This window comes from Dicentrarchus labrax, unplaced genomic scaffold (genome assembly GCF_905237075.1).
Source record: "Dicentrarchus labrax unplaced genomic scaffold, dlabrax2021, whole genome shotgun sequence".
NCBI classification, from domain to species: Eukaryota; Metazoa; Chordata; class Actinopteri; family Moronidae; genus Dicentrarchus; species Dicentrarchus labrax.
The window spans coordinates 11,931,647-12,075,825 of record NW_026136714.1 but is presented as its reverse complement, the minus strand read 5'-3'; the positions used below and the strand labels follow the sequence as shown (position 1 = coordinate 12,075,825).

Here is a 144,179-nt window from a genome sequence, read left to right as displayed (position 1 = left end):
AGGCCTTTCTTTTACCAATTTACCTGTCACATTTTGTGTTGGCTGCTGCAAACATTTGCTGATATTTTTAGTTTTTTCAAGAATGTGCTTAAAGTTGGAAAGCTATAGGGTCAGCTTGAGCAGTTTTGCAATTTTAAATCCTTTTTGTTTTTCCTATTTTATTTTCTGGTTGCAGTATGTAAATTATGTCCACTATCTTTCTGTAGCAATTAACAGAGGAAAAAGCAGATGGACTCATCAATGAGGCTGCCAGGTATGTTTGCTGTAGTTTTATTTGACAATTTGGGAAATACACTGATCATTTTACACTATTTTACAGATTAAACAAACAAGACACTGTTAATTTGTGAGCTCTAGAGATGCTTGTAGCTGGGTTTTGTTACCTTTGGACAGAGCCAGTCTAGCTGTTTCCCCCTGTTTCCACTGTTTGTGCTAAGCTTTATATTCACCATACAGACATGAGTGTGTTTCCCAAAGTGCCAAACTTTTTCTTTAAGACAAAACAAACCACTCAGTATCCACCACACTAGACCTCGTAACATGCTGTTGACCATATTCTTGCCACCCGCCTGTCTGTCTCCCTCGGCGTCTCTCTGTTTGTCTCTTCCAGCAGCTGTGTGGTTGTTGTTGTTGAACAAATACACTGATGAAGAAAGACCAGTTGCATGACCCTTTGCATTCTTGGTCTTTGTTTGTGTTTTCACCTCCAAGCTAAACGGCGCTCAGCTCCCATTTGAGTTTGGCACGTATTGCCCGCCGCCACCCACAAAAACTCACACGCATGTACACAGTTTGTAAATGAGAGTTTTACAATAAAGATCGCAAACACGCAACTTTACTTGATACAAGATGCAACAAGCCAGTGACTACCTGATGTAGCTGATTTAGTGTGTTTACGCATGATCTTCATTTTGTGCGATTCTTGGTGCAAATACTTGTCTCTGTTGTTGGTTTTGGCAAAATTGTGTCCTTGTGTATGTAATGTCTTTTTAGGCAGATTGCTGTCGCTGACCTGACCATAATCAACAAGACAGACCTTGTGAATGAGACTGAACTCACTCAAATCCGAGACGCGGTCAGGTTAGCCTTACATACTTTTACTTCCTATCATCTTCCTTTTTCTAGTAGTATTCTGGTATTTTCATCATTGTTCTTATTATTGAGCTCCTCGTTTAACTTTGGGGGGAAAAAAGTACACTTGGCTTCCTTTTGTTAGGTCAAAAGAAACAGTTGTAGGAATGAGTATTGACATTTTTTTATTTCGCCACTTCAGGTCTGTAAATGGTCTTGTCAAGATTCTAGAAACCCAGAAGTCAAGGTAAGTTTATTTTTTTTGTATATCTAGCTTTGTATCAGGTTCCCTGCTTTGCTTAGTGTAACAGATGAACTCCACGTGCTGCTCCTGCTCAGATCTTTATATCAAAGATGAAGCCGTTCAGGAGAAACCCCCAACACACACACACACACACACATACACAAACTGCTGCACCCTGAGTAAACACCACCACCCTCAATGGTGTCCAGTTACCCAGAAGTCTTTGCTCTTCGACCCTGGGTCTTCAAGCCGACATGGTTGCATATGTGTGAATGTGCGTGCGTGCAAATATGTGTGTATATGCACCCTCTGTGTTAGCATGTTATTGGACCCAGGTAGCATCTGGCTAACACAAGCAATGTGTATCAAAGGTTTGGGTGTGTTTTAGATCTGCCCCCCCCGCCCCCCACCAACAGAGTTCAGGTCAGGGTGAACAGATGAAAGACACCGTGCAGCGAGGGGTTAATCGGAAAAACAGCCCCACAACTTTCATTTCAGTCGGTTACCCTTAATGTTAGTTTTAGCCAACTTGTGGCAAAAGCTGAAATTGTAATTGATTTATCCTTGATTTATTACCCACTAAGGTGAAGTTGGATTTTAAATTAAAGGTCTATTGTGTAACATTTAGGAGAATATATTGGCAGAAAAGGAATATAATATGCATCACAATTAAAAAAATAAGAGTTGTTGTGTTTTTGTTACCTTAGAAGGAGCCGTTTTTGTCTAGACAGGCCGTGGGTTGCCTTCCATGGAGGCCGCCATGTTGAACCGCCATGTAGCTCAGAGTGGACAAACCAAACACTGGCTCTAGATAAGGCCGTCCGTGTTTTTTTCGCGGGTTTCGCAGTTGAAGTGAAGGGATGAATCTGCAACTACAACGCTAGATGCCTCTAAATCCTACACATTGGTACATCCTACACATCTGTAAACTGTAATAATAATCAATAATCATCTTCCACAGGGTGGATCTCTCTGAAGTGCTGGATCTGCATTCCTTTGACAGTAAGGATGGAGCAAAGTGAGTTGATTTTGTCCCATTTAATTTTCATGTACACAAAATGTATTCATTTAGGAAAAAAATCAAGAAACTTAATTTTGAAAGCCTAATACCAATACTGATATTTGACTGTTTTAATGTAGTAACTATATATCAGCTGATATTTGTCACATAAACATTGTGACCAAAAAGTGGAACATTTAACAGATGAAGAATAAACCTGTCAATGCTCTCTGGCAGATAAATGAGTTACTGTAATGGCGACACTGTTTCTAAATTAAATACTACAAATTACAACATATTTCTTTAAAAAAGCAAGAAGCGTTTTTACTGACGCAGGCTGTAAATGCAGCCACACAAATGGAAAAATGACCCTGACAGAATTGCAAGATGCAGCACCGCTCAGCCCATCACAACATAGTTTAAGTAAATACACATGTAATACAAGTGACGGATACTTTTGTGCAACAATCGAGAGTTTATAACCCTTTACAAGGTTATATTACTTGATATTCTTATTTTTTCTATTATTGAGTGATATACTGTATTCAACATTTCTGATATGGGAACTCTTGATGTGTGACAGGACGTACAGGATGTTTCACAGCTCAAAGTTCTCTAGTGGACAAACTATGTCATGGCGATACTCCTTGAACATATTTTTGGCATTTCTTCACTTCAATTTCTACTGTATCTGCTGATACTAATACGTCTACTGATAATATTGGCCATCTCCAATGTATAGTACCTACATTTACAGTAAAAGATCAAGAACTTATTTTGTTGCTAGTCCGTCTGAACTGCGCATCCATCGGTCTTTGATACTGTTGTTCACCGTGTTTCTCTCTAATTAACAGACTCTTTTATTGAGCGTCCCCCTGTTACACCGCAGGGTGGTCATCATATTGTATCCCCAGTAGAATGTCATTCTCATGAATAGAGTCAGTGTTCATCCTTTCATGTGAATGAAACGGGCCGCGGTGTTAAAGCTCTCTTACATGCCCTCAGTCAGTGTTTCTGAGACCAGCTGCAGAGGATTAGAGCTGTGTGTGTCCACTGGCTCCCGAGGAGTTCCCCTTGTCCCAACAGATAGCTCCTTTCCCCCTGCCTTTGAGAGTCCAAGCCCCTCCTCCCGTCCATCCCACGCTAGCTGTTTGAAGCGGCCCCCCGCCGCTCCGCCTGTGTGGTACTAACAGCACGCGGGGCTCAAGCTGCTGGACACAACATTTAGCCTCCTTGTGAGGTCAGGGAGAAGGGGGAGGATGAGGAGGTCTGATGGGGAGAACAAGGGCTGAAGTTTGTTTGGAGGTGCTGGTGGGTGTTTTGTAGGATTTAATTGCCTTTCCTAAAGTTTTCACAAGTCCATTCAGAGTTGTGTCATTAAGCACTGATACAGCATGTTATACCGTGAGACAGAACACAAAGGGGAAAACTGTATCCTCCTGTCTCTATAAGCAGAGAAGAGAACGAAATAAAAAAATCTCAAGTACATTTGTTGCTTCAGATGGTCATTTTATTGAACCTCTATTTAACCAGGAAAGCCTCATTGAAGTTTCTTTGAGATTAAAACACAATTTTTCACAATAGACAGAAATAGCAATCAGTTATGGTTAAAACTGCATAAGATTAAAAAAACAAAATATGCTATAAATCAGAATTAAACAGAAATCCAATTATGAATCATGAGTAAAACAGTCCATACATACAATCATGTAAAATATTTGATCAGAGAAACAACTTAAATGGCAGCTTAAAACAATGGTTTGCTACTTTTTGGCTTTTGAGCCTAAAACATAAAACAAGATCTGCTTGCAAAACCTCATACGTAGACGTATGTCTTCTGTCTGTGACCAGTTCAATCAAAAACATGTCCCCCCTCCTTGTTTCATGGTTTAGTGTCCTAAAGAAATAAAATTATGCAGCAATTTACAAAAAAAAGGGGCTTAATGTTCAGAAACGGTGTTAAACAACCCAAGTGTTCTCTAAAACCGAATAACTAATCCTAAACAATCACTTAATGATTCTAAAATACCACAAAATGTCAGCAGCCAGAAGAGAAAGCACACGCACATATTTAAATTCACAAAATAATGTTTACAAAAACATTTTTTTCTTTTTATTGACACAAGATGTAAATGCATCTCCAGAAATTCTAAAAATTACATAAAATCTCATCCCCATGTAGCTCTGATCAATACATCCTGACACAAGGTGCAAAAAATAGCCATGTAGGACAGCTGACAGATTCCTTTGTTGAATCATTTTTAAATAAAATATAATTTGAATTAATTTAGTTAAGGTAGTAAATGTAACATGGTTATCTTTTCAGCCTTTTTAAGCAGACATGAGTCTTTTATGTTGGATGAAACTGGAAAAAAAAGTTGTTTAATCATATCTCTCCTTTGAAAGTCTTGCAGAGAAGCTCCAACTTGTGAAATCTACAAGACCACATCTTGACAAGGTATTGTTTGTATGCTGAGACACTGTCTCATATATATTCTTTTATTCCTTAACTGCAGATACTCACGCAGTATGCCTCTCAAAGTTTTCCCTGTTTTTTTTGCTAATTTATTTCAGCACATAATTTCCTACAGGATAAAGGGTTGCATTCTCCTCAGGCTAACATTGTGCCTCGCATTCCCCTAGGCTGTGACACTGTAGTGAAAACTCCCTCCCTGCTTTGGTTTTTGTGTGGAGATCAACTTGAGGCTTTTGATGTTTTCTTGTTACACTACAAATAGACCCAGTCTCGGTCATACACAGCAGCATAAACATTCAGTAGACTGGGCACACTGTGATGGCTAGACTGACTAGAGTCTTGGCTACTTGTTATGGCTTTACAGCTGTTTTAACTTAATCCAGATGTCATAAAATATAGTATACAGACTCTGTATTTCACTATTTGATTAGCAACTGAATATCAAATATGAATGGGAATTATTTAGTGTACCCTTTTAAAAGAAAACATACAGCATATCCCCAATATCCAAACATCATCTAAGTCCAGTTCTTTTCAGTGAAGCTGTAAATTATTAAAAATATTTATTCCAGCATTAGTCTCATCGCATTTCTTTTTATGTTTTCAGGCTTTAGACCAAATGACTCCCCACAGCAATTAGGCCTCATCTTGTTTTCAGTTACGCTTTATACCCATGAACTTTTATCACAGGATGAGGAGAGATGAGGGTTGTTTGTGTGGGTAAATAACGGCATTGTTGTCTGTTTTCTCCAGGTTCCCTTTCCCGCATGAAGCTCAACTGTCCCTCAGACCCTCCCCCTTTTCCCCCCCCTCCTCTTCCCCATGTTGCTCTTTTCATGTAAATGAGAATGCTGTTTTTCTGTTGTTATACCAAATGACAAGGAAGTGTGTACCCTTAACACTTCACCACAAAAACCCCAAATATCTACAAAGTGGCCTTTTAATGCTGTAAGGAAGTATGAAGAGGAGGGAGTGTATGTGTGTGTGAGAGAGAAGAAGAGCGAGAGAGAGACAGAGAGAGAGAGAGAGGGGCCGGGGGGGTGCCATTACTGGGTTTCAGGTGCCGAGTGGAGTTGTGTTTTTTGACACGGTCATTGACAAAGTCATCAGCTGGGGCGTAAAAACTCTTCTTTTGTTTAACGTTAATGACTTTTCTGGTTTCAGTGACCTTAAAACATGCGTTAGATTGTATTTTACATGAAAAAACCTTTAAATGAGTGAAAGATCAGTCAACACTAAGTCTTATTGTCAATAATGGCCTGAAAATATACATCTCAAAACATAAATGCAGCAATGGAATGTACCTACGTACACTCACTTAACCATCTACTGAATTGAAGTACTTGTACTTTACTTAGTTTTTCCATTTTATACCACTATACATATTAGTTTTTTAAACATATATGTAGTAGCATAAAATGGAAACACTCAAGTGAAGTACAAGTCCCTTAAATTGTACTTAAATAGTGTGTGTCTGTGTGAATATAAGGCTCAACTGGCTTGATTATCTGTATTTTAGTGAGTAGAAAATGTTGAAACATACTGAAATTAAAAGCCACAAAAATAAAAATAAATATTATTAAATATTATTACTATCACATATTGCTAACACTTCCATACTGTATTTCATGTCTTCCTCAGAGTATTTTAACTGTGACATTTGAAGTGGCTGGAGATCTCCCTGAGGATGCCTTGAATGTCTTCATCCAGGTACATTCACTGCATCATTCAGACCCTCCAGTTTGTATCCCTGTTTCCATTACTAATTAGCACTAAAATAATACAGTCCTTTGTAAGGTAAACACCCATTTGCCACCGTTTCAGGATCTGCTATGGGAAAAGATGTTCAAAAACAAAGAAGGGCAACCTATGACTGTCATTCGTTTAAAGGTACAGTAAAGCACAATAGTCACCCCAGTGGCACCAGTGATCAATAAATGCTGCTTTATTATCTGTATTAATCAGTTTCAAATGCTTCATTCAGCGTCTGTTAATGTGTCACTCGTGACTTGTGACTTGTGTGTTTTTGTGTGTTTTCAGGGCATAGTATCATTTGCAGGTAAAGCCCACCAAGTGATGCTGCAGGGGGTCCATGAGTTGTATGACCTGAATGAGACTCCACAGCTTTGGGAGGAGAACCCGCGGATCAACCGACTGGTCTTTATAGGTGAAGACACACACACCTCTTGCATTTCAATTGCAGGAAACTGATCAAAATGACTCTTCTATTAATTATTAAAGTATGTGCTTATTTAAGTATGTGCTTAGGTTTGTTTGATGGAGGTAGTACAAAAACTTGTTACACAGTTTAGCAGTTTTCTGATTCCATAAGTTCTTAGCTGTAAACCTGCATTATAGTTTTGGGTAACGCTTTATTTTAACAGTTCACAATTTTCTAACAATTTTCTTAAGATTCCTAGGAAAAAAGTATGTAGTTTGGTACAAATTATTTTGGAAAACATAAATGAGTAATGAGTAACAAATTAATATTTCTTTGGGTCTCAATTTAGCTTTTCTTTCCAGGGAGATTCTCTGAAAATCAAAAACTGCTAGGAAATTACAGACCTGGCTAGACCTGACCTTGAGAACCACTGTCCTCTATAATACATAACACATACCATGTCTATGAGTGTGTGTAGCCGTGCTGTGTTGATGCTCATGTTTGTCTCTACTCTGTTCTGCAGGTAGGAATCTGGACAAGGACATTCTGCGGGAACAGTTCATCTCTTCAGTGGTGCAAGGAACAGAGGAAAAATAGTCACAAGTCTCCTCTTTGCATTGAAAACTGTTTATTCTGGAGCAAAAGCTGTGACTTTGGCCATCCATAAATCTGAGACTGTTTCAGACGTTCACTCCTTACCTACAAAAACATGAGGTACGTCAGAGGATGGTTAAGGTTACTGTAGTGATCAATACAGTAGTTTTAAATTGTGATAACCCATCACTACCTGCTTTAAAAAGCTACAGTAAATCAAAGAGTGTTTATGTTGCTGTAGTGCCTCAGCTGAATGCCGTGTGTCACCCTGGAAATGTATCCTGAATACGACCTCTGAAATTTGTGCACACGTAAACAAAAGCCAGAATTTTAATCAGTACATTGTATTTTTAATAAAGATGGCTTTGTAAAAATCTGCAATTCTTGAAGGTTAGGAAACCAAGTAGTATTGGAAAGTGACACACATACTGTATCAAGTGTGGTACTTTGTAAATTAAGTAACATTGCTTATGTTTCTGGCTTTTAACACCCTTTTTGTTTGTTTTTTAAATTATTCAAAATAAAGTGTTTTTCCTGAACATCTATGACTGTTCTGATATACCAAAAACAAAATAATCTTTTTAACCATGAGTAAAAATGGCTGGTTCAAGAAGACAACGGCAGACTATTAACATAACAACAGAGACAAAGTGCCTTTGTGTGGAGTGGTAAGTTCACTATGATACTCAACAAAGTGTGAAAAATGCCTCCAATAGCATTAACATTTTAACTTTTATTGTTATGAAACACATACAAAAAGTTGTTAACTTTTCCATCAGTCAGCCGGCCATGATTATAATAAAGGGTTTCACAAGTGTGATAACTCAAATATTATAGGTATGAAGTAATATTTTACAATGAGTTTCCCTTGAAAATGCTCTAATCATTATTATAAACATTATGTTAGTGCCATGCAAACCTGTATTATTTTGATCTACAGATCCAACATCTAAACTAGGTGAAACAGTTGTTACTGGGTTTGTGAATACTTAAGAATGTTTTTCTTTGAATTAGGCACTGACTCTCTGTCATATTTTTCCTCAAAATACTGACTTTTGGGGAGATTATTCTCCAGATATATGGCAACAATACAGTTATTTCACATCACTGGCTTTAAATGGCATTTAAGTCTACATGTTTTTTCTGCTGTATACACTCTGCACCTGCAACGACATATTACAGCTCCTCTATTTTCTGGTATTTGTTACTTAAACCTTGATTGGTACAGTCATGTGAGAACCATCTCTCTTTCTCACATGCACACACACAGTAGACCCAGTCAGGTGACGAAATAGGTGGAGTTTTCACAACTTGGTCATTTGCAATGGAGATAGTTTAGCAGCACGGTTTTAACACATATCCGCTGTTGGACCGGTTTGCTTTGAGGATGGCTCTGCTTATTCATCCCGGTCGTAAAGCCGAGCTGAGCCCTGCAGCCCAGGGCGCACCGTGCAGCTGAGCCGTTTCCTACTCGATTCTGATGCTGATGGCCTCGTTAAGGCGACTATTACCTCTTTTCTCTGCTGGCTGCGGGAAGTCCAACCACGGCCATTTTCATGGTCACACCACCCGCGGGCATCCAAAGGTGGCAAACTAAACGAACCCGCGGGGGTTTGAAGGGGGAAACACTTTGTTTCTTATCACGGGCTAGGCGTGGTGTTAAAAGTCCCAAGAACATCCCACCTCCTACTGCGCTGCTGTACGTATTTGTAATATCAGATGATTCAAATATCAAGATTCAACTTTTGCTAACATGTGCACATGTCTGACAACAGAACGCAGGCTGTCATACATGTGTGTGTACATAGGTTGCACATCAACCATTATGAATGTGTTCACGGTGTATGCTGCAGGAGTGCAAAAAGTGATGAGCCAAAATAACATTACATATCATTTCGGTCATGTGTAGAACCTAAACTCATCACAGAATGTCTTAATACAAAGATATGTAAGCTTTGAAGCAGTAAGCTTTCAGATCTTCTGTCTTATTTTGTTTTATATGATAAAAATGTTGTGCTGGCACTCACTCTGTTTGGCAATTGAAATTAAATGCCAAAAACGTTTCCATTTTTGCCAAAATAACGACAAAGTGCCATCTATAAATTGGGCTTTATTTGTAGGAATAGGCCGTTCGCACTTCAGGACTCCCCAAACCCCCCCACCTGTGTGCTTGCCTTTTCTGGCTCCCCGCGGTGAGGGGCCACTCTGATAGGTCCAGAGGGTTAATGGGACTGGCCTTTAGGGCAGCAGCCTCTCAGCATATAAAGCCTCAGCTTTCATTACAACAGCAAACAGCCGGTACACACGGTTTAAGAAGGACCACGCGGTAGATGAGCTTTTACGCATGAATAGGGGCCTTTTGGTTTTTACGCACTGCGAACCATTGATGTCTCGTTGGCACAGTTGAGTTTTTACGCGTTTTTGAACATTCTGCGTGTGACCATGACTCTTTCCAGTGAATTTGAAGCTTCTCAACACTCTGCTTTGCCTCTTGACATAGTGAGCGAGGATGAGCCTACCCATGGGCGTTTATATGAGAATGGGTGCTCTACGGACCCCGGCTCTTCGGCAGAATCTGGTGCTGAGTTTGACTCCTCAGAGCCAGACTCCTCGGGGGAAAGCGAGAACAGTTTCTGCGCAGACGCACCGTCGTCCAGGAAAGCGCAGAACAGTTCTGTTAAGCCTCCCTACTCCTACATTGCCCTGATCACCATGGCCATCCTGCAGAGTCCGCTGAAGAAGCTGACACTGAGTGGCATCTGTGACTTCATCAGCAACAAGTTTCCCTACTACAGAGACAAGTTCCCCGCTTGGCAGAACTCCATCAGGCACAACCTCTCCCTCAACGACTGTTTCATTAAGATCGCGAGGGAGCCTGGGAACCCGGGAAAAGGTAACTACTGGTCTCTGGACCCTGCCTCAGAGGACATGTTCGACAACGGCAGCTTCCTTCGCCGAAGGAAGCGGTTCAAGAGAAACCACCCAGAGCTTGGCAAAGACGGACTTATGTTTTATTCCAACTTGAACTGCTACCGGCCGTATGGGCAGCCATACTGCGTGCAGGGCCAGGTGAGCCCCCCGCCCGCCGCTCCTATCCCGTACATGCCCCTGCAGGAGGGTATCATGATGCCCCCTTCTTCCTATCACCTTCTACCACAAACTCTGAACAGTCACGGGAAGTGCAGTGGGCCAAAAGACTTCAGAGCGCAGCTGTGCTCAACAGAAACCGCTCAGTCAAAGCCTGGCCCGCAGAGAAAGTGCTCCTTCAGCATTGACAGCATCATGAGCAAACCCTCGCCCACCAGTCTCCCGAACCCAAACCCACAGCACAGGCGCCACAGCGCTCTTGGGTACGCTCATCTCATGTCGGGCCCTGCTGCCTGTTTGGTTCCGACGCTCCTGCCGGCTCCCAGGACTCCATTCTGCCCCCCTACCATGCTGAGCACTGCTTCTTTAATAAATGAGCACCTCAGACTGTCCTACCCTCACTGCTGAAGCCTTTGGCCACAAGAAAACTTTACAGTGTCCGTATGTTCGATGCTATGTGAAGACACGTTGTGTAGCTCATTTCTTAAAGAAATGTTTTAATTGCATGATATTTATGTGCGTTGACATTCAAAGTTATGTCTTAAAAGAAATCAATGTAAATAAGATGAGTGGTAATATATGTGTGAAACTTGTTGCAGTGGCGACTCTCGTTGATGAATCTGTTTTTGTTATTAATTAACGTGTCGAAATAAATGTTTGAAAACTATCTGTGATGTTTGAAGCTCTTTATTTGGTTACTTGAATTAATTAATGCTGGTTTTTGTCCATTTTTCATCTTGACAATGATGCATCAGTTGTCTCAGGGTGCGGAACGTTTTTGAAATAGAAAGTTTAAACAGAAAGCAGACAGTTTAGAAAGTCATAGACTCCAAATTCACAGTATTTCACCATTATTATAGTTAATGTTTTTATTAATACAGACCTACATTCCCCCAGTCAGATATACCCTGCGCTGTTGTTTGTTAATAATAATAATTAAAGACTTTTTTAAAAAGTCGACCACTTCCTAATTCCCGGTTAAACACCGGTTTACAAACTTCTGGCTGTTATGATTATGTAATAATTGAGACAGAACAATGAAAAAACAAACTTAAAACAAATGTGCATAAATAAGAATGATGCCAGCTCAAAACTTAAGGTTGCAGAAGTCCCGGTTGCTATAATAATGAAACTGATGAAATAAATAATACCTTAATGATGTACTTATGTAAAAATGAACTATATTTATACACACTCTTTACAGATGTATGTCTCAGGGAAACATAAATGTGGGCCTGTCGCAACCACCACACTCCATTTCTAAAAATTAAGAACAAAACAAAAGTCCATGTTCCACACAAAATTAAATCAATTTTTAAATATCTGTTCCGTTTTAATGTAGTCCTACTTTATATTAGTTTTGTGGGATTTACATTATAAACGCTCTTTTTAATTTCTAATAAAACGTCAGTTCTTTCTTCCTGCCTCAAGGTCGCGCTGTTTACCAAATATTGGCTCAGACTGACGCAGACTTCTTGTGAGGGCCTCCCTCACTCCTGTAATGGGATGGCAAGCTAATAATTGCGGTGTCACAGATTCAATACATGTTTGCCTAAAAAAAAGTATATGTAGAGAGACCGCAGAAGAAAGTGAGATGTGGTACCGAAGATCCTGAAACAAATGTGGTTCAAATAAGAAAAAAACGTTACTATTAGGGAGTGAAGTTCTGCTTCATATCCCCACTTATAAACTCCTCTAGTTACTACAGCCCCCGGCTTATGCCTTCATACCGGGCAGTGGCGACAGCACAGACACAGGCAGTGTCCGGTTGCTGAGCGGTCCCGACACAATTCCCCTCTGCCATCAGTCAAAGGTCTATTTTTGGCCCGAGGCTCAGCTGATTGTGGGCCTTGAAGATTCTGGCCCTCCCTGATGTCTTTTTTTTTTTTTTTTTTTTTTTGAAGTCAGTTGTTCAGGCTTATTAGGAAAAGAGGGAGTTGTCTAACAGCAGCGGAGAGTTTTGCTGAATGTTAAGTTCAGCACTGAGGGATGCAGCTCTAACACAAGTGGCCGAGGTGAGGACATTTTGGGCTGGGTGTTTCCTTTCATTACAGTCACTTCATCCCAGTGTGGGGCGGCCACTCTTAACTTCACTTTACAGGCGGACAAGCTCCATCTCTGGGCTGTAAATTCGCCACATTACTGCTACTTTCACCTCTGTGGGACGGATACCACCAGAAGCAAACTTCCCAAACTATCTCAAGGTTATTTGATCCGCGTCCTCCCGTTGGGTCCCGACGAGGAGGATGGAGACGAGCCCCATCCCGGTGCTGACGGTCCAAACGGCCCCCTTTGAGGACCAGCGGCCTGGTACCAACGGGCTGCGGAGGAAGACAGCGGTGTTCGAGGGGAAGAAGAACTACCTGCAGAACTACATCCAGAGCGTGTTGTCCTCCATCGACCTGCGGGACCGACAGGGCTGCACCATGGTGGTGGGCAGCGACGGCCGCTACTTCAGCCGAGCTGCCACCGAGGTGATAGTGCAGATGGCAGCTGCCAATGGGGTAAGAAGGAGGGGGGGCGACAACCGGTCTTGGCAAACAGAGGCTGTCATGCATTTGTTCTATTATATCAATATATTGGAAACCCTTCTACCCATGCATAAGAGAAACAAACATTCATATACAGTGGTATTGTTACAAATAAACATTTATTACATTAATACCCAAAAGGTGAATCCAAGTGAGATTTTTGCTGCTTATCATTGGAAAACAAAGACTGTACTACATAAACTTACCAAGAATGAGTCTGTCTGTTTTACATACAAAAGTAATCACATGTCAGAAATAAGAGTGTGTCGCAAAAAAGAAAAACAAAAAACAATGTACTGTCGAACAAAATTAAGTTTTTTTGTTTGTTTTTTCTAATATTTGCCTTTTTCTTTCAAAATAGAGTATATTTTTTACACCAGGGCTTTATAACTATTAAAATAAAAGTCTGAGAAGTGAAAAAATTCCAATTAACTACTCACAGCTCACAAGAGCACCCAAGCTTTGTATTAAGGGGTCACAAGCAATAAAAGGCAGGCTGTATTGCTATGAACTAAGCAAGAACAGTGATTAGTATCCAACATATAATTTATTAGGCTGACACATTTACTCCCAGCAGAAATTGCTCCACTGCTTCCTAAAAAAAACATAGTAGGACTTTTCTGGCAGAATGTTAAATCAGTTTTATACTTGCGTTATGTATTCACATGTTGCAGAGTTGGTCCACATTTGTTTTGCATCAAATATGACATATCACGCTAAGAGCACGCAGTTACTCCTGAAACATAAAAGTTTCAGGAGTCAAGGTGAAAGTATTAATCTGCAGTATTAATACATACAAACCTGTCACCCATCCAAACTGTGTCTGAACTCTTTAAATGTCAGCAGCAGATAACTGAAAATAGGAAGACAGAGTGAGCGAGAGGAGGAAAATCCCCACAGTTCATTTAAAACGCTTGCTCTGAGATCCTTGTGATTGGTTTGGACAGGTTCCAAAGGAAAATCTGAAGGGAATATAATTTGTTTTTGAGATCGGTCCATTTTTTCTGCTCGCCAAGCCAAATGTCTCTTGATGTCGGCCTTATCAGCACTTCCATCCATCCTGCTCTATTTTCCTGCCTACGTATGTTCCCCCCTCTCTTGCTGTTCCACCTCTCCCGGGCCAAACACAATGGGGATCCCCTGTCATATTGCAGTGAACCAAGAGTCAGGATACTGGCAACACTTGCAGATAACCAATCCAATGCACAGACTATCCTTCTTACGCTAGTTACTGAATAAGATAGTGGTGGAATAACAGATTGCTTTATATATGATATTAGGTTATTATACATTTAGGCAAGAACATTTCTTAGGGTTTTCCCTCACTTTCCTTGTCTATTCTTCATATGCATGCAACAAACATGTCGGATGTTAGGAGGGTTCTCTGACATCAGGAGAATGAATTCCTCTCCAGTGAGGACACTTTTATTTAGAATAGCTGATATGCAAGGGAATTATGGGAAGCTGGTGGTATTACTGCTTTAAATGTAGCATACAAGTTATAAATAGAGATTTCAGCTCTGTTATTTAGGCACCCTCTTGGGTCAGATCATTTTCGCTGTTTAAAGCAGGCTGTCAATTAGACACCTGTGGAAGGATGAGATGCCTTGGACCAGTGTTGCTTTCAGTTCCAGTTAGAACGATTGGCTCATGAACTTTTTTGAGACCAGTGTTTTGTTTTGTTTTTTGATTTTGTGTCACAGCCAGCCCAAGAAATACTACCTGACATTATTTTCATCAAAGGCAGCTAGAACGCAGTCCCCCTAAACCTTCATCTTATGAGACAAGTTTACCAGAAAGCATTATTTTGGATTGATGTGCAGCTGACATTGCTCCTCATTAATATCTCTGCTGTGCAGATTGGTCGTCTGGTAATCGGCCACAATGGCCTCCTGTCCACCCCTGCTGTTTCCTGCATCATCAGGAAGATCAAGGCCATCGGTGGGATCATCCTCACAGCTAGTCACAACCCCGGAGGCCCCAGTGGAGACTTTGGAATCAAGTTTAATGTGGCAAATGGAGGTGAGGACTGACAAAAAAGAGTGCTTGTTTTCTGATTCTCCCACTTCCTTTTAACATCATTTGTAAAGTAAAGGAATGTTTTTTTTTTTTTACCAGACATAAATGACTGTAAGTTTACACATGCGTATGTCTTTGTTTGTGTGGTAGGCCCATCTCCGGACACGGTGATGGAGAGAATCCACCAGGTGAGCCGGACGCTCGAGGAGTATGCCATCTGCCCTGATCTGCGCATTGACCTGTCCAGGCTGGGAAGGCAAGAATTTGACCTGGAGAACAAGTTCAAACCTTTCAGAGGTACAATACTCACTCACTTGTCTGTCACCAATAAATGTATATTAAAACAAAATAGCCAACTCAAATAAGGCATCCTTCAGAAAGGGTATAATTTGTAAGTAGTGCCTTTATAAATGATTAATAATGTGTTTACTATTTTTTATAATTTATAAGCCAATAATTAGAAAGAATTGTCAGGTTGTTTAAAAGCTATTTGATTGGTCAAACAGTTTACTTGATGAACTAAAGAGTTAAAGGGATTTTTCACATCCTGGCAACCAAATGTTTTTCTTGTTAATGGATTAAAGCACATCTATAAAGAATTAGTAATTAATTTATTAACTTTTATAAAACCATTAGTTTCAGAGAAGTACATGCATGCTTTGTCAAAACATTTCTGCATAATCTGTTATGTCAAATTAGAAATCCCAATATTATAAATGAGGAAGAACAGTGGCTTGTTCTTAAGAGCATCCCTAGAAATAAATGAAGCATAGTCCATCAATACCTTTGGTTGTACATCTTTCCTATAAATAATCATTATTTATGCACACAATTGAATGCGCTGGAAGCATTTGCACAACCTTTCTATCTTTAATGCACAAATGCATACAAACAAACTCATTGCCATCTGGCACTAACCGTCTCTTCTCTGTGCTTCCAGTGGAGATCGTAGACTCTGTTGAGGTGTATCTACAACTGCTGCGAAACATCTTCGACTTCAATGCCATTAAAAGTCTTCTCACAGGCCAGGATCAAGTCAAGATTCACATAGATGCCATGAACGGAGGTAAGACAATTCATCACCTGCCTAATATAGCCCCTGAGTTGTTTTGAGTGTTATTGGAGATTAAAATGTTCTTCCTTTCTTCTCCTCGTCTGTACTCGTGTTGTGTTACAGTGATGGGCCCCTATGTACGTAGGATCCTGTGTGATGAGTTGGGAGCTCCTGCTAACTCTGCTGTCAACTGTGTCCCTCTGGAGGACTTTGGTGGCCGACCTCCAGAGCCTAACCTGACTTACGCCACCTCTCTGGTAGATGCCATGAAAGGAGGTGACTTTGGCTTTGGAGCTGCATTTGATGCAGATGGGGTAAGATACCTGATGCCCAAGTGAGGCTTAAAGTCCTCCTGCACTCAAAAAAGTGTTTTGCCATTTGTTGCTTCTCTTGGATGTTTAACTTTCACTGCGCAGAATGATGTATGTGAGTTTGACATTAGAAGACTGTTTTCACATTTATTTGCTGAAGAGGGAAAGTTTCTCACCTTAAATCTGAGTTTAACACGTGGATGTACATGATGATTTTGTGATGTCAAATCTAGTTTTATGGTCCAATATTCAACTTAAAGTTCAGCTTATTATTAGCCTTGTACTGTATTTACATACCATGGGATTTCCTGGGTTGTGATTGGTCACTCAGCAATACTTTCATTAAGGATTTTTTATTAATTTAAACTGAAGCCATATGATTTAGACTTCACCCATAGATATCAGAGAGAACCTTATTTATTTTTTATTTATTTTAGTTTGCTCATTGATAGCAGGAAGAAAGGTGATGGGGGCTGAATAATACTGTATCCAGGATGATCCAACAAGCAGCTCACTTTTTCCACAATGTCATCCAATAGTCATTTCTACTACACACACACACACACACACACACACACACACACACACACACATACCCTTTGCTAAGTAAATTAGCTTAGCATCAGGAGAATTATGTCATATCTGCTCTGTGTCTCCCACCAGGATCAGTATCTTCACAGTCATTAGCACCAGCGGCTGTAATCTTCTTTTTTTTATGGTTGCTGTTACATAATAACATAACCAATATCTACCAAACTGCAAACAGTAATCATAATGGTTGGAAAAAAGTACTTTCACTTAATTGTGTCTTATTGTTCTGTACAGCAGAATTGCAAATTCAATTTGACTGAATTTGATGGCAACACAATGGCTATGCTGAGCGAGTGTTAGTTCAAAGTGTAAATCTGGTGTTATTCTGATATTCTTGACAGTTGAGAGATATATGGGAGATCACCAGCCTTATCCTTTGGTATCGCCTACAATGCTAAATCATTCAAGTCTGATTGCAGTCCTCTTTACATTATTAAAATAGTTACATGAGCTGACTCATAATGCACTTTATCTTGTGTTGTTGTCAGGACCGGTACATGATCCTCGGAGAAAACGGCTTCTTTGTAAACCCGTCAGACTCAGTGGCCATCATGGCTGCCAACCTCTCCACCATCCCCTACTTCAGACAGCTAGGAGTCAAGGGCTTTGCAAGGAGTATGGCGACCAGCACCGCCCTTGACAGGTACAACACGCTCTTCTAAACACCCTTCTACACACAAACACACACACACTTAGTAGATCTAAGGGGTTTTGCCGGCTCTTGTCACACCACCCCAGCCTCTCTCCACAAACTGCTGCAGCAGCCCAATCTCTGGAGAGGGATGACACTCTCAGATGAAGACGCACCCACTATGAATAAGACTGTGAGGTCACATACACACAACCCCCCCACACACATTTACTCACCATCTATAAATATTGTCTGTTATGTAAGAATAGAGCCGCGCCGAGGGTGCTGAGTGAGAGGATGTGATCACAGCTAAAGTCATCCCCATTAACATTGTTCCAGTAGGAGGGATCCCAGCACCCCACTAAGTCTTCAACAGAATGCAGCTCAATGGAAATGTGTCATTTAATACAATGAGGGAATCAGAAAAGATCAGCTATTGTTAGTTCAGATTATATTTCAGAGTATTGTCTTTAACAAGTTAAGATAAATTCAGTGTCCACACACTTAGTCACTTAGTTTTCTTAAAAACAGAGTCCATAAAATCTATTCAAAACATATATGTCATTGAGTTTAACATTTCTTTTCGTTATTTGTAAAAAACAGACCAAACAAACTTCAGTAACTGTGTAAACAAACCCCTTTTTGACAACCTATCAGTAGACTTTTATCATAGCCTTATCCTGATCCTTAACAATTTTGTCCTATCTGAAGAATGCAGAAAGTTCTGCATATCTGTGTGTGCTTGTCCGTGTCTATGGATGTGTTTTTGTGTGTGCCATCATATGTGTCACAGTGTGTATAGCTATGTATGCAACTTTAGCTATTAAGAATTGTATTCATAGACAAATATTTTGCATTATCTATATTAGCATAGGTATATTTTGGAAGAAAATATTTATCGTTTTCACTTTCAAAAAATACTTGGCAAGTGATTGGATGAACTATCTGCCTATTGTTGTGTATCTCAGGTAAACTTCAACTGCTCAGAGCAACAGACCATATAACGTCGCCAATTGGTGCGGTACCACCGTACCGACCACAAATGCATGGATTTAAGCTTAGATGGATTCTTGTGTGATCTTGTGAGTCCGGCTGCTTCACAAGGTTAATTGAACACAGAAATTAACAGGAAATATACCAATATATCTCTAACCAGAATATAGAGTGCATGATCAGGAATCATAGGTCGACATATACAGAAAGTGTCTGTATGACAATGTCTGTCTTTGTGTGCATATGCTTGAATGTGTGTGTGTGTGTGTGTGTGTGTGTGTGTGTGTGTGTGTGTGTGTGTGTGTGTGTGTGTGTGTGTGTGTGTGTGCATTATTATGTGTTAGCACTGGCAGACAAGGAAGTGACCTCACTGCTAATCCTGATCTCTCTGGGTTTCACAGTTACAAAATGGGAAAAGTGGTGCTTACTGTAGATATATGAAGTGGGATCTTACATCACAGAATTATTGGTCATCTTTGTTAGTGTAGAGACTCCTACAGGATTGGTCATGCAAACTCACACGCACGCACACACACACACACACACACACACACACACACACACACACACACACATACACGCACATCATTTGGATTGTGTGGTGTTTTTTGCCTAAGGCTGCATCTCATGATGTTGAACCGTAATGATCACACTGAAAGAGCTGCTTGGAAGTTTTGCTCACGCTGGTTCCCATGTCTTGCCTCATCACACACACACACACACACACACACACACACACACACACACACACACACACACACACACACACACACACACACACACACACTGACTGAGCCCTGAGACCCAAATGTCACATGTCCCTCTACAACTCTGAGCCATGGACCTCTAATACCGCAAACACGCTTACACAATGTAGATTAAATGGCCTTTTCATTAGTTACCACTAAAAATATCTCCTTCATCTCCCTTTTTTCTCGGCATTAGCCTTTTTGTCTTGATGATAACATAAATTTAATTTCCTGGAAACGCTAACTTGGTTGTGCAATCTGCTGAGAAGTGGAATTACCTTACAATATGATGTCTATTACAGATAATACTTTAACTACAGATAATATCATGCTTTGGGCTTTTCTGAAGAGCTTTGTCAGAAATAAATTGCGTAATATAAGATTTTCATTTGTTCCCTGTTAAACTGAATTTCACCAGCATACTCTAGGGTATATGGTCTTATGCAAAGCACACTTACCTCTTCTATGAACACTTAACTGATAATTACTGGCATTGTTGCAGGACAGGGTCGCTTTGTTCAACTCTTAGCTGCATAATCGCCACTTAAGTTCCTAAAATAACTTTGCTCCTCTTTGGACACATAATGTACATATCTGCATGTCTTTGACAAACTCCAGGAAGTGTTGAAGTACTTAGTAGCATAGTGTCGGACTCTGGAGTGGGCCCAAGCGTAGGCCTTTTTAGGAGAGCAAGTGGCCTGTGTGTGAGTCTGTTTAGACTGAGCAACCCTCCCTGCTGTGTGTTTATGCGTAGTCAAGCAAACTGTGTTATAAAAGCCTTGATAAATGTGACGGTGTATATACTGTATGTAGCTGCGTGTGTCCAGAGAGAATTTGGGAAAACAACGGACAGAAAGAGAATGTATTTGTGTTTAAATGAGTAGAGGATGTTTTGTTGTGCAGGATTTAGATTCAGGTGGACAGGAGGCCAAAGTTGTTCAATTTTTCATTCTTGGGTAGACTGAGGGTGTTTGTCTTACTGCGTTGTGTGCATGGGTGCCTGTGTTTGTGCGCATACTGTAAGCAAGGGCTGGTGCAGGGAGGGAGGGGGAGGTCGGAGGAAGGGAAAGAGGGAGGGAAATTTTGGTAAAGGAAACATCTGCCTCTCCTTTAACCGTTCCAGGGATAGGAGGATGTAGGGAGAGGAGAGGGCTTAGCCGCTGGTGTGCCTGTTACCAGGATAAAGTCCAAGTTCTTGTACTGAATCGCTTATTAGCACTGCAAACTAGAGCGCTGTTTAATGTGGTGCTGTAGCTGAACAGTTTTTTTTTATTGTTGGCTTCAAAGATGACCAAGGCAATCAGAGGACTGTATTGTCATATACATGTGTATGTATATATATAAATACACCTCCTGGTAACTGCAGAACCCCCTGAGGTGCCCCTGGTTGGGATTAACCTTTAAGAATCACTGTGCCTGATGCCAACAAGACCTTACCAGACCAGTTTAGTTGGGCTGGACTTGTGTTCCCACAAAAAAGCTGCCAAGGTTTAGTTCATTTATAGTGCTGAAAAAAACTGAAAAAATGCTTTTTAAAAAAACCTACCAAGAAAAAATGTGAAATGCTGTCAGCAGGCTGAGAGTGTTGTGTTATACACCAATATTTTGATAGGAAGCAAGATGCAGAAGATGGCCAAGTTCAACATAGACAAAACAAGTGCACTTTCCCCCCATATTTAATATTATACGATGGTAAATATATTTTTGACACAGCTTTGGAAAAGCCTTGAAAACTTTTGAACTGATGTCAGAAAGGTATTTTCATATTGATTGCACACAAAAAATGTAGGTAAAAGCTTCGGCTATTTACAGAAATCATCTCAACTTTGATTTAAGTTCTTTATTCTCAAGCATTTTCCGTGTTGGCCACTATGGCAACATCATATGTGTTGTCCAGTGAGGATTCCTGGTTCAGGTCAAGAAGAACTCACATTTCAAGCCCAAGTAAAGCTCCAGCATGCTGCACTTTTGTCTGAATGCCAGTGCAAAGCTTTTAAGTCCAGGCTGAGCTCTCTTCAGAGGGGGAGGTGAGGAAAGAGGGCACTGGATGCTATGTTTGGGTAAAATATCAAGCCAAGGCCAAAAGCTGGCAATATTTCACTTCGCAGATGTAGAGAGACATCATCCCTCACATTACTCCCCAGTATTTACTAATGCATGAGACAGATATATACAAAGATAGAGACGGTGAGAAAACAAAGGAGATGTTGGTTGATTAGTGTATGTATGTATGTGTTTATTGTGTGTGAAGTCATATTGTAAGTGTGTGCATCAGTTTGTCGGTACATCTCGTCTGCCCCTTCACCTTATGGGGGCAAAGCATCCAAATCATTCACATGACAGACCTTTTCAACCTCTGTTCAATTTCATTTCAGTTCATTTCTTACAGTCAGGACAGGTCTTGCAGAAGTCTGTTTTTTTCATGGTAGCCTCTACTGTTCCATCCACCAAGACAAATGTACCATCATCTCATCGTTATTGAAGCAACCACATTTTAGAAATATAGTGTAATTAAAAGTCTAAAATCTGGTACACTCCAGCCTCCATGTATTCTTAAATCAAAAACATACATTGTTTAAGGACAAAAATATGCCTTGGTTTTAAAATTCAATACTGTCGTTGAATTTTGTGCCTTGAACCTGAATTGTTCTTGATAATAGCACTTGACCAGACACTCTTTACATAAAATCTGCCTGTTACTTGTGTGAGAAACTGGACATCTATGCACTGTCAAGCTGTACAGTTGAGAGGTCACACCTCCACACAGGGGGATTACAGCCCTAAATAGAAAGCTGCCAAGTTTATTCCTTGTGTCTCCAGTCATATTCATCTGCCAGCATTTCTCTGTTTTGGCAAAGCCTGTTGAGAGAGAGACAGCATTCACAGAGCCTGGCTGGCCCGAGAGTGTGCTATATCTGTTTAAATATGTGTGTGTTTGATTATGATTGTATATATTTGCTTCCATTGCTCGACTTCAAGAAGCGTGTAATAGTGGATCTAAAACTAAAAAATACATGTCATATCATAAGAGCAGAAAAGACCATGAAGAACTAGTTTGTTGTTTGTGCTTGTCTGTATCTGTGCATGAAGGCTATGTTTGGGAATGTTTGTTTTTTCCATCCCAGGGCTGTTGTTCAGTTAAGGCTCAGCTGGTGCAATCATCAAACTTGAGAAAACATGATTCTTACTATTCTCACACAGTTTTGTCCCTACAGTTTTGCAACAGTGTTTGAAAAGTGAGCACTGGTAGGGTCAACTTCAGTGCTTATGTTGGCTGTGGACGTGCCGTTTGAAACGTCAAAGGCTCATCAGAAGGCCAGAGTTTCTGTTTTCTTTTAGGAATGCCAGGCTTTCCGTTCCAGCTCTCGCTTCCCCAGAGGGGAATAAAGTTGGTTACTCTTATTTGGTAATTCATCCCATCCTCATGTAAACAACTGTACTGGGCACAGTGAAGTTTATTTATGTGCATGATGATTGTGTGGTTGTGTACCATCACTTAAAAACGGCCAAAAAAAGCCCACCCACATCCACATCCACATATATCGCACTGTGCATTCCCACAGCGCCCCACAGTACAAGCACTTGAGATAGTCATTTCTACATGTTTGTTTCTTTGTGACCAACAACTGCTTTGTTGTACTGAATATTTTATCCAGCAGTTCATAGCCGAGTCCTGGGAATTGTGTTTACATTTTGCGGTGGTTACTGAGGAGGTGTGGATGATGTGGTTGAGCAGTGATTTGTGGGGAACAGGAAGGACACTGGCTAGTCATCTTTGTTGCTATCATCTCTGCAAGCAGGCTTGGAATGTTAACAATAAAATACTGTATTATAGAGGGTGTTTTATCACTGAACCATGTTTATTTGGTTCTTTGTTCATAGTCTTTTACTCTGCTGGTAAGGTAAAATATAAGCACCTTGTGATTTTAATGACAGAACAATTATTTTTTCTTTAGCATTTAACAACTACAGCTACAATGAGTAGTGCCGTTGTCGGGATTTTAAGAATACTGAGGTCAGGAATCTGGGGAAAACCCAACCCCTTTTTTGATTTTGATGGAATTCTATGTCAAAGTACTCAGTGCCAAGATCTGATTATTTTAATTACTGCTGACTTTGTTTGTTATTTAATATTTTTATTTTTAATATTTTTATTATAGAATTTGTGTCCAAATGTATCAAATCTTTTCTAAAAATGTACTGATTGTAGTGCTTTTATAATCATATTACTGTAATGCCATTATATTCAACCAGTTAATTGTCTGTAAATTTACACTGAAAAATTTCATTAGACTCTTTTCCCCTCTAGTCTGTTTCTTTGCACTCCCTCTCCTCCCACATATTGAACTTTTAGCACGTTTATCCCTCCCCAGGACCCGTACACAGTATATTCACATACATACGCACACAAACATACTCCTTCTCCTCCTCTCTGTATGTGAGCACATGGCTCAGGTTCAAAGCAAACATCAGCTAAAAGGTTAACTCACTTTGTTCTTGCTGCATTTGCCTTATTAAGTTATTGGATGAGCTGCTGGCACATTAAACTTGTCATACAGTATTTGGTTCGCTTCATTTCAAAGGTCAGAGGATTGTTTGTAAGCTTATCTTTGTATCAGAACTAGGAGTGGATGGCATTCAATATTATGGAGAGGTCGTGTGTTTGTGAGCATAAACTATTAGCTTTGTTTTTCTTTCTCTCTTTCTCTCTGTATGTTTATAGGGTAGCCAAAGCCATGAAACTGGCGCTGTATGAGACTCCCACAGGCTGGAGGTACTTTGGGAACCTGATGGATTCTGGGCGTTGTTCCCTCTGCGGGGAGGAGAGCTTTGGGACAGGTACAATCTATTATGCTACAGCACACTCACTCACTATCCAAACAACACAGATTTGTGGATGCTGAATGTCATCAATACAGAAAACCGATCAATACAGATACAAGGAGCAGCTTGTTAGAGTGTGAGGAGAAGGTCACTGATTCGAATCCCTGGACCAACTTGGAAAATGTGAGTGGGTGTGTGACTGAGAAATCCCCTCCCCTCAGCAGCAACTGTTGTCGAGGTGCCTGCAAACAAGGCCACCGCTAGAAGACCGCACAGGCCAGCTGCTGCTAACTGTGAATGTGCATTAGAGACTTGCTGAAACACTCTGACAGACAGTGTGTCCAATCAACCGTCCCTCAGAATTAAAGGGAAATTGCAGTATAGTACAGCATGAGTCTTATGTTTGTAGTTCTGGCCATCATAAATAACATGGTACTCAACCAAGTGATTTGTGAACATGGTGAAGTCCAGTGTGGAAACACAAGTGGTAAGATGATCAAACAGATTGTAAGCAGGCGTTTAGATGGGTGGATTGGTCGGTTTAAATAAGATCCAGAAAGCCCAGTATGAGGAGAAGATGCACTGGTTTGAAAGCTTATCAAATGCCAGAGAACTCCAGAGCGGTTTGAATAAAGACAGTATTTTATTTTATTTTTCCAGTATTGGAAAGTTATTATGGTGTAAATAATTTTATTTTTAAGGAGCAGTGTGGCATTGCCAAATGACATTGCATTGCACTGCAGCCAATGTTGAGCCAGATTCAAGTTTTTACCTTTGTGTCAACATGCTTGCTGTGGTAACACAGTTTCATTGAAATGAATGAGGGGTTGCGTTTCTTACACAGTGCTAAGGTCTGTTTGGACACAGCTTAAAGAAGTCGGCAATTTAGCCGAATCAGTATTTGTAGGTAGTAATAATAAATAATCAAAAATAATCCCTCATTGCACAGAAAACCAAGTCCATTTCATTTATAGCCTAAAAGCTTTACAAATTGTACAGCATATGACATCTTCTATCCTGAGGCCCTTGGTACAGTAGCGTGTAATTATTTAACTGATTATCTTCAAAATAGGTTTGTTGTTTAAGTTCCAGTGTATAACATTTAGGAGGATCTAGTTCTAGTAGCATAAATGTAATGTAATACTCATAGGAATGTTTTCATGAGTGTATAAAAACCGTAATATAGGAGTCATTGTATTTTCGTTACCTTAGAATGACCTGGTTTTTTTCTCCATGTAGTCCGCCATGTTGAGCTGCCATTTCTCTACAGTAGCCCAGAACAAATAAACCAAACACTGGCTGTACATAGGACATTTATCGTTTTTCCCCCGAGTTTTGCAGCTTTCGTAGCTCCTCCTTCACACTTCACAAGGCCTCATTCCCAGGTTGTCAAATACAAATGCCAGTGGTGTTCAGTTAGTTGTACTCTGCAACTTCCCCACTAGATGCCACTAAATCCTACACACTGGACCTTTAAGCCTGTACCATCATCTCGCTGCTTGTGTTTCTTGCCATTTGACTTCTTTTTAGTGTTTTTGCCACTTTCCCAGATCTCATTAATTAGCCTGTGGTGTACAATGTTATTATTACTAATAGAAATGACGACCAGAACTACAAAAATAATATCCAAGTGCTTATGAAATCACCATTTCCATTTAAAGGTAAAATAAAATCTCAATTCCCTTCTTTTCCACACCAGCCTGTTTCAGTCTAGAGCTGTAAGCAGTGCATCCTGAGTGCCTGTAGCTCCAGTCAGAGACGTGTAATAGATGTGAGGGCTGTGACCCTGACTGCATGTGTAAATAATCCCCATTCTTCTGCTATAAAAGGAGACAGGGGCTCCCTGAATCGCTTCAACATGCAGACAGGCCTCCAGTGGCAATGTTTTCTATGAATGCAAATGCAGACACACATACACAGTCAGAAAATATAAACAATGTGCATGCTTTTGCCCTTCCTCTACATCTGCCTTTCCTCGCTCCTTTTTCTACTGCCCATCTCTTCTTTTTGTCTTCATATTTTTAGCTGTCACCCATTTTAATTTCAGTTTTATCTGTCCCTTTTAAATTTTTCTTTGGTTTTTCCTCCTCTCCTGTACTAAATATTTTAATTGAAGATGACATCTAACTTTTAAAACAGAGGAAACAACACAGAAAAAGCTCTAAGTGAGAATAAAAATGTTAGCGGGTGTGAACAAGAGGAGAGAAGCTTGTAGCAGAGGGGGTTTGGAGAGTCCAAATATGAGAAGTATTGACGAGGAGGAGAGAAATGGAAGCAGCAGAGTGTACAGAGGACTATTGGAGGTTTCTCATTGTCTACCCATGTAAGGCCAAAAGCTCAGAGAGAGCTCTGAGTAGTAAATCATCAGAGCTGCACACCACTCCCGCTCAGACACATTCAGCATTAACTATTGCAATTGTTAATTTAGCCAGTTTTGTCAAACTTTAATAAAGTTTTTTTTTTTTTTTTTTTTTACTTTGATTATTTCCCTCCTGGTTTGAAAACAAATAATACCAGCTTCGAATTTAAAAGGCATTGCGCACAACATAAAGTTTAATGAAGAAAAAAAATGGGCTAGCAACACAAAAAACAAAATATTTTCTGCTTATCATTGTGTGTATAATATCCCTTCCTCACAGTCAGTCAAAAATCAGCCTCTCCAAAAACATTAGAATATCTATACCATTGATTTTGGGACTTCCTTGTTCCAACATTAGGTAATAAGTCTTTTTTAAACAGCGATAAGTTGTTGAGCTGAAAAGATAAGTTTTAGTTATGACATGTTTTTCAGCGTAGATGGAAAAGTTCTGGTGCGCTTTGGTGATCTAATTATTAGGTTTGTACATTCTACTAGGTGACCCCTCTGTCTGTTTTTGTGTCAGAGAACAAGACAAAGGAAGACAGACAGTGAGGCAGGGATTAATAATGACAACTGTTAGTTTCCTAACAGCTGTATACTGCTACTAGAGCTGGACACAGAGTGAGGAAGAACACCTCTTGTTTTCAGTGTTTGGTGGAGAAAAGAAAAGCATTGTGTATGCTATAAAACAGACATAATGACGCCATCATGTTTTTCTCATAAAATAAATGTACTTGTAACTCACAATGATACCAAACAGTTGAGTCCATTTTCTGCTCCACTCTCTGCTGTGGAAACATTACTAACATATTCAATCTTACTAAAATGTCAAAGTGTCCCCTTAACAGATACCTTTACTGTGCAGCTGTTTTTGAGAACAGACTGATTGCTCCCCAGTGAAGGAGACTGATCAAGGGTGTGAACCATTCCTCCGTTTGTGTATGTGTGTGTGTTTCAGGGCGGGGAGCAGGAGATATAATTTGTGTGGGGATGTTTGGTGCATCTCCAGGCCCAAGCACTCTCCCTGACCTTCTGTTGTATACAGTAGAGTTGAATACTAGGCTAAATTGAACTATATTCTATTTGCTTAACGCAACCTGTGGATCAATAAATGATTGTGTGAATAAAAATGTTAAGAATTCCCCACCAGGGTCCTGCAGAAACTTATGTGTTATTTCTTTGACATTTTGAGAAGTGCACTTGTTCGTTATCTTACTGTGAGTTAGATGATAAGATAGATACCACCGTCATATCTGTCTGTTAAGTGTGGAGCTGGAGCCAGGTAGCTTAGCTTAGCATAAAGACTGGAAACAGGGGAAAACAGCTAGCCTGTCTCCGTCACATCTAAAGCTCAACTATCACATTTTGTCTGATTTTTTTTTGTGATATGCTGAATTATTGCTTGACTAGTAGCAGTTAAGATAGTTGCTTCACCTTTGTCTCCAACTTTTGTGCTAAGCTAAACTAACAGGCTGGCAACCATTTTCTCATAATTCCTTAAAACTTTATTTTTGGGATGTCTTGCATGACTTCTTTCTGCTCCAGGTTCAGACCACATTCGAGAGAAAGATGGCTTGTGGTCGGTGTTGATATGGTTGTCCATTATGGCCGCGAGGAAACAGGGTGTGGAGCAGATTGTCCGAGAACACTGGGCCAAGTTTGGACGTAACTACTTCTGCAGGTAAAAGGACTAAATAATCTCTCAGAATATGGAGCAGTCAACAATCTGTTTATTCAATCATTTATCTCTTAATTTGTCTATTCTTTCAGTCATGGATCCATTTTCCATATTTTAATCTTTACATCTTGGCTTTATTTAAAGCCCTGAGAGCGACTTCACGATTCCCTTTTCTCAAAAGTCTTAATCCCTTGTATCCCTACCAAAGCCAAATATGTCTCCCAGGCCTTCACCTCCAGTCCTCCTTGCCACTTGTTCTTATTTTAACCTCTCCCCTGCGAGAGGCAGATAGTTACTGCAGTCAATGTTCCCACTGACAGTTGCTGCAGCTTTTCATGTTCCCACAGAGAGCTTTCCTAATCTGATGCAGATTTCCCACAACACGTAGATGGAGAGGACATACAGGACAGGTCAAGGCCCGGAGCCCAAAAAAAGTTCATATAACGTAAACATGTGTCACCACTTTGAGGAAAATCAACCAATCATCCTGACAAACCTTGTCTCTTGCAGTTTAGGGCCAGTTTAAGTTATATTGTAATACCATAAACTGGCTCTATTAGATTTTTGTTGTTGATATGGCATAAGAGATTAAACCAATTTGGTAATTTGTGTGTTTATGTTTGGCAGGTTTGACTATGAGGGTCTGGACCCACGTGCAGCCTTTTACCTGATGAGGGATCTGGAGACTGTAATCTCAGGCAAGGCATTCACCAACCAGAAGTTTGCCGTAGGAGACCACATATACAGCGTGGAGAGGGCCGACAACTTTGAGTACATCGACCCTGTGGATGGAACAGTGGCTCGAAACCAGGTCAGATGGGGCTAAGAAAGGGAAGAAAATGGGAAAGAAAGAGAAATTAGAGGAGAGTACTGCTGCCATAATACTTTATCACGTGAGAAGAAATGAAACCTGCAAGATTGACATATAGATAGACCATATAGTTAAATTAAAGCTTGTTGTTCTACTGTAGATATCTTTCTCATATCTAAGTTAGAATTTAAATCTATATCTAAATTTGTTGAGATCTACTCATTTCAAATTCATGTTTCATGAGTAAAAGAAAAAATACAATGTATTTGATTCCCAAATGTTTGATGTGCATGTTGATACACAACAGTGGCATATTGGCTGTACCTGCTCATCCTGTGAGAAATTTCTCACCCTGTGTGTGATGGTTACCATTCAATACCATGCTATTAAATAAGCATTGATGCCTCAAGTCAAATGAAGTACAGACAACTGCGACAGCAATTCTGGTAGTGTATGTCACTGATCCAATGTTTCTGGCTCTGGTCCATATTTGGTCCGAAGAAGGGGTACAAAAGGCCCTGATAAGATTCAAAGAAGAGAAGAGAAGTGGGCTACTGTATATTGTATTATACAATATAAGATATATTGTATGCATATACTGTTCGGTTAATTCCTTCTTAATGTAATTAGCATGATAGTAGGTAAATTAATGAAGCGGCCCCTGTTCCCTAATACAGACCAGAGTCTTACTCAGTAGTCCAATCATGTCTATCCTAATGTCTGTCCCTCACAAGAATATCACATTGTGTTGTGTTATATAATATTGTATCCTGGAGTATCTGAACCCATGATGGACCTCAGCAAGATTGGCCCCACAGAAACAGGGCCTGAAACATTTCTTTCAAAGCCTTCAGTTTGCTTTACTCTCTGTTAACTTATCTAGCTCCAAACGTAGACCTTGTCTCCCTTGTAGTGGATGAGACAGTCCCAGAAGATCCCATGCTGCTCTTTAACGGAGATGTACATTTGCTTGTACACATTTGTTTTGGATTGTGGAATGGGCTCATTGTTGCCCCTTGTGGCCGATTGGCAGTGGAAAACATCTTCTACTGCTGCAGTTCTCACCAGCCGTCAACTACCAGTGGGTGCTTTGTTGTTATCAGACTGTGTGTTAGGTCAGGTCCCTGGGTTTTCATGGGGTCAGTTCTGCCCGAAGACATCTTAAGCATGCACACACACTCACACTAACACCTTCTCTGGGATCTCTTTCATACACATGCACTCACTCATCAGCCTCTTGAGAGCTTGACCACCCACTAAGCTTCAATGTTGTCTCATTAGAGAGGTTCCATGTTTGGACATGATAGTCTATCTTCCATTTTAAACCATAAACATATGCATACACATGTTACATACAGCACAAATCCCCACACACACAGATAACTCCCTCTGTCAGTATATCCTCTCTGTCCTCTCCCTCCCTCCCTTCCTCCTCCTCAATCTCTGTGAAGTTTACCCAGCTGACTCTCTCTGTTCTGCCCAGAAATGTGTGGAAACTCATTCCTGGCGTCAACACTTCTTTGCCTCTGCCCCACCTAATACCCCATACGCACGCACTGTGCATTTTGGTGTGTACTGTCCGTCATTCCAGTTGTCCCTGTATATAAGTGTGAACAGATGCAAACACTTGCATGGCCTACACGTGTTCACACTTGTGTTTGCTGGCAAAGTTGTGCCTACAGTTTGGTTGTCAAATTCACCTTATGCACCTTAATAGCAATAAAAGGTCTCGCTGTCCCACTGTGAATTTCTCCGGCGTGTTACCATGGTTGCAGCAGCTCCACAGCTAGTTAGTCAGTCACCCCAAAATGTGATTTAACCTCACTGGCAAATCCTCAGCATCCCAGTTGCCCCAGTGTGTGTTATAACAGCACACATTCCTCCCAGGACAGAATTATATCAGCTGTCGTCTCACTTGCAGTGTGTTTGAAGGGGGAAAAGTTATCACATGGACACAAACACACACACACACACACACACACACACAGGACGGAGCACAGTGGATTTACACAGCAGTTGCATGGCAGCCTTTTGTAGTCGACTACTGAATTCATTCTGCATTGTCTGCATATCTCTGACAAATAAACTGTGGATAGATGGATGGACTGATAGAAATCATTGCCATAGAGCCTATATATACATAAATGCAGACAGTGCACTCTTGCTTTTGGATAATATCTGGAAAGTGCAGTATGTACCGACAAAATGTCTTCCCTGAACATTTTAACTTTGTTTTGATTATTTACAGTCCATAACTTGTAGAAATTAAATCTCTCTGTATTGCTTGGTGTCTGTCTGTCTACTGTAATTTACAGATAACAGCTAGGGAACAAATTATAATTTAGTTTTACTTTTAGATAATGCTATCCCTGGCTAGCTCCTCAGCTAGCTTATAAACTTGCTAGCTGGCGTTATGTAACTAATGTTTGTTAATGTTGGCTGCCTCAGTGAGAGGGCCGTAGCCAGGATACAGTAAGTTAGCTTGATACACAGTCAGGGTGCAGAAGGTTTGACTTTCAGCTCGATTTTGTATTTATCCTACTGCGAATTAAAGAAAAGTATACATTTATATGACATTTTTCAAATCTATATCAGCAAAACAGCTCAAAAGGTCAAATTCAGGTCTTTACTGAATGTTTCATAAAGATAACATAGGCAACAGCTTCTGTGTTTTGTCTTTGTAGATAGACAGAGACAGACAGACAGACACAGTGAGGCTGGTATGTGTTCCACTCAAGGCCCCTGAGCTTTACAGCACACATTGTTTTTAACACGCATTAGTCAGCCTCCTGATAACTGCTATTCTATTGTTAGAGATGAGCTGCCACACTCACAAAAAGAAAGACAGACAGACAGGCGGACGGACATCTCTTATTATCGCTGTCTCTCCTCACCCGGACTTTGACGTGTTATTCTCCAGAGCCAAAGTCAGATTAGGAGGAAGGCGAGTGATCCAGCGTTACTTTTATTACCACAGTCTATAAACGATGAAGCTGAGTCACAGTTTGAAGAGCTATTGGTCTGAGATGGGGTTACTGTCGTGCAGGGCCAGCGCACTGGGACATTTTTCTTGTTCATGTTTTTTTTTCTCAAAACATATTTCAGTTTTTTCCCCTGAGCTTGACTTTTCTTCTAATGGGATGAGGGACGAGGCACTGTGGAATTTAGGACAGATAAGAGTCATCACACATCCATTAGTCAAAGAGTCTTATCTTCCTTACGTCAGCCAGCCAGAGTTGTAGATGGTTACCCCAATGAAACAATATCCTGTTTTTCCTGAAAATGCTGAGGTCAAGTTCCAAGAGTTAACAGTAGAGGCCACTGAGTCCTTTTAAATGTGATGGTTTTTTTTTTTTTGCTCTGGCTTTGGTGTGAAATTGTTCTCAACTGTCAGAATCTTGAGGGACTTTGTGGAAATCTATGAGCTTTTGTGTCATCCTTTAAATTAATTCAGGGCTGGAATTCATAGAGCTACTTGGAATAACACTTAAGTACTGGAGTTGTTATGACCTTACATAACTTGATAGAGTGTATATGGAGGATGTAAGTATGTAAAGGAATCCTAATTACGGTACAGACTCAACAAAACACACCATGATAGTGACATCTAGTGGATATTTTTAGTTACTGCACATTAAAGAACTGATACTCTGAGAATTTTTTTCTCTTTACTGACCTATAACCTTTTTTCCCTCTTTTTTATTGCCAATTTGCATGATTGGAGAATCATGAATATTCAAGTACCCTATTCTCATCATATGAGTACTAAAATATCTATTGTATGATTAAGCTCTTCTTGGGACTTGTATGTAGAATTAAGTTATACATTTAGTTTAGTATATGCAATGAAATGTAGAAAATGCCCAGTTAGAGCAGATGTTCCAAACTTTTGCTGGTTACCTACAAAGGCATTAAAGGAGCTGCTTTTCTCCATTTTATATTATTATAAACTGAATACTGACAGTAATAATGGATTTGAAATTTTAGGGTTTTTTGATTTGGTGGATCAAAGATGAAATTAATTCAGTAAATAAAAAAAAACATTAGTAGTTAAATGTATAATGAAAACATTGCTTTGTATGTTTCTAGGGTTTAAGGATCATCTTCACTGATGCGGCCCGCCTGGTGTTTCGGATGAGCGGGAGTGGAGGAGGGATGGGTGCCACCATCCGCATTTATGCCGAGAACTTCGAGAGAGACCCTGAGAGACAAAACAGGGAGACGCAGGTAAAGAGGGATGAAAGGGTGATGGCAAGATTATATCTGTCTTTTTGTGGGCGTCTGAATGAGAGCCAGAGATTATTTTTGTGTGCGACTTGTCTCCACTTTTGTTTTTGTTTTCGGTGTAAGTGTGTAGTAGTAGTCTTTACGCTGTTATGACCTGTTGTAGTTCACTCATTCATAAGGAAATCTGATACACAGTATTCTGCCAGTTTAGTCGCCATAAAACTGATCATGTCGGAGAAAATACGGTGCTCTTTGCAGCTACAAGAGTGGCAATACAGCCTATGCTGGCACGGTGAAATGCCATGTCATGATCATGTAATAATGGTGTGTAATGCAGCTTCATGTGACACTACTGAAGTTAATTGACCTGTAGACTTTGCATTGATTAGGAACACTAGCTTCTTGTGTTATTGTGGATGTTGGAATAGGTAGTGTATACCATATCCAGGAGTTGTAAAGCTGCAGTCATGATGGCTAGACACCCTCATTTAGGTTTGGCCACCTAACTATACACCTTCATTGAACAGTGTGTGATTAATGACCCCATTTTCTTTCATACATCTACAAGTTAGAAGATAACCAATGGAGTCCTCAGCTTGCAGAGCTGAGACCTGCACTGGAGCCTTGGAATCTATCATTTATATTACATCATAAATTCCAGATTAGACAACATGCTTGTTCGGCTAGGTTAAAAGTACTGCATATACTTTTTATATACACAGGCTGTGTGGGTTTGTATTCAGTCAACACTGTCTGACATTTTTAAAATCCTCACTGTCAGACATTTTTAAAATCCTCACTGTCAGTAGTTTAACATTGTAGCTGTGTTTGTCTGCTTACCGCACAAACCCTTTGAAGTAAAGGGTTAACAATGACACCATAACAAAGTAAGATGATAAGATAACATAAGCAGCACAAATCATTCATATACTGTATAAAGTAGTTTATACACCTGTTTGGAAGCAACTCAGAATTTCCTCATAGCTAATTTCTTTATTACACCACAGTGTTCTAGTTGTACCTTTTTATGAATGTATCATCTCTAACAAGTAACAAGAACTGGTTGACAAACTAGGGTAATACCTCTGTAAAATGCTGACATCGATGTTGACACATGTTTTTATAGGGTTGGGTTGACATAAATGAAACTAGGTTATCTGCCGCACTGAGAGAGACTTACTGTATGCTAGCACGTGGTCATAGCTTAAACACTGAGTCTGATGGGGCAAACATCAAATATGAGAAAACACTTTTGTTATTGTACTCAAAAGCACTTTCCAAACATTCCTTTTCACATGATGCAAAACATCTGCAGTCCTTGTTGAATTACCATTGCTGAAAATGTTTTGTGATGTGTTCCTCACTGCAGGTGGTGCTGGGCCCTCTCATTGCCATTGCCCTGAAGCTCTCCAACATCCATGAGAGGACAGGACGCCGCGGCCCTAATGTCATCACATGAGCAACTAGGAAAACACATGCATGCACACACATGCATCTACCTGCTCACACAGAGAAACATACCCTCAAAATAGTCTTTCCTGTGCTTATCTGCCTGTCTTTTTTTTTTAAATCCCTTCTTTCTAACTTCGTTCTCATTTTTCTTTAACCGATGACTAAACTGAGGGCGCTTTATCTTTCAAAGAGAAAGTTAATGTTTTACCCTGTTCTCACAATTGTTTATTGATAACTATCATCCATCAGCTATGGAAAACTTGCAATATTCAGTGTCTAAACCAGGGAGGCTATTTAATTATTGCCATGGATAAATAATGAAAAATATGTAAACAGCAAACATATTATGAATGTGCAGACTGACCGTTAATTTTTGTGGCTTGCTTTTATGGAGACTTATCGATTAAGGGAGCTAAAGAGAGTAATTTTTTAATTCACCATGCTGTTTTTCTATAACAGTTCAGTGTTCACATTTCATATTGCTCGTACCTGTCTTCTCATATATGTCACAGTGTTGGTTTTTTTCAGCCATTTCATGCAGAAGTAATCCGACTGTTTACCAAATGTAAAATAAAACAGGCATTGCATCAAGACTAATATATCAGTGAATTTAATTGAAATTTGAAATAGAAATAATGTTAATGCATATCTCAACTTATGTTTACTACCTAAGGACAGTACAATTGAGCTTTTTCTTTAATTTGTCCGTTTAGGCCTTTGGGAATGCATATAACCATATTTGAATATATTATTTCTTTTTTTTAATCCAAATAAACTTTTTTTTGTGTGTAGTACTTGCCTTTTTTAATTGAATTGGACAGGTCTAATGGGGAACAAATATAAACACATCAGCATGGGATATGTTGCCCTTAGGCATTTTTGGATTTTAATTAAACAAATTCTTCATAATTAAGAGCACCATGTTGTGCTGATACTATATATCATGTGGTGATTGAACATCCTGGAGGAAAAGGAAGCTTTTGTTTGCCGAGCACAGCACCTGCTTTTGAACCAAGTGTGAAATGTGTTGAAGCTGTTGTGCCGAGATAAGAAATGAAGACAGTTGATTTTTATACAACCTGAATGAGACACGCAGAGCAGGAACTCATAAACACATTGATTACCGCCATTATGAGTTGAGGATATGCCAGTGGATATCCGCAAGGATGTGTTCACTCAGTCAGCCAGACATTACCTGTCAGCCATTACAGGTTATTGCCACATCCAACTGTTTTATAATGTCAGGGGTTATTTTGGAGGTTGGATGGGGATCAGTCCTAGTTTGTCACCTTTGAATTTGTCACTAAGAAGCTGAAATTGTTCCTGTGTCAGAGACAAGTGTCTAATAGGTAAAGGGGCATGATTAGATGAATGCATTTCTTTAAAGTACCTGGTAATTAAGATTCACCCTTTTTCATTTATGATGTGCATGAAAGTGAACATGCTGCAAAGTTGCAGCACATTGTTGCTCTACCCCCTCCCCCCCAGTATCTTTATTGTGGTGAACTTTTCAACTGAACGGAGTGTGCTTGAGAGAGCACTCTTAATCTAATAATACAGTTTGTTAGGACGTGTCATGTTGTTACACACAGTACACATGAGTAAACAGGCTGAAAAGACTTCTTTGGCTCACAAGTCAAGTGTGGACCATAATATACAAATATACTATAATAAGATACTCAATGAACCACAAACACAGCTGCAAATAATTTAGATTTGTGAGACCGTATTTTTATTTATAAAGCCATTTTTTGCAGACTTTCATTATATATGTAAAAACTTATTTCACAAGGTTTTGCAATCTTGCAATCATTAGCTCAGGTCACAAGACATTTAGTTGTCTGTCTTTAATGTATAGACAGAGATGGGAAAGAAAGCCCTCATGTTTTTAGCTCCACTTGGAATAGTCTGCAAAAAGAATTTAAATCGATGAATCTTGATTCTATCTTATTTTAGTATTATTCTCTGTTTTAGTTTTGTTTGATTTTGTGTTGCCATCTTGTCCAAGTTTCCTTGTCTTCAACTTGTGTTGTATAAAAACAAATAAACCGAAAACAAAAATCTAACATAGGACATTTTGGTGGCTGCTATGGGTCTAAGATGCTGTCTATGTGAAAGATCATTATACTATCCCTGGTTCAAACCCAACAGGGACAATTTGTTGCTTGTTGTTCTCTCCTCACTTCACTTATTTAACTTCAACTTATTTGAATTTGTGTAATTCAGTTACATTATTGTTGCGTCGTGATCAAGAGGGCTTATTGTCGTAAATATAAACAACTGAGTAGTTTAAAAAATACAATTATGAGTGTTGGTTTGATTTGCTTTGAAATTATATCAGGCTGCCTGCTAGAGTTAGACTAATTTATGAACAAGAATTATTCTGAAAAGTCTCTAGGAGCGTAAAAAGACATTGTCATGATTTATAATGCAAAACAACTCTCAAAGAAAGAAACATTTTGAACACAAGTACTACAGTATAGCGGCCTGATATTTTTTATTCCATAACACAAATCACCCTACAAAAGGGGTAGCATCACTCACTAAAACAGTTATATTATACATATAAACATACAGAAGTGTTTGATTTGAATAGCATACAAATTACAGCTACAGTACATGTAAAAGTAAGTGCTGTTTTTTAATAGTAACAGTTATTTTTCACACTACCAAGCAGTTTTGCAGTTCAAACGTGAAGCTCATCCTTTGCTTTAGAAAACCAAAAACAAAACAATTTGAGCAACATCAATACAGAACCACAGTTTAACCCAACAGGCTGTACCTCAGACAGTTCTGTTAACTGTATTAGAGTTTAGAGGTTGACCACTGTGTGTACTGATGGCACAACGTGTCCCAGAGGTCCATCATTAGGTAGCAGAGCAATCTTTCTCTCTTAGCTCAGTCAGGAAGGGATGTCGGTCTAAGATCTCCATTCATCCCTTTTCTCTCAGCCAGTTAGAGAAAAAAAAAATTCGTCCTTCAGTGTCCAGACAAGGCCTCCCTCCGCTCCTCTGTATCCACGTCCCCCTGCTGAATACGCTCTACTTGACTGTACCGAGGAGGCTGCTCCCAACTCCACGTGCAGTCTGGAGCCTCCGAGCTGTCCTGGCTGTACAGAGGAGGAGCGAGGCTCATCACCACATCCACCCCGTCAACCACAACAACTAATTCTGTATCAGGACACACTCGGCTGCCCTGTGACTCTTCGTACGATGGAGGGAAGGAGCTTGGTCTGCAGAAGAAAAGACATACAATACATTAGTTTAGTTTAATTTAGTTCTCACTGGCCAAATGTTAAAAATGCAGCCAAAAAGTAAAGTACAATTTATTACACATTATAGGATACATAATGAACAAACTCTATGTGAGAAATTTGTATTGACTTATGAGGCCAAAACAAACATTTTCCTGTCATGCACAAATTATCCATTGCTCTGGAGGGGAAGAGTAACTAGTTTTTTCAGTTGTAAAAGTCAATAGTAATTAAATTACACAGAAATAAACTTTTTTAAAACAAAAACATATTATTTTTCCTGTTGAAAAGGTACTTTGTAATTTAGATACTAATCAATAAGCATTTTTTCTTTTTAACGTGTATTTGTGGTTACAGATGGTCTTACCTTTCAATAGTGTAGACATGCATGTTTCGTTCGTGTCCTCCTCTTTGGTACATCTTGCTCTTCATGCTGTGGCAGATGGTCCAGAAGACTCCGATGAGCATAGATAAGAAGCCCAACACAATCATGATGTAGGCAGGGATGACTTTCCAAGAGAACCCGTACTCTGTCTGCAGAGACACCAGGTAGGCCCCGCTGCAGGTCAACGGAAATCCCACACCAGGCAGCGCAATACGGGCCAAGGACCACAGCTGCTTCTTCACATTCATGATCATTTAACTCACTTGCTGCTTCTTTCCAGTTGCCCTTTTCTTCCTTTTTCTGTCCTCTTATGGGGACACTGGTATCAGGGAGGAGGTATTTAAGAAGTTTTGTGGTTTGATCTCTTTAGTATCTGTTCAGTTTCAGACTTGCCTAAACATAAATAAATCCTCTTACCAAGTTTGAGTACCAACAAATGTAGCTGCAGTTGAAGGTGTGTCAGTCTATGAAAACATATTTGGCTCTTCAGACATAGAGGGAGGTGGCTGGGATGTTCCTGCCTTCTTGGTTGTATATTAACACAGTATTAATCTGAGAGAGATAGGGGCCAGAGAGACAAAAATACAGCAAAGAAGAAGAAACAACAAAATAATTTTGCTTGATAGTTGATAAGACAACAAGGTGAGAATAAAGTACATTTTATATAAGAGAGGTGTGGGCTTCAGATCTCAACTTATTGTTAGAATGTCTAAAAATGGTCTTGATTGTGATTCTAGATTTGTGAATGAATTTCATGTGTTTCTACTCTCAGTGTATCAGGAGCAGAATAAATAATAAATATTTCCTATTTAGAGGTAGTTAAAGCATAACTACTATGTGAATAATGCACTCACTTACTTGAAGTTAAAGATACTGTGACTCTGAATGTACTGCTACTTGATATTTTTTGCAAAATACATATTGCTATATACATATAAGACTACTACTACTACTACTACTACTACTACTACTACTACCAGCTATTATATAATTATAATCTTAAGAGTAAAGGCAATGAAATTCAACAACAGTGCTAGAACCTTTTTAGTTAAATGAAATTCATTGTATTTATTTTATTTTTAACAACATAAACACAATAAATGTATTTAAATTAATTTTATTTAATAAACTAGTGGCAAGTTTAAAAGGTCTGACAATATGTATATATATATATATCACACAATCATTGGATATTTGAATAAACAACAATTATCATGTTGAAAGGAGGAAGGAAATTATTTATATTTTATGCTGGAGGCATTCAATTTTTCAATTCAAGTTTTTTTTTATATATTCCCAATCCTACAGATCAAATTTACCAGACAGCAACCAACAACTTCTCAACATTTTAAAGCAGAACACTATTTTTTGTTATCTCTGATTTCTGTATTGATGAGTAATCCACTGGAAGTGATTTATCCGTCATGTAAGGAAATTAAATTTTAATTTGATGGATTCTCCTTAGTCATCATGTCAGACAGTCCATGCTGATAAAATGTTACAGTATTGCTCAACATTTTTCTTTGACACAACACAGTGCAGAAGTCACAAGGTAATGTTTCCATAACTTGTTTTCATGAAGCTGGAAATTGGTTCACATGTGCACAACATGACAGTGCACAAACAAGCACACTTAACACAATTTTAATCAGCTTTATCATTATCCTTTATTTATATTTATTTATAAAATGTATTTTAGAAGATGAATTTACAACATTAAATTAATTAAATGCCCTTAAATGGCTATATAAAAATACTTTTTTTATATTCTAGAGATACATTTTTCTTTCATCTTCCATTTACATTTTTTATTTTTTCTTATCTTCTCAAATCTGAGATTATGTAAATCCTATCCAAGGAATAATAATCCATAAATGCTGTGGATGAACTTTGGCCTTGATGCTTATAACAAGCTGTAATGTTCAAACTTCATTTACAGTAAAAATATGACATGCATACTTTATTAAAAGCGGGCCACACCTGGAACAAGGTCAGGTGCTCAAAACACAAATTCTTACATTTTCCATTGAAGTCAACTGGCAATCTTTTATATATCATCTTGCTCACTGAAGGTTTTTGCATACTTTTCTGTGCACATGGATCAGACACATTCAATGTGACAAAACAGTTTTCTCTGCTGCTCTGATTTTATCTATACATCAGACAAATCAAAACTCTCGTGCAGTTTTCCAGAGATGGGTGCTATATAAACAATCTTGGAACAATCGCGGTAAACAAGTAAAAACAAAATGATAAGGAAATGTAAATGTAAAGAAATAAAGATTATATTCCGTTGCATGGCGTGCATGACTTTATTTTCCCTCTTTATTTGCCCTTGACCTACAGCCTCCACTGTGCACCTCGCTCTTTGTTTATTGGTCAGCCTCATTATAAATTATTGTTTAATGACACTTCATTATGAATGGTACAGTAGGCTATTCTTGGAAGGTAGTGTGAATGAAATCTATCCACACCCCCTAAACACTTGTTTTGAATGCAGCACAGTCATCAGAGTTGTTATTGGCACACTGAGAGTGTAATGGTTTTATGAACCTTATCAGTCTTATCAGTGTGGAGTTAATCCCCTGAGTTCAGCTTGGGTAGTATCTAGATATTGCACCACGGCGATGTTTTTCGACACGTTAACACACCCCTGTGTCTGATGCCCACGTCAGATAGAGCATTGGCTTCTTATTAGGCAGGAATTACCGAGTAATGAGTGTTAATAGTGGCACTTATAATTAAGAAGATTATAAATCTTTGTGGCTGATCTACACATTCAGCAATCTGGTGCAATATGTGATGCCCTATGAGATGGCAAACTGTGGCACTTTCCACAGTACAGGCACTTTACTCTCTTTTGAAGAGGATAATGATGACGTTAGCAACACGTCCCTAAAGATAATGTATTTCCAAATCTATCTTCAGTGCTGTTATCACAAATCGTCTGGACTGATAGCACAAAAGAGCTGACCTGAGAGAGAAAATAAACCTCTGAAAACGGGACAATGACACTGCAATATGCTGCACGTATACAGCAGATAGTTGACAAATTAATAATCAAAGACAAGTGTTCACCTGTGCCGTTGTGTCATTTTCATGTGGGAATGCATTATTGCTCAAGGGGATTTCAGTGCCTGTGTCATAACAGATCCACTGTAGGTACAAAATCCTATTTCAAAGTGTTTTTCCTCTGTTCCTCTGGAGGTTTGCTTTATTTGTATAAAATCACTGTATGTAGTTGTCTGTTTTGGGGCCTTTGGTGGCCACATTGGAGGGAGCTGTTGGTAGTCTGATATGCACCTGTTTGGCACATGGCTGAAAAATGGGGAAAAAAAGAAGAAAAACAAACTCCAGCCCTCTCATTATGAGGGGCTATCATTAACAGATTAGTTGACATTATCTCTGATATTATTAGAGCTTTACAGCTGCTCCACACAGTAGCTAGAAGATAACAGTGACTGTTTTCCATATGTTCAGTTAACTTGCAGTAAAAAACTTAAAGGGTTAGTTCACCCAAATTACAAGAAAACATACAATATGTTCTCACTTATCACTTATAGTATCCAGCAGTGCAGCTTGATCAATGATAAAGGAATAAATATGACTACACATGACATAAGCTGTGGAGCTTTTACCGGAATGATGATCACCACTCTTCTTCCTCTTTTGGTGTGTTGAAGACACATATCAGTTGGTTTGAGACCCGGTGACTTCAAAGGTCAAATCATATGATTTACACAATTTTTTTTTTTTTTGTCCAGTCATGCATGGTATGGAAGCATCTGCATTAGTTATGTTTTTCCACTAATTTATTCAGGTTTTCCCTTTGTCTGGAGTTTTCATTAATAATTTGTCAAGCTATTTGGACGCCCTGTGGCCGAGGGGGGTTAAGGTGGTGACCATAAACCACAATGTCCCCAGCAATGGCTGACTCAGGTTGTCTGAGGGGCAGGGGCAAAAAATACCAGCAAAAGTAAACGTACCTTATTATCCAGAATAAAGTCAAATTAATAATAATAACTAATAATTATTGCTGATGCATTGATATGTATACCATTCTACTGTTTCATTTGGTATGCAACAATGTTAATTATTTGATATATTCCTGGTTTCATCTATACCAATGACTTTTATGAACATTTTATAAATTCATCATATGTTTTGTGTCTATAAAGTAGCATGGAATGGAAATACTCAAGAACAAATACCTAAAAATTGTACTAAAATAAAAGTTTAGTACATGTATTTAGTTTCCTTCCACCACTGCAGGGGTTTTTGCATAAATTAAATGTGCAGTCTACTACACGTGTAGTCTGTAAACCTCCAAATTAAGCTCTCTTGCCCTCACACTTACACACAAACACACACACCTTCTTTTAGACCTCATTATTGAGCGATAATTATAGACAGAGTGAGACAGAGAGCCATTAGTTGTGAGGGAAGGGCCGGTTATTAATCAGCTGGACTCTGATGGGGACCTGCCATCCCCTCTGTCATTAATACACATCAAGGTCGGACTGCACACTCAGCAATACACAAGTTCACTCATTATATGGTCACCCCATCTGACAACACACACCGACTATCAATTATTAGATTGTGTATATGGTCATGTAATAAATACACATCAGTTTATGAATGTACAATAGTCATTTGCAGTAGTAGTACCATGAGAGATCCAGTGGGGGCGATGTTGCATTATTTTCTTTCACCAATGCCAGCGGCTAGTGATCAAGAGCCCTGCAGCACTGCCTGGTATAAACAATGTAATAAGGGAAGATTTAAGATGTCTAACTGTCTCACTTTCTACTACCACAGCGGGTCCAGTGGGTGCATCATGTGGAGTAAAAGTATCTCCCAGACGCATATGTAACTTTAATGGGATCCATTTGGAGGCAAGCTGAAGGTTCCAGCCTGCCTGGTTTCGATAACCATGATGCTCTATTTCACTCGGGATTGTGGTTGAGATTTTTCCCCATTTTGTCACAGATTATAAATCACCTCAGCTCCAACGTCTAAAACCATTCACTTACACTCCGGCCATGGCGTTATTTTTATCATTCTGGAGACGCTTTTGAAGATAAAAGAGATGTATTAAATGTGAACCATGTATGTTGAAAGAAAGAGTGATCTTAAAACTTGGTCATAAAGAAAAGAAAGAGAGGAGCAAAGTGAGGGAAAGGGGGGAATAAAGGGTAAGTAGAGGCAAGAAGGAGGGAGGGAAGGCAGGAAGGTTTTGAACTTCTCAAACTTTCTCTTCCACTCTGTTTCTCTGTCTCTTCTTCTAAGTGGCCCTCTTACCGCTCTTTCCATGTCCATTCTCTGGTGTTACATGTGCTCTTGCCTGTAGTGTTCCACCGCTCTTCCCTGTAGTAGCTGTATAAACCCTTGCAGTTGTCTGGACTAGCTGAGGCAGGAGGGGATCAATGAGGAGATCGATAGGGTCCCTGGGAGTCCTAATAGCCCTGTTACTGCTCCCTGACTCCCTGCCTGGCTGCCTGATATAGCAGCACACTGGGGGGGCAATCTGTGTCTATATGCGTGTGTGTCATCCAAATCCTGTCTACAACCCCCTGCTGAGTCTGTACCTACACTTAGGCCATGATACAGCACAACACGTTCTGTAATTGTGCCCATTGATGGAGCTGATGGCTGAGGATGGGTTCTACTGTGTTCACTTTCAGTACTGCAAAATAAGAAAAAAATTGTGCCACTGACAGAAAGAACAGTGAATGCAACAATGATGGAACATACATTTGTAGTGTTCTTTAATACAATTCAAATGTCTTACCTTAACTGTCCTGTAATGTAGTTGCCATATGTGGATATTGTAGACAGTGTTCATTTTGAAGAAATTGGCATTGGATGTAAAAAATGTAAAAAGTATTTTTGTTGCCTTTATAATGGTTGCTTTTTTACAAACTTACAAAAATGTGGGTGTCTACAAGTCAGGGAGGGTGTTGTTGAAGTATTGTAGTAAGTACTGAGTTGCATTATTGTTTGTGTAGGATCCAGTGTTTATAGAGGGTTGTTCAGAGGATTAAAAAACAGAATATCTCGGCCTCTGATGCATCAATTTGGACTTTGTTACATTTTAATGGTTGCATGTTTGTGTCTGTGGGTTGCATGTAGGTTGTTCACTGTCTTCAGGTGGTTTTGTATTTATAGAATTTAAGAACACCTTTAAGCATTTAAATGTTTATGCTACTTTACACTATACTACAAAACAGAGGAAAATATGCATTTGATTATAATATTTACTTGTTATAATACTAAATACATTTTTATCCAAACTATGTAATCATCTTATGAAATGTGATGTATTGTTATAAACCACCCAACAGTATATAAAGTAGTAAGACATGTCACCACCGTGGAAAGCTACAACATTAAAGGACTACTGTGAAGGATTTAGTTGCATCTAGCAGTGTAGTTGCAGATTGCAACCAACTCGCCCCACCCTCCCCTCCTAAGTGTGTAGGAGAAACTATGCTGGCTATGAAAAACATGTTTGGTTTGTCCTTTCTGGGCTACTGTAAGAACATGGTGGTTCAAGATGGCAGACTAGGTAGAAGAGGAGCCACTGCCTCTGTAAATAAAAACAGCTCATTCTAAGGTAAAAAAAAAAAAAATTAATAAGTAATAAAAACCCACAACAATTCTTATTTTCAGGTGATTACTAATGAAAATCTATGAACATTGTATTCCATTTATAGATCCTCCTAAATGTTACACACTTAATTAATCAGTAATAATGATCCAATAATTGATACATTCACACTTATACACACACCTTCAGAAGTGTTATAACGTTTAGTTTTTGTTGAAACTGTTTCAGGTATTGATTAAAATGTATGCTCATTTTGGAGGCTGGAGTTTGTGGCTTTTACTTGGAATGGAGCATGTTTACATTATGCTGCTATCTTTACTGAAGCACAGGGCCTGAATACTACTTACACCACTAGCTGATACATTTTCAGGTTGAAAAAGCAATATAACTGCACCCTTAGCTCCACCTGGTGGCATTTGCTACTACTGAGGTTTGAATAGAACAAAGAAATTTGATTCTGTGTCGGATATTACAGGAAGAAAACTGTAAGGCAAAACTTTTGAGAACTCCCTGAGAAATTTCTGATTTGTAGCTGAGATGATAAAGCCTGCTGCATTGTATGTGTCATCCAGTGCTTGTCTGCTACCCCCCTCTGTGCCTGCATTGATATTTACACCATGATACAGCGCAGGTTCTCTCAGTGTGCCCACTCGAAAATGAGTTGTGAAAAAGTACAATATATCAAGACTGCCAAAGCTTGCTGCTATCTGAACACCCGCTGATTTCCCAGATTATCAGGCTTCACACTGGCACCTCAGTTGTGGTAATAAACATGTGTAATGGAGGTTTGTTGGTGAGAAAAGGAGCAACAACAAAGTGAGTCCAACTTGCCTGATTTTTGAGATATAATTTGTACCAATCAGACCAAAAATCGGGGAACAATGAGGGTGAGTCTTTAGTTTGGTAACCAGATGTCTTTGTAGTTGGGTCATCGCTGGGTTTCCCTCAAACATCAAAAACAGATGGGAAGAAAAAAAGACTACAATAAGCATGTAGAAGCCGCTGCATCTGAGGAGCCAATAGGAAAGTATTTTACAAAATGTGGGCTCAACACTCAAATACTTTAATCACACTGAGACACTTTTATAGTTGAGGTGTGGTGAAACTTCTGGAAAGCAGACAGACTGAGTTACAGGGCATGGAGCAAACCTGGCGGGTTTCCGTTTTAGTGCCAGAGAGAAGAAGTTATCATTTCCAATCATGTAGGGATCAGTAAGTGTAATTAAATGTAGAGAATATATACAGCCCACACCGCCATCAGACAATATGCCTCGGCAGCCCATTTTAGCTCTCCGCAAATAAGCCTGTGATCCCAGCCATACACCACATACATCACATACTGTAGATGTGAGAATGTAAGTTCAAAGATCCGCAGTGGAGTCATGTTGAAGGCAGATGTTGCGCTATATATCAAGAGTTCCCGCATTACGTTCCTCCTGGGTAAGATGATAAGATGATAAGGCCAGGGCCGTCCTGCATGGGCCGGGGGGGGAGGGTAATAATCGCAGCTTATAATTCAGGGTAATGAAGGCTCCGCCACTAGATCAGCCATAAAGAATGATAGGAGAGGCAGACGGGGAGCCGCTCGCGCATTTGACCTCCACTGGCATCCCTCCACCTCCTATAAATTTGTGCTGTGGTCTGACTCCAGGCAAAAGGACGGGAAAGAGGGAGACGACAAGGAGGAGATGGACAGATGTAGAGGGAAAGGAGGAGGGGGAGAGAAGAGATGAGTAATAGAGAGAGTATCAGGACATAATTTAGCCTCAGCTAAGACAGAGGGGTCAAATCTTCTTCTCTGATCTTTGGAGAAATATACTGTACTTTTTCTGTGTTCTTTGAAACTTCTGGACACAGAGCAGCGCTCCACAATGTATCGAGCCATGTTGGAACTCCAATGAGAGAAGAGATCAGATGAAAAGAAGAGCCTCTTTGTTTAATTTCTTGTGATTGCAACAGTGTAAAGATTCTGTCAGCTCTGAGTGACATATGAAAACATCCCTAAAATAAACTGCGGCATCTGTTACCATCAAACAAGGAAACGTTGTGCCATCTCTCACATAACTCTCTCCCACTCAGTGTGTCCCCACCTTTCTGTTTTCCCTCAAGTTCATCGGTATGCAGGCGGTGTGGCGATGTACTGTGGGCAGACTGGGCTGCGCTGCTCTCCTCTACATGTCTGCTAAATGACAGTAATTATTTTCCTGGGCTGCAGGCAACTCATGCATGTTTTATTTCCACCTCCACCTCCCCCATCTGCCTGCATGGCGATGCATGGCACAAACCGTGGAGAGATGAAAAAAAAAATACAGCAAAGCATTTTATTTCTCTCCATACCTTCCTATGGGTCCCCACTGGGTTCTCCAGCCTCGGTTCCTTTACTGAGGGGCCCCGGTCTTTTATGGTACCAGAGGGGTTTTTGCAGGGACTGACAGATGCTGTTAGGCTGGTCTCATGATGGCCTAGACACAGATAAAGATACCTAATGGTGGTTCGGGTACACTGGCTGCAGTTGTAAGCATTTTGCCACAAAATGGCCACCGTGTTTCAATCCAGGTCCTGGTGTCACTTGGTGTTGGGGGTGACATCCATCAGTGCAGTTTCTCTTGATTTCACCCAAGCTACAATGGCTCACAGATAAGGACTGTGAAATGGCACAACTTACCAAACAGCCTAACCAAACATATTCTGCTCTGACAAAACAGTCAATCATAGTTGAAACTATAGAAAAGCAACCCCTTCAGAACTCAGTCAAGGTTGCCTGATGAATGCATCCTATTAAATCTGGAGGAGGTTGTGTCTTTTTTTCCCCTTCATGGCACCGTGTTGTGTGTCACGCCGTCCTGTGACATGCAGCTCGTTTGGTACGACTCAGGGGATCTCTAATACCCCTGCAGCTTTCATAATGAACATGTGGCTTCTCTCTCTTGGGCACAATTTAGCGTAATTCATAAGCAGAGGACGGGGCATTAGCCAGATGGTGCTGTGGGTGGCATCCTTTCTCTGGCCATCCATAAGAACTGCGTTGGTGACAAAATTCCAATGTGAGGAGACAGACAAGGTATCGGCTTTCAGTATCTATTCAGTTGTTTGCATGTGTGTGTGTGTGTGTGTGTGTGTGTGTGTGTGTGTGTGTGTGTGTGTGTGTGTGTGTGTGTGTGTGTGAGCAGTGAGGGTGTTATAAGTGGGTAACTGGGATATCTGTAGCTCAGGTTTTCTTAGGGGACACAAGTAAAATTAGATAAATAAATAAATAGATTAACAAATTTAGATATGATGAAATATTGTAGAAATACCGTATATGTGCAGTGTCCTGTATAGTCTACAAAATGTTTCTAAAGGAAAATTGAAAAATGTGTCTACATGCCACAGGGATTTGGAGAGGGTTGGGAAAACCAATTTATGCCAGATTAATTTAGGGACTTAAATTACTCTCCTTGTGTCCCTCCTTTTGGATCCCAAACCAAACAACTAAACAAAATAAATAACACTTATTTTGGCATCGTTTAATGGTATATTCATTTAGGTCACAAAAGAGCTGTACGTCCTCATAGAGGCTTGGTTATTTTTGGTTGTTTAAAGGACACTTCTCTGTAGAAACAGGCATATATGGCATGGTATTAGCCAGAAATTGGATTCTTAAGGCTGCATACATTTTCGTATTAGCAATGGGACAAATTATTAGGGAAAGCTGGGATAAATATATCGGAGGGCAGTTGCAACGCAGATTTTCTCTTGTAACACGGAAGTCATAAACATACTGTGAAGTCCACAGGAGGTACACCCCATCATTGAGTCTGCACCCAAAAATCTATCCAATCTGTTCAGTTTTGCCAGAGTTCCAGTAGAAAAACAGATTTTGTACTTGGTAAGAAAAATACAAAACTTGTATCAGTGTAGTATACTGTAGTATCAGTGATGGTATAATTTATCATGCTAGCCTTTCTTTGGTGCTAGCCAGGGTAAAATCCTTGCACTCCCCTACCTTTAATGTGAAAGGATTGTTCATAGCGATGAACCCACAGATAATGATCACCCAACTCTGCAGTTCACCTCAGCCAGATAGGGAGGATTTTTAGCATCTTTCAGCACATTGTTTTGGTTTTACAGGATGTGACTTTACTGTTTTGATTCACTCTCACAGTTACCCTGTTTCCAGCTGGAGGAGGCAGCTGGTTTTTTTTTAGTAAAAATGCTCTGTGAAAAACCCACTCTATACAGCACCAAACAGAAGACAGACAGAGCTAGTGACAAGTTGGTGAACATAGTACAGCTGAAGAACCAGAAATTTTTCTCAGGAGTTAGTGGAGACCAGGCCAAAGCTAAAAGAAGTAGGGAGAGTGAGTATACTTGGATTTGAAACACGACTCCATGTCCTGGTGGATGTATTAACAGGCAAGACTTGTCTTACACGTTGGTCATACACAGCTTTGGGTGTAACATGTTACAAAGTAAGGCATTACCGTAATCACATTACATTTGTCTGTCACGCAGTAATGTAACACAATACTGTCCTAGATTCAGTAATCACATTACAGTTACTAATCAAACAATTATGTCGTTACTTGTGTTACATACGTTCTTCAATTTCCTTGCTACTTCCTTCGTTTGTGGATTTGACCATACACTAAAACTTTCAAAGGGCTGATGAATAAAAAGAGTGAATACACATATCACACACACACACACACACACACACACACACACACACACACACACACATTCTGATCAGCAACTCAGCCTTGCGTGGCTCTCACTTCGTCAGTGGAGGTGTCAGGGTCCCCATGGCAACTGTATAATGGGGCAGGCCTAATTCAATCCCAGGGGCGAATGGTGGGTCTGGCGGAGACGCAGAGGGAGAATTGGTCTGGGTCTGAAACCTATTCAAGTCAGAGCTGATGTGTTTTAGCTGCCGCATGCTCAGTCACCGAAGAGAAAACATTCTGTCTCCACTCATACCCAACTTTCGCATCCACACTTAATCTCTTCTTTTGGCATAAGTCCTCTCCGCTCTCTTCTTCCTTTCATTCTCCCTCTCTGATTATGTTCCTCCTCAAACCTCGCTCTCACTCTGTTTATTCACTCGCTTTTCAGTAACTATTTTCTCTCTTCATGACTACACTTCCTTGCCTTTCTTTCTTCCTCCTCACTCACTCCTCTATCTCTCCCTCTCTCTCTCACTTTGGTCTGTATTCAATCAATACCTCATGCACTCTCAGTCTCCTCTCTCTCCCTCTCTCTCTGACATTCAGACTCAGGAACCTGATAGGATTTCATTAGTACCTCTGGATCTTGTTGTATTATTGTTATCCCTCCCTGAAGAAGACAGGGATTAGCGCTGGGGCTGGAGACAACTTAAAGTAATAAGCCTGGAGCCAACAGTCCACAATCACACATACACAGATACGGCGTACACACACTCATACACCCACAGAAGGTGAGCAGGGAAGGGAAGGAGAGAGGAGGCGGTAGAGATCCACATGCAAAAGGGAGGAGGCAGCCAGCACACTATTCCCGTATTGTTATTACCGTACCAAACCAATCACACAGCTTCACACATGCAGCCTAGTGAGAGCGAGGCTTGCAGCTTGTTAGGGAGGGAACAGGGGGAGAATGATGCGTAACTCCTGTCACTGGTTCTGCATATAGAAAGGCCTGGGACTGGCCTGGGGCTATCTGTGTTTGCAGATGGGGGAGGGGAGGAAGGAAGTGGGTAGATTTGCATCCCTTTGACTCTATATCTCTAAGCACCAGAGGAAGAGGAAGAGGAAGAGGAGAGGAGAGGCTGTGTGAAAACACCAAAAATTATACTGAGAAAACTGTTGGTTGGTGGCTGTTGCTGATTGGTGCCGTCGAGCTCTACTCATGCAAGCATTTAATCCAATCTGATTTACATATTGTAGTGTTCGCCACAGTTGCACTTGACATAAAGTGTTTTTCACTGATACAAGCCCAGCCACACTCATGAGAGGGAGAGAGAAGATGTAGAGCCGAGGCTGCACTGTTCACACAACCATGCACAGGCTCAGAGATTGGCCATTACATTGACTTGAATAGATTTCTTGTGTGCATGAATAGCCCAGTGAGAAGAAAAAAAGACTATGTTTCCTCTCCATGGGTTCATATTGATATTCATAGTGGCTCTCCACACCGAGAGCACAAATGTCACTGAAAACGGCCTTGATATATGCTCTCATTCTCTCCTCTTCCTGTCGCTCCATCCCTCTTTCTCTCTGTCTCTCTTCCCCCTTCTTTGTTCCCGTTTGCCGGACGCACGGTGCCTGCTGCTGCCGGAAAGAAAAAAAAAAGCAGACTGGATGATGGAGTGAGTGGGGGACATCACGCTGTTACTCATTTAGGCTTTTAATCAACCAGTGATGGAATGTTAAAGCTATCTCTTCCTGTGAAGCCTGCTAACCTTGACTATGGTGTTGTTTATTCCTGCAGTGCAGCCCCAGAACCTGTGCATGCTGCACACACTATTAAATGTCACATTACCTGGAATCTGGAGCTCTGTTTGGCTCTGAAGGCTATTCTGCAAGCCTGTGGAGAATGTGGAGGCTGGCATGAACTCATTTTCAGCTCAAATTCCATCTCTATGGTGTCATTTTCGCCATTGCCATACTAAAGAATATTGAATTCAAATGCGATGTAGGCATGCCGTCGCATTAGATGTGTGTTTTATGTCTGTGAAACATATAAGGAGAGGAAAAGAGGAGTCAAGTGGGTTTTTCCTCCATTTCTCAGCATTCATTGTGACATTATAAACACTGGCAGACAGATTTAGAGTCTTTGGACAGGCATCCGGTAGAGTGTTGGCAATAACAATGAGAGATGAAGTGAAAGTATTTTTGGGTGGGAGCAGTCGGGTCGCAGGTGCGTAAATCTCTTAATATTTGTTAATTGTCCTTGGAAACCATTGAATGACAGCACTGTTGCTCAGGTTTGTTGCTCCGGCTGGGAAGTTGGCACATTATAGGGATAAAAGTCAAGAAAGTTTGTTTTTTTTCAGTATTTGTTTCTAACGACCTCACATACCTATCCTGTAAGAGGCTGACATTTACACCAGAAGACCTTAAAAAGCTACACACAAACTACTAATACTAATACAACCTGTTTGCTGTGAGGTGGATTTTAAAAAGAGGAAAACCCTTATCATACAAGAGGCATGAGTGCAATTCTGTTAAAATGATATGCATAAAACAAACACCAGATGAGGCCCTGCAGAATAGCTGCATATTTCAGGGCAGAGCTCCTCCGATCTGGTGGTAGTTCAAATGACATTTGGCTGACTTGTTATACATAGCTCAATATATTCCAATAGCTTATAATGATTACCAATATTGGAACCAATAAAACATTTGTGGGCCAGAAATTGTGAAAGAATAAAATTAAATGATGTGTGTAACTTTGTTCTAACATTTTATGTCCCTCCAAGGCTCGTTCCGCTCTGCCTGAAAACGGCGAGAATGTCAAAAGAGGTAAAAAAGATGGCACCACAGTGTGTGCTCAGGGTGTAAGTTATGGCCGTAACTTTCTCACTCTGTCAGGCGCTTTAACCGTCTGTCCTGGAGGACACATTAACTTGGTATCCTTAAATAAAGTCCTTTAAATAAAGCTGGGGGAGTTAAATAATGAGAAAGCTGCTCCCACTGTCCTTTCTGCTTTTAAATGAACCTCTGCCTTTCTTATTAATGTCCCCTTATCGCTCATCACGGCCACTGACCCGCTGCTGTAACCCCTTTCCACTCAACCACATGAGAAGCTCCAGCAAGTGGTCGCCGCAGAAGTAATTGAGGGCAATTTTCAAATTAAAATTTAAACCCCTCGTCCATCTTCATGCGGTGGGAGGGGGTGGAAGAGAGGGGTTTTGGGGCTGATGACTTGATCAGGTTTTGCGAGCTGGGCAGGTACTCAGGCTGGGCGAGGTGGGATGATGAACGAGGGGCATTAATCTCTGTGACAGAGAGAGAGGAGTTAGCAGCCGTGATAGCAGCGCTAACGGCTTTAATTAGCATTTAATCAGACGCCTCGGGGCCGATGGAGGGGGAGAGAGGAGATCAAACTCCAACGGCCTCCTGTAAGAAGAGGAGGAAAAAGAAGACAGTCCCTGTGGTAGCCAGGCTGATGCTGCAGGCTGTGTTGAAGAACACATGCCTATGATCCTTTTTTTGTACTCCTGTAATGATAGCAAGCTCGATGCACCACAAAGGCCCTGGACCTTTTGCAGAAAGCAGTATTGTTAGAAGAAAATAGACTGCATTCTCAGATACTCTAAATGTTCAGGCTGTGGGCTTTTCCTGGATAGTTTGGCTTCACAAGTACTTGAAAGATTATTATGAATTATTATTTGCAGACAGGGGTGATTAGGGAATTAGTATAAAACTCTGGGGTATATTCTGGGGTGCAAAGCATATCATAGATTTCTGACCATGAATATTCTTTGGACTCCAGATATTACCAATTATAGAGTTGTAGAGTGGGATGAGTTACTTTGAGGATCCGTTCATTTTCTCCATAGTCTCTATAGTTTCTATCCAAATGTAGTTCAAAGTTAAACCAACCATTTTGAGGAATATTATCGGAAGAAAATGCAAATTAATTTGTGTTTTAATCTATTACCATTATGCAATTATTAGGAGTTGGTTCATCCAGATAAACAGCTGGTTGCACTCATTCTCAAATTAGGTGCCAGTAAACTCAAGGAAAAGGAGAGGGTGCAACAAGGAGCATTACGGTAAGTCACTTAGGCTTAAATTCTGTTGCATGCAACTAAGAGAGCAAATGCTAATAGAAAGGGACACTAAATAAAACATTTAGCAGTTTCATTTTGTGAGTCTATGTCAATTTTAGATGAATTCTGCAACTGATGGTCCATTTTGTTTTGTTCCCAATAGCAACAGTGAAGTGTTTTGAAGTTGCTACAGCCCTGATTCACAGCTTTGACTGGTTTCTTCTCCATAGTAGTAGCAGTTCAGGCTCACTGGTACTGCAGTATTTAGAGCCATCAGCAATACCAAACAACACAGGGTTTTCGTGACCCACAGATGCCTGCCCGGAAAGATAAAATGTGTGCCCAACCCACTTTTAAATTCAATATTACCACAAACTACTGGCCACATCTGCAGCCTGTGCAAGTTGACTTAATGTATCTCCCAGCAAAAAAGAAGAGAAGAATACAGCGCCAGATTCTGTGGAAATGTAAAAAGTATTGCGATCTGTGAGATTACAAAATATAACGTTAAAGATCCCAGATAACAGGTAAAAAAAATGTTTTGCATGGGGAACACTGTGTGAACAAATCACATATGGAGTCCTGAGGTCACAAATGGGGCTAGGAAACACATGATTTCTCAGAAACAAAGCCGAAACAATTACATTAAGTAATTGAAAACAGTATTATCCAGGAGATGCCCATGTTTTTGAGGAACATTGAGGATATTATTAAAAGAAAATCTTGAAATGAGAATTTACAGGGGGAGATAAATACCTCCACATGTGAAGGGAGCCATAGCAGTTGAACTGTATGGTAGCATCCCTGTCTACAGATTATGGCTTCTAATTGAAAATTAACAAACAAACCATTTTGCTTTGCAGCATTTGCCTGCTTTTATAATGTATAGCCGATTTGATACTTTTCAAGGAACTCAAAATTTCCTTCAGCCCCACTGTTTCCACCGTGGTCTAAAGACCTGCGAAGACAATACAAAGTCTGCTGACGTATGAAAGCGACAGGGGTTTTTATGTGCCATTTTTGCATGTAACACACTGACAAAAAAAACTGCGATGACATTAACACAATATCATTTATGGAACCACAATGAACAAAAAACAAACAGGTTTGCAGCAGCAGATTTTTAAAAATGGTGGCTTAAGTAAAATGCTGCCAGTACTCGACCAATCACAAATGTTCTGCACTGCAAGCTTCACACCCAACGTTCCTGTGGAAAATACTACCCCCCGGGGCAGGGACTGTTTGGGGGGTCCCCGGAACTTCGTTTAGACGCTGGTCCTCCAAAGGTTCCTAGTCCCTGGGGAAAGTTCCTGCGGTGGAGAAGCAGCTTATGTCTTACACATCATTGAACCTCAGAAACACTTTGCTTTTGGTTTCAAAATATGCTTTCTGTATGTGAAACTATAAAGAATAATAGATCTACAGTTCTACAAGAAAATGTCAAGCCCTTGATGTGTTGTGAAGCCATGGCGTGGTGCGTGTGTGATGGTGAAAGAGAGGGAGTGAATGCTCTAGATAGGAGTTTTGATGGTAACGGTGAGGAAGAGGGCTTTTGGCATGAAAGGGGCCAGTGTGTGATCATTATGTCATTAGGAGTATACAGTGAGACAGACCGGAGGAGGCTGCTGTACCGCGCTACACCCAAGGGACGTCATTACCAACTCGAACTGAGCAGGGACCTGAGCACAGGTCAGACACACAGGAAGTTGTCTAGTACACACACACACACACACACACACACACACACACACACACACACACACACACACACACACACACACACACACACAAACAAGTGTAGGCTGCATGGATACACACATACATGTGTGTTTTTATGCTCTGACTGACACACACACATGCTTTTTCTCACAGGCGTGGATCCATCACATAACAAATGGACAGTTCTGTCTGGCCTCTGACAGCAGACGGGTTCTTTTGTTACTAAACCTGACAAATTCCTCAATATCTAAGTGGACACCTCTATGGACAAATGTGCCTCATTAATGAGCACACACAGATGGACAACACACACACACACACACACACAGACACACACAGGCGCGAACTGAGAGCTCGTGCTGTGCTAAGTTGCAGTGTGTATACCGGTGTAGCCGTCTGCGCTTCATTACTGTTCACACACAGACAGTTGCAGTGTTTTTGTGTCAATGTTTAATGAGGGGCTGGGAGTCTGGGGACCTTACTGCTGTCAGGAGCTCCTGTAGTCTGGAGCTACCACCTGTTCCCATTCGCTCCCTAAAGGCCTTAACACACACATACACACACACACACACACACACACACACACACACACACACACACACACACACACACACACACACTCATAAGAAGACAGACACACAGAGGCATGCAAACAAGAAGGAGCATGCAGAAAAACATGTCTATACAAACACACACACACCTGACAAACTACATACACTGATTTAGTCATCCTGTGGCACCACTGTCAGTGTTGGATGCATGTAAACAGGTTATTGTGGTTGGCTGAGCCTGGCTGCCTGACAGAAGCTACAAAGACCATGGGAATATCAATTGATACATTTCATATTCCTCGTCAGCTTGCCTGAAATGACAGCGTGAAAGCTGCTGCCAGCGAGAGTGATCCCTCTCTGCCTTCTTCTGACACTGTTGTTTGATGGAGATCTGAACTGTCCTGATTGATCGGCGCTCGCTGATACGCCGACCGACGCACGTCTTCAAGCTCACAGACCGCGTCCCATAACAATCCATGACAGACCTTTTGAGACAAAAGTGCAGCTGTACAAAAAAAAGCATTTCCTGTGTCAGGGTGCAAAAAAGCAGAGGACATAAAATATACATTTCAAAAAACTAACTTTTATTAAAACAAAAAACAAAAACAAAAAAATCAATTATTGACTCATTAACAAGATTATAAAACAGTGATTTAGTTACATAAATAAATTGATATCGGTGTATCAAATCTTAATTTCATAAGCATGTATACATGGGTCATTGTAATAAATAAAATGGGAGAGCAGAAGATTCCTACACAAAAAAAAGAAAAAAAAAAAACAGCTAGAAAGACTCAGAGGAAATTGTTTCTGAAGAGAACAAGAGACACTGGACAACGTATTTTTTCACCAAACACACGTGAGGAATTGCTTTGTTAAAGCATGAGTTACACAGCCATTCACTTACTAATTAAGGACACTAAAGCTGGGACCAAGGTGGGTTGTCTCTCACCTCTTAGAACGCGTTTGGTTGTTAGATAGATCTCCTGTTTGGTTACTTTAAAGCGTTAAGACAAGGCAAGAGAAAAGGCTGCTTTTATCTTTAATGAACACAAGATAGAAAAAGATGCAAAGAAAAAAAAAGAAATCAGACATGTAAAGAAGGTAAAAAAAGGCAAGTAATGATAGGACAGCTGAACAATGCAGAGGACACTGGAAATTCTGCAGTGAATGAAAGAAGAACTGATGAGACTCGATTTTTATTCTTAGCTAGTTTGAACCTGTGCATAAATATCATTGTGAGTCTGGTTGAGTTGCACAACTATGAAGTTACTTTGACAAGGGTTATATTACTGCAAAATGAGGCAGACTTCAGCCACGAGATGTCCTTAAATGCATGTAAGGCTGGACACATAATACATGATTTTTAACCAGATTCATCTCCAATTAGCTCCTGTATAAAGCACATTATAGTTATTTTTCCCCATAGGATCCTATGGAAAACTAGGCTAGTGCAACAGCTTACATGCATAATTAAGTACTTTTAAGAAATCCTGTATTGTGTTTTCAAACATTTATTGACCAATGGCCTGAAGTAGTCTACCTCCATCCCCTTTCTATGCTTTAGTCAGCAGGAATGAACAACAATGTTTTTCTCCGCCATCACAATCTGACTCATCCTGCATTTCTGATGGGATCCAGCGTCTCAAATGTGAACACATGAGGCCTTGAGAGTCCAAAAAGCCATCAACAAGGTCAGTCTAGTCCTTCTGATATGTTCTGTTTTCAACAAAAGAGAAAAAAAGAGAAGACAAAAGAGAGAAGGAGAGCGAGAGAGAGAGCAAACTACAGCGGCTTCAAGTATTTCACATTACATAGAATACTCTGTATAAATTAGTTAACATATACTTTCAGATCCTCCATATTCAGACATATACTATGGCATATATACAGAGTACAATAAATGCTCACTCATGTTGTGTCATGTTTTTGTCTTTTTCCTGTAGTCAGTCGTTCATTTGTTCCGCCTTTTTTCCTGTGTAGAGAAATCCCTGAGAACGTTCTGGTTGACAATTACTGAAGGTTCCACACAATGAACTATAACAGTAGAAAGTCTAATTTCTATGATTCACATGCACAGAGGGAAATGACACTGGCCTAGTCTGAAAATACCATACAACGGTGGCTGTAGAGATGAGAGGGGACTGACATACTGACACATCTTCCAAGTGTGTTAGAGCCAATTTTTGGGGGGGTGTAAGTACCGATGCCAGGGCAGTGACGTACAGCAGAGCTGAGCGCAGAAACACCTCAGCAGGAATCTGACTCCACATCTCCTCATAATAACCTTGGTCTCACTGTTTAATTAACACTGTCAGCTATCATAGATGATAAATATCATGATAGCAAAAAAAAAAAGAAAAAGGAAAAAAAGGGAGCAGGTTCAATACCGTATCATGAGGTAGTTTTCTCCCTCTGGGTATCTACTTTAAACTAGAAAACTCAACTATAACGGTTATTTAGTCAAACTTGGGCTGTTAAAAATCACAGCTGTAGTACATCACATTAATGTAACAATAATACTCATTATCTTTGTCTAATGTGCCATCATTGTAGTGCCTGCATACTGTCCTCTGTCTGAAGCAGGTACTCATTATGGAGGTGGGGAAGATTACAACCATAACAACAACACGAGTTAGCTAAGAGCATTGTTGTGTGTAATGAAGCTAATGCCTGGGACCCAGAGAAAACTAATGGCTGCTCAAGTGCTGCTGCTGCTGCTACTGCTGTGTCTTAAGAAATGCTGATGGCGGCTTTCTGTCAGTGCTAACCCAAGCTGTGCCGAGCTAAGCTGTGCAGTGCTGCCCAGCGCCCACTGCTGAGGGCCTGGACAGAGGGAGGTGCTCTGTGTGGTTTAAAGCCTTAGTTTCTCTTTGAGGATGCCGAGACATTGGTCTTCTTCTTCTTCTTCTTCTTCTTCTTCTTCTTCTTCTTCTTCTTCTTCTCCTCTTCTCTTCTTCTTCTTCTTCTTCTCTTCTTCTTCTTCTTCTTCTTCTTCTTCTTCTTCTTCTTTTTTGTTTTTACATGAGCGCTATTGTAGAAGGGCTTCAGCCACTTGACAACATATAACTCAATATACACTGAAAAAGGGAAAAAAAGATGCTTTAAATCATAAAAATAAAAAAAGGAACAAAAATTTAAAAAAAGCCATTTCACTTTTCATTTTCCTCTCGCACACATGTAGAGAAATACACACAACATTCACAACATGACAAATTTCCTCTCTTCTGAAAAATAAAAACACTTCTGTACACATAGTAGTAATAATATTATTAATAATAATAATAATAGTAATAATGTTTATAACAATAACAACAGCAATAACAATAATACCGCGTGTGGCTCTGTTGATTTTTTTCATCATCTTTTCCTTTCTCTTTTTGCTTCATTCTACAAGTCACATCCCTCTTTTTACTTGTCTATTTTATAAGTCCAAAAGAAGTTCAAAAGGCAGACTCAAGTTAATATAAAAGTACTAGAGTGGGAGGGGAGCTTTTGGCGATCCCCAGCCTCACCCTCAGCCGAACCTCTCCCTCACAAGCATCATTAGTTTCTTTTTGCCCTTGTAGATCTGTTTCAGGTTGTCTATGAACTGGGTGAACTGAATGTGTCCGTCGTGAGCCATCATGAAAGTCTCCCGGGCCTTCCCCAGGAACTCGATGAACTCGCTGTAGTGGCGCGGGCTGATGTGTGTGAGCCGTGAGTGCGTGGTGTTGATGTAGGCCCCGATGGTTGCGTCCAGCAGCTGCCTTAGCGGCGCCTTGTCCAGGGACATCAGCTTCCCAGAGTTCCTGCGGCTGTGCAGTGCAGAGACCATGCCCGGCGTGGTCAGCGTGCACCTCCGCAAAATGTCCGAGAGCACGGTGGCGCACTTCACGCTCTTCACCACCAGGGGGATGACGGCGGCAAGCTCGTTTTTCCCCAGCGAGTGGCTGAGCGCACAGGCCCACAGCACGTCATTGATGGCCGGGTGTGTGTCCTGGTTGTAACTGAGGTTCAGATGAGCCATGGCTAACGTCGCCAGCTTATATGCCCTCATCGGGTAACCGCGGTGTTCCATGTAGCGTGCTATAGTGAACAGCTGTGTGTAGCTCATCCCTGTCGCCGCCGCGTCCAGTACAATCTGGTAGGCTGTCTCGAAGGCAATGTGGTCCTTTTCACAGAGTGTAAGAGCAGAGAGGGCGCAGTTCTGGGGGTCCTTCATGGCACACTGCAGGGCGAGGGTGCGGGCAGATGAAGCCAGGTTCTCCTGCTGGTGGCAGTCCAGGTGCAGGCGGACGATAGTGCTGTTGGACATGACAGTGGTGGCCACGATACTGGTGGCTTCTGTGGGGGTGAAGAGGGTGAACCAGCTCTGCATGATGCTGTCCAGTGCGTACACACCTGGCAGACACAAATGGGACAGAATGACGAGAAAGTTGGAAAATTAAGCCATCAGATCGAGTACGTCATGGAACAATAAAACAGAAACAAGTAACCAGGCTCACTTACCCACTTCAGTGGCACATGTGACTAACCAGCGCACCATCTCTCTCCTCCTCCAGTTTAATGTAGACAGAGTTATTCTCATCACCTGAGGAAGATTGGAAAGAAAAGGAGGAAGAATGGCAGGTGAGTTGTAGAGGAAACTGAACAAGGAAACTATCTCCATCATTCCCATTGAAGACTATGTTAAATATTTTTTGTTACCTACTCCAACTGTCACTTCAACAGTGTTATAGTTGAAGAACTGTAAAGGCAAATACTGTATTACATCAATCATTAAACAGACACATTTTTAATTTTTGTTAATTTGTCATCAAACATACTTAAACCCTTTTTCTGTTTCACTTCACATTTGCATTTTGTAACTGGCTGAGGGACACAGCTGCTGTGAGGATGTCAAACCCTCAAACAAGCCTTCAAAGTAAATACTTAAATAATGGAATGTATGGGGACATTGCAAGGAATATAGTCTCTCCTAGATCAGCCTGGTTTACTACAAAAGAATAGACTTGAAAATGGCAAAGATGAAAAAACAACAATATTTCCTACCACATTTTCCTTGAAGGAATCAATTACACAATCTACCTATATAATAGACTGTATTTATTAAAATGTTTTTCATATGGCAAAAGAAAAAGGAAGCTTTAAACCAGTCTAAAAATCACTTCATTTTGTGAGTTTTTGAAGCAGAATAAAATTTTATTTCAGAAAGGATACACCAAGTTGGATCTGTAATGGTATTGTGACATCTCGTGGGAGTCATGAGGTCTAACGATTGCTCTGCATGGTCATATAACGGCCATGGAATATAAAGTCATTTAACAGGAACGACTGCACCCTATAGTGCAAATACTGTTCCCTCATGATCTTCCTCTATTCCAAGATGCCACCAAAACTTTTTTTCATGAACACCAGAATAAAGTCTTTCCATGGACTAGACAGATTTTACCATAACTGAATCATTATGACATTTACAGTTCAAGAGCTGTAAGCTTTTCCTGTACCTGCAGTCCCAGCTCCAGAGAGACTTTGAGAAGTGTGATGTCAGGCAGGCTGTCCATCAGAGTGGCAATCTTGAATGCATCCTGTGCCAGTTTGAAGATATGAGACGAGGAGTGAATGTTTTTCTGGATGGACTCCAGGACTGTCTCCAGCCTCCGACTGTCACCTAGAAGGGAATCGAACACAGGGATGCTTTAGAGTAGATAGAAATTACTGCTGCACTTATTTGTATTAATGTGTTTTTTGTTAATGCTATCTGAGAATCATCAATATCATTGAGTAAGTTACCAGCATAGGCCTTGTGCTGTGTACAATATGTGTGTTTTGTGAATATATCTGCACCTTTGGCAGCAGTGAGCATGGTGGAGGCCAGCTCACACTGCTGAGACTCTATGTGGCTCAGGGTGAACCAGCGCGGGTAGCGGTTGGGCACCACTGACACAATGTGGTGGGGTCTCGACAGGTCACCGGACGAGGCCGTCGACTCCAACACCGGCAACCTGACGGAGAAACAGACACAGAAAATTAGGTCAGAAAAGCGCTATTCTGCAGAAACCAATCCACTTCAATTAAATACATGACATAAAATAATATGGTACATTGTACCAGAGCATGAAAAAAAGGGGTGTTAGGGTAAAAAAGACAGAGTGGTAGAGAAATGGAGAGAATGATAATTGGACACTAAAGGTCCATGAATCATCAAACAGTGAAATCACTTCTTTCTTCATACAGTAACAAGCAGACAGACAGAAATACTGTACAGACAGAAAAAGTCTTCATTATGATGGTCTGAAAGTGACTTCAAAATGAAAATGACTTTAGACATCACAGGGGGATTACAGTTAGTCTATCCCTGCAATTTACTTCCAACCTAGTATTTAATCACCTAGAAACCAAGGTATAATTAGTATTTTCTTCACTCTAATTGGTCATAATGAAGTCAGAGCCACGCAACACCTGCTAGTGGATGAAGGAGCTTCACTAGTTTCTCTCACTCATTATAATAACACTGACAGGGCCAAGTTTTCTCCAGCACCACAAGCACCACCACCATTACCACTGTGGCCGGCTCATCTCCTATTCTGCTTCACTTCTCTTCCCTCTGCTCCCACCTCAGTTTCAAAGGTCTTCTTTCCTTCAGAAGACAGCACAACCTGGCCTTCTCTCAGCCAATCACAAAGCTAATTGAGTCCACGGGGAAATTAAGGAATTCACCTTCCAGCCCTGTAAGGCTGGACACACATCAAACAAATACCGACACACATGAATGAAAAGAGCCGGCACACACGCATGCATGCACACACACACACACACACACACACACACACACACACACACACACACACTCAGTGAAAGAGAGAGAGACACACACACCTGCCCTTTTGAAAACACATCAAAGCAGCCCAGTAAATGCAATGTGATGCTAAATGCCAGTTTCAATTTCAGAGCAAAGTGCATGTGATACTGTTGCCACCTGAGTGAAGGCATGTACAAAAACAGCCTCTTCGTCACTCGGTTTTGCCCAAGAGGGCACAAGCGGGCCTCGTCTCTCGGAGAGACGAGGTGACAAAAACTCAGTCGAAATGCGTGCGAGTGTGAACACTGACACTTGGTGTAAAATGGAGAAGTTTGGAAGCCCTAGCAACAGCCGGGTTCACTCCACACACATCTAAAGAGCTGCTAAAAGCTTCCACCACACTGGGGCCTTCTGGAAGATTCCTGGGGTGTAGCAAAGCAAAAAAAAAAGAGCCCTGGGTAAAGATGGAGGCCTCATCAACATTCCTGTCTTTGTTTGGTTTTCACCAGAGACCCAGAGGCCTCCATTGGATAGGAGCTTGAGAGGCCTGGCCTGCTGAAAAATAACCTCCTCAAAATGTTGGGAGGAAAATCCATACTGGGCTATTGTTCTATGGGAACCAAAAAGAAAATAAATGATGAAAAAATCCTAATGGGGTGCTGAAGCATTCAATCCAAGCACAAGTACAGTACAATCTCTGCTACGGTAGCGTTCTCATCGAGCGCCTTGTTAAACTACTGCAAATCGGTGCATACTGGCTATAAACATGATCATCTTCTCTATGCGATAGCACTATACAAACTCTCAACTCAATGTCAAGTACACTCAAAACATCAAATTAAACACATATTTCTTTACAGCACTGTCGTGACTGGATATAAGCATGCATTATCAATGATATATAAAACACTAACAGCGAGCTGGAAGAGGCAATCAATTCCGTGTGAGGTAGCGAGGGGGAGGGGGGTAGCTCTGGTGTCAAACGGGTCCTGTGGCACTGTAGCACCCTGTCACATCTGAAAGGGACACAGCAATACTTATCGCTACAGAAATAATCAAGGGCAGTGGTGTGGAGGAAGTCTGCGAGGGACTACGGAAGACAGATATTTAGCAGCGACACGGTAGTTTTTTTGGTACTGGGAAGATTATTTATGAGGCAGTCACTAGCACATATATACTGAATTGCATATTAACATATTCAAATCCACATATAAGTGACAGAGAGGAAGAAACTTTGATAAAAAGCAGTCTTCTCAGGTTTTACCTAAATCCTGAGGCCTTTTGGGTTTCTGGTCAGTATCACCATGACTACTGACCTCTCTACCTCATGCTCCTTTCCCCCTCAGACTGTAAACACCCTTCACTTTAATAATCTATCAAGCATACATCGATCAACCAAGTGTCACATCCGCTGGAAGACCTCCACTCTATACACAAACTCAAAGTTGGAAACCTTCATAATGTCTGACGGGAGGGATCAATTCTTACATGACCCGAAACGTAACCCCAAATTTCATTTCACTCCTCTAAAGTGCCTCGGATGCTTGAAATGACATCTGCTTTCAGTGAAGCCTCATCTTCCACACAACAAATACGTCATCCAAATGTATTCATCGTCAGGTAAAAGACTAAAAAATATCAACCTCTCACTGATCCAGAACCGCCTTATTTTTAGGTGACGTCTGTCCTTTTCTTTTTGTTTTTCAAGTTTTATGAGCACCAAGAGTAGAAGGATTTTCTCCAACTCAGAGGTTCATGTAATCGTTCAACTGAATTAAAACAAAGATATTAAGCCATACACACATGCACAGTAATACTTTCTACTCCAGGGTACAGTATCTGTGGTGATAGAGCAGTAGTTTTGGTCCACATGCTAAGATATATAAAAGAAAAACAAGATGCTGATGATATTGCACCATTGCACCAACAAGTGGTTTACTTCATGTGTTACTTTTTAGATTAGGGCTCTACATACAAAGCATATGATCAGTTTCTAAAATATAATGCACTGCTACCGACACTACCCAAGATTATATGTTGAAAATAGCTTCACCTCGCTAAACACTGAATTGCAGCATACATGTTATGTATCAGTAATAATAATCCATTAATATAATTATACATCACTTATAGGGGCCATTATGAGTACTTGTGATTGACAGAACATATGTGCTTTTACTTGTAGTCATATTTTTATAGTGTAGTATGGGCAATTTTTTAGTAATCTGATTATTTCCTCTGCTACTGTAACTACAGATTCCCTGCATCTTAATTTGAAGTGAAATTTTTCATATAAACACATTTTCAGGTGGTATCAGACTGTGCAGGGCTACACAATTTGGCCTAACTTGGAGTGTAAGTGTGAGTGTCATTGGTACATCATTGTGCTATCATTGTATCCTCAGACTACAGTTGTGATACACAGGGCTGTATATTCAAAGATTATGGATTATGCAGAGGATCAAAGGTTGCGGATTACAGCGAGGATCTAGATCCATTAGCATTGGAAGACTTGTATCTCAAATGGAAATCTCATATGATAACAGGCGGCTGGGATTTGTCTCTTTGGCTTCCAAAGAGTTGCGATAAGGACAGTCTCTGGAGAGAGCTTCTTCTGTGGCTGCAGTCAAAATCTGGGCAGACCGTGAACCAGTAGGCAGCTCCACTGTTTTTGTGTTGGCCGCTCACACCAAGCCATCGCGCAGCATATGCTGCTCTCACACGCTTTAATTAACCTCATGCACAGCGCATAAACACACACACACACACACACACACACACACACACACACACACACAAACAAACACAAACACACAAACACACAAACACACACACAAACACACAAACACACAAACACACACACACACACACACACACACACACACACACACACTTTAAAATACTCTGCTAAATCTACTGCATATGCATTTGTGTATGGAGGCAGTCTCACTCCCTTGTATTAAAAAAAAAAGCTGGAGAGCAACTGTGAAGACGAAGACAAACAGAGTAAGCAAGTGGAAAGTGAAAAAGTGTGTGTGTGTGTAAATGAGAGAGAGCTAGACTTTCTCTCTCTCCTTGTATCAATGATAGTGTGATAATGGGTCCATTAAAATAGCCCTGGTTCCTTTACCTCCTCCTCTATATTTAACTGTCCGCCGTCCCGTGGGAGCAGGGAGGTATATGCTATCATATTACACTACGCTACATTACACACATTCATTATGTGCTGAGTAGACACCCCTGGCTCCCAGGAGCACCCATAAGTGGCCATATTATTCTAAATCGCCGGTTTAACACCACAGGAGTGAGGATGGAGGAGGTGAGGGGAGGAAACGGGGAAGGTGAAGGGAAGTGGCAAGGGAGGCAGGGAGGGGAGTGGCTGACTCAGGGAAAACAGGTTTGGGACGTGGGTTTAGAGGCAAGGAGGGGACACTCAGCGGTTGGATGTGCAACCTTGAAACCACAGAGCCCCTAAATGAGAAAGCCAACCATGTTGTTTTGGTTTTGTAAGCACATTATTTCAATTCCTGACGCCTCCTAACTGGTTAACTGGAGAAAAGTGTAAACGATGTGTTTGTTGTCCGTTTGTTCTCCGTTCGGCCGACTGTGACACATGGCGGTACAAGCCAGAAAAACTCACTTCTCATTCATTCACTAATCATTTGCCAGTTTCTCAGCGATGGAGAAGCCTAGCTTTGTAGAAACACAACAAACATCTTAACCACACTGCCCTCTCCCTGTTGGCCCTGCGTGTGTGTGTGTGTATGTGTGTGTGTGTGTGTGTGTGAGTGTGTGTGCTTCCTCCTCATTACAGCCACACTAATTACACTCTCATTAATGTAATTAATATTCACTGATCCAGCTCCCACTAGTCACAACATCAAAACACAGCAGCGCAGACTGATTAACACACATACACATGTACACATTGTCCACAGATGAATACACACAGAAGCTTAATATAGAGAGATCACATGGAAAACGCACAGTCAGACCCAGGACAGACACCAAATAAACACATGGGCACAAACACACAAGCACAAATAAAAACGCTCTATATTTTTTACTGTCCTTGTATTTCTAAAATCCTTTCATAATAACCATGATTTAGCCACAGTGTCTGAGTTTAAAGCTTGAGGAGAGCACGCACAAGACTGCAAACAAATGGAGAGGTCACTACACACTATCTTGTAATGTTTAGGTTAGTTACTTTAGTTGTATTAGATGCATTACAATATCAAACATTTTTACAAGGTTGAGAGCTTTGGATTTTGGACAAATCTGAATTTGATCAGGTGATTAACAACTGAAATCTGAGTGCGTTGAGTTTGACTGCAATCTGCAAGAGGTACTAAACAAGCAATGCAGTCTAATTACAGTCAGATGATCACAAGAAGTCTGAGGTTTTGGTCTCCGCTTTAGAAAAACAGACATATTTTGTGAGTGGCCACCCTCTATTTAAGAGGTTTCCATTGTAATTTTTTAAAAGGCTCCATTAGCTCAAACTCATGAAGACTTTCTTAATCCAAGGATCAGCATTTAATTCTACAAATGAAAATCAATAAAATTTGATTTACAAGGTTTTGACATGATTACAGCAACACGCACACACACACACAAAAGCGCGCACACACACACTGAAGAGACCTACCGCATGGCTCTCAGTGCAATTTTGTACGCCAGTTCAGCGTCGTGAGGTAGGAGAGAGGTAAAAAGATAGCGGGCGAAGGTGTGCATGGGAACACTCTCTCTGTGGACGATCTCTCCAAGGCCAGAGTATGGACCACCTGCACAAAAAACAGAAAAAAGAAATTCACTGATAAAACAATTACCTCTGTCATTTCAAAGGTTATGGTGTTTTCATCAAATTTATGCTATACAAAGTATAAATATACAACAAAACAACAACAGAATTTTCATTTTGTTGCATACTGAGTTATGCCTTTTACGGTATTGACTTATCTGGTCTATCCCTCCCACCCTGAAAGAGGCAAAGCCACGCGGCATTAAAACAACCTGTGACGTCAAGAACCATATGGTCGTGTGTGCAGGCCTCACACTCTCTCCCTTCCCTCCCCCTCGTCTCTTCCTGCACTTCCCCTCATCTCTGGTGGGTTATTTTAAACCCCAACAGGCTCCTAAGCCACAGACCACATCACACAGTGGCGCGGCTGCAGCCTCCAGGGGCCCACAGAGGCCTCGGAGCCTGGTGCTCTATTAGTAATGGAGCCAGAGGTGGGTGGTCGCAGGGCTGGGGTTTGGGTGGGGACTGGAGTGGAGTTTGACTGGGCAGGGCCCTTCAGGATGTGCCACTCCCCCCTTCCTCCTTCTCTTGCCTTTCCCATAACCAAACTCATTCTGTTTCAGCCCCAGTCCTGTAAATGTACACACTGTTGTATGTGCACGCGTGTGTGCTGACACAATACCCCTGGTGTTACTGTGTAAAGAGCTCATTTTGGTCTGGCCCAGGGCAGCTCAGCCTCTATTTGCACCACAAAATGAAAGGATAATAAATAGTGAGACAGAGTCCAATGTGTTTTTTCCTGTTTTAGCAAGAATGTGTAGGTTCTTGGTGAGTTGGTGGGAGAGAAAAGAAAGAGAGGAGGTGCGTCTGTATGTGTGGAGACTGCTGGGAAGTGTAGTGAAATGAAGGGACAATAGGGGTGAAATATTATCTTTTTGCTCTCTCACCCTCTAGTAGAAAGACGGCCTGTTTACGGAAGATTTTGACCAGGGAGTCGTCCAGTTCCACTTCCTGCAGCTTGGCCAATAGCTGCTCTTCATTGCGACACACCTTCTCTTGAGCGTACAGCCCATCGGGCATCACCCGCTGCTGGCCTAAGCCGATGAGAGCCGTCTCCACTGCCAGCGCCACGTACGATTCACCGTCTCCTAGCAATCGCTGCACGGGCATTCGCTGTAGTTCTGCTCGGCTTACAACACTGGAGCAGTCTGTGAAGGAGAGAGAGAGAGAGAGAGAGAGAGAGAGAGAGAGAGAGAGAGAGAGAGAGAGAGAGAGAAGAGAAAATAGAGTTAGATGAGGAGGGGGAGAGAGAGAGAGAAGAGAAAATAGAGTTAGATGAGGAGAAAGGAATCTGAAACAAAGGCACTGAGTTGGCACAAAGTGGTAGTCAATGTCTGTGTTATTCTCTGAGGTTTTGGACACTAGATGAGACTGTCTCCTATGGAAAACCACTGTGTCAGTCACACAGTAGAGGTCTGACCCAACGACCATCCAAAATAAAGATGGCTCAGGAGCATTCCTCTGTTCATTTCTCTACCTCAGAGGAGAGGGCTATTTCTGTGAGCAGAGGAGGCAATGAGGGACAGAGTGATCGCGGAGCGTAGGAGAGGAGAACTGAAGAATCAGGAGAGGAGGCATGATAAGATAAGACAAAGAGACTGAAGGTGAATGCACCCTTAAGAAATATACTTTCAAACATCTGCAATTTAATGTAAATATGAAAGACCTGACAAATAGGTCTTATTATGTGCCTAAAGCATAAAAAGTTACTCTACAAGACAGGAATTTGAGTATAAATCCTAAAAATCAGTCCCTGGGAATATACAGCATGTTGAAAAATGCACATTTTATAAAAATGTTTATGAACCTTCATGATTATAGCCCTGTCCATTTTGTACAATGCTATACTTATGTTACCCGTGTATACAGTATGTTATTATACAGCATATATTTCATATACAAATCATATACTACAAGTATGTGGTACTAGGAAAGCATACACAAAACATACAGTATAATCTTTTTTGGATTTGTGTTGGCTCAGAAGTTTCATATGCTGCCATAGCACCGGAGCTATATTTAAGTAAACATGTGTGAATTTGTTTGATTCAGGATGCCAGTTACTGTAAGTCAGCAGCACCTGAGAGGTCCAAGCAGGTGTTAGCGCCCTCCTCTCCCACTCGTCCTGACTCTGTCAGGGTGCTGAACAGGGTACCAATGGGATCCAGGGGGTGTCCTACCCAGCCCTCCATGTTGGTTATGGAGGTATGGCCTTTATGGAGCAACTCTGAGACAAGACACAGAAGACAAAGATTTTTAACTGAAATATATATATGTTTAAAATGACCAGCACTAGGAAAATGAACACTTTTTAAATCAAATGAAATGATAAGGACAACTAATGAAAAATAAACTGAACTGGCTTTTGAAAGAAATTGTTATTTCAACAACCACACAACAGTTTTTTTTTGCTATTGGCAATTAATTACCCTGGTTTCCAAAAATAGATGACTTAAAAACAAGCTTTACAGCTGGAGGATTTTTGGAGAATTGTTTCTTGATATTGTAGGGTATTTATGTATGGGATGGATGTAGGATGATGGTGTTTGTATGTATGATACGTTAGTGAGAATGATTCACTTGCTAATTTGTATTCTGACTGTACAGAAAAAGCTGAAGAATAAAAACTAGCTTCACCTTTCTTATGTCGGCGGAAGTGCTCCAGTTGCCTCTGCTGTTGCCGTCGTAACGTGTTCACCACAGCGATGGCCAGTCGAAGGGCTTCTCTTGGGTAACCATGCGAACGCAGGGCATCCACCCTGGCACAGGCCGTTGGGACATGTTCTGAGGAAAACACAAAGTTTTAACCCAAATATTCTTTCACTGGCTACTAGACTTTCTAAGTATGTGCACATATAACTAATATGACACATGCACTCACACACACCTACATACACACAGACTCACCATGCCACAAGGGCCAGCCGCGTGCGTCAAAGAGGGAGCCCTCCTGGTTGTCATGGTAACAGTAGTTAGCATAGAGGTCACTGGCGATAATGTGCTGGAGGTGTCGGTCCTGCCAGTGTAGGTCACAGGCCTCAATGGCCCGTGTGAACACAGTCCTGTGGGGACGCATCTCTGTAGAAGAAGAAGAGGAGGAGAAATGAGGAGGAGGTGTGAGTGAATTCAATCACCTTCAGTGAGAAGAAGGCAGGTACGGTCCATGTGCATGGTCATTTGGTTTTGTCTTTTTTGTCTTAAATGCCCTCGCGTTTCAATATCTATTAATAACATGTTCATTTTTGGGACATAATTACTATAAACAAACTCAACCATCACCTACACTACTAACAAGGGTGGCAGTTTTAAGGGAGAGAGCCACTGTTTTCAGCTCAGGGGTGGATCTGGAGAAATATTCATGGGGTGGCAAGATGGTGGCATGGAGACTTTAAGGAATGGCAGAAATACACAGATCAGCCATAATAACATTATGACCGGGTAGTCATAATGCTATGCAGCCCCATACCCAACCGACTGCGTTCACCACTTTTGATAGGTACTGACCACTACAGACCGGAAACACTTCACAAGAGCTACAGTTTTGGAGATGCTCTGACCCAGTCGTCTAGCCATTACAATTTGGCCCCTGTCAAAGTCGCTCAAATCCTTATGGTTGCCCATTTTTCCTGCTTCTAACATCATTTTGAGGACAAAATGTTAACTTGCTGCCTCATATATCCCACCTACTGACAGGTGCCATGATAACAACATAATCAGTGTTATTCACTTCACCTGTCAGTGCTCATAATGTTACAGCTGATCGATGTATATGCTGATATAGTTGCAAACAATTACTTGTATCAATAGTTTTCGGGAAATGAAGATATCTGAATGTAAAAATATGACATAATGTGGCACATTAATAAAGCATTGAATAAAAATATCTAAAGGTGGCATTAGAAATAAAAATAGTTTTTTTCCCTGAAACTTCAGACATGACTTTTTTCATTAAACTTAAGCATCACTTGGTCTAAAACATTAATTTCCCTTTTTTAACATGTAATGTTAAACAAAAATTGTGGCCGGGCATTTTGTAGGGGTAGCCGCGCCACCCTATGCCACACCTCTAGATCTGCCCCTGTTTCAGCTAAACTGTGCAAAAGCTTTGAGACTGTGTGCTACATGGAAAAAAAGAAATGGCCTCCAAAATGGTTCATTGTTTTTGATCAGATTTAGTGAAGCAAAAGAAAAAACACTTGAAGAATGATGCTTCAGATGAACAGTACTGTTCCACGTGCGTGATGTAGAGGCTTCACTATTGTTTATAAATACTACATGTAGTTAAGCACCCCTCACCTTCACAACTGTGAGATACCTTAATACAAAGCAAATATGTTATTGACAGACATACAAAACTTGTCAATCTCTGACCTTGGTTGCCATGGGCACCCTGAGGCAGTGAGTGGGTGAGGTTGGGCAGCTCGTTGCCGTGGTTACCATCCTCCCAGGGGCAGACGTCCACACTGTTCCATCTGCGCAGCTGGCGCAGCCATGAGGACTTCTGCTCCGGTTTGCAGTGGGGGTTCAGTACGATGCACATCCACAGGGCACCTGGACACACACACACACACACACACAAATGTAAAAAAACAGACACAATTCAGTCAGCTACCCTACTTTCGAATGTGTGACAATGATGGAAGAAGTCATACAATGTAGATTAGTGTCTTTTTTCAAAATTATTTTTTTCACGCAGTAAAGGGCCACAGGTCGGAGTCGAACCCATGGCCTGCTGCAGCAAGGACTAAGCCTTGGTACATGGGGTGCCAGCTCCACCAGGGCAGCTACCTGGGCACCCCAGATTGGTGTGTCTTTTGAGGTTTAAAAATCCTAAATAGAGTTATCATGCAAGACTGAAAGCTGGAGGCAGTTTTCAAAGATATGCAGCATTCATAACATTGTTTCTTTTTCTTTTAGAGCACATTCCGTATGCTGCCGCCATCTTGCACTGGAATACCAAAGTCTGTGAAAACAGAGAACTTAACTAGTCCCGAGGCAATGCTGACTGCACACACATCATTTTGGAGTAAATTGGAACAAACAGAATATGAAAAGTGGCTACGTCTCTGGGGATGCAAGCACATTCAGGGATTTTACTCTCAAGGCTGCTGGAGATATGTAGACTCTACATTGTGTGTGTGTGTGTGTGTGTGTGTGTGTGTGTGTGTGTGTGTGTGTGTGTGTGTGTGTGTGTGTGTGTGTGTGTGTGTGTGTGTCTGTGTTGTACGTATGCATGTGTGTGTAGGCAAACAGAGTTCGGGAGGAAGGACGAAGACAAGGACAGAACATGAAGAGAGAAAAAGAATACAAAAGGTGCAGAACAGAGGGAGGGCAGAAAAAAAGGGAAATAGAAAATGAAATAGCAGCGGAGATGATTTGGACGAGGAGACATGGGTGAGGACAAGTGAATGAGGCATGGCTTTGTGTCTGGAGGAGAGGAGTAGCTGCGGCTCAAAGAGGAGAAAGACAAAAGAGGGGGAGAGAGAGAGAGAGGGAGAGAGAGCGGCGCCGAGAGGCAGCATTCACCACACATCAGGGGGAGTGATAAGGACTTGGGAAGAAGGGGTTTGAAGTGTGGACTTCAAAGAGACCGTACACACACTTCCAAAAATACGTGGGATTGAAACAGATGAGATCACTGCGCTGTCCTCACAAAGTGCAGAACAAGACCAAAGGGAGAAAACGAACATCATCATCAACAGCAGCAGCAACATCAACCAAGACATTAGAGGAAAACAACAAAGACAGGAGACAACACGACTGCTGTCCTGGTGACGGGCTTGTTGGTTTTGTGGTTTGTGAAGAAGTGTTTTGCTGTAGGTACAGTACATCTGTCAAAAGAACTACACACTATATCAAACCAAATGACTGCATGGCGAGCAGCACTCTGTCACATCAACTAAATATATAATATGAAGTGTTTGAAAACATTACAGAGGTTATAATATTTGGGGGTTTTGATGAGGAGCGATGTGCCGAATTAAGAGGCTTGTAATTCACAAAGACACTCTTGCTGAGCTGCCAAACTTACATTCACAGTGAGAGGGAGAGACTGGGCTGTCAGTGATGAGTGTGTGTCTAAGTATGTGTGTGTGTGTGTGGGCTGTCTTGGACACAAAGGACAAATAAACAAACAGGGAAAAAGAATATGCGTGTGTGTGCCTTTGTGTCAATGTCTGGGTTTGATCGACCACCTTGCTAAATCGGTCCGTGCCTGTGCATACTGGGTGTGAGAGGTGTGTGTGTGTCTTTGTGCACATTTGTAGGGCAGCCAGCGTGTGTGTGTGTGTGTGTGTGTGTGTGTGTGTGTGTGTGTGTGTGTGTGTGTGTGTGTGTGTGTTTCCCCCTCACCTAGCTCGTCCCAGAGCTGTCTGTACTTGTCGGTCATGGTGGTGCCCTGCTGTCTCCACAGCGCCAGCCGAGGGTCGGCCATGAACTGTTCTGTGATCAGTGTTAACATCCTCGCTCCGTTGGAGTCACGCATCTTCAGCATCTCCCTCACCTACAGGAGGAGAGAGGAGGAGACAGGGGAGGACAGTTACGTACACACCCGCACACGCGTGTAGTTTATACAAACAGATTTAGAGGATAAACGCATGCATGCACGCACGCATGCACGCACGCACGCACAGTAATGCAAAGACACACCAAACAGTTCTCACAACTCACAGGCAAGACACACAGACCTACACTTTATAAAATACATACAAAATAAGAAAAAGAAAAGATAAACAAGCATGCACACATTGAAAAATGCATCTACTTAAGTTTATCAATGGCTAAATAAAGTGAGCGTCAAACAAATTCAAGCTGTGCTTTAAGACTTTTTTATGATATAGATTATTTTTATATCTATATTTATAGTTTGTATGTATTTAGGGTTAGTAACTCAATATTAGGTGTTTTTTTGTTTGGAAAAATCTGAATATTATATATATATATATAATTTCCTCTCTATTGTGTGTGATCTGTTGATCTGGGCGAGGAGCTGCTACATATTGTCCTTACATGAATACATAAATAAATAAAGTTGTATTGAACTGAATTGAATGTCTTCAGTACTATTAATCAGTACTGTCCTTGGTTGCTCTCAAATGTTGTACTTACTACACCTGTTCTTGCTTTTTCTCCAGATCTTGACTTGGAAGATTGAGTACCATTCCAACTAGTTTTATGCCCTCTGAATATTTTAGTGGTTTGAATATTCTTCAAAACTAGAGGTCACAAAGAAAATCCATTTGCTTACATACAACACAGAAAGCTACATTGTATTTTAAGGTTAAATATTTTCAGTATCTACTTATTCTTTTTCAGATGAAACTTCAGGAATTTGTCAGCGTTTATTGATTAAAAAAATAGTGATTTTTTTTTGCATAACTAGAAGATTTTCTTTCTGTTACTGGAAGATTTTCTGAGCTGCGCTTATTGCAAGAGAGACTCGTTTTTGATGAACTATGATGGTCAGCATCTTCTAGCAGCAGAAAACACAACAACTGCTGGGTGTGTAGGGATATAAAATCTAGGTAAATATTGGTTTAAACCATGGTTTAAACTGATCTGCAACTCTTAAAAATTGGTGAAAAGCACTACATACAGACACTAAACCTCACAACATTCACAAATGTGCACACAAAAGCACACAAATTATGTGTGTGTGTTTGTCTCTCTGGCGAGAGGGGTGACAACATTTACACAGGAACCCTTTATATACACAAATGCATATACAGTATGTGTGTTTGTCATTTGAGGGCAGCTCAGTGTACATACAAATGTGTACATAACTCTCTACGGGGGTGTGTGAGAGGACAAGTGTATATGTGGCTGTCAGTGGGTGTGTGCGCTGAAAAGGATATAACAGGCATCAAAGAGCATGAAGCCGAGAGACATTCTAAAAGCCGGGCAGGGTGGATGATAATGGCCTTGGCTTGCAGTCTTTACATAGCACACAACACATTAATGCTGGTCCAGCTCTGCAACTATAGTACCAGGCGACAGAGAGAACCACACATCTCTCATGTAATCGTTTAATCGTGTGTAGTGAGTAGTATATAGTGCAAGCTTTTTCTCTTTCTACACCTCTTCCTCTCTATTTATCTTACATTTCCTTTCTGCAATTAGCTCTAGCTAAGAGGCAGCATGCCTTTTAATGTATGTGCCAATATATGTAAGTTGTTTTGTCTGGTAATGCTTTGAACAGAGACGGCCTCTTTTCATAAGGGAATAGAAGAGAATACAAGTGCACTAGAGAGAGGGAGAAAATATTTATTAACAGGATGCAGAGGGAAAGATTAGGGTGAGACTGCATTTGTGTGTTCGTGTAGAGAGACAAGAGCACCTAAAGGGAGAGAGGTAAACCTACGCAGGCAGAATTAACTGTGTGTGCACTTGTGGCCATGGCGGTCAGGGGTTGGTATGTGTGTTATTATGTTCTGTATGTGGATGAATGAATGTTGCTGGCTCCTAACCTTGCTGAAGAGCAGGTTGAGTTGCTTGCCCGAGCCGTGGTATCCTCCCTGGGACAGGAAGAGCTTGACTTGCTCCTGAACCTGCTCCTCATCCAGATGCCAGCAGTTCTCATCGTCCACACTGGCTCCTGCTGTGGGGTCCGGGGCCCCTACGCACACGCATACAGATATGTTATATGTGTATTTCCATTCATTCATTATATCTTGTCCTGATAAAAAGTGTTCCTGGTATAGAGTGATTTTAATAGTGTAGGTAGATTATCCAGATGCATAAATAATGTTTAATTTACTCTACATTCTATTATTATCGACCACAATTTAAAATATATTCTAACCTTAACAAAAAGAGCAACCGTTAACCCTTAATGGGTGAAGAACACCGACAAAATGTCTTAACAATTCAAGTCCTTTACCACACCTGTGAGGACATTTATTTATATCTTCAAATGCTTATAAACACAAGAACACAAGCAAATACACTGCCGCTCTTAAGGCAAAGAGATTTCGATGAAGTCTTTTTTCCAAGCGAAAATGCTAAAAAAAAATAATAATTACAGCTTCTCAGTTATGAGGATTTTCTCATTTTCTTTGCTGTGCATCATATTAAACAAAATAAGTACATAAGTGCATCCACCTGAAAATTGATACTCAAATATATTAACTGAAAAGGAGTAATTTAGCAAGATGCTTTAATCCAAATGACACATTTTACACAATTATTGATGGAAGAGCGACAAATCAATAGGCTGTGGAAAAAAAAACTCTTGATGAAGATCTCGCTCTCTCTGTCGTTCTCTGAGTTGCTCATTTATTTCTGTTCTCCATTCAAGTTTCTATCTCTATTGTTCTTTCCATCTCTCTTCGTTTTGTCCCTGTTTCTCAGTCTCTTCAAAATCCAATGTTTTTTTTCCTGCATTCCACTATATCGGACTCCCTTTTTTTCCTCTCTGTTTGCCTTTTATCATTATTTACAGTTACAAAACAGTTTGACAATGATACACGTATGCTTTTTCATGCTGTCCCGTTTTCACTGGTTTCTCTTTCTCTGTGTTCTTTGCCCTTCAGTTCCTCCCTCTTTTATTAAAGTAAGCAGCGAGTACAGTATCGATAACAAGAGATATGCACCTTTCTTTATCTCTGTGCTCACCTCTTCGTCTCTGTCTCTGTATCGCTCTCTCGCTCTCTCAGAGGTAAATAACGGGTCTATAGTGTTGATTAGAGGCACTCTGTCCTTTACTGTCTGAATCTCACTAATGAGTAACATTGATCCTGCCACACTTTACCTTCATCACACAGTCAATACACACATGCATGTAGAAGCAGGAACAAACAAATGTGTACACACACACACACACACACACACACACACTCTCACACACACGACCTGCATGACCACGTGGTCATAAGCATGCCCAGGACCTTCTCCACACTCACTGACACACACACATGTTCCCTCACCATGGACCTGGTTGATCTCCGAGTTCTGCGACAGAATCTCGTCGGCCAGTTTCTGTGCGGTAGGCAACACTTCGGTGTGGTGGACTGATATCAGATACTGGACAAACTTCTGCAGCTGGTCTCTGCTCATCTGGAACAGGGTTTCTGAGATGGGCAGGTGCAGTTTGACCTGCTCAGGCTTCCGTACTCTGTAAAGCGAAAGCGCCACTACATGGGCGCAATAGAATATGTCTTTGTTTCCGCAGGTGCATGTTACCGCCGTGATCTTGCAGCGGTCGAAGCTGACGCTGACGCTGCAAACAAGCTCTGGGGATGAGGGTGTGGCGGGGTCCGTCACCGTGCCGCTGAGATGGAAACCTGAAAAAGTGAGGAAAAAGGAGTTTTAGAGTTTTACAATGTATGTATAGATTAGATTAGATTAGATTAGATAGATACTTTATTCATCCCCAAGGGGAAATTCACAGTTTCCAGCAGTATCCACAGACTGATAATAATAACAATAACAATAACAATAAAAACAGCAACAACAACAACAGGAGGCAAAATGCAAAATGCTATAAAATAAATAGCAAAATAACGAGCATTGGGTAAGTGTCCTAAGGTGCATGGTCAAATCCAGTGCTTGAAAGGCCTAAGGTGTCAACTAGGTGTCAAGTAGGTGGTCACACAAAATGCAGGGTATGCTTCCTTCTATCTTTACTTTAGCTGAGAGGATTATTCACTCAACAGAAAATGAATCCATACCAATTTTGATCGATTAATCCTTGAATAATTTTTCAAACAAAAATGCCAAAACTGGATTGATCTATCAATGATTGATTGAGAAAATAATCCTCAGACTACTTGATAATGAAAATAATCGTTGGTTGCAACCCTACTTTACTTAATTCCTTTCTGCAACTCATTTAGTAATGAACTAAAACAACCATTTTTAGTTATTACATTTCAACCTGAGCAACTCTAATTGTTAATATCAGTGGTTTAACCAATCATCATTAAGTAAGAACAAGATAAGATCAGGCATCTATCGCCATACAGAGCCAGCAGCTGGAAGTTTTGCCTGAACATCAATTAAATGGGAATTGGATGACTTGAACTCATTGAAGGTGCCCTTTAGTAAATGACATTATGGAGTAAATCTCTTTAGGAAAGAACACATTCAAGATGGAGTTGAACAATTATATGAAACAGATTCAGTTGGCCACAGTCACCTGCCAAAGGCCCCATGTTCTCTTATCATGAGAGCATGATCAGGACCAGCTGCAGTCCACTGTTATGACTCCGAGTGAGAGTAAATGAGCCTGACAGAAATTTAGATGCAGGAACTCAAATCTGAGACCCACTGCAAGAGGAACTGAGAAAGATATGAGGAAGTGAGCAGTGAGCACGGCTGTTACAGTATGAATTATACAGCCTCTTGTTTGAATATAATGTTTGATCTTATCCTGACTGCGCTATCCGGAGGCGCGGCTAGTCATTATGCGAGGATGAATATGAATGAGTAAGGCGGGGTCCCCGGCAGTGGCCTAAAACACACTCTGATGAGCATATGAAAGAGGCACACATGTATGCACACACTGAACCGCAGCGTGAGATCATGCATTTATTAATAATGGGAGTGGTTAGGAGAGATGGAGAGTAGCTTATGAATGCATTTATGTGCTCTGGAGAGATCTCTGAAAATGCATGTGGACCAAGCAAAGACATACATCTCTTAAATATGTTTATCAAAGGGCTGAGCACTTGCATGGCTGTGATATCAAGCATGTATTAACGCAGATATCAAAGCTTTTCTGGGCCTCCACATTAGGTACAAAGGGAGGGGCAGGAGTTGAATATTTCATAGGATATAGAGGGGTGAGGGGTACACAAGCAACCTGAACAGAGGTCAGGTTAAAGTAGCTCTTATTCCTCCTTGATAGTTAAGGGGTGTGCTATATAGGTGAATAAGAAGAAAAAGAGAGAAGGAAGTAAACAGGGTCAGAACCCTTGCCTATGGTGTTGGCTATGCCCTCAGGATGGATATAAAAATAAAACAAGCCTTATATTTCTCCCCTGCAGTCTCCCTAAAGCAGTTTGTAGAAAGACAGTCAGAAAACCCATTCAAATAGCCCCTACAAGAGTCAGACTGAGTTCTAGTACAATTTTATACATACAATTCAGACAGCTTCATTAACATGGATGTTGCAAACCTGCTAAATTGCAAGAGCATCAACACAGAAATAGCAATGTTTTGTTATTGTATTGTAGAACTAAGAAGTGTTGGCTGCAAATGTCTAACAGTGCAGAACTGCAGAACATTGCCATGGAGATATGCTTTTCCATTCTGAAAGCCAGCTGGCAGAGGAAGTACATGTTCGTTAACAATATCCACAGAAGAGGGGTGTGGATCGAATATGGCAGCCACTTGCATCTGCAGTGATCAAAGCCTATATGTCTACAGCTGTGAGAGAGAGTGAGAGAGTGAGTGAGTGAGTGAGTGAGTGAGTGAGTGAGTGAGTGAGTGAGTGAGTGAGTGAGTGAGTGAGAGAGAGAGAGAGAGAGAGAGAGAGAGAGAGAGAGAGAGAGAGAGAGAGTTACTGAGTCACTCTTAAACAAGACAAAAAGGTTTACATGGTGCAGCTGGTTGTAGAATGGAGACCTAACTTATTTAGCTGTGTAACAACATACAAATGAGCAATGGCTTTTAATAATTACTGATACGCTTAGTGTGTGTGTGTGTGTGTGTGTGTGTGTGTGTGTGTGTGTGTGTGTGTGTGTGTGTGTGTGTGTGTGTGTGTGTGACACAAGCTTATGTTTCAAGAGTGGCCCCTGGTCCAGAGAGAAGGGAGAGAAAAAGGGAACATCAAAAACATGTGGGGCTGAGAGAGCTCAAAGAAAAATCAACCTCTGATACAAACACACTCACATACACTTACACACTCGTACACACGCATATCAGACTGTTGTAAAAGCAGCTGCACTTTCTTTTGCAAATGTTTTTCTTTTTTCCCATAGGGAAAATTAACAGGGATACTTTTTTTAAAGTCAAAACACATGTATGAAAAACTAAATAGTGATAAAAGACTTATCCTTGTTCGAAGGCAAAAGTCTGTTGTGTTTCCCTTTGCTTTAATGGACACTCTCACTCTCTCGCCTTCCAAGCCCCTTTCATGCGTCCCTCCCTCCATCCACATTCCCACAGCTCTTTCTCTCTCACTCTCTGACAGATGGGTAGGTAATGAGTTTCGCCTTTCCCCGTCCAATCGTCTGGGCACCAAAAACTGCCCCCCACGCCAAAAATGCCCTTTTAATTTAGCCAAGCACTGAGTACAGGGATATTACTGTTTAGGTACACACAGAAACACACACACACACACACACACACACACACACACACACACACACACACACCTCCCATGACTCCTGGTTGGGTGGGTATGAAACCTTCAATGTCTCATGTGCTAGCTATTAAAGAGCCTAGTTTCCCCCTCACCCAGTCCACCCAGCTCCCCTCCCCGAGTGGTGCTCAGGGTTCTTTTCTGTGCATGTTCAAGAGGCCAGGGTTGGCTTTCAAAGTAACCATGGCGGCCATTTTTAGAACAAGGCCTCTGTGAGGTTGCCCTAGAAACCCTTTCTGACCGCCCTGGTGAAATCACACTTGGCCCGGAGAGCTGTGTGAGGCAGCGAGAACAGTGTGTGAAAGAGCGAGAGCGAGAATTAGTGTATGTATATATATGTTCAAATCCCACAACGGCCCGAAGACCACCCACACTCTTTGGGGGACACACATCAAAGCATTCCCCCGAATAGCCCTTTGCTCTATCTTTCTCCCTCGTTCTGAAGTTGCAGAAGTGCCGATAAGCCAGCGTGCGCTCTCTTGACCAGCTAGGACCACTTCTGTCTATTCAACAACAAGGGGCCCCAGAAATACCGGACTCCTGCTCTTATTTCAGGGAGGAAAAGCCCAGACTAAGACCTGCAACTCCTTCAACATACATCTGCTGTGACGGAAAGAATACCGCCTTTATATGCTCCCTATAAAACAGGATTTAGCTTCCCACATGAAGGCAGGCGGCGGGTAGCGGGGCCGGGCCTCAAAGGTTTGCTTGCCTAAGCACAAAAGCGCTCAGTGTTCCCATATCACTGGAGTAAATTAGATTGAGCAACATACATATATTTCCGCAATCAAATTAAGATTCCAGGTCAATGGAGAAAATTCAGCCCCAGCAGTGGGAAGGTCATTATGTTTATTGGCTGAATTGGTTCATGAGTGACTGTCACCTAAATCTAATATGGCAACATGCAGTTCAGACAGCACACATCCATTGTATTTGCGTGTGAGAGAGATTCTGAATACATGATTGATTTCAGTGGGAGAAATAAGATGAAACAAATGGGCTAGTGTGAAAGCAAGTCAACAAAAGCAAAGAGGGAGGAACAGAGAAAGCAAATAGATATTTAAGGCCCATTCGCCTCTGCCGATTCACTTTAGCCTTGCACATTAATCAAATTACCTCATCAGCTGCAGGCAGACAGAGAGCAACACCTAAATTCAACTCTGCCCTGTTAGAGCTTCTCTGATCCAAAGGGGCCCACCTGCAGTAGTTGGAGCTTTAACATGAGATCATACTCTATGTAGACCAAAGATAGCTTGCTAAAACCTCACTGAGAAAAGGCTACTGAACTGGAATCCAATCCGTTTGGTTGGATTGAACAGAGAGGCCCAGCTGAAAGGAGATCTGAACCACAACTGAAGAAAAGCAAGGCCCTGCAGCAGGTCGAGGAAGGGTCGAGAATTGTTGGGCAACCCCCACCTCTAACCCTACCTCCATCCCACCCACAGCTAAAGGAGCATTTGGTTCATTGTGGCTCCTTGAACTGAGTCAATTAATAAGGCTACAAAGATAAATACAAGGCCTTTCAGCGTCTTAGAGGGTAGGTCTGTGAAAGTAACAATGAGTACATGCGTGTGTGGTCCTATAAGGAAGCACTCATACAGAGACTATAAACAGAGATCAATGCTATTCTGCAGGAGACCTTGCTCCAGGCGTGTGTGTGCATGTGTGTGTGTGTGTGTGTGTCCTAGGTGTGGGACGGGCTGGAATAACACAGCTGAGCTCCAGGGGCGGCCATATTTATGCCTTAAACCCTTTGGTAGACCAAAAAGCCTTTTTCTCCCCTAATGTGTTTTCGTCAACCGCACATCCACACACACGCATCTCACAGTGTGAATGCTTATCCCGACAGACACAAACGAGCATAAATTAATGTTTTGGAGATTTTCTATGAATTTCAATGCTTTTACTTCCGCTTGAGATTCTGACAGCAAAATCTGCATGCTAATCATAGGGATGGGAGGGAAAAGAATATCTGTACGTGTGTGTATGTGTGTATGTGTGCATTGACGGCTGTGTGGGTGATTGGAGTTGTCATCAGCTGGCGGTTGAAATGACAGTCGACTACAGGGCTGCTGCCACTTAGTTGCCATGCGGTACATCAGGAATGACTTGCAATTTTCTAACTATCACTTTCAAAATGGATTCTAATTTTGCTGGATTGGGCCTGTCAGGCAGAGCTGGTGTTACTGCTGACTGATCCCAAAGGTTGGCGTTCAGAAGGCTGACCAACACAGAAAGACAGCGAGGCCTCTGTTCAGGGATATGATCGACACACGGCAAAAAGGATAAAGTGAGGAGAAAATGAGTTCTGTTAGTAATAGATGGAGGACCTGGTTGCAGGAAACCTGAAATGCAGGGGGAGACATATGTATGCCTGTGAGAATTAGCTAGGGCAAGATTCTGTTAATAGTTTGATGTTTTGGGAAATAGGCTGTTTTATTCATGCAGTGAGTTAGATTAGTTAGACGATTGATTGTAATACGAAGCTGGAGCCAGCAGCCAGTTAGCACAGCTAGCCTGATTCAGTCCAAAGGCAATACAATCTAAGACATCATATCTCATTTGTTGAGGTTTTACAAGGATTTAAGGAGACTATATGCAGACCATTTCTTGCGCAGGAGCAGCAACTTCTTGGTCTCCCTGCTGGGAGGTACATTTTGGTACCTTTGGAAGGAGCTAGTCTAGCTGTTTCCCCCTATTTCAAGAATGATTGCTAAGCTAAGCTACATGACTGCTGGAAGTAGCTTAATATTTACTGTACAAGTGGTATTAATCTTCTCACCTAACTAGGCAAGAAAGCATATAATCATAATCCTATTAATATGAACTATTATTAAATGCATATAACAATTTTTTTAACATAGCTACACACAATAATGTCACATCTATTCATTACAATTACCACATTACATTAGAATGATAGAACTAGCATTGTCAAATACAGCTACTACATAGTAAAACGAAGGAAAAACAACCATGAATTTTATATTCGGTTGTATAAAGTTATATTTCTAACAAAGCAGGCAGTGTTTGCTGTATTAACTATTAAACACTAGTCTAAAATTATTATAGGTGTAATTTTAGGATGGCACCTGTGTGGTATTGGGTGAACTGTCCCTTTAGCTGCTATTCAACAAATCTCTGTCACTGGAGAAGTCAGTAGCCTGCTAATTCCGTCTCCTGGCTGTACATTAACTATACATTATCCCAATCCATGTGCAAGGTTCATTAGTGTGAATGAAATTACAGCTGGCTGGAAATGAATGTGTGTAATTAGCAGAGGTCTGTCCCAGTAGAGCCACGCAAGCTATAGACGGAGGTAATGGGATCCATTGAAAAGCCATTGTCTGCTACTTCAGGGGTTGAGTATCTTTTTAATGACAAACCTATACAGTCGAGACATTATAGCGCTAGCATCCTTCTCCCTGTAAAGGAGGCGAGTCTGGCTCCGTCAAGAAAACTGCACAGAGGACATTGTAAAGAGAATAAACCAAAAAAAATGGCACTACATGATTTTCATTGGTTTTGGAATGTGTTTGTGAGGTGAAAACTGTGTTTGTTAGATCTTATGCATAATTTGCATGCAGGAAGTGTGCCAAAATGACATTTGCCGTGCCTGTCAGAATTGATTACAGATGTGTTTCTCTTACTTAATTTGAACTTTGCCCCATAAATTCTTTTGTGATTAATCTTTTTGATAAACGGCTCTCAAAAATTTGTCTTGACATCAAAGCTCAAAAACTAAAAAGGGTAAAAAAAAAATTAAAAAAAAGAAGAAGCAGAACAAAATGTAGGAAAAAGATTCTGTAAAGCTAGCACAGCACACAGACAAAAACCCACTACTGTGGAAACTAACATGGCTGAAAGTGAAGAGAATTAATTTGCTTATGAAAATAGCTTGGCACTAACAGCAACGGACTGAAATATACAGCCTGACTGTGTGCGCACATGTACGAGTATGTGTGTGTTTTTAGGTTCACATGTCCATGCCAGGAAATAACCTTACACTCTTTACCCTTCCCATTTCGTTTGGAAAGTCAACCGACATACTCCACCACACACACACACACACACACACACACACACACACACACACACACCACACCCACACACACACACACACACACACACACACACACACACACACACACCACACCCACACCCAACACACACAACACACACACACACACCACACACACACACACACACACACACACACACACACACACACACACACACACACAACCCCACCCTTTGACACACACTCATGATGCCTTCATGCATGCACGCATACTGGCTTCAGTGACTCCCTGCAGTCAACCTCCTTCTGCTCACAAACAGCCCCTCCTCTTTCCTTTTTCTCTCTCCAATAACTGACTCCTCCCCTGTTCCCCCCTCCCATGACACACACACACGCACACACAGAATGTTGCCTAGCCCTAAGCTGACCCGTTGTGTGTACTGACGTCACGCACTAGACAAGGGGAGGCATCATTCCAGACAGACACACACACACACACACGTGCACACCCACTCACACTCACACACACACACACACACACACACACACACACACACACACACACACACACACACACACACACACACACACAGGCCCCAGCCGAGGGGGAAGCTGCATTCCAGCACAGGCACACAGACACACAAACACACATCACCACGCCTGGCGGTGGGAAGCATGGGGAGCGCTCAGCTGTAGCGGGGAGGTGGGGAAGAGGGCCAGGGGAGGAGAAGGGGGGAGTTTCAGAGGAGGGAGGAGGGAGCGATGGCTCTGAGCCAGTGTTCCTCTGAGCTCAGCACTTCCCCTTTCAGCTCCAGCCAGCCGCCAGTTTGCGTAACGCAGCCCATGCAGCCCTGCCGGCTCGTGCTTAACCCCTTCCTTCCTGGAGTCACTGAGGTCACACCCGCTGTTCTGTGTTCGGCGGCGCATGCCACATCCTGGCATAAACCTGCCCCTGCACAACATCCCCCAACATCCCCCGGCCCAGGCTGTCCCATTATAGCACTGAGAACACTGGCCCAATACTCATACATCCACATTATTACCTGACACAGATGGAAGCAGATACACACACATACACAAAACACACACTAACACCACAGAGAAATGAAACCTTCACTAGGAAATAAGTTAACCTTTTACAGGCCACTATCCTTTTTCATTGTAGCGGCCAAACAAATCTACCTTTATCTTTGTTTTTCTTCTATAATGCAATGAACATAAGTAGCGTGTCTGAGAGTGACCTGGATTTACAGCGGCATCTCTCTTTGAAGACAAAACAAAAGCACTGTGATACAAATACACACCCATTAATTAGCAATTACCATGCAATTATCATCGCCAGAGACGAATATGTAGCTCACACACTAACCACCTTAACACAGATTTGTTTGGATTATGGAATTACAAAGAAGCACGTGTAATTGGCAAGTATAGTATGTGTGCACTGTCTATTCAGCTGCATATCCATTGACCTTCCAAGAGCTTATGTAGGCCAAAGTGTCCACTCTACCCACAGAGATGTGAGGCCTCGTACATCAGACGTGGCGCCTTCCCCCCTAAAAACCCCAATGAAGAGTGTCATAGCTCACACTAACCACAGCAGACACAGTCCACGGTGGAGGGATGGGCAGAGCAGAGGAGGGAGTGAATGAGGGAGGAGGGGAGGTACTCTCACATTTAATATCACTTGACACGCGTCATCCAGCATCTTTCAAACAGCCGCTGAGCCTGTGTCAAAGCCACGGCCCCGTCGAAGATGCTGCACATGCGTATACAGGGCGCACCTTGTACACACACGCACAAATAAAAAACAAAGGCAACCCAAAGACAAATATCTCAGCCACCTGGCGCCGTGATCGACGGGCTGCTGCAGAGAACGGGAATAACCGGGATGAAGACAAGCGAGAGAAGGAGGAGGGGAGGGGGCAAGAGAAAGGTTGAATTTGTCTCTGCTGAATCGTGGTGGTCGATTCTCTTGCCTGCGGGTTATTCCTGTAAATATTGACGTTGATGTTAGGACCACTCTCTTAAGGATAAGCTATAAAGCAAGGGGGTTAGATTTACTCTGTGCAAACTGTAAGCATCTGAAATCACACGCTACACTTGGCCTTCTCAGAGTGTGCTGAGGGGAAACGGTGAGAGACTTTCAGGGTGAAGAGCTGCAACCACATGAGGGAACTGAGCTCTCTCAGTAGGTTTACAGCTCGCTCCTCTCCCTCTCTCTCTCCCTCTCTAGATGGTTTAGGTTTCCACTCTCAAGCTAAAAGCAGGCAGCTGACATCAAAACCTTCAGAGAGACCCCTATTTCCCAGAAACAGCTCTCGTTTCATGTAAATAGCTGCCTTTCATGGCTACATTGAGATAAATTGCACCCTGCTGGACAAGAGGGAGACGATGTTCACCCTGGAGCCTCTTTTGTTGACATCCGTATGTGTAGCCATGACGACACATGCAAGCGTGTACGTACGTGTGTGTTTGCATTCATGGGCTGTATTTGTGGGGGCACGCGCCTCGCATACATGTAGGCACATGTGGGCACATGTGGGCAAACACAGACGAGCACACACAGGTCCACACACATAGATATAAAAACACAAATACCTCTCTCATTCTTTGTTAAACACACACAAACACGGTTGCACAAAAGCCTGCAAAGAATAATGCATGAGCATGACCAAAACACTGAATCAGGTTAGACTTGCTTCCAACTACCATGTCCTCGTGGGAGGCTGCAGGCAGAGACGTTTATTACTAATCATCCTCATGTTAAAAAGGGCAAAACTAATCCAACTATGACAACACATTTTCCAAAAACCTCCAGAGTATCGTATGTGTCCGGTCAACTGGGAATTAATCTGCTAGAGGAATGCAATGATGCTTGAATTCATTTTAATACAAGTGGGTTAAAGATGCCAATCCTCCTATGGGATCACCATTGCTCCATAGACTGTAGTCTCTAGCCATCTAACATTGTTAAGAAATTACTGTGATTGTCTGTACACGCAAAGCACCTCCACGTTGTTTGATCAAATTTGCTCTAGTGAGCATTTTCATAGATGACAGAAGAATAATCATAGTCGTGTGCAATTACACTGATTATGTCTCTTCAGAGACTTGTGAAGTGAAGGACTATGTCACCTCTGAGACCACATGAAACAAAGGCCAACTGCTTGCTTTGTTTATATTTGACCACGTGTCTGCACTTTGAGATACTCATTGTGTTCATTTGGGATGCCAGAGTGCCGAAGGAGGCAATGACAGGGGGTTCAATGGGGGATTATAGGGCACAACCAAGGGGGTACATGCCCAGCACCATAGCAACCATAAAGGAGGTTGAAGGTCTGCATATTAATCATAAGGATAGAAAATAATATGTGTGTATATGCGTGTGTGTGTGTGTGTGTGTGTGTGTGTGTGTGTGTGTGTGTGTGTGTGTGTGTGTGTGTGAGTGTGTGTAAGAGAGAGAATCCCCTCCCGTGGGCAAGTCAGCATTCACCCATGAAGTAGGTCAGTGAAATTTGCCCAAATTAGGTCAGTGGCAGTCAATGGGTGCCATCCTGGACAAGAGAAAGAATAAAAGGGAAAGAGGGAGTAAGAGAGAGAAAGAGTCTGTAAGGTTAGGGGAGCAGAACCAAGCGGCTTACTTCATCTTAGCTTTTACACTTAGTTAATTACTGTTGCATTCGTCCATACAAAACACACACACACACACACACACACACACACACACACACACACACACACACACACACACACACACACACACACACACACTCTCAGAGTGAGGATCCAAAGCTCCCCCCAAAGCGAGTTCTTTACAACTTCAACCCATCACTTTTTCTCTACTCAAACATCCCAGGTATCAGAATCAGTGCGCATCAAAAAGCCCATTTTGATTGAAAATGCTTTTGAAAAGCAGTCCAATTCGGTTACAGTGCTTCGGTCTGGTTATTTAGCACCCCGCCTCCTCCCTCTACGCCCTCTAGCTGTTTGGATGGTAGCATCTTTGTCATCTGCCTCTGTTTCGTCTAGCTTTTTCCCTCCCCATTTTGAAGAATCCACACTGGGGGAGAGGTTGTTGTGTGTTGTTGCCAATAAACGGCAGAACACAGGAACCTTTGAAGTCTGTGGCACGTTGTGATTTGCTTTCATCGTCCCGCATCTGTCAGTCAGCAAGAGAAAACGTGACTCCAAAGGAAACTTTTGCTGCCCCCGCCCCCCCAATTTCCTCTCCACACATACACATACACATGCACACAAAACCAAAACAAAACAACAAAAAATGACAACAAAGACAGTAAGAACGTCAAAGGCTGTATTGGGCATTAGATAGACAGGGAGTGGGCTGAATAATAATCTGTGAGGAGTTGCGAGGTGTTCCAGAAAATTCTGATGTTGCTTCAACTGGTGCGGACTAACTGCTTCTTCCTGCCTGGGCTTCCTTGGCCCACTTCCACACAAAAGGCAATGCGTGTGTGTGTGTGTGTGTGTGTGTGTGTGTGTGTGTGTGTATCCCACTGTAGCTGTGAGGTGCTCTCTGAACTTTATTCTGTCAGCTCTCTGTCGCTCATCTCATCTCAGCGCAGTTGGGTGTCAGAGAAGAGGAAGAGCACTGACAGGTGTCTTCTGTGGGCAAAGTCTGTTCAGAAGAGTGATGGTGGAACCTAGTCCTGCACCTAATCACACAAGCCTACAGCCTCGCTCTGACAGCCACAGAGGTTAGGGAGAGGGGGGGGGGGACAAAGGCTCCCTTCCCTGGGCAGCGATCAAACTCGAGCCCCCGGCTCGCCTGGAGATGTGACAAGGCCCACTTCCCCTTTTGCTGCTTTTCCCCATCCACCCCCTGCTGCCAATCAAGTGTCATATGCTTCACGTTCTCGTACGATGCACGCGCTTGTGTGCCGAGCGTATGTGTTTGTGCTTGGGCTGAGCCTGTCTATGTGAGTTAAAGAGATGTACAGAAGGGAGAGTCGAGGAGACAAAGAGACACACTGGGATAGAAAGAGCTTCGCAGGAAGTGTAGAGCCAGAAACGACCAAATGTACAAGCTAAATGTGGCTTGGAGTAAAGCGAGCCACAATGAGTTACAGTGACTAACGTTACTAGCCAGAGAGAGAAAGATGCCTGGCTAGGGAGGCTGGGTATAGGAGCCAGAGAACTGAACTGCAGCCAACCTGGATGAGGCCTCAGTCCAGATAAGTTGGGACAGTACCAGGGGCCCAGCTACAGCCCATCAGAGCGAGAGGAGGGGGAGCAAGTGAATTAGCAAGAAATACAGAGTGAAAAAACAGAAAAAGAGAACGAGAGAGGGCAGGCTTATAGGCAAAACAGAGAGAGAGAGAGAGAGAGAGAGAGAGAGAGAGAGAGAGAGAGAGAGAGAGAGAGAGAGAGAGAGAGAGAGAGAAAGAGAGGGGTTTTGAGGCTTTTCAGCTCCGAAGTGGGATGGAGGGGGATGGTTGGAGGGAACTGCTGAGAGTCAGGCAGAGCTGGAGCCGAGGCTCAGAGGCAGGGCCAGGGCTGAGCTGGGGCTGCTGAGAGAGGAGCCAGGGCTAGCGGCCAGAGGAGGGAGGGAGGGGGGCTGAGAATAGGAGGAGGCTGTGGCAGAGTTGGGGCTGGGGCCGGGGCCAGAGCCAGGGGCCCCAGCTTTAGATTTAGTCAGCTGTTCCCCTGGCCAGCAGCTGGAAGGGAGAGAAAGGGAGGGGAGGTAGCAGGGGAAGACAGTGCAGAGACTTCAGGGGAGAATTTTAATGGAGAAACGGAAAGTGAGAGGAGATGGAGAGGAGTAAGACAGGGGGAAAAAGCACTGCGATAGAGAGGGAGAGAAAGAAGAGAGAAGGGGGAGAGGGTGGTGTTGGAGGTTTGGAAAGAGGACAGTGGAAAAGCCATTAGATTCCTATGAGAGAGAAAACAGCGCTGAGAGCAGACAGACTGACAGAAGGTGGTTAAGGCTCACTGGCTTCGCAACCACTCTTCCCTTCCTCCCTCGCTGGTCCTCCTGTTCCCTCATTCCTCTCTTCCCTCCATCCATCCCTCCATCCTCCTCCTCTCCTTCCGTCACTGGTGTGCTATTCTCTGGCTACCTCCTTCTCAACCAGTTGTGCTTCAGCAACAGCCCTGCTATTCATTACGCACGACCTGCAGGCATGACCCTAAACACACACAGAGATCCCAAACAGGTGCCCCCCCCCCACACACACACACACACACACACACATACACAGCAGCAAAGGGATCACACATGACTGAAAGGGGAGATACGAAGGGAGTGCAGACAGAAGGGCTGAAGTGAGAAGAGAGAGCTCTCTGTGGCTGCCTGAGAAGCACTGCGAGAGGAACAACAAGGAAAGAGGGATAGAAAGAGGGATAGAAAGAGGAGAAAACATTTAAAGTACAAGGAAAAAAAACGATGTAATTAAAGCAGAGCGCATACATGCTTTGTTTCCATAAAAGTGGCGAAATGAGATTTGGAGTAGGGGAGCGAGGGGCGAGGGTTTGCCATGGGGCAAGCAGCCACTGCTAGCAAAGCACTTTATGGCCTATTATATTCCATTCAGATGGACCAGGCGTCTGGGATAAAAGCATTTAGTCTGTGCGTTAGTGAGTGACTCAGCACTTGGAGCCTTCACAGGTGGACCCCCTCATAACTACACAATGCATATCAATGAAGTGGCCCACTCTATGCATATGGATCACTCACTCCCACACCTATGCCTCCTTTTTTTCCCTTCTCCTCCACCTACACCACCTTTTTCCTCCTCAACCTTTCACACCTCCTTGTGGAAACACTCTCCCTCTCGGTTGTTTACTCTCTTTTCAGCTGGATTGAAGTAATTCCACCTGCTCTTTTATATAAAAGACTTTATCAGGGCGGTTTCCAATAGGGCAGGAAAATAAGAGGAGGTGGGAGAGAATGAATGGTTCCAAATATAAACAAAAAAGCCATGCAAATGCATCCCTTCACACATTTCTTGCATCAAATCTTTTTATTCGGTTGTTCCTAAAATTAGTGGGGGGGATATTTCTGAGCATAGGCTCGAATAGCGAGCCCACCTCCTGTCCTCCCTTTCCGTCTCATTTAGTGTTGAGACGGTAGACAGCCCCCCCCCTCTATTGCTTTCTCTCCATCACTCTCTTGTCTCTCTATGGCTCTCCTTCCACCCATCTGCCCTCTCCTCTTCGTTCTACCTCTACGACTCTCTATCCCCTTCTCTCTTCCCCTTGGTGGTGGTTAATGGCACAGGGATCCAGCATGGAATATAGATCAGTGCGAGATGGATGGGGCACCAGGAGCTCCGGCCAGTCCCGTAGGTCCCAGACCAAAGATTAACTAAATATTAGCTGACAGGAAGAGAGAGAGGCAGGGACACAGCTGCAGCTGCTAGTGCCACTGCCGGCAGAACAAACGACAGAGATTGTTTTTAACCCCCTTTGCTCTTGGGAGAGGCACATGTGATAAACACACAAGAGATGCAAAAATACACACAACGCATTGGGGTATACATACTGCTGTGCATGCGTATGCACATGCTATCAGAGGCACCCTGGGAGAAGAAGTCCACTAATCACATTCTCTCCTCCCCCTCTCTGCCCTGCCAAGGCGGATGGCGAGGGGGAAAAAAAGGAATAAATCTTTATTAGGCGATGTGTCCCTGCTTTATCGATCGCTTCGCTCCTTCCCTTCCCTCCTCCCTCTCCACCCCATCTCTTTCTCTCCCCTCCTTTTGTTATTTTAGGCGTGTGTCTGCCATCCAGTCCAATTGAGTCAGGCTGTACATCAGAGAGGACCATTACCCATGTCTCCCTGGGCTGGGCTGTCACTGGCTGCGAGGGGGGTAGGAGGTGAGGTGATGTAGCCACCCAGGAGGGACAGCTAGCCAGCTAACAGCTAGCCAGACAGCAAGGCAGACAGACAGGCAGCCAGATAGTAGGTTTTTGCCAAGAATGCAGACAGACAGGGTGGCAGTAACACACGGTGGCAGACAGTCATCCTCAACAATGCCAAGTAACAACAATGGTAGATCTGTACTTCATCTACACTCAAGTCCTGTATGGTTCTATGAGCACACAACCTGATTTACTGCACTAACACCAGCCTCTAATGATAAAAAAGGATCACAGCTTTTTTCTGTATTAGTGCAGATATGAAAGTAATATTTATTCCAATACCTTACTTTATAAAGGTATTGATAAAATAAAAGCATAATCTTCAGAAAAATCTTCTTTTTCCAAACAAAAGAAGACAAAGTTCTTAGTTGTTCAATGCTGTATAAACACAAGCAACCACATAAGGACTTTGTATATATAAAACTGTCTATAAATGGGAACATTTGAATTTAAAATCAGAAACCATCTGATCTGAAGTACAGATGATTATAAATTGGACCAGACATTCAATGTTAGCTTTCGGTACATGACAGTTTTTGATACTCAAGCGCATTTTTAGCCCCCACCGACCAAAAAGCAAGTATCATAGAGCAAGACACTGAGCACTGAACTGCTCATTCAGTGAGTAAAAAGTAATGATACCAGATGAATTTCTGAAGAGCAGAGCATGCCAACCCCTGAAAAGGTTCCGGGATGGCCCTGAACACATCAGGGTGAGGATCATTTAAAAACTTCAGAGAAAGACACCACAGAAAATAGGCAAAGTCCTATCCCTCTCCTAATTCCAGACAGTGGTAAACAGACAGCTTCTAAATGTAGAAGCAGTGATAGCCTCTGAGGTCTGGATGCAGACTGCGAGCACCGAGTAAAGCACAGAGAGCAGGAGCTAGCTAGCCGGCTAGCCTTCCTTTGGGAGTTTAGACACAGGAAACACTATGGAAACATGCTGTATCTAGATAGGGGCAGTGTAAATAAGATATGAGTTTCTATTGCCTGGCTTGGGAAATGAAACTGGAAAATTGAGAAGGGAAGAAAAGGAGATCATGAGAGCTTATAAACACAAGGAAGGAATGCACAAAAGAGAAAGAGGACAGGCACAGGTATGGAGAGATTAGGAGTAGAAGAGCAAGAAAGTAAGACGACAGGAAGATGAAGGGCAGGAATGAGATAAGAAAAAAACAAGCAAGCAAGGAAATGAGCAAGAAAGAAAAAGAAAGAACTCCTTCAAGACAAAACTATTTAGAAGGCCAAACTAAATTCCAGTTGAAAGCCTTTCTCTCCTTCCCTTTGAATATCTCTCATTCTCTTTCTTTGTCTGTCTCTCCGTCTCTCATGCCTGGAGAGCCTTTCTAGCTCTATTCAGCTGTACCACGGAGCAGTGAATGCATGTCTCACATGCCACACAGCCACGACATCATTGGACCAAGCACAGCCAGAGGCACCTCACACTCTCAGGGCCTCCTCCTCTGCATAGCTCACACAGCACTTGAGCCCATCAGGCAAGAAAAGAGAAGGGGGTAAACTCCCCCTCTCTATCTGGCTCGGATTCCCGATTGTTCCACAAAAGGACAAAAAAATGGGCATATACTTAGTCCCCTCTCAGACTGATCTCTCATGTGAGAAATTGCTTATTGGAACATGCAAAAAGACACACTCAATCAAGCAAGCAAGCAATCTTTTCTTTTGGTCAGGTGCTGTTTATTGGAAAACAATAATGTCAGCATGGGCCTGTCTTTCAACCAGAGCAATCGGCCACTGGAGGGACAATCTGACCAGATTGACCTTTGACTTTAGTAAATCCCTGGGGGTCAAGTGAAGAGGTCAACACTAGGCCAGCTCAATGCTGGGGGAGGGACCAGTCGATGAGTGAACACCTCTGTCTGTGTGTGTGTGTGTGTGTGCAATAGGGGTCAGCGGCAGGTAAACCCTCATCCTCTGCTGTTGTTTATTCTAAGGCGCCCAGTCACTGGCACCACAAGACAAGTGTGTGTCTTAAAGCATGTGTGCAAGCAAGTGTGTGTGTGTGTGTGTGTGTGTGCGTGTGAAAATGGGATAGGGTGGGAATGATGACAGACGGGAATGTCATACACCCTCTTATCATTAACATGCCTCACCTTTATTCAGCCTGACACACACAGCTATAAACACGCTCACTGAACCATTAACGCACAAAGTCCTACATGCACATGCTCATATTCACACACAGATAAAAACGGGCTGAAAGAGTCTACCTTTACTGACAATCCTGTGTAAGTATTTGGAGAACGGAGAATATTTGTTTCCAAGAGTCCAAGTTAGTTAGTGACACAGAGACATCCTTGCAGACTTAGTGGCCTCTTTTCAGCAAGCAAAGTCTATGGATAAATTTGTTTAATGTTGACGAAGCACTACAGGTCAAAGCTGAGATAGTCTTTGCTCTAACCTTCATTTTTGTCTGGGTTGGATCTTAAATTTTGCATATAAACCAGGACAACAGCAGGTAACTTTCTACTCCCTAACAAAGTATACAGTGATTATGTGTACACACACACACACACACACGCAGAAGCACAAGACAGACACAGACACAGACACAGACACACACACACACACACACACACACACACACACACAGTTTGTAGCCTTTGGGCTGATCCAAAGCTGTTTGGCTTCTGGGGAGAAACAGCTGTTGACCAAACTGCACAGAGAGACTCTGTTCTGTGGCGACAGTGAAAGCATGTGTAGTCTTTAACACGTATTCTCATACATACTTATGTAGTAAACACACACACACACACACACACACACACACACACACACACACACACACACAGTTTACATACATCGAACCTTCCACTGCAGTAAGCAGAGTCTTGGACTGCTTTGTGCTTATTTCAGCAGCCCATTGGTGCAAAGAGGAATTCATTAAAAAGAAAAAAAAAGTGAAAGGGAGCATCAGATAGGAGAATGCTGAGTGCTGCATTCCCCTGTTGTTATTATTGCCAAATCGAAGAGAGAAGGGCGGCTGGTAATAAAAGTCATTAAATGAAATAGAAAAAACAGCTTTTAATAGGGGCTTGTCGTTGTGGATTTAGTAGCCTTTCTATCGCCTGCTCCCTCTGCTCCGTTCCCTGTGCTCACAGAGAAGAGAGGGGCAGGAGCTCTGTGGAAGGAGCACTGGATTCCTAGACAGAGTCAGCCAGCCGAGGAGCTGTGCTGACGCACACCCAGCAGCCACAGTCTGGGACAGGAGACAAGTCAAGCTGGAACAGGGACTGGGGCAGACGTTAGAGAGCTCATGCTGGAACTTTATTACTTTAGCTGGTTTATTTTAACAGGGGCAATACACGCTGATCTTGTACATTGAGCGTCCCTGAAAATTAGTCAGTATCAGTGTGCGGGGTAATTTTGAAACCTGGTCTTTAGGCAACTTGGTAATAGGCCTGGGAGTGTGGCAGACGCATGGTGGCTATAAGGCTGGAACTGGGAATGGTGATTTAAGAGAGGCAGGGAGGAAACGGCTATGTCTGGGCCCTGGAATGGCACAGGGAGGGAGGCTGGCTCCATTCAGGTGGAAGGGCTGGTAATAATGAGATGGCAGAAGGACTGTCTAATGGTACATCTTGGGTACAGTCTTGGAAATGTGAAGTGCAGGAGACCGTTATGGCTGGGTTTAGAAACTGGAACATGGCGGGCTAGAGGAAGTTATGGTCTGTGGTGGGAATAATCTATCTAGAGAGGCACATCTGGGTCTGGGAATGGGGTTGGTTAGAGTTTGGAGTTGGGGATGTGACAACCATTGGGACCTCTGACGTGCTGGGAACATGACAGTGCTAGCAAAAGAACCAGTGGTCATCTATCACTCAATGGCTACAGCACGGCAATGTCTGCAAACTATGGGTTCAATCCTTGAGGGGGCCACCCAGACTGAAACCGGCTACGACTGACTGTCTGTAAGTAATCGAAGGCGGAAACGGAGCTTGTGCTGAAACTCATTATGAGTAGAATGAAAGTAATTATCACGTAAACACATTTCAGATTTACAGTGACTCTAACGTCGGTCTACATAGGCGAGACAAACAAAAACCTCATTAGCTGGACAATTTGCAATTCCAGATATTATCCAGTGCCAAACCATGTCACACAGCAAACAAATTTGACCTCAAACTGCAAACATTAAAAATGTAATCTAATGCACAATTTTTTGTCCATACAAATATCCGCATGTGCACACACTCACTCACGCAAAGAGAGACGTGTTTCCATTACGCGACAGCTGAAATGTATCCTATCTTCTTTCCATTCAACCAACATAATGGGACAAAGGCCTGGAATCTGCTTCTCTCAGTCTCTCAGATACACACACAGAGAGAGAGAGCACTTTCCCAATGACTCAATGTCTCTTCACATGGATGCAGTTGCTGCCCCTCTCTCACTCCCCCTTGGACAGCCATTTGTTTACACTAGCTCTAGGCTCAGCCATGTTTCCATGACGATACAAGCCCAGGGATAGTCACATGGCTGGGGGTAGACCTGAGGCACTGGATCCAGGATCACTGCTCCTTCCCACCTTAGAGTCTGGTCCAGAAACAACATCTGATCAACTGACTTTGAGGTTTACTTTCACAAAAAAAAAAAGGGAAAAAAAGAACATCACCTTTGCTTATTGTTTAGAATAACATGAAACGTATTTTTGAGGAATATTTTCCAAAGGTCCTGAGTCATATTATGTCTGCATCTCTTTAAGCCCTGATTCAGAAGTTGAGCCTCTTTACAACATGTTGGTTTCACACAGAAAAACAGCATATTCGGAAGCTTTCTTTCTGTCTTTGGTGGCAGGCATGTGGGCTCATTCTCGATGGGCATTGTAAAAAGATAAAGGAACTCTCCTAACCTAACAGGAAAATAAAACCAGATCTACCCACATGAAAAGAAACAGCCCACACACAAACAAAAAGAATAAGCCCTCACCCACTAAAAACCCAGCTCAGCCTGATAGCGTCTCGCAGACAACATGCTCATGCAAGATTTACGTGTAGCATCTTAAATTCTGCACCTTTGTGGACAAAATGCTTGAAATGTCGATGTGGGTCCTCTAGAAGCTCTTTGAAAAGCCTTGTGAATTCTTAGTTCAAAAATGTGTGTGCGTGCACGAGTGTGTTCTTGCACAAACATGCTCAGTGTTACTCCACCTTTGTAAGTGGTACCGATTTCTCCTTGGCATTTGGCTTACTGCTTTGTCACACAAACAATAACCTACTAGTATGTGCAAATATTCTTTGTTGTTTTATCAGCTCCTTTGTTATGTGGGTGTTGTCTGTGTCTTTGTGTTTTATTGTTGTAAATTATGTCTGATATTACCACGACTGTGCCTGAACCACACATGCGCTTTACAGCTCCTGTATTCACGCACCTACTGTAAAGAGTGCTTTTAAAGAGGTAAACATAAGCTTTAGGGGGGGTCTTTGTTATGATTTTTTCACCATATGTGTTACAAAAAAGGGAACAGGTTGAAAAACAGGGAACCACCAGACTGGTTGTTATTTCAACGTTTCATTGACATCATGATAAAAAAGAGGGTGAGAGAGGGAGAGTAGATGACGCAGAAACCTAATTAAGATTCTCCAGAGCGTGAACAAATTAACCTGAGTTATGAGCATGCAGAAGCACAAGACAGACACACACACACACACACACACACACACACACACACACACACACACACACACACACACACACACACACACACACACACACACACACACACACACACACACACACCGATTCCTCTCTAAAATAGGTGGAGCAGAGGAGGATGACATTCACACTCAAACAGGCATGACTGCCATGGACATTCAGTGATATTTTAGGAAGGGGAAAGGCAAAATATTATAGACTATCTAGTCCAACAACACCACCATGGAAAATACACCAAAATAGGCTACAGTATATGCATATCTCCTTTCATTCTACTTTAATTTAAAACAGCCGTAACAAAGTGTCCACCTCATCACTCAGATTTGGGGCAGCAGCATGATAAAATGACATGTAGCTTCATGTGAAGAATTTGCCTAACAAGGAGAGCTGGATAAATAGGTTGTAGCATGTAGCTCACGCTAATGACATTGCAGAGAGCGACATATGCCAGGCATCAGTATGTCACTCCATAGGGACATGGGGCTTACGGTAACAGGATAGTAAGAGTGAGGAGGAGGTGGTGGTGGTGGTGGGGGTTATGGGTTTTTTTTACCTCCTGGCACAAAGCCCTGGAGGCAGACAGGGATGAGGGGTCAAAGGGAGGAGGAGCGGGACAGTGTCATAAATGAATGAGAGAACAGGGGGTGAACTTGACCCAGACTGGAGGACTAAAACAGGAAGGAGGGTAATGAAGTGCAAACATGCTTTGTCATGCCATGTTAGAGCCATAGGATTAGAATTCTATAATTAGAGGACGGGGCACCATAATACTAGCCTTCCTTTCAGCATGATGAGCTGTCGAGTCTAAATTACACAAGGGGGCCGGAGAACAGATGCTGTGATCAGAACAGGCAGCTCTGGAAGTTTTCTATACCGGTAAATGATGCTCAGTTACAGCACTGCACAGTGTGATTGACAAGCTAAAGAAAATTGAAACCTGGCACGTCGGCGGGATTTACTGATATTTCTGTGATCAGCTCATGACAATGTAATTTTCCTGACAGACAGCGGTTGTTATGGGACTGTTCTCCGAAGCAACATGCATATTTCATTTTATTCATTTGCAGTTTTTTTGATGTATTATTACGCACAGAACCTTTTCGTGCAGGTTGAGGTTAGGTATGTGTTCCACTACCTGGTCAGCGGCTGACGAATTCATCACCGTTTTGACAGTCGAAAGAGTGCAAGAGGGCTGAAGTTGGGTTATAACGCTGCTATAGCAGGAGGAGCAGCGGACTGGTAGATAACACTTGCATTCGTATATGAATATTTATCTCGAAGGCTGGCATTGGAACAGATGAGCTCGCATGGGAGAAAGAACAACCCATCCATCTCACTCTCTCCACTTCTCTGCGCTTCATTCTTTACTTTCATACATCCCCTTCTCTTGCAATCACCATTTCAATGCCTCTTTCCTCTTTTGCATTTTCCACCCACTTTTTCCCTCTAGGCTTCCCCTCTTTTTCTTGATATCACCCGATCTATTGCTCTTCCCCTTAAACGCCATCCCCCTATCCATTCTCTCTGCAGCACTGATGTATGGAAAGAGATGGAGGAAAAAAGGAAAAAAGCGTGTGATTAATGTCTTTGAGAAAAAGATAAATAATCACAGGAGACTGGGGGCTGGTAGTTGGCCTTAGGGGAGTAAATATGGAGAGTTTTATAGCTGCTCACTTGGGAGAGAGGGAGGGAGGAGGAGGAGGAGATGAGAGGGGGAGGAGAGGAATACGGCGACAGCAGATCCATTCAAGTATATTAGCTTTCCCCCCCATACACAATAACCTCCGCATCTATTCTATTGCTCTACTGTCTTTCATCATCAACACAGAATCCCATCCCACTGACAGCACACACATAAGAAGCCACACAAAGCCACGCACGCTTGTGTGCGCACACAAACACACCCTCACAACCACACTGCACTTTTTTTTCCAGGCCAGACCCCACTGTATGTGTTTGATGGGCCAATACATGTGGTGTGTGATGTGGCTGACAGCCCCCTCCCATGCTGCCCTGCTTTTAAGCCCTCATCCTCCAGTGGCTGCCTGTCCCCTGGAGTAGATTGCATCTTTTATTTATCATTTTCTCTTCCTTGGCTTTATCTACCCCGGCTAGAAAAAATTCTGGGGCGAAAATTGCAATCAGCATAACATGCCCTCCTCCTGCTGTGTATTCGCCTGTCATCCTCCACTCTCTATGAGCATGCAGGATGAGACTGACAGCCCGTGCAGACGAAGACACACACATGCACACACTGATGCATGCACAACCCCCTCTGTGTTTATCAAACCCCCCACACATACTCTATTCTCTCTCTTTTACACACACACACACACAAAAAAACACATGCGTGGCCAAAGAAAATGACCCTGTTACTCTCTTTGTCACTATTTCTTACTATTTTCCAAAGTGCGCGCACACACACACACACACATATCTTCTCACTGACGCCTTAAACTATTTTACCCTGTGCTGTTTCGCTTCCTAAAGCCCCAAAAGAGTGAGCACATAAATGAGTCTAATGCTGGGGAATCTGGTAAACAGGCCAGAGAGGGAGGGAGAGCTGCCTGCCTGTCTGCCTGCTCCATGGCTACTATTGTGCACTGCACATTCTCTGAGCCCACAAGAGCTGAAGCCATCTCCACACAGATTCTTTGGAGGAATAGTAAGCCAAGAAGTGAGGGAGAGAGAGAGTGGGAGCAAGGGAGAGAGATAGAGAGGGTGAGGGAGGGAGGAGGAAGAAGATCATGCATAAAATCTTGTTTGCAGAATGCATTAAGATTCAGATGAACTGGGGGGGTTAATGGGATTAGAATCCTGAACCGTTTCCAAGGGTGGGGAGTCGGATTGACAGCTGAGTCTATTGCACTGACGATTGCAGTGAAATATTGTGGCTCTGGCAAAGGCAGCCAGCCAGGCAGGCAAGCAGGCAGGCAGGGGGTTGCTGAGCCTAAAGCACCTCTGTTTACTCCGAGCTTAACCACAAATAATGCAGCAGAGAGGGGAAAAAATGCATCTTTGCCTCTACCAGCTGCATATAGCCTGTGCTTTAACTGAATGTTGGGCAGGCAGCAGAAAAGCTTCAGCCTGTCTCACAAAGGTGTTTGGCAAACAAAATAGAAGCACTGTGGCTTTAAATCGCCGTCCCTCCCACCCTTTCTAAATATCGTCTATTTAGCCAGCGGTGAAAAGATATAGGGGGCTTTTGTCTGCGTACCCATTGGTGGGGGCATGGAGAGCTGGAAAGACATAAAAATAGGAACAAAGTGCTAAGCTTCCAATTGGGATGGCTCTGGGCGATTCAATGCGCGCAGCTCAGTGGGCAAAAACAAGGAGAAGTGGGCTACTATTACGGGCTTATCTGAAAACAGGCTATTCTCACACAGCTATAGGGTAGACGAGTGTGGAAATACCCTGCATTGTTTATAATACACAAGGCTATGGGAGGCACACAACACAAGCCCTTTAAAAGTCTGGCACGGTTCCACAGAACAAGGCATACGGTGCGAGTTTGGTGTTTTGTTTATTGCAGGCTGTTTTCCTGCATTGTTGTAACGTTATAGTCCACTCACCGACTTGCAATACGTTGTCCACCCAGCCACCCTCTAGCAGAGTGACACCCCGTAGGAAAGGCAGCTGGGTCTCGTCATTATTGTCCCCGCTAGTTCCACTTTCCTCTCCTCCGGCGTTGAAAGAGGAATACATACAGATCTCCTTCTCGCTTCTCGGGAATGACCAGTATACGATCCTCCGCTGGACGGGCTCCGGGATCCTCTCGAACCGCTCCTCCACCCTCTGAAACGGCCACTTCTCCGCGACTCTGCGTGCCGCGATGTCGAGCAACGACTCGGGGTTGTGCGTTTTTCCATTCCCCGACCCTCCCGGAGCGGACCCTGCGCCGCCACACAGAACTCCTCCAGCCCGCTGCCCCTGCCTGCACGCCGGGTTGTAGCCGGGCCTGCAGCAGAGCCGCTTGGCTGGGGGCTGCTGGACTCGCTCGGCCATGATCGCACCGCTTCCAACCTGAAGCGCAGTTCCTCTCCGATCATATAAACGGGATAAGGAAGAGAAAAGGGCAATCTCGCACCGATTGTTTGCCGTACATGGAGAGACTGCCCTTATTTGGAAAGGGAGGCGGCGCCTGCGAGTTCCGTGAAGTCCTTTGTGTTGTCAAAGTAACCGGGATGGGCGGGATCCTGGAGCGCTGCCAGCGCACGAGTGGCGCTATAAAAGGAACTGGAGGCGGAATTCCCGAACGTCGGCAAATCCTTTGTGAAGCCGTTCGGGAGCGCGAGGGCGGAGCCCCGGCGGCCGACGGCCTTTGAAGTTTCCTTCTTATTTGAGTTTAAAGGCGGGGACTTAATCCAGGGGCGGTCTCGCAGTTTCCCACAGGGGTAAAAGGGGGCAAGAAAACTGACTTTTTTTTCCTTTGGAGCCTGTGCTACCACCCCAGGCTTTAGCTTCTTCAATAACAACGTGATGGTTGTTTTCGATTCTTTAGTCCAAAGGACTCTCTTAGCTGTCAAAGACAGAAAGGGCGTGGGAGGAGGAACATAAAGATATGGAGCTGGACATGCTTGTCCTCTGTAGTCACTAATCAGTCATTTTGGTCAGCTATTTGGCACTGGCTTACTGTGCTGCTGCCAGAGCTAGGCTATTATAGTTTTGTACTTTTCATTAGGTTTTATTTTGTGTTTTCAGTTCCGTTTAGTTTTTCAGAGTTTCTGTTTAGTTTTTGTTAGTTTTGGTGTTAGTTTAAATATCCCATAGTTATAGTTATAGTTTATCCCAGTCTCATGCTAGAACTAAAGACGTTTCCTGTGTATTTTTATTTCATTCAGTTTTGTAAGCACACTTTATTGTTATAGTTGCCTGGTAGTTTTTGTTTTTTCTGAAGTCTAGTTTTTACTTTTATTTCAGTTAAATAAAAAGTTTTTTGTGAAATAGCTTTTTTTAGTTTAGTTTTATTTAACTATAATAACCTTGGTTGCTGCCTAGTGTGGACAATTAATCACAAACACACTCTGAAAGCTCTCTCTCTCACACACAGACAATATTTATCTTAATTTTAAAGGGTCCCTCCACAGATTTTACACATGAAGATAAGCAGGCCTATATAATCTCAAAGGGGGGAGTAATCGGTGTGTTGCCTGTGAAAACACTTGTAGGCATCTTCTGTGGCTTAGGGAGCTCCCTGTAGTTCTGAGAAAATACATCGTCTAACTCTGATGATGTCATCAGGGTTATCTTGGATTGGGACATTAAGATTTTAAACAGAAAGCTTGTTACAAACTGGGGATCTGGAGTTTGAAAGATGTAGGGATTGCCAGGTATTCCATTAAGGCTCTACGATGATATCAAGTTGCATTATGTGAAGTGATCCAGTGCTTTTGGAGTTTCACCCATAGTGTTTTTAGATCCAGATATCTGCCTCTGTTGCATCAATCGTGACCATTCTTTTTTTTTTATCTCTCCCACGTCTGCCAGCTTTATGAAAGTGCAACACTAAATTACTCTCTACTCTTTACTCACTCCAATGGTTGAGTCTGTCGAATTGCAACAAAAAAAGGCAAAATCAAAGGATGTTGGAAATTCCTCAAGGTCTGGCCCGACTGGTGGTTTTTCTTGTAACCATTATGACACATACCACTAGTGGAGCTGGTTAACTATAAATTGTGGTGCAGTCATTTTATGGTCCTCCTCCCTGCTGTTGATAATGTTAGTTCCATAGCTGTGTCATGGAAAGGGGGCCTACTTCTGTAGGAGTAAAATAGTCATCAGGGGTTTAGGGTGAGGCTGCATTGCCCACCCCCCTGGGCTCTCCCCGCCTGGTGAGACATCTCGCAGAAGCTAATAATTATAAGCATATAACAAAAAAGCCACCAGAATGGGGATATTTCTCTAAATTGTCTATAAAACTTGGCCAAAACTATGCTGGTAAACCAGAATGTGTGTTTGCAATGTGTCTGCATGTGTTCCCAGCTGCCCCTCTCCTTCCTCTGTGAGTAGGTCTAAGAGGCTGGCCTTTGAACTGCTCTGAAAGTGATCCATGCCGTATGGACAGAGCAGATGTGGCCTAACCTGATTTGGTTTCAATACTTCCCCACAGGAAGTTCACAAAGCCAGCAGGTCCTCCTTTGTTATGTTAGTCATCTTTCTCAGAGGGCCAGTGGAGCATTTTGCTTCCCCCCCCACCTTTTTTTTTTTACGCAGTTATTGCCTTATTGTTTGTTTTATTCAGAGCAGTTTTACACGTGATCAGAAGCTTTAGCAACAGCTAGATGTCATGTTATTCAATGTCTTGTAACAACACACACTACTGTTTTTTCAAGAGTTTTGTATTCATTGTTACTCTGTCTCCACTATTTTATTTGAATCGTTATACATAGGACATTGCTTTACATTCATGAAAAAAACATTTACTCACTTACTTTAAACAAATATTCTTTATAATAATGTAATCATTTGCACATTCCTGCACACTGTACAGTTTTTTAATGGTACATATTGTCTTTATAATATTTTATAATTTGTTATTGTCATTTTTTTTTAGTTATGCCTCATGACTTGCAGTATTTGCTTTCATCTTTATTTATATTTTTCTTTTATTCAGAGTATGGCTCACCTTTCCAGCGTTCTTTCAAGCTGCAGGGTAATGTTCCTTAAGTATAGTTAGGAGTAAAAGAAGAAGAAAAATAATGATAAAAATGGTGTTGCTGCTTTTCTTAATTTATTACGTTCTTTATAGGCTATACTGTATTCATTACAGCTGCCTTCATCCACTCCTCCGCATATTTATTTTGGTTTGCCACATTTAGATGTTCTTCAACCTCTGCTCTGCTCCTGTCAAGTTGTTTAATGCTAGGATATTAATATACATAAAAGTACTCCATCATCTAAACTAAATGTTTCTATTACCACTGTACATTTACACCTTTACGCTACAATATTGTAGCAAAAACACTGAATTAACCACTGCTTTATTTAAAGTTTTGATTAAAAAAAAAAAAAAAAAGTAATGCATATTAGGCAAACATTAACAATAAAAGAAGGCAATACCTGTTACAAAGTCATCAAAGGAGAGAGCTTTATATGAATTCAGATCTTTTAGTGCACCATCAGCCTTCCCTCTATGTTATATCTAAAAACTACATTTCCCATGAGTTAAGGAGAGCGTCATACCCAATCCCGAGCGGGCAGTAGGGACCACACAGCAGTTACACTACCCGGAACAGGGAGGAGTCGCTACTTATTATCGTGGATATCAACACAATCTCTGCACTTTGGTAAGTTTATGATGTATTTAGTTCGTTTTTACCACCACTAACCAATATTAGAATATACAATCGTTGTGTTGGCGCATTGATATGCTTGCTATTTCGCCGTTTGGCCGAGAGTTGGTTACTGCTCTTGCTCCTTAAAGTTAGGCCGTTATGGATGTGCGGGTTAGCTAGCGCTGCTCGCTAACGTTTGTAGAAATGAAACCAAATATTTCATCCACATCTCAGAAATTCCGATTCAATCCTAGTGGCAGACGATGTGAATTTGTTTTCTGAACTTGTTTGTATAAAGCTGTAGTCAGAATTAAATGTCTGTAACGGGTTTGTCTTTGAATACAGCTAACATATGCTAGTTAGCTGCGATTTGTGTTGATGCTAGTTAAGTAGCCTTTCTATGATGAATTGTTATGCAGCGCTAAGTAAGTAACGGTAACGGTAACAGTAACGTTACCTAAGACTTGACTTGATTCGGGATTACATTGGATAACGTGATAACATTGGCGTGTGGTATGAAAACCTGTTGCTAAATGTAAATTAATAGCTCTGTGTCTATCTTAACGAGTTCTTTTGGAATAAACTGGCTAACGTTACAGCTATTTACAAGGCCGGTTATCGTTTTTGTGTGTTTATAATCATTGGACTTGTTATCCTAGAGGTATTTATTGCGTAGCCCAATATTACAATACAATATTGTACAGAGCAGCTGAGAAGTTAGGTTATTTTCCAGAAAGAGCTCTGAAATACTTGAGAGGCCCAGCTTAAAAATAGCTCAGAATGACTCCAAATGGCCTCAGTTTCACATCTAACATCAAACTGCAATGTTTAAGTCAAATTAATTGCTTTGAGAATGATTTTTGTGTGTAAGATGCGTTATCTGTTCTTGAATTAGTGACGAAAAACCTCAAATATAACTGAAGCCCAGTTGCCCTTGACTCAGCAATACTGGATATCCAATAACCTGGATGGATGACTGGAAAACTATTATTTCACCACTGATGTTTAACTCCTTCCGACCTTGCAGCCCAATGTGATGAGCATCAACTGAGCAATTTTAACAAATAAGTTTTACTCAAAACAGGAAATCCTTCATCAGTTTGGATTAGGGCTGCATGATATGGTAAAAACATCATATTGTGATAATTTTTACTAATATGGCGATAGTGAAACGATTGACGATTAGTGTGGGAAGGATCATTTTTGCATCACAGATTTAATTGTTATCTTTATGATGTGAAATTGTTAGTGATCTGTACCAAACAAACATGTTTTCTTACATCTAATGAAAAGAATGGAAGATTTGTAGGCCAGGGCATCTCTTAAGAACTACAGTACTTCATTATAATGTTGTTTTGTCACACATTTTACCTTGAGCAACAAAAAAAGGAGTGCTTTTCGTCACCTCTGTTATACAGGACAATAAAGAGGTAGATAGGAAACAAAGGAAGCGAGTGAGTGGTGTGAAAGTGTAACCGTGTGCATCAATGTGAGAAAGTACCTTAACCTGTCAGGTATTTAATTAGCTGATTAGCCAGAAAGTTTGCATATGTCTGGTTAAAGGCTTAGAATAACCACGATTAACAAACTTTGCCAACTTGCTTTTTCTGTGCGACCAACAGCCCCAAACCAAAATATATTTAATTTACGGTAATATAAAACAGAAAAAAGCAACCTCACATTTCAGAGGCTTGAACAAGCAAGTATTTGGTATTTCTCCTGAATAAATGACTGAAACAATGAGTTGATTAACAAAATGGTTGACTATATGCTTTCTGTCGATTGTCTATTAATGTGGTTGTTTTATCTGTTAACAGTGTCTGAATTGGTTTTCCAGAAAATGCGGTATACTGCATATATTATTGACAGGGCGATTATGAAATTGCATTCACTGTGAAAGTAGATCGTATCCATAACACCAGCTCGCCCACTCCTAATATATTATTATTGTTCGAAGGTCCTTTGGTTATGGCTATAATATATTTTTTTCTACAGATCACACTGTTCTGGCTATTCACTGCTTTTCCTCCTGGTACCCTTTTCTCAGGTCTGATTAATCCTCATCGTTGCAGAACAGGATGATTGACGTTCGGGCATGGGCAGAGTATGTGGTGGAGTGGGCTGCCAAAGACCCCTACGGTTTCCTCACCACTGTCATACTGGCTCTCACACCTCTCTTCATTGCCAGTGCACTGCTGTCCTGGAAACTGGCCAAGATGATCGAGGCACGTGACCGGGAACAGAAGAAAAAGCAGAAACGCCAGGAAAACATAGCCAAGGCCAAGAGGACCAAGAAAGACTGAGCCTGTGAGGGTAGAATGAGGGCATAAATAAGAGGAGCAACCACCACGCTCACAGCCCTCCTTATTCCAAATAATGACACGGTGCCCTTCCTTGTCCCAGCCCTACTGTCAGCACAGGGCCACTACGCCTCATGTCCGGGGTAGGAGGAGGGACACTGGCCCCACAGGCCTAACAGTGCTGAGACGGACAGTACTGCCTGGAGGAGGCTCGTCCCAGTGGGACTTTGGTCAGCAAGAGCACAGTGGTCATCTGTATGATGTTTTTTTTATACAGAGATCTGCTGATAATATTGTGCAGCTGTTGCAACACCTTGCATTCCATTGTTAGCATCCATGTTCAGCTGAATTGACGATGTAATGAGCATATTGGAACTTTTTCCAAGTCACTTGCAAAATATCCAAAATACTACTTTCTAATCAATAAAGTTTTCATGGTTGATAAGAAAATCTAATTTCCTCTGTGTGGATTTAATATCGGACTAAGTACTTTTAATTCAGTCCACATAAAAAGGATACATCCCCTTCCTGTTTTTTGCTTTGTAACACTGAACCAGTGTTTGTAAGGGTGAGACACGTGCATTTAGGTTACATACTCCTGGTTTGTCAGTTTGTAAAGAAAGCTACAGTATGAAGCCAAAGGAATATCCAAATAAAAAAGGATAAAATATAATTTCCATGGCCCTGAAGGTTTTATTCTTACGCAGGCAATATTTAGTATTTTATATACTATGTTTATCTATTCGTCATCTGGCTTTGTTTGGTAGTCTTTTTTTTTTACTAATTAGAACTAAAAGGGAATTATATTGACTGTGACTCAGTTTAAAGTGATAAAACAAGTCAAACAAGGGATGGATGCTTTCTATAGGTACCGTGATTCTAAGTACCTGTGAACTTGTATAGAAGCAGTTAAAACAGATGACTCTAAATACCGACATGCACCCATTCCTACATATTCCTTTTCTTTCTCTTGAAGTTGTATCCATTATACTGTTACCTCTTGAGAGCATTTGGTAAATCATACTGAGTAGGGAGACTGTTTGCAATGGCAGGATCCTAGTTCATGCTTCTCTTTTAGCGAGTATTCAACCCTGCTGAACTTCAGTTCAGCAACTCTGCACTCCGACCTCGAGTGAAAGAACTTCTTACTAGGGATCAATATGCTGTAACATTACTCATTCTTTTGACTTGTGATTTACAAGCAGCAGACGCCACCTCCATGATAAACAGAAACATTAACATTTCATGTAACTACAGCTGCATGCACCACCTTTACTGATTTCAGAGTTCAAGTTAAAAAGAGTGATCTTATCTAGAGGTTTCTCGAGGTTTGTTCTTCTGATCAGCTTGATGTTAAAAATTTTAATATATATTGGTCAATGATGTCATTAAAATAGTCAACATTTATTTGAAATTATTTCTTACAATCTCTCTCAAACATGATACAATGTGTTTATAATTTGTGTACCCTGACTACTGAAGCACAACCATTTCAGTTGTTATTTGCTTTATTAACAGACCTTCGAGCAACATTAAATCACTGTGGTCACTCATAGTAAGTTTCGAGATAAGTGATGGTTATAATCTTGTGTATATACAATATACACAGAGGGACTGGAAAAATAGAACCCCTCGTATAATGTAATACAGCCCAATAAAACAGCCATGAAATAAATACTTCCTCTGTTGACTTGGATTGCATTATACTGGAAGGTGTTTCTTACATTACATTTCAAAGTCTCAACTAAAAGTGAATATCAGTTTCACATAGATAGTATTTATTGCAGAGCTTTTTCTATTGAATTGTATTATATTGTACAGCGGTCTCAGTGTATGTGGCTGTCTCTGTCTATTTCTTGGGATTGGGCATCCAGGAGCCAGGCTGGAATGTGTTTGCAGTGCTGGTGGGGTCTTCGCTGAGCTCTTGCTTGCCGAAGCTGGTGGCTGCTGCATGGCCCTTGGCCAAAGTCTTTGTAGGAGTTGCCACCAGACCTTCCTCATACTCCTTTGCCTGTAGGACCAGATCTCTCTCATCCAGCTCCTGGGCCTTTATTTTGATCTGCACCCTGTTAGACTCATTCTTCCGCAGCTCCTATAAAATACACAGATGGACATACATTCATATTCAGGGTTTCTGCAGTGTTCACCAAATTAAATGTAACACCTTTTTAATACCACATACTGGAGAATGGTATTTAATACCTTTTTCATGCTTGTACCAGTGAAAGAATGATGGAAAACTAGTTGGAACGATATGGCCTAGAGTTATTTATTAAATGCATGAATGTATTGACATTCATATCACATTTTTGTCAGTACTTCCCAGCTATATACAACAGTAATTCCTAGTAATATACTGAATCATTTAAAGTGACCTGGAACCTGATGATGGATGGATTAACCAATTAAAATGAACTCTTAACTCTGCAAAAATCGACACTTCCCAATTATGAGTCAATGAGCTTCCAACCTACTGTGCAGTGTTTGCTACAGCCTCCTGTGCATGCCAGTGTCACAGCAATCCCACTTATAGTTTATAGATGTATAAAGTCACCCGACAGCACGCAACCACATACAAAACAAAAAAACCATATGACTAATGTTACTGTCTATGCCAGGCCAGAAAAAGTATTCAAGACCTTCGTCAATGACATTCAAGAGTATAATAACTTTATTATAGATAGAATAGAATTATTGGTTACGTGTTGTCTGTGACACTGAGCTTTACAGGTGGGTGATATGGAAGAAGTCTTCTATGTCTATAATTTTTTATCACGATACCAATATATTTCATAATATATTACATTTTTTGGAAAATAATTTCAAAAACAGTTAGTGAATAAATTAATCAAGCAGGAATGTGGGTTTTTGACTCATTGAAATATATTGAATACCTGACAAATCAAGATTTTTTGTCACATTTTATATAAATAATAAAAATCCAATAAAGCAGTCCTGCTTATAAATTGACAACATTTCCCACTATGGCTGCCTAGATCAATTAAAGCAATTAAACAATATGGCAAAATCTCTGACGCTTGACAAATATATCGCCCACCCCATACCAGACATCATCTACAAAAGGTCTGTGGTATTGGAAATGTTGAGGCGGCAGTTTCCTGAAGATTTGAGAAAATGGAGATTGACTACAAGATTACTTAATGGAACCTCCAAACTGTCCTGCAAACTGAACCAGTGATAATTCTCCCTCTGTAATCAGCTGCCTCTGTTTTCTTTTAGTGCACGGCACAAAAAGCCAACTGCTCACTAGTCAAAAGTAGAGGAGACACGAAGTTGGACTTGGGCATCTTCCAGGAACAAATGTGTGTGTCTGTCGAGTATAAAGTAGGACATTTACTAGAAAAAGAACAAGTGTGTTCAGTTAACCTATATTGGTCCAATAAACCCTGGTTAAAATTGTAGTGCTTGGAACGGATTGGTAAACTAACATGACAGGAGGCATTCGCAATATAAACAACCATTCCAGCTCATGGAAACAATTATAACCTGAACAAAGTCCACCGGTGGAATAGTTACCCACTTGAGCCCCAGCTAGTGTGTCCAGAGATGTTAGCCTTTCCCTAGCATGGGAAACCAAAAAGGAAGGGAGGACTGGGCATAATGCTGTTGTGTGTTGGCAGAACTAAAGGACTGGAAAAGAGAGGGGAGAGCCGTGGCCAAAAAGCCCCGCTTTGGGGGGGGGGGACAAACATACTGAGCTGCTTTTCCAGCCTGTTAATGACAGGATTTAATCCAATCAATTTATGTCGGCTTGGACCGGGAATAGAGGGAGCGTGACAAGGGGTAGGGTAATGTGCTGGGAGTGAAGCCTTGGCCACATCAACACTGTCCAGCTGTCGATGGCAGCTATTGGGCAAACGCAAGGCAGAAAATTGGAAGAGAATGTTCTGGCAATAGAGGCAGGGGATGGCATTGGCCACTGGTAGGGAGAGAGGACAGAGAGATAGAAAGAGTGCCTGGGTATTGGACCTTCCAAGGGATTTCCTATAGACCCACATTTCGCCGGCCAAATAATTTCCAGCATTCTCACATTTAAAGAGCAATAAACCCAATGAGAGGTACACGAGGGGAAAAACTGCACTCCTCCACCATTCCCATCTTGGAGACTGCCAGAAATAAAACACAAAAAGCCAAGATGCAGGCTTTTGCTGGGAAAAAAAGAAAGTAAACTAGGACATGGTGTCAGTGAGCCCCTTGTTCAGAGGCTGTCTTTGCTCTCCGTCTCGCCATCAATGCACTTCAGCTGCTGTTTATTTTAACACCTGTCCCCCAAAGTTCCTGGATTCAGTTCGAAAACTGTAAGATAAAACAAATCAAAGCCTTTCCTCTCCATCTTTGCTTCTTTCCCTCCCTTATAACCATTCCCCCAGAGTCCAACCATCAGCACAGCGGGGAGGCTAGAAGGGAGGGGGGAGACGTACCTCGATGGAGGGGGGCTCCCTCCGTCTGCCTCGGATCCAAGCTGGAGGAGTAGAAGAGAGGAGGAAGAAAAAGAGGAGTGAGAACACCCACACAAACATACGCTGCACAAACAAAACCCGCAGTCATATTTAGAGGCTGCGGCTATGGCATCGCTGAGTTTCAGGGCACTACAGTAGCTCGGTGCAACTAATGAGTAACCAAGCTAGTTTGGTTGGTAGTTTTCAGTTTGTTTTGTATTCATTTCACTTCACAAACGATAGGGAAACATGCAGAATGGCAACACATCCAAGTTATACACACGATAAACTCAAAACACTGATACCGCTGTAGTCTAGGCAGAGCAGGGCCACTGAGTGCTGTGTCTCAGAAGAGAAAGTGTGGATCTGCTCTGATCTTTGAATTTGAAAGTACCCACTCCGTCATCCTCCATCAGTACCTCTGTCCTTCTTTCTCCTCCTGAGTAGAACTGTGTCTGTCTGTCATCTCTCTTTTTTTTTTTTTTTTAAGGAGCTCTATTTTGGCTGAGCTGGCTGCATAGCAGAGCAGGTTAAAGGGAGCCAGAAAGGGAGAGAGAGAGAGAGAGAGAGAGAGAGAGAGAGAGAGAGAGAGAGAGAGAGAGAGAGAGAAGAGATTTTCTAACTCTTCCTCCAGCTAGCACAGGGATTCTGGGCCTCTTTTATCCCTTTCTTATTTGCATCCTGATGAAAATGCATGAGGGATGGGGCGAAGCAGGATGAGGGGTTTAAGGTGGATAAAGCCAGTCTGAGACAGAGGGAACAGTTTGTATCCAGTTGTAAGAAATTTGAAACACTATTTTATGGTACGGTTGTATAACACCAGCAGAAGGCGTCTTTGATAAACTCATGAATACGCTTTTCCCAACCCCCATCTCACAGTATGATAAAAAAAAGAAGGAAAATCAGTGGATTAGCCTAGGCCCCAATAGATGCTGCCATGAATTTGTTATTCCATTTTATTTGTGCAGCACTTTGTGTACTCTGCTGGGTAGCTCTTTTGTTAACATTGTCATTTATCCATGATAGTGATAGTTAAAGTGTGTAACAGTGATGCTGCAGTCCAGACTTACCGTCCCACTCCATCGGTATGCTGCCTTCTATATATTCATATTCTGTAGGATTGGCTGCCACTACCATCCGCTTGGCACGGACGAGCCGTCCTGGGAAACCAAAAAAAAAAGACAGCGAGAGGGAGCATGAGTGAGATGGAGATGCTCAACAATGATGCATACAAAACGCAAAGGAATACAAACAAACACAAAGAGGCACAGATACAATGCTCTCTGTCTCCTGCTCGCACAGACACACAGATACAGACAGACGCACAGACACACAAATACACAGAGGGATGACAGCACTGTGACAGGCCATGGATGATTACCTCGTGGCCCTCGGGCCCTTCTCCTCAGATCTCGCTGAGTGGCTCCAAATCTGGGCTAAGCCTTTATGCAAATCAGCCTCCCTTTAACCCAACCAACCACAGCCCCCCTCACTGACAACCTCTTCCAATCACAGCGCTCTGGCTAACAATGCCCTCCAAAATCAACATCAAGCCGAGCAGGAGACAAAAGAGGTCAGATATCACAGAGAACAGGAGAGGCACGAGCTGCGTGGAATATTAAGTGCTCCTTTCCCTATCTGTATACAGCACGACGCTCGCTAGCAGCAAGGCCACCGCCAATTATTTTGGTCGAATCTGCTGATTAGACAAGTTTGGCTGGCACACAATGACATGGAGATGGAGATGGAGGTGGGGGGGGGGTAGGAGGTGTGGGGGGAGGCATTGGAGAGAGATAGAGGCAGAATAAGAGAGAGAGTGAGAGAATTAAAAAGAGCCGGTTATGGTTGTGTCTTTGTGTGGTGCTGCGAAGCTTCATACAGTGATCACTAATAACAAGTGCTGTGTTTCCATAGTTTCTCCTCGCAGGTAGCCGGATGTCCTTCCATCGCTCCCATCCCTCCGAGAAATGATGAGCAACGGAGGAGGAGGAGGTAGAAGGAGGGAGAGAGAGAGAGAGAGAGAGAGAGAGAGAGAAAAAAGAGAGCGAGAGAGAGAGATGATGCATGGCAAACATGGCTAGGAGGAGAGAAATGGATGGGCAAGGAAAACAACACGCTCCAAAACACAGACAATCTGTCAGGATTCCATCACCGTTTCTCCGCAGCTGACTGGACATGGACAAATGGAGGCAACCACCTCCATGCACACCGCAGACTGATGGCCTTAATGTTTACTTCAGCCATAACAGATAGTTATGGCAAAGGGATGGATGAATGATGGCATTCAAAAGTGGCTATGTGTGTGTGTATATATAGGAGGCTGTGTTGTTGCTTTGCTTGTGCCTTCTTAATAAAAGTTCTTAAACCAAATCTGTTTGGTTTTAAACTAATTCCACTGAAGATGGAAAATATTTTTCATGCATGTGCTGGTTTGTAATTATGCCTTATGAGGATGATTCCTTTCCATACTTTATCCAGCCTATATAGTAATCAGGTCAGCTAATTAGGCTAGTATTGCTTTAGTTCTGCTTTGGTTCCCACTAGATTGTCACTATAGGGCCTCACAGGCTCCAGCTCTGCGGCTTTACTTTCCTGATATCCAGGTCTGACAAAAACACTGCATTTTCTCTCACCTTATCTGCAAAGCTAGCCCAGCAACGTGCAAATCACATTCTATGATTCTCACATTTGTTTACATGTATGCCTTAAAATGTCTTCTGAGAAACAGTTTCCTAGAAAACCCCCACGATAGCAGAACAAAAACATCTGCCAGCAAACAAAAGGCTGTGTTCTCTAGGCAATACTAACAAATACATTTAACAGGTATGCTAATTATAAACAGATCGTATCCATATTTGCATTGGGTGTGGGTGGCAGCAGACTGAAATTGTACAATTATGATACAGTCCCCACAAGCAATGTGCTTAGCTACAGCTAATGCCTAACTAATAAGCATAAAGAGAGGCACCCACTTTTTCTGTCTCTCTCTCTGCTAGGTTGCATCTCCCCCTCTACTCTCTGTTACATTCTAACATGGCTCTCCTCTTGTCTTGTTGCTTTCGCAGCATGACTAAACCCCTTCCACCATGTCTTTTATCCTTGGATTTGAATAACAAATACAGTATGTACATACATTTACGAAACATGGCTGATCCTCCCACCACATACACATTGGGAGGAGGCTTGTCAGTCTGATTGGGGTGAATCTTGCTGTCTTTGTAATCTCCGATCTGGGACAACTGCAGGATAACACATAAGCCAATACTATATAGCATTCTCTGACAAAAGTTCAGAGGAAACACACTACTTTCCCTCTGCTATAGCCCTGCTCTTCAGTAATCTAGCATAACAGAATTGGCTGGCCCAGCACTTTATTTGCACAAAGATTTCTCATTTTAAGGGGGCTGCCTGCAACTAACAATTACAGTCATTACTAATTAATCTACAGTTTAAAAAAAAGTAGTTCTTTATTTTTCGAATCAAACACATCCGAGCATCTATATATTCTTTTAAAAATTTGATTGCTTAACAACTTAATCTATCAGAAGTTACCACAGCCCAAAGTGATGTCTACAATTCTAATGAAATATAAAATGAAGAAAAGCAATAAACCCTTCATATTTAAAAGCTGTCACTAGTAAATGTAACAGCTGTTCAAATCACAAAAGAATGCAAAGACACAATTTTTTTTTTCTATCACAAGTGAATCCATGGCTGTGTCTTAAAATCATGCTTGTCTTGCTTGGAATCATACATTTGTGTCAACATACTACAAAGTTGCCTTCCTTGTCTGTCTAAAAAGTACAACATTTTTTATTAAGAAACATTAAGTAGATTTAACTAATACAAAATATAAATTAAAATCAGTTTATGATCGACTGACTGAGTTAGCTTCATATAGTGTATAGTTTAGGATCCCTGACACTGACAGTTATCAAACTGGGTATAAGCTATCTTACTGCTTCACAGTTCAGACATACACACACCTTCTCCTTCAGAGAGAGAGAGAGAGAGAGAGAGAGAGAGAGAGAGAGAGAGAGAGAGAGAGAGATGTATGAAAGGTGTTAGGAGCTCTCGATCTCAGCGGGGCCCCTTGTGACAGGTCTGCCTTCTCATCACTCACTAGGGGAAACCTACTTACCAGTCAAATGCGCACACACACACACACACATACACACACACACGCACATGCACACTCTGGCTAGGGAGCAGGCAGATTAACCTGAGGGACAGGAGCGAGGACGCTGCCTCTTACCGTGAAGGACAAACGCAGCACTGCGTTGGAGAGGGGGAGGGGCCAGCGGCAGGAGGAATGAAATCCCACTGCATAAATATTCATGAGCCATCTCACCTGTCTGAGCGCGGCTCATCTGAGAGCCTAGCCGTGAGGGGGGAGGGGAGAGGAAAGGGAGGAAGGGAGGAGACAGGGAGGCAGGATGGGTGAGGGGTTGCCGTGGCAGCCAGATCGGGAGCCAATCAAATGGCAGGTACGCCTATGCTTCCTGTTCGTTAGAGTAGGACGTGATGCGCTCCGAGGGCTGCTCTTTGAACCCTTAACACACCCCGCTAAACTCCATCACCTACTTCAACACACACACACCCATACTCACACACACACACACACACACACACAAAACCCCCAACTTCACACATCAGCTCCCAGGTGAGTACTGCTGGGGGCGACCTGAGAGGTTTTTCACCTCCACAATGTCATTCTGGGTGTCTTGGGCTGTCTCTCTCATGGTGTGCACTCTGTCTTTGATTACAGACACAAGATGTCAGGGGAACACACTTCGATTGGCAACATCCGGGTATGAAGAGCCCTTGAAACAGAAACACAATGAGCTCCCTGCATCTGACTGCAACTAGAAGACCTACATCTGGTGCACCTCATCATCAACACCGGCGTCTATCCTGAGAAACACTAGCCTTCGTTCACTTGTCTCTGAACAGATTGCACCACTTGCACGGTATTCACCTTCAGCTCAATATGAGAGCAGCTTTCTCAGGCGTCGTGGATGTGAAAAGGTAAAACAGTGACTTCCAAGGCCTCACACTGTGGTGAAACAAAAAGCCGCCCTGAAGCCAGTGAGCCCATCAGCCCAAGTTGAGCTTAGTTTATTCCCCTCCAGCTGAGCTGCGTGCTGGAGAGGGACAGGGGACCAGTACATGCATGGTAATGGACAGCTTTATGAAGATGGAGTGATCGGATAAGCATCAGTGATACAAGGACAACCAGGTACCAATACTGACACCCTCTCCTTCTCGCTCTCTCTTCCTCCAATCTATTTCCACGGGAAAAAAATGGAGGGGATGTGTGAGGCCTGTAACCATGGTTACCCATTAGCCCTGAGCCTAGTGACGCGGGATGAGGTTTAGAGGGAAAAGGCCTGCCGTTGTTTTGCATCAGTTCTGGTGAGAGGAGGAGCTTAGGCGTAAAGTAGGCCTGCTGCGGCTGTTCAGGGTTTTTTTTATTATTATTTTTTTATTCAGTCCTCATTCTGTTTGTCCCTGTTGCTGTCGATCCCGCTGAGGCTTGAGCGACTCACGGCAGAACAGAGAAGAATAATTCATATAAAAGTAATAACATGCTGAAAAGAATACTCTGATTTCCCCTGTGTGTTACTTTTAACTAAACGCGGGCGTACTTGAGGGTGGAAGGGATACTTAAGCCCCTTCCACTTAAGACCACCCATCCCTCTTGAAGTTTCTTCCCGATGGGTTATAGAAAAGGACCACGGCAAGCCAGGAAGTCAGCGTCCTTTGTGAGGCTGTGGAGCGGTGTGGACACCCCTCCTTCCTCCCCAGCTCCTCTGAGGCCCCATGCGTGTGATGTCCATACACCAAGCTGTCCACCCCTTTCTATTCACCTCCATCACTCTCATCCAACCCCCTTCCTTTTCCTTCCATTGCACCTTCAGTCCCCCCCACTCTCTCTCTCCATTAACCTACCTCCACCTTCTATCTCTCCCCCTATATCTGTCTCCCTGTTCCACCCACTCATTTCACCCTCTTTCTGTCAGAAACCCTCCTTTCACTTTCACTCTCTCCATTCTTCCCCCACTCTATAATTTCACCCCATATGTCAGCATCCCCCTTGTTCTTTGTCACTCACTTTCTATACCCCACCTTCTTTTCCACCCTCTGTGAGTCTCCCTCGGCCTTATCTTTCCTTCCTTCCTCCTAGCCTTATTTCTCTCTGCCTGTCTGCTTTATTAAAATATTCTGAATTGAATAAGCAGCGGCAGGCTCCAGGAGATGTCTGCTTGTGTGTCGGTCTGTCTGTCAGTCTTTCTGGCTGAGTTGCTGACAGACAAGGAGCCCCGAGGTGTCAAAACATCTTGCTGGCCATCTGACCAGAGAGAGACATGAATGCATTGGACAGTGAATCACATCCGGGCCAAAAGGAAGAAATGATGTCCGTGATTGCTCACCAGATAGCAAATCAGTTTGCAGGAAGCACAAACAATCGAATTCGTATGAAATTTGTAGGTTGTGAGACAGGTCTACTGTCTACTAGGCAGCATTTAATAGATCTGCAAATGCTAAACTACTTGATATTGGAGCTAGGCCCATTTGTAATGTTCTACCATAAGAAATAAATTTTCCCGTTTCTCATTTGCAGCATCTATCTTTTCAAATGCCTTTTTAATGAAGTAGTTAAGCCACTCCATGATGTTCCACTACATACACATACAAACACACACTTGGCAAACAGTATACAGCGAGATGAGTTAAACCCACTTGGTTTCCCTATAATGATTAAACAACCTTCATTTAAACCCCATGCATTGCAAAGCTGCTGATCAATTAACATGATTTACTGTAGCGGCTCTGGACATAGCCGTTCCATGCTAAACTGACTCGGTGTCCTACTGTAGGATAGACCTTCCTTCATCACACCCTGGGGATGACTTGTGGCAGAATAAACAGCCATTTGGACCCTCGTCTCTCTCCGCTGTGACTCTTTCCATGGAAATATGCGGCTTGAATCAACGCTCTGATGACACACAGCCATCTGTTGTTGTGTTAAGTGTGTTTGGGCATGAAGTGGAGAGAAAACACACAATCGCAGAATTTTTTTTTCCTTTAAAAAAAAAAAAAAAAAAACACAAAGCAGATACAATTGTGCGTGCGCACACACACACACACACACACACACACACACACACACACACACACACACACACACACACACACACACACACACAGCGCGTAGTTGCTATGCCACACAAACACATGTACCCAATCACAGATGCACACACTAGTACAAAAACACACACATACCTCCTCCCTCAGTCCCCAGAGTCACCCATCCTGAAATAGCAGAACTGAGGCCTTTTCAGTTTTTCACTTCATAGAACAGAGCTGGGGAATCAAATAAATAATAGACAAAGAGAGAGGGATAGTGATAGGACGACAAGTCAATGCATCTTTTCTCTGCAACAGTGTGGCACACCTCTGAAGAACCTCTGAATCCCTTCCATTCTCCACACAGTGGAGAGGACCAATAGATTAAAACTGCATGGCACACACTGCTAAAATGAATAGCGCTAAAAATACATCCTTTTCACCGAGACATGAAAGGAAACTGCCTTTCCCCTGTCCAGTATTGAGCAGCCATTGATTCCAAGACAAAGGCTACACCTCCTCAAAGAGGTAAGAAAAATAGCAATCATACAGGCAATTATTTTCAAATGTGCCTGCAGCGGCCGATAATGTCAGCGCGCCTCTCTTCCTAAATAAAGGGAGGGAAGGCAGGCGTCAAAGCTGCAGGCCCACTGCTGAAGACGAATGAGCCCATCCGCAGAATGCTTCGCTTTCATCTGGGCAGCATGACATGGCGCCCTGTGCAGTGTTAGGCAGAACTGGGCCTGGGGGACAGACGCATACAGAGAAGAATATAGATTCTCTATTCAGCTCTATGGAGCCAACACCAAGGCAAAGACCTTCTAAAGACCAGTGGCCAGATTGCCAGTGGCTTTCTCTTGTAGCCCTGCCATAGACAACAATCATTGGGGCTCCACAGCCCATAGCATAGTTCTCTCTGTGGGGCAGCAGCACACAGTCGGCCTCTTTAGCTGGACCTTTTCTTAAGACAGAGACAGAAGCAGACATTCTCCCTCTCTAGGCGTGTACTTCAGACTTAGGCCTTTTCATTTTGATGTGCAGCAGCATCTGAGGAAAGGGGGGATAGAAAGCCCTCTGCTGGGTTCAGCCCTCCACACTGCTGAACTACTCTAATGTTGTGAATAGAAATCTTCACTGGACTGGCTTCAAAGGCAGAAAATCAAGAGGCAGCAATGAAAGGGAGGGGCAAGGGAAGGAAGGACAAACTGGAGGCAAATAAAGAGGTCAACCTAGGGAGAAATCTGGGCAGTTGTTGAAATCAGATAGGACAGATTCACATGAAGAAAGGAGTTGTTTCCTTTCATTTTTCTGTCTCAGCAGCCATTAACGTCCTCATACACAGCCTACCACACACAGAATTGCTTACGCCCCAGTTTTCTAAAGTTAACAGATTGAGAGAGGTAGAAAATGGGAGCAGCAAAGCATGGATAAAGGTAGAGAGGGATTGACTGAACACTGGGGATGGACAAATAAATACAAGAAGTAAGCAGAGTCGAGAGAGAGAGAGAGAGAGAGAGAAGAAGAGAGAGACTCCTCACCTACTTTAACCACTACTCATGTGCTGCAGTGGAAAGCCCTGCGGTCCATGCCTTAAGGCCCTGAGCCCACGCTTGGCCTATCAGTTTAAGATCAAAAAGAGCTCGCTTTAGCAAGACATATGGACTGAATAATGCATCTGCTTTATTTCCACAAGGCTGGACTGGCTGAGTGGCAGATAAAAAAGGAGGCAAATGTGTGCGCCATATTGTTCTATTTGTTTATTATGAATGTATATATGAGTCTGTGTATGAGTATGTGCCTGTCTAGCTCTTATGAGCGTGTTTGTTTGGAACCAGTTTTTCTACAGGCCAACTAGTCTCTCCACAGTGTCAGTCATTGTGATTGGACAGTGAATACGGTAGCCTGTAGCGTGCTAGAAAATGGGCTTCTGTGATGTCTCATTTGAATAGTCTGACAGCCAAGGGTGGAGGAGCAGCCTTGTAATGAATTATAAATACGAGGTGGGTGCAAGTTTCCCGGCAAACTGCTGAGAAAAGGTGAAGCACAAAGTCAAGTTCAGTCAGAAACAAACCAGGCTTTGCAACCTGCAAGGATGTATGTACTGTATGATATCTAGTCAGCCTGTGCTAGTTTAAGAAAGACTTAATCTAAATTGTATAATGTGGCACCAAGAGAGGGAGACAAACACAAGCATATGTAGGTGTGATTATTCCAAGATTACTGCCGTGTGCTGTTCCCAGATTAGACTAATACACTATCTGGAATGGGAGTGAACTCTGCTTAAACATAATAATTCTGGCCAATATCACGAGGCATAACATTTTGTTACTAATAAGCCAAAAGTCCATGGCTGGTTAACTAGCAGTGTCATGTCTGGAGCAGGCAAAGGTTGTGCTCTTGGACCTGTGACCCTTGACCTGTGGCCTATAGTCTGGGTAGGACTCCCGCTGATGATGATTTATGGTGGAAAATGGCAGAGAAAGTGGGATTTATAGCCTGGATTCTGCTAATGACAAACTAGGAGAGACAGGATTTACCCACACATAGTGCATAATAATGTTTCCCCCAAAACAAGTTCATGGTAGGTGTATGAGTATGACACTTAATTATTGGAAGAATTCACAGTGTGTTTTTGTTGTCATTTGTCAGTTATGTCATTATCTTCTTCTTGTAAAAAAAACAACGTGTGTTGTGTTTCTCAAATTAAGCCAGGCCCCAGTGCCAGTATGTCACCAAAGCTCGTTCCCCTTTGCAGGGATGAGTCATCATAATAACCTACACCTCAACATCTTCCTGTCCGAGACACACTTCTTTAAGACGCTCTAGGACGACAGGACAAGTGGAGAAGGACTTGCACTAAGCTCGGACATTGAGTCTGCGAGGCCAACGAGCATGTCCTTGGCCTTCTAACAGTCAGGGATGGTGTGAAGGACACCATTGACATCCCACCATGGATTAGCCCAATGACACAGTTCTGCTGCTTGGCTTGAGCATTACATACTGTAGCACTGCCATGTCTCAGTAGGGATAGATGACCTCCTTCTAAATCCTCATCGCAGACAAGCAATCATTACATCTGCAACAGTGGGGGACTCTTTTCCTTTCTATTGAAGGCCAGTGACAGTGGAGCGGCCATAATCCCCCCCCCATCCATAGAATCCTAACAGCAGTGAACGGCATCAAATACAGAACAAGAAATATTATTTTCAAACACCTAAAAAGGTAAGGCTCTTTATTGAAGCGGTTGCTCCATCTAGTGGCGAGCTTTTTATACTACGTGTCCTTTCACACATGTAGTTATAAAAAAAAAAAAAGGTAAAGTCATATCCACAGCAACACATTTTAAGAAGAGAGCGGTGTGGCACCATACAAAACACATAGCTGGGATATAAATATGTTTGTTTTTGTATGTTAAAACAGAGTACAGAATTTGTAGCCAGCTATATAAAACACACTGGGCAAGAAAAGCTAAGTTTATCATAGTGAAAACAACTACAGTCAGTCCAGACAGAGGAGTGACAGGAACAGAAGAAGGCTAAATTAAGTTGCTTGTTGACGCTAACTTCACTAGTCTGCATGGAATTAGCTTGTAAACCAATTTAACACACCAAGGCTTAACTCACCTGTCCATGTCTTCTGCTCTGGGATAATGTAATATTTATTCCCCATATGATCTGTACCGACGTGATTGCGTACTAATCCAAAAGTACGCCGCAGAACGCCAGCAATCCTGCTCATCTTTAGAAGATAACCCAAAGGTTTTGGGTTGTGTTTATGTGTCCCTTCTTAGCTGTCTGTCCTCTAACTGGGTTGTTTATGCAAGTGTTCATGGGTTGGGGAAGAGAATCAATAAACTGCGTTGTGATTGGACGGCTATACTTGACCAGCCAATCACCACCTTCGTCATAGAATGGACATTACGTTCCAACATGGCGGCTTTTTGTGTGGCTCTCCTGCGAAAGTAGTTGAAATGAATGTAAAATAAAGAAGAAATAATCAAAGCGAGAGTATCCCTGTGAGATTTAAAGGGCGCGTTAAGCTCCGGAGCTTTGGACGGCCATAATTTGTGGATTTAAAAACTCAAACTCGATGTAGCTAACATGCTAGCCTTTGAGCTAGGTTAGCTAACGACAGCAGAGAGTAAAAGCTAGCCCTGGTCTTAAATTAAGGCCGGTTTTTCTTTAAATTGAAGCAATGTTGGGGTTTCTGACAGCAAGACAGGCTGGTCTGGATGACCCTCTGCGACTGAGACGTGCAGAGTCAACGAGAAGGTGAGAGAATACAAGTATCTCAACTAGACAAGGAAAGGAAATAATTTAAATACACATATTCATATATCAATACTCAGCTCCCGGACCTAATGGCACCATGTATGGAGTCTCATCTTACGATATATCAAGTTGTTCCATTGACAGTCTCATGAAAGGATAAATAAATAACAGCTGGTACGTCTGAGGATTTGAGAAGCCTTTATTAGCTGATGTTTGTACATTTCGCTCAATAAATGACTTTGGCTGTGTTCCTTTCATTATTATCTCATTATCCAAATGTATGTGGGCTTTAAAGGTAAATGTGAGTTACAGTGATGCATAGCTCTTCCTCTTTCTGTTTCTCCAAAGGGTCCTCAGTCTGAAGTTGAATCCTGACAGAGACGTGGACAGGATCCATGGAAATGGCATCAACAGCCTTGACATTGAAGCAGTAGAGGGTAGATAGTAAGTCCACTTACTCCTAATTTCATTTAACTGATTTATAGATTACTATATTACAATCCCCCTGGACACTGTAGCTGTGAAATAGCAGCTGTAGGTCTATCCTTGACAAAGATTTGTGACAAGAGCCTAGTACAACAGAGGTGAATGGCATTTAGTCTTTGACTATACAAAGCATGGGGAAGTTAACATTGAAAAAGAGGAGAACTAAATTTCTTGAAACTATCTTCTGGTCACCTAACGTAATGCTGTGTAATGGCAGGAAAAGTAGTGCTATCTGTGAAGTCAACCCTCTCTGTTGTTTAGCATGTTGTCTGGTGGAGCAGATGGCGTGATCGTAATCTATGACCTGGAGAACTTCAGTGGGAAACCACAGTACACCTGCAAGACAGTTTGCACAGTAGGCAGGTGAGAATTACTCAATTTACTCACTGTCCACTAGAGGGAAGCACTGCATTACGTTCTCACAGCACCATGTCTTTCTTAGCTTGCTCACGCCATGGCCTTTACATACACTACCAGTCAAAAGTGTGGACACACTCATTTAATGGGTTTTCTTTATTTTCATGACTATTTACTTTGTAGACTCTCACTGAAGGCATCAAAACTATGAATGAACACATGGAATTATGTAGTAAACAAAAAGTGTGAAATAACTCAAAACATGTTTTATATTTTAGATTCTTCAAAATAGCCACCCTTTGCTTTGATTACTGCTTTGCACACTTTTGGCATTCTCTCGATGAGTTAATGAGGTAGTCACCTGAAATGGTTTTCTTCATGGTCTTGAAGGAGTTCCCAGAGATGCTGAGCACTTGTTGGCCTTTTTGCCTTCATGCCTTCATGGGTTTAGGTCAGGTGATTGTGGAGGTCAGATCATCTGGCGCAGCACTCCATCACTCTCCTTCTTGGACAAATAGCCCTTACACAGCCTGGACGTGTGTTTGGGGGTCATTGTCGTGTTGAAAAATAAATGATGGTCCAACTAAACGCAAACCGGATGGGATGGCATGATGCTGCAGGATGCTGTGGTAGCCATGCTGGTTCAGTGTGCCTTCAATTTTGAATAAATCCCCAACAGTGTCACCAGCAAAGCACCCCCACACCATCACACCAAAGAACCTTAGATTCAAAGATCTCAAATTTGGACTCATCAGACCAAAGCACATATTTCCACTGGTCTAATGTCCATTCCTTGTATTTCTTGGCCCAAACAAATCTCTTCTGCTTGTTGCTTTTCCTTAGTAGTGTTTTTTTAGCAGCTATTTGACCATAAAGGCCTGATTCGCGTAGTCTCCTCTGAACAGTTGATGTAGAGATGTGTCTGCTACTAGAACTCTGTGTGGCATTCATCTGGGCTCTAGTCTGAGGTGCTGTTAATTTGCGATTTCTGAGGCTGGTGACTCGGATGAACTTATCCTCAGCAGCAGAGGTGACTCTTGGTCTTCCTTTCCTGGGGCGGTCCTCATGTGAGCCAGTTTCATCGTAGCGCTTGATGGTTTTTGCGACTGCACTTGGGGACACATTCAAAGTTTTTGCAATTTTCCGGACTGACTGACTTTCAGTTCTTAAAGTAATGATGGACTGTCGTTTCTCTTTACTTAGCTGATTGGTTCTTGCCATAATATGAATTCTAACAGTTGTCAAATAGGGCTGTCAGCTGTGTACCAACCTAACTTCTGCACAACACGGCTGATGGTCCCAACCCCATTAAGAAGGCAAGAAATTCCACAAATGAACCCTGACAAGGCACACCTGTGAAGTGAAAACCATTTCAGGTGATTACATCATGAAGCTCATTGAGAGAAGGCCAAGGGTTTGCAGTTCTGTCGACAAAGCAAAGGGTGGCTACTTTGAGGAATCTAAAATATGAAACATATTAGAGAGTTATTTCACACTTTTTTGTTTACTACATAATTCCATATGTGTTCATTCATAGTTTTGATGCCTTCAGTGAGAATCTACAATGTAAATAGTCATGAAAATAAAGAAAAACCATTAAATGAGAAGGTGTGTCCAAACTTTTGACTAGTAGTGTACATGGAAGTGAAATGGCTTGAATCAAACTGTTTCTTCCCGCACGTTTTACTTGGATCTCCTTTTTGATGTGATGTGAGTAGTCCTACTATATATATTGTAGACTTTAATTAACACTGGGGGCTGATTCTGATGCTAATATCAGAATGCATTGACTGAATGATTTCCATAAAATCCTACACACTAGACCTTTTTAATGTACAACAACAATGAAAGCAATGCATGTCTGCACACTCATGGTGTCGGAATGTACATTGCAGTAATCCAAACCTGTTTCCGCCTTTGAGAAGGACAGAGATAGGGACCATCTTTCCTTGAAGACTGACATGTTATCATTACTGAAAGCAGTAAATATTTCCCATTTCCCATGGATATGTATTCTAAAAGGAGGTTCATATATATTTTTATTTTTTAGATTATTTTTGGCCTTTATATTGCCTTAAGTGTAGCTAAAGAGTGACAGGGAGAGTGACAGGGAGAGTGACAGGGAGAGTGACAGAGAGAGAGAGAGAGAGAGAGAGAGAGAGAGAACGTGCAGCAAAGGGCCTCAGATTGGAATTGAACCAAGGCCTCTGCAGTTACATGCACATTCTCAACCAGGTGAGCTCACAGTTGCCCCCAGTGATGAATATTTCTAGAGGTTTTTTTTTTCAGTAGCGGAAGCTTTTCTTGTACTTGTTGTTGTTAAGTTCATTTCTGAATGTCTCGTAGCAGAGCAGGGGCTGGAATTCTGCAGTCAAAGATGTGAAGAGAGTTTTTGTTTTTAAGAGTCCCAAAATGAGTGATCTGGTTGGCAAGCAGGCCCAGAGAACATGATAATAATTAACTGCAGTGCTCACTGCGCATCGTGATATGACTTTGTTTTTTTAATTTAGGTCGAGTCGGCACGTCCACAAATTCAGTGTGGAGACAGTGCAGTGGTATCCTTATGACACAGGCATGTTTGTCTCGAGTTCCTTTGACAAGACCATGAAAGTGTGGGACACTGAGACACTGAAGGTAAGAAATGTCACCCACAGACAAGGTTACTCCAATGTTAATATGATACACACTGAGTTATCAGTTTCTTAGATACACCTGTACCATTAGTTTCTCTGTGTGCGGTATGTTAATTGGGATAAACATAATTAGAAAGAAATTTCAAAATAATGCTGTCCAGTATAACTTTACAATAGAGCTGAATCATCATATAACCTTATAAAACTATAATTATAATAATAACTTGTGCATATTGCAGGTTGGCTTATTAAGTAACTAGATGACATTTGTTTTCTTATAGCTCCACCACCCTTTCTCTCTTTTTGCTCTTTTTGTTATCTCTTCCCATCTCTTTCTTATTTTCTGCTTCATGCTTTCTACCTTTCTATGCCACATAGTCCCATATGGCAGGCCCTGAGCTGTGCTAGAGTTACACTGGCACCACGGTTACCTCAAAAGGTCAGGGAAGGGACAGAAAAGAACCTACCGCCCCTTCATTTGTTTTACTCTGTGTCTCCATCTCTGTGTCTTGTACAAACACACACTCATAACTATTAAAATATTTATTGTGGTTGTGTAGTTCCACATTATTGTGTGCTTTGCATTCATGTGCACATAGTGTATTTGTATGTGTGGTATTTTTATGTAAACAGAGCCTCCTCTGTGTGTGTGTGTGCGCCCATTGGCTGAGTCCATGCCGGTGCTGGCACACACTGACAGATGGGGCACAGAGAGGCTTTTTATATTTGCTGAAGAATTTGCATTGTAACCGCCACTTCTGCTCGGGTGAGCTGCCTTCTGAGCTCTGAGCTGCTTCCCCCTTCCCTCTCTACTTGCGTTTATTTTTACCTAATTCGTTCTCTGAACCCCTTCCCTGCACTGTGGTCAGTTTATACTACAGTTAAACTTTAAGGCCATGCCTTTATTTAAGGACACAATGTTCATTCAGCATACATACACAAATATACACAGCACTTAACATACAGATAGCTGAATTTCTACTGTAGCTTACTGACCCTTTCTGTCTGTCTCTCACTTTTCAGCCTGCTGATGTCTTTGAGTTTGAGGGAAATGTCTACAGCCACCACCTGTCCCCCATTGCCAGGAAGCACAGTCTCATTGCAGGTGTGTGTGGATGCAGCTACAGTTTTTGCTGATCTCAGTGACACAGTACTACCCCCAGGAGTTGGCATTTGTAACACTGCGTACTAAAAAGCATTGAACTTCTTCTCCACAGACACCACCCCTACTTTGTACTCCAGTTTTTAACCCAGGTTATAATGTGACAGTTAGGAATGTAAAGATATATCAGAAGACAGTTAAGTCACAATACAAAAATGTGAATAAATCAGTGAGATGAACAATAAATCATGATGCTCTTTTTAAACCACACACTACGTCACTCGTGTCACTAGCTGTATGAAGATGCAAAGACATCAGTTTCACTTTTAGAAAGAAAAGGAAACCTGTATTGTTTTGCACAGTTTAAACCTCAGAAATGAAAAGGGATTCTATCATTTGATAAAGGAAATATAATAGAAAATATATTTTGTAGATTTTTGTCTGAAAAAAAATAAAGGAATTGATTTTAGTCATAATTTGAATTCAATCTCGTTTGGTTAAAAAAATCAAATCATGAACCCAGTATTTGTGAATTGTATCGATTTGTGAGTTGAGTGTATCATTATATCCCTACCTGGAGGGGACAGAAGTGAGCCTGCAGCTAGTTACACATGGATTCAGCTTCAGAGACAAACGTCTCTTTTTAAGAGGAAAAAAAAAACATAGGAATCTTCCTTACCACGTCACCGGGCAGGACCAACAGGTTTCTCGTGCCTGCTGAGTATGTGCTCATAATGCCCACATAAGTGCTTCCCGTCACATACACACACACAGTCTCTTTGACACACCTAAACCAGAGACACAGTGTTTGTTTTTGTGTTTTTTTTTCCTAACGTGTCCTTCCCTCTCAGTGGTGTTACAGATGTTTGACAGACAAGTTGGAAACCTCCCTGGAGTCTTCTATTTTCCCTAGGATTCTCTAGGATTCTCATTCATCATGCATAATTTGAGCTTTTTAGATGTTAATTATGTCCTGATCATTTTCTTTGTTCTGTTAAATTTCAACAGCTATGTTTTCCTCCTCCTGTGTATATAGCCTGGGTGTGTTAGCTCATGTTTATCAGAGGTTCGTATCAGTGAGTTTTTCATATTTACCACACCTTATCTGTGAGAACCTGGGACTCCAGTTTTTAACCTTGTGGAGTACCTCTCTCTTATACACCTGTTGAAGCTGATTATACTCACACATTTAGTAGTAAGAATGTGATATTGAAACTGAACCATTTAATGGAATTTTCAACTTTCAAGATATCCCTGTAAATTCCCCTTTTCCAGCCTTTAAAAACAAGACAACTTTTGAGTCTCCTCCCACAACTGTTTTTTTGTTTCGTTTTCAGTTGGCACCAAAAACCCTAAAATCCAACTGTGTGACCTGAAGTCTGGTTCACGGATTCATGTTCTTCAGGGTTAGTGGACAAGACCACAATTACACACGCTTACTTTTTCCTGCTGCTTTTCTGACACACATAAACAATAACTTTCCCCCTCTAGGTCACAGAGCAGAGGTCCTGTCTGTGCGGTGGTCACCCAGATACGAGCACATCTTAGCCACTGCCAGGTAGGCACTTTAAACTGCCAGTCTCAAACAGTTTGCCCTCAGAGCCACATCAAAGAATAATACCAGGTATGGGACAATCCCCACCATGTTGTGTCCCAGCAGTTCTTGTCATCTCAGTTCTGGCCCATCTGCCACATTGCAACCCTGAGTCAAGGATAATGACACCACATTGCTGGAAGATAGGCGCTGTGGCAGCCTGGTAGCCCTGTCAGTATAGCATATGGTAGATACAGTCCCCACCTGTTTTATGCTACATTAGACATGCTAATTAACCAATTGGGATCAGTGTGCTGTTTTCCCTGTGGACTATAAGTGATTTTGAAAACAACTGGCACAGAGAGACACTCGGAGAAGTGTATGATATTCTATTATGGACCAGCATGTTAATTCCCAACAGTAAACTGACCTTTAAAAACAAACACTGGCTTACACACACTGTTTTATATGACTTATCTGTTTGGGCATGTTTTGTACTTAAATTGTGGTATTGCACTTATTCTAATTTTTGAATAGTGCATAGTTCTGCATTTATTATTAATAAACCAGAAAAGTGTCAAATAAAATTAATTCCCTTATTTTCCTTCTAAGTGCAGACAGCAAAGTGAAAGTATGGGATGTGCGTCGGGCTTCTGGCAGTCTCTTAACTCTGGACCAGCACAATGGAGAAAAGTCAAAAGCTTCCTCTGAGGCAGGTACTGTTACCTCGCCCCCTTTTTTCTTCTGTTGCAATGTCTTTCTTCAAAGTGGGCAGGGCCTCTGGCAGATGTTTTAGACTTCATCTTGACAATAGAAAATACAGGCATTGAAATGCATCAGGACAGAAATTGTTGTCACATAACCCCCTGGGGTGTAATTGGCAGGGTAACACCTTTGCAGCTTTGCTTGTATGCTGTCATGTGTTTCCCCTTCCTTATCCATATCAATCTACCAGTCACTGTCCAAGATGACAATTTAGCACCATGATATGGCATAAGCTTAGAGTGGTGCTGCACAGACTACATACATACAATTTAAATAATGGTTATATCGTACATATTGTCTTTCTTTTTCTATTTGTATATACTGTCACTTCTATTTCTATTTTATCTTAATTTATATTCTCTATGTTTACTGTAATGTACCAATTTACCAAGGCAAATTCCTTGTATGTGAAAACCTACTTGACTAAAAATCCGATTCTGACGAACGCTCGGGTTCACATAACCCCAAAAAACCTTCCTGGTATCTGATCTTCTTAGGAACAGAAAATTATGTAGTTTACAGCAACACTTCCTTCCTCAGCTCTGATGTCTAATACCTTTCAGGTTTTTCTGGTTAACATAACTGAGAATGTCTCTGGAGGAGAGGTCAACATTCTGCACATACAGTATCTGTTTTTCTTGCCAGGGGTTTTGTTTAAGTTCGAGCTAAGAGGGGCAATGTTTAGAGGAAACCAGTTTGTAATTAAACTAGTTTGTCTTTATTCTATTGTAACTATTATGTGAGAATGTGTTTTACAGCAACTGCACTAAAAGCATATTACTGATTGAAGTATGAGAAGTTGACAAAGATGCAGGTGGGATTACAAATGCATGTTATTGTGTTCTTATCTTTGTTTAACCAGTGAACACAGCTCATAATGGCAGAGTGAATGGCCTGTGCTTTACTGGAGATGGCCTCTACCTCCTCACTACTGGAACTGATGACCGTATGCGACTATGGAATAGTGCCACTGGAGAAAACACACTGGTAAGGTGTGTGTGAGAGTAAATGCTTTGTCCTTGTAACCTACCTGGACTAGCATTTTGGATTATGCAAATGCAGCAGTTGCAGACCCATTACATTTGCCTTTACATTGCCAAATCCTTAAAAGAAGTCTGAAGAACAAGTTAAATAGATACCCATAATGGCCTGCTTGATACCTTCCAGTCTGGTTTTGGAAACTGCAGAAACTGTTCTTGGTGTGGTCATCGGTAATCTCTGAAATACAGGTTCAACCCAGCTGTCTAACCTCGATCCCAGTGCTCTTTTTGACTTTTTAATTTGATAGTACCACTTATCAGTGGTTCAGGATGTACTTGCATATAAGTAATCTCTTGTCTCAGTTAAAAACTTGGTTTCTACATTACATGTGTAGTTCTACAAGGGGCAATCTTTGGTCATGTTTTAGTGCAATTTATATATACATGTACACACTTGGAGGATCTTCTGTAGAAACCGCGAGATAAAAGCAGCCTTGATCAGGTCCCCCGCAAATGCAAATCGCCCGATAAAGACCACTAAATTCAAAATGGCAGACTTGCTGTTGGGTTTTGGGTTTGGGTCCAAGAGGCTTTTTTTGTCTGGTCATGATGGTCATTTTGCCCCGCCCATATGCAAGACCTGTAGAATACCTGCATTTTCACCACCACCAAATTAGCATGTTGTGGCCTCCAAAAATGCGATTCAGTAGGGAATACAATGTAATAGGGTCCTTGCAGCGCTTTGCTGCTCTAGCCCTAATTAACATAATTATGTAGAGGATCCCCAAATTGCTTGATATGGGTAATGTAATGTAATGAATAGGTAGTCAGGTTGTTTGAGATTTTTGAGCTCTTACAACCTGTAAGAGGAAACGAGCTTATTCTTGGCAGCTGTGGCCAGTCTCTGTTGTGTCTCTCCAAAAAGCCAGAAACAAACAGAGTATCTGTGTAAACATATATTATATACTGCATATGACTATACACCGATCAACCATAACATTATGCCCACCTGGGTACCCTGGTGTTCATAATGTTATGCAGCTCCATACGCAACAAACCGATGGTAAATGGTAAATGGACCTGTACTTGTATAGCGCCTTTCTTGTCTTCTGACCACTCAAAGCGCTTTTACACTACATGGCACATTCGCCCTTTCACACATGTTCACTCAGTGATGGTAAAGCCCATCGAACAGAAACTAATGCATTCATACACATTCACACACCAATGCACGGCATCGGGAGCAATTCGGGGTTAAGTATCTTGCTCAAGAATACTTCGACATGTGGCACCAGGGGGTCGAACCAGCAACCTTCCGATAAGGGGACGACCCGCTCTGCCTCTGCACCACAGCCGCCCTGATGCACTGTGTTCTGACATCTTTCTATCAGAGCCAGCATTAACTTTTTCAGCAAAGTCCCAGTTGTCTAGCCATCACAATTTGGCCCTTGTTAAAGTCGCTCAAATCCTCATGCTTGCCCATTTGTCCTGCTTCTAACACATCAACTTTAAGGACAAAAAGTTCACCTGCTGCCTAATATATCCCACCCACTGACAGGTGCCATGATAACCAGATAATAAGTGTTATTAATTTTACCTGTCAGTGCTCATAATGTTATGGCTGATTGGCGTGTATGGCTTCTAGGAATCCGAGAAGCTACACGTTCATTACTGGCAGATTAGGTCACTCTAGCTTCCGGGCTACCTGAAGACTGTAAAGTGTCTGCAGCTAATACAGAAGGGTGCTGTACAAACTCTTACTGTGACAGGAAATAAACACATCTTTACACAGCTGTTTTTACTTTTTAGCATTTATTTTTAACATTTAGGAGTTTAACTGGGTCTGTCTTGGTGCTATGGTGAACATTTTGTAAAATACTGTCAAAATTATCTACAAATAATAATGTTTCAATTATTTTACAAAAAAGGACACGGGAGCATTGTTACTTTTCTTCAGTTTTCTATACTTTTCAAGAGCACAGGAATTTTTTATTAGAGTACTTTCTTTCCTCACTGTTGATTATTCTCCAAAAACCTTCACAAGTGAAACAAGAATTAATGTTTGATTAACAATCACCCAGTGCTAACCAACAATCTGTCACTGTTAACCAAATTGGACAACCTAGTTTACATCACTGCTCTTACAGGCTTACAGACTATTTTAGTTTTGGCATTGGTCTATTTAAAATAGTGTACAATTTGTATATCCACGCCCATACACAGCCCCACACCACAGAATCATAAGCTTAAAGCCAAGGGAAGCTTTGCTATTTGCCATGAGCTCTCACACAGTCACATGTTCTAATTTCCTGCTCTGCTGCCTCATGCTGCCGTTGCCATGGTGGGCATTTTTCCATCTTCAGGCAAATGTTTTATGAGGAAGGAAATGCACTTAACACACTTATTAGAGCTCAAGGATACACACAATGTTTTGGTGGGTAAAACAAAATGTAAGCACAACTTTTGTTTGTTTACAAGAAAAGCCCACAGGGCCCCATTCAACCTTAAAACTTAAAATATTCTAGTAGTGGTTCTACAGCTTTATTGTGAATTATTACTGGTTATTATTTTCAGGTGTAAGAAGCATTAAAAACCTATGACACCTATGGGGATAAACGGTTGTTATTTTTGGTGGTGCTGCACAAAATGGTTCAACATGTAACAAACAAAAAAAAAGGAAGGCATCATATTTTTCTTGGAAACCATCTCACATTCTTTAGTGTCATAAGTAACTTATATTTAGAAATATACACACATTATCTGAACCGTGTGTGCCTTTACTGTTTGTCCCTTAGGTAAATTACGGGAAGGTCTGCAACGAAAGTCGTAAAAGGCTACAGTTCACGGTGTCGCATGGCTGCAGCCCAGAGTTTGTGTTTGTGCCGTGTGGCAGCTCAGTGGCGGTGTATGCCCTCCACACAGGAGAGCTTGTCACTATGCTGAGGGGTCACTACAACAACGTCGACTGCTGTGAGTTCCACCCGGACTACCAGGTGAGTCACACCGAAGTCCCAGGTAGTGACTATTCCCTGCATCTCGCCGATATACCAGTCTATCTGTAGTGCTGCCTTTGTTTTTACTTCCATCCATATATTTGTCTCTTCTGCAAGTCAAGTCTAGTTAGTCTCTTGAACGCTTAAAGAACTGTGAACCCTCTTGTTACATTATCTCTCCAGCCGTTGTGGTGTTGTCACTGCTGCAACTGCTATTAGAAATTTGCAATCACCATGGCAGTCTCAAATGAGCCGCTTCCCTCTGACAGATAACATGGTTAAAGTCAACATTTCCAGAGCTATATTGAGCCACTATAAATGCAAATACAGACATACTCAAGTTAGTCTTCTTAACCTAAGTGTCGACTGTGACTCTGCCACATGATGAAGGTTTAACTGCACCGAAGCATACAGATGAAATGTACAGTAATTGTGTTTTCCTTACTACAGAACAAACGACCTGATAGAGGCTATTATTAAGGTTTTTGTAGATTGTCTACAAACATGTAACAAGAGATTCAACTATCGCAGGTTAAAATTGTGATCACATAAATTAAACATATATATTATAAGATAACATAACATACAAACATATAAAAAAAACGTATAGACAAAAAACAGAACACACAATAGCAGTACTGTGTATCCGAATGTGATGGTGCTGTGTGTCAAAATAACAGAGAATGTCTTTGAAGCTAAATAAGTATGTTGAGTTTAGCCCATCAGTTGAGATTGGCTTAAAATGTCAAAGGTTCCTCACAGGTAAAGAACACAAGAATATGTTTGGTGTCCTTATACTTTCCACAAAAACTGTTAAAATGAACTATTTTCCTGCTCATATACTGATTTTTATATGGTATGTCTCTGTAAAACAAGCTTAAGATTCTTTTTAAAAAGAACAGATTTGTTTTGATTTTAGAGTGGACACAGAAAAATGCCAGTTCCACAATCGGCCAAATATTGACATAACAAATGTGACCAAAACCAATGTTTGTTTTCACATAGGTTTGGCAGCTTATTTGGAGAGTTCCGGAAAATGAGATTTGCTAGTTCATCTTCTCATCAGATCAGTCCCATGCCACTGACAATGTGTCCCCTGAGTTCACTTACGCTATTGAGCTTATTAAATATTTTACTCTTGATCCCAATCATGCTAGTTAACGCTGGTTTCCACAAGGTGCTGACATCACTGTCTGGAAGTGCTAAGATGAAGGTTATGCTGCAACAGCAGTTCCTTTAATTTCCCTAGCAGTGTGAACAAATGTGAAACAATGGAAGTGTCCTTGTTTTTTGTATGTAGGAGCTGTATAGTGGAGGTAAAGACTGTAACATCCTGGCGTGGGTTCCTGTCCTTCGTGCCTCAGATGTGGAAGAAGAATCAAACAATGCAATTAAGGTAGGAAAGAAGGTATGGAAAAGACATAAGGAACAGTTATGTAATCAAATAACACTAAACAACCGATTAATAGACAGATAGTGACAATCTCAGTGTGAACACGATGATTAAAATTGGTATCCTCTAAACTTACATTTTGGTATTTCTGTCTTCATGTCAGACATGAGATCATGGATAAGTGTCATCTCAGGAATTTAAATTGTGAAACCTCGCCTCTTCATACGGCAACACGACTACTCAGCCTTGTCTGCATTCTAGTAGTGCTTATCGAATTACAAATGGCTGTGCTTTACTGTCTTTTTCCAGTCTAACTAGTTGGTACATTTATCAGATTAACTTAGCAATTGTTCTCATCAGTCATACAAAAATTGTTCAGGCAAATTTGACAGGGATGTGTGGTTACCCGCTTGAGTTTCTTTTCCCCCACAGCGTATACCCGTATATGGTTGTGACAGGTATTATGCATTATGTTTTTTGTAATAGATCTATTAAAAGAAGAATATCTTAAACCTACTACAAATAGTTTTTAACTGGTTATGAAACAATTATCAATCTCAATTTAATACTGACACCTCTATATGACCTAAATAAACAAGAAAAACCATCAGTGAGAAGATTGGCTATTTCTATATAGTTATTGTTAATGAGGGTCAGATTCCCCTTACATTAACTGAACCACAGTTCCTCGTTGCTGCTTAAATTCAGACTTTATTTTGACCTGAATGTCTCGATTCTTTACAGGGAGCTGTTGGCCAGACTTCAGTTAACCCTGCCTTTCAGGATGCATGGAGCAGTGAGGAAGATTAATGCTGCTGTTTTGAATGTTTGGCCAAAGTGGACGTACAGGTGTCTGACCATGCAAATGACAACGCATCCTATGCAATAAACTTGTCAAAACATTACAGGTCCATGGACACCTGTAAAAGTCATTGTGGGTTTAGGTTCTCCAGTTTTATTATTGCACACAAAGACTAGGGCCTTAAAATGAATATGAAATGTGTAAATAATTGTACGGCTTTATAAATATGTGTTATGAATAATGTTTGCTTTTGTACATTTGATACAGCATTGTTATTGTTGATTTGCTGTTTTTTATTGGTCCTTGGTATTCTTAACAAGTTTCATGTTGCTAAAGTCTTCTTAACATGATTTTGTATTTTCAATAATTAATTGTAGCCACGGGGGATATCTGCCACTGTTGACTGCTGACTGTTAAAAAATGTGGAGATTTTGCAAAAAGCAGAGTTAACCCTTACTGTTTGCTCAGAGAGAGAGATTTGTTTGTTTTTAAACAGGTTTCAGTTTTTGTGTTTTTGCCACTGGATTGGGAAGAGAGTGTAAGACGAGTGGGCAATCAGAAACACGGCCTTGTTGTCATTCCTGCAATACTTTGCATTTGTGAGGAGCGATACTGAAACCTTTCCCTCCGTCCCACTCCCCTCACAGTTATACATATTGGCTTATTTACCATGTGAACACCTTGAACCCAAATGAGGCCCTTCCCATAAAAATCTACAAATAACAAAAACACAATACAGTGATGAACATTGTTATCCTTTAAGAAATATATACACTTATTTCTTGCATATCAACACTATTCATATCCAGGGTACTGTTTCTGTCATTTAATGTAACAGTCAGTTCTCTTTATCCAAAATTACCGGAAGTGTCTTGAATTGTACATTTTTTAATTATGTCTGTTTCTTTATAATAAAAGCACTGGGGGCATGCTACCTTATTTATTTCACCTCTCTGTAATCGTGCTGTGTTTTTTTTTTTTTTTGGCAGGTTATGGAAAAAAACAGCATTAGCTGTAAAGCTGCCACTCTCCTTTTTTTTTTGATTAAAACTAATGATTGATTACGTCGGAAGAGGATATTATTGTATTGTTGCAAAATCTTTTCGATGAGGCATCACTCAAGAATGAACTTCAGCGTTAGCCAACCACCGAGCAAGGGGCGTGGCTGGATTCCAGACCCCGCCCTCAGATGCCTATCATAAGCGGGGAGTACGGCGCGTAGAGAGCAGAGGAGGCGCACCTGTTGGGAAGCTGCAGGTGAGCCGGGAGTTTGGATACAGACAATTTGACCCAGCAAAAAGGACTTTCACCGAGTAACAGCGGTACCAGCACAAAAAGGTTAGTAATTATTGTTTTCTTCGAGTTGAATTTGAGTTAAGTGATACAACAAAAAGTTTTTATAGAGAGAAAAATGTAGGAAAGCCGGTGTATCGACGCAAAAGCGTGCCCGTGATTACTGAAACATTTCCTGCCATTGTGTGGCGGATAGGAGCTGTTGGACTTGTTTTTCATCAATGGCGTCACCTGGTCCTCATCAGCTCAGCCTCTTATTGAGGCTTACAGCGATACTGGTGTGGGCAAATAAAAGTAAGCTAAAATAACTTAATTAGCCAATTCGATGCCAACTAGCTCAATATTATACAAGGTGCACTTTCCAAAGTGGCCCAGTTAAGAAAGAAGTAAATTATTGAGTAAATTATGATAATGGACACATTTGTAAGATTATTTATTTGACCAGGTAAAATTGACATGAAACGACTATTATTGGTGTGTTTAATGTTTTTCTATGCAACACATCAACCAGTCTGCCTCAGTTATTGAATAATGTTGGACCACCTTAACTCAATTATCTTTTGGGAAGCCGTGGGGAGTTGACATAGCAGACATAAAATAAGGAGGTGTGCCATGGGAGTAGCAGCCTTTACATCACAGTCCCTGACTATAACGTTAATTGGCATGTCAAGGCTTGCCAGTCGTCATTGGTGTAGAAACTCCAGACAGCCATGCCTCTTTTCACAGTTCACCTAATGACTTACCCATGCCCTGTTCAAATTCTTGTCACAATCAGGTTGACACACCTTGAAAACCTGTCATGTAGGGCTGTGTCTTATGTATCCTTAGCACATATAGGGTGGATATGTTTTTCTTATTTTATTTATTTTTTATTCCTTTTACATTTGCTCAAAGCTCCCACACAAATGGCACAACGGTTTTCTAGAAATAAAAACAATCTAACAGGTATATTGAGATTTTGTTTGACTTCTGGTGTGTTTAAAGAGTTCTCCCTTGGCATTTTTCCCATACAACAGGCCTGTTTCATAAACCAGTCAAGCCAGTCATTGTGAACCTTACCACACTGGAGCCAGTATGAACCGTGTAACCTAATGCAAGGCATCAACTCCATGCCCAGAAACCCTTAACTGATGTGTTGCATTTTATAAAACTGCTTGCTTTGATTCCTGAACCATTAGACTGATTCATAATTAATGGCAGCAGCACAGATGCTGGGATAACTGGGAAAAGTTTGTCCCATTACCCTTCACTAAAAAATTAACCAGTTTAAGCTTAATGTCATTCTGACATTACATAGTGTCTTTTTACACTACACATCATCATTTCCAAAGTGTTTCCTGCTAACTCTTTTCCCATTGAGAAAAGTTCCAAGTTTCACACGTTTACGTTTGTATCACATACCAAAGATTTCCAGCATGAGTCAAAGTGGCATGATTTTGGTATTAAGTCATGGACTATATTGTAACAGATTTTTACACTAGCCATGTGTACATGTTTCTTGAATCAATTCTAGTCACAGTGTTTGTTCTCTGCAAACGGAGACACTGACTGCTACTCATTGTACTCCCCGTACACTCTTGGCTTTGTCCGTCTCAGATTGTCAGAGGGGCAGCAAAGAATGGCTGAGTGCCCTATACAGTCCAGCCTTTCAGTCATGGCAGTACAACTACAAATAACAATACTGAGTTAAGCACTGTTCAGATCTTATCACATACCAGTTGCATGGTGATGAAACGATGCTGTGTGCTGTCAGTTTCAGTGAGTAGCTCAGGTCAAACTAGTTTGTTTTTTAACTTGCAATAGTTGTTTGAGAGTGACTTACTTCCTGTTGAGAGTTCATTGCCAAAGTGGAGGCACTAGTAACCCTTAATAACCTTGATAGTTCCTCAACTTTAAACTTCCTCAACCTGCTGTGGTGTATTTTTTTTATTTTATTTTCTAATCCACATCACTTGAATACAGCGTTAATTAGTGTATTTGGCAGCTTTTAAAAGTAAACAAATATTTCAGTGAAATGAACTTTTTGCTGTTCTGGGACACAAGTATCGCGGACTGATTCTGTGCCGAGGCTTCTTGAACAAATTCCAGTGAACCTAACCTTTGCCTTTCCTCTTCTAGGTGAATTGCAGGGATCTGAAAATGGAATTTGATAATATAAAGTCCTCGGCCGCACTTGTTTATGACGAGTTCATCCAAAATGCAGGTGAGTCTATGAACATTCAAACACATCAAGCTTTCAAAAAGACTGGGCATGTTTTGTATTTTTAAAACCCTACACTCTTGGGTTTGTTTCTGTACATGAATCGACTTTTAACATGGTACACTCCCCTCCCTTTTCTTTGTATCTGAACCTTTTTTGATCTCACGAACAAATACTTCTGTTACAGACTCACGGACAGAGAACTGGTTGCTTATGTCATCTCCTCTCCCCCAAACGGTCATCATCGCAGCGTACATTTACTTTGTCACGTCGCTGGGGCCTCGGCTAATGGAGAACCGTAAAGCCTTTGACCTCAAAGGAGTCCTCATAGTCTACAACTTCAGCGTGGTGGCTCTCTCACTCTACATGTGCTACGAAGTGAGTCATCAGGTTCTCCTTTTGTTTAATTAGAGCACAGTGGCATGAAATGTGTGCTGTTAAAATAATTTAATGTAAGATAGCACGCTGCATGCATACCACTAGCTCATAGGGGAGCAAACATCAGTATTGTTTTGTTGAGCTCTTTGTGAAGAACAGAGCTGTGGCACATGCCATTGGCAGTCTTGTGAAATACTCTTGCTCATGGATTATGGGTTTTTTGTTTTTTAACTTGACTGTTTGATCTGAGGTTAAACCAGATTGGCGGGTATAGTCTTCCAGTTTAATCATTTGGAGAGAATGGATTTTTACATCCCAACCTTACCCAAACACAGGGTGTAGCTTTACTGTGTATGGTCAATAAATAAGTCAACAGCATCTGTCCCCTTAGATGGAAAAAATATCCAAGTAAAACTGAAGACGGAGTCAAATTTAACATCTGAAAAAAGATTTTTTTTCTTTTGAAGGTACACTTGTTAACACTTTGCCCTGTTCTCTTCAGTTTGTGATGTCAGGATGGGGAACGGGATACTCTTTTAACTGTGACCTGGTCAACTACTCTGATTCACCACAGGCTATAAGGGTAAGCCACTTATTTAAAGATTGGCATATACTGCATCATCTGATTGAATTCTTTTTTATTTTTTTTTATTTTAAGAACCAGTACTGAAATATTTTACTATGCTCTCTCCTCTAGATGGCAGCAACATGCTGGCTTTACTACTTCTCAAAGTTCATTGAGATGTTGGACACGGTAAGTCACAATCAGTCAGACATTCGAGTTGAATACACGTCCTCTTTATTGTGTTGCAGTGAATCTATATTACATTTTAGGGCCCAGCAATGTCCCCCACCTGCCATTTATTTTAACAAACTATACTTGTGTCCCTTTCCAGGTCTTCTTTGTGCTGAGAAAGAAGAATAGCCAGGTGACATTTCTTCATGTCTACCATCACTCAATCATGCCATTCACCTGGTGGTTTGGAGTTCGTTTTGCAGCAGGTAGGCTGTCTTTCATGTACAACCAATATTTTACACATTACATGTCATTATTTTTTCCCATTGTGACTATTAATCCTAAAACGCTCCCTATTTTCAGGTGGTATGGGGACATTCCACGCCCTGCTCAACTGTGTTGTCCATGTTATCATGTACACCTACTATGGCCTGACTGCCCTGGGCCCCAACTACCAAAAGTACCTGTGGTGGAAGAAATACCTCACTACCATTCAGCTGGTATGCTAAATTGTGTTCTCTTTTTTTTGGGGGGGGGGTTTATCTTATGTTCTCAAAATGTACTCCTTATAAAGACCTGTGATGAATCTTGGCAATAGACTTGACCCTTCCTTTCCTTTGTCGCTCCCCAGATCCAGTTTGTTATGGTGACCAGCCACATCTCCCAGTATTTCTTCATGAAAGACTGCCCCTACCAGTTCCCTATCTTCATCTACATCATCGGCCTGTACGGCCTGATTTTCCTGTTCCTCTTCCTCAACTTCTGGTACCACGCCTACACCAAGGGCAAGAGGCTGCCGAAAGTGCTGCAGGCTCAGACATGGTCACACCACACCAATGGAGTTATGAATGGAAACGCCAGTCATGAAAAAGATGAGTGATGCAAGACTTGGCTCATCTGGGGGGTTTCGGGGTTGACCTCATTTACATAAGCAAACCACTGCAGTCTGACATTCAACCCCAATTATTTTGGACTGTATTTTTTTTGATTGCTTTTCTACTTGCAACTGCAACAGACAATCTTTAAATTATGACCAACGCTATATTTAAGGGGTTTATTGACCCAAGCTGAAGGGTTTCATTTTGTTTTGTTTACATTGAAGGTAAAGCCCAAGTTCTGCTATGGAAGTTTCCAAAGAGCCCTCCTTTGTCTGCTACAGTATGGTTAGAAAAAATTTCACTTGTCAGAAATTGACTCCACAATTCACACCAACTATAGGGCTTCACCTATGATAAGACTGTAGGCCCTCATACTGGGCCTCCTCAAAGCTTCTAATGCCGAGATCACTTTTTTTTTTTTTTACTTTTGTGACTTGATCTTTCGTCTGAGAAGACTTTTAGGAAATCCAATTTTTTTTGTTTGTTTTAAGTTGCGCACTGAAAAGTTAAGGGTTGTTTATTTCATTTAACCTAATATGACGTTGACTGTTCTGAGTCGATGGGTGTTTAGGCTACACACGTTAAGAGGTTACATGCATGCAGAACGGGGTGTTTTGTTTTAAAAGAGAAGGTTTTGATCACATATGCCCACTTCTCTATGGCTTGAGTCACAACCAATGCTGACGGTACAGACATCCAGTGAAAAGGGCTATCTTCATACAGTGGAGTTAATTTATTCTCCTGATTTAATGATTGTCCTATGAAGCGTTGGTGTGACAAAGATGCCAGAGATGAAGGCTGATGGACCACTGTAGTCCTTGTAGGATCCAGAACAGAGCTAGAGTTTTACTACTTCCTTACTGAGGCATATTGCAAAAATAACACTGTTTTACAGGACCGCAGTACGCACAATTGCATGGATTCACTATTTAGCCAGTCAAAAGACATGAGCAGCCTCGCTTGCCTGCTTTTTAGTATTTTGCTTCATGTGTTGAAGCTCTGTGGCTAACAGTGTCTTCAGACGGCTGGAGTCAGGCAGTGCCTTTGGACTGAGGTCTGTGGAGTAGTTTTATATATTGTTATAATGATCTTAAACTGAAAAGTGAATGTAACACTCTGCTCATTTTGGTGACGGAGGACACAGGATCGAGCTAGGCATGGGGGTGGAAAGAGTTCCACTTTTAATCCAGTTGTGAGCCCATGTTAACAGATACAGTGCATACAAATGAGGTTTTTCTTTCAGTTCCTCGTCCGATCCAATAGTTAATACTGTAAGAAATGTTGCATAAAATGTTGTTTATATTGTCTTTTATATGTATTTATAAAAAATAAATGATCATGTACTTAGTTTCATTTTGCCTGTTTCTGTTCATTTTGAATTGTTAAAATTAAAAAAAATAAATAAATTATTCCTCAGATGTAATAAAGGTAACAATTGCAACAGTAGATAGTGAAATATTGACAGACTTAATTTAAAATGCAGTTTAATAGCAGAGCTTCTGAAATTACCAGATTGAAACTTCAGTATAAAATAAACTCATTGTACAGTTTCAGCTGAGCGCTGCTTAGACTTGATAAGTGATAATCAACTTGTTTAAGCTACCCTTGATTTAGTTTTTATTC

The 144,179-nt window shown here is 41.8% G+C and overlaps 9 protein-coding genes and 1 long non-coding RNA gene across 11 annotated transcripts in view; 7 read left to right on the top strand and 3 right to left on the bottom strand.

Moving 5' to 3' along the window:
* The window catches only part of cbwd (COBW domain containing), a 14,666-nt gene extending 6,581 nt beyond the window's left edge, over positions 1-8,085 (top strand). The window contains exons 8-16 of the mRNA XM_051421476.1: positions 207-253; positions 994-1,080; positions 1,274-1,318; positions 2,277-2,333; positions 4,722-4,773; positions 6,433-6,501; positions 6,616-6,681; positions 6,832-6,958; positions 7,476-8,085. Of these exons, the coding sequence (XP_051277436.1) occupies positions 207-253; positions 994-1,080; positions 1,274-1,318; positions 2,277-2,333; positions 4,722-4,773; positions 6,433-6,501; positions 6,616-6,681; positions 6,832-6,958; positions 7,476-7,549 (624 nt within the window). The 3' untranslated portion in view covers positions 7,550-8,085. The remainder of the gene's footprint in view (positions 1-206; positions 254-993; positions 1,081-1,273; positions 1,319-2,276; positions 2,334-4,721; positions 4,774-6,432; positions 6,502-6,615; positions 6,682-6,831; positions 6,959-7,475) is intronic.
* Positions 8,086-9,289: 1,204 nt separating this feature from the next.
* Positions 9,290-11,300, top strand: foxd5 (forkhead box D5). Of its 2 annotated transcripts, XM_051421480.1 has the most exons (2): positions 9,290-9,948; positions 10,047-11,300. In XM_051421480.1, the coding sequence occupies exons 1-2, from the start codon at positions 9,891-9,893 to the stop codon at positions 11,039-11,041; spliced, it is 1,053 nt and encodes a 350-aa protein (XP_051277440.1). In that variant the 5' UTR covers positions 9,290-9,890; the 3' UTR covers positions 11,042-11,300. The 2 variants fall into 2 exon arrangements, with proteins under 2 accessions (XP_051277440.1, XP_051277439.1); XM_051421479.1 differs by having other exon boundaries at positions 9,291-11,300.
* A 1,241-nt stretch (positions 11,301-12,541) lies between these two features.
* On the top strand, positions 12,542-35,654 carry pgm5 (phosphoglucomutase 5). The gene is made up of 11 exons (XM_051421471.1): positions 12,542-13,137; positions 15,024-15,186; positions 15,334-15,480; positions 16,124-16,249; positions 16,361-16,551; positions 17,628-17,782; positions 24,236-24,351; positions 28,241-28,376; positions 29,001-29,184; positions 33,274-33,411; positions 34,781-35,654. The coding sequence occupies exons 1-11, from the start codon at positions 12,880-12,882 to the stop codon at positions 34,868-34,870; spliced, it is 1,704 nt and encodes a 567-aa protein (XP_051277431.1). The 5' UTR covers positions 12,542-12,879; the 3' UTR covers positions 34,871-35,654.
* Positions 35,655-37,336: 1,682 nt separating this feature from the next.
* LOC127375541 (transmembrane protein 252-like) lies at positions 37,337-38,928 on the bottom strand. Its single transcript, XM_051421493.1, has 2 exons — positions 38,484-38,928; positions 37,337-38,095 (listed from the first exon to the last, which is right to left on the bottom strand). Exons 1-2 carry the CDS (start codon positions 38,753-38,755, stop codon positions 37,843-37,845), a joined length of 525 nt encoding a protein of 174 aa, XP_051277453.1. The 5' UTR covers positions 38,756-38,928; the 3' UTR covers positions 37,337-37,842.
* A 17,753-nt stretch (positions 38,929-56,681) lies between these two features.
* Positions 56,682-102,630, bottom strand: LOC127375517 (zinc finger SWIM domain-containing protein 6). The gene is made up of 14 exons (XM_051421446.1): positions 102,163-102,630; positions 77,630-77,986; positions 76,172-76,320; positions 74,058-74,208; positions 72,078-72,257; positions 70,614-70,784; positions 70,344-70,490; positions 69,787-69,933; positions 68,594-68,854; positions 67,554-67,689; positions 61,948-62,105; positions 61,608-61,771; positions 60,610-60,691; positions 56,682-60,501 (listed from the first exon to the last, which is right to left on the bottom strand). The coding sequence occupies exons 1-14, from the start codon at positions 102,593-102,595 to the stop codon at positions 59,636-59,638; spliced, it is 3,402 nt and encodes a 1,133-aa protein (XP_051277406.1). The 5' UTR covers positions 102,596-102,630; the 3' UTR covers positions 56,682-59,635.
* Positions 102,631-105,761: 3,131 nt separating this feature from the next.
* On the top strand, positions 105,762-108,614 carry smim15 (small integral membrane protein 15). Its single transcript, XM_051421495.1, has 2 exons — positions 105,762-105,876; positions 107,912-108,614. The coding sequence occupies exon 2, from the start codon at positions 107,943-107,945 to the stop codon at positions 108,165-108,167; it is 225 nt and encodes a 74-aa protein (XP_051277455.1). The 5' UTR covers positions 105,762-105,876; positions 107,912-107,942; the 3' UTR covers positions 108,168-108,614.
* A 933-nt stretch (positions 108,615-109,547) lies between these two features.
* On the bottom strand, positions 109,548-123,588 carry ndufaf2 (NADH:ubiquinone oxidoreductase complex assembly factor 2). The gene is made up of 4 exons (XM_051421494.1): positions 123,379-123,588; positions 113,695-113,784; positions 112,607-112,647; positions 109,548-110,256 (listed from the first exon to the last, which is right to left on the bottom strand). Exons 1-4 carry the CDS (start codon positions 123,491-123,493, stop codon positions 110,014-110,016), a joined length of 489 nt encoding a protein of 162 aa, XP_051277454.1. The 5' UTR covers positions 123,494-123,588; the 3' UTR covers positions 109,548-110,013.
* LOC127375545 (uncharacterized) lies at positions 114,224-114,994 on the top strand. Its single transcript, XR_007887381.1, has 2 exons — positions 114,224-114,374; positions 114,539-114,994. It is a non-coding gene; the product is annotated as an uncharacterized LOC127375545 (long non-coding RNA).
* Positions 123,589-123,685: 97 nt separating the features above from the next.
* ercc8 (excision repair cross-complementation group 8) lies at positions 123,686-138,019 on the top strand. The gene is made up of 12 exons (XM_051421475.1): positions 123,686-124,026; positions 124,375-124,470; positions 124,774-124,875; positions 127,380-127,503; positions 128,526-128,607; positions 129,942-130,010; positions 130,096-130,162; positions 130,751-130,854; positions 131,766-131,890; positions 134,679-134,876; positions 136,177-136,272; positions 137,014-138,019. The coding sequence occupies exons 1-12, from the start codon at positions 123,950-123,952 to the stop codon at positions 137,077-137,079; spliced, it is 1,206 nt and encodes a 401-aa protein (XP_051277435.1). The 5' UTR covers positions 123,686-123,949; the 3' UTR covers positions 137,080-138,019.
* A 241-nt stretch (positions 138,020-138,260) lies between these two features.
* On the top strand, positions 138,261-143,904 carry elovl7a (ELOVL fatty acid elongase 7a). The gene is made up of 8 exons (XM_051421484.1): positions 138,261-138,409; positions 140,483-140,567; positions 140,752-140,942; positions 141,445-141,525; positions 141,640-141,696; positions 141,839-141,944; positions 142,042-142,178; positions 142,310-143,904. Exons 2-8 carry the CDS (start codon positions 140,504-140,506, stop codon positions 142,556-142,558), a joined length of 885 nt encoding a protein of 294 aa, XP_051277444.1. The 5' UTR covers positions 138,261-138,409; positions 140,483-140,503; the 3' UTR covers positions 142,559-143,904.
* Positions 143,905-144,179: the final 275 nt, after the last annotated feature.

Coding starts and splice junctions, on each gene's coding strand:
- foxd5 (XM_051421480.1), top strand. CDS start 9,891: ATGAATAGGGGCCTTTTGGTTTTTACGCACTGCGAACCATTGATGTCT. Junction 9,949..10,046: donor ATTGATGTCTCGTTGGCACA/GTTGAGTTTTTA, acceptor CTCTTGACATAG/TGAGCGAGGATGAGCCTACC.
- pgm5 (XM_051421471.1), top strand. CDS start 12,880: ATGGAGACGAGCCCCATCCCGGTGCTGACGGTCCAAACGGCCCCCTTT. Junction 16,552..17,627: donor CTGCATTTGATGCAGATGGG/GTAAGATACCTG, acceptor TGTTGTTGTCAG/GACCGGTACATGATCCTCGG. Junction 28,377..29,000: donor GGACGTAACTACTTCTGCAG/GTAAAAGGACTA, acceptor TATGTTTGGCAG/GTTTGACTATGAGGGTCTGG.
- LOC127375541 (XM_051421493.1), bottom strand. CDS start 38,755: ATGATCATGAATGTGAAGAAGCAGCTGTGGTCCTTGGCCCGTATTGCG. Junction 38,096..38,483: donor CATGTCTACACTATTGAAAG/GTAAGACCATCT, acceptor TTTCTTCTGCAG/ACCAAGCTCCTTCCCTCCAT.
- LOC127375517 (XM_051421446.1), bottom strand. CDS start 102,595: ATGGCCGAGCGAGTCCAGCAGCCCCCAGCCAAGCGGCTCTGCTGCAGG. Junction 77,987..102,162: donor GGACAACGTATTGCAAGTCG/GTGAGTGGACTA, acceptor TCACTTTTTCAG/GTTTCCATCTCAGCGGCACG. Junction 76,321..77,629: donor GGAGATCAACCAGGTCCATG/GTGAGGGAACAT, acceptor GCGTGTGCGTAG/GGGCCCCGGACCCCACAGCA.
- smim15 (XM_051421495.1), top strand. CDS start 107,943: ATGATTGACGTTCGGGCATGGGCAGAGTATGTGGTGGAGTGGGCTGCC.
- ndufaf2 (XM_051421494.1), bottom strand. CDS start 123,493: ATGAGCAGGATTGCTGGCGTTCTGCGGCGTACTTTTGGATTAGTACGC. Junction 113,785..123,378: donor AGAGCAGAAGACATGGACAG/GTGAGTTAAGCC, acceptor TTGGTTTCCCAG/GACGGCTCGTCCGTGCCAAG. Junction 110,257..112,606: donor GGGAGCCCCCCTCCATCGAG/GTACGTCTCCCC, acceptor TGTATTTTATAG/GAGCTGCGGAAGAATGAGTC.
- ercc8 (XM_051421475.1), top strand. CDS start 123,950: ATGTTGGGGTTTCTGACAGCAAGACAGGCTGGTCTGGATGACCCTCTG. Junction 131,891..134,678: donor CCACTGGAGAAAACACACTG/GTAAGGTGTGTG, acceptor TTTGTCCCTTAG/GTAAATTACGGGAAGGTCTG. Junction 136,273..137,013: donor AATCAAACAATGCAATTAAG/GTAGGAAAGAAG, acceptor GATTCTTTACAG/GGAGCTGTTGGCCAGACTTC.
- elovl7a (XM_051421484.1), top strand. CDS start 140,504: ATGGAATTTGATAATATAAAGTCCTCGGCCGCACTTGTTTATGACGAG. Junction 140,568..140,751: donor CGAGTTCATCCAAAATGCAG/GTGAGTCTATGA, acceptor CTTCTGTTACAG/ACTCACGGACAGAGAACTGG. Junction 141,526..141,639: donor ATTCACCACAGGCTATAAGG/GTAAGCCACTTA, acceptor TCTCTCCTCTAG/ATGGCAGCAACATGCTGGCT.